Source organism: Entelurus aequoreus, linkage group LG24, assembly GCF_033978785.1.
Source record: "Entelurus aequoreus isolate RoL-2023_Sb linkage group LG24, RoL_Eaeq_v1.1, whole genome shotgun sequence".
In the NCBI taxonomy this organism is placed as follows: Eukaryota; Metazoa; Chordata; class Actinopteri; order Syngnathiformes; family Syngnathidae; genus Entelurus; species Entelurus aequoreus.
Window position 1 is genome coordinate 42,470,358 of NC_084754.1, and position 107,500 is coordinate 42,577,857.

Genomic DNA, 107,500 nt, shown 5'->3' on the forward strand with positions numbered 1-107,500 from the left:
ACCCCAACTTGAATGATCAGTTGGTCAGGGCCAGGGTCTGCTCATTGAGAGACCCGCCCTCCACCAAGAGGGACGCCCTTGTCCGCCACTCACAATGGTTGGTGAACCCCCATAACCGCAAGGTTTTCCAGCCGTTGTGCCGTGGCGGCCGACACACACAGAACTGTGTGTATGTCATCCGTTGTCAGCAATGTGGGTGTATGTACGTGGGCGAGACGGGCAATACCTTAGCCAGGAGATTCGCCCAGCACAAATACAACATTGTTAGACAAAAAAATACCAACACTCACCTGGTTCAGCATTTCCTCCTGCACGGATGGTCTTCCGTCCGGGTGACTGTCGTAGAGACGGATCCTAAATGGAGCCTCGCCCAACGTCACAGGGCAGAGCTCCTGTGGATCTCCAAATTGGGCACCAGACATCCGGGGGGCCTAAATGAGATGTAAGTGTCAGTCCGTTGGATTGTAGACGGACAGTGCACATCCCCTTCTCCTAACCCTAACCCTAACCCCTCCCCCAACCCTAACCCTAACCCCTCCCCCAACCCTAACCCCAACCCTAACCCTAACCCTAACCCTAACCCTAAATCCTTACCATAAACCTAACCCTAACCCTAACCCTAACCCTAACCCCTAACCCTAACCCTAACCCCAACCCTAACCCTAACCCTAAATCCTTACCATAACCCTAACCCTAACCCTAACCCTAACCCCTCCCCCAACCCTAACCCTAACCCCAACCCTAACCCTAACCCTAAATCCTTACCATAAACCTAACCCTAACCCTAACCCTAACCCTAACCCCTCCTGCTCCGGCTGCACCAAATGATAATATAAATACATATAATAAAGTCAAATACAAATAAGGCAACAAGAGAAGTATCCTACACTTCTCTTTTGTAAAGTAAATCTGAACAGCGGATATGGGCATCTACATCAACTATATGATTTGCCTGGGAAGCTGGACAGGACAAAAAAAACAAAAATAACCTCATGGAAATGATTGCTGTCATTTGATTATAATAATAAGAGAATGTTGTCTGTCTATCTGTGTTGGCCCTGCGGTGAGGTGGGGACTTGTCCAGGGTGTACCCCGCCTTCCGCCCGAATGCAGCTGAGATAGGCTCCAGCACCCCCCGCGACCTCGAAAGGGACAAGCGGTAGAAAATGGATGGATGGATGGAGATTTAACTTGTTATTTAGTCAGGTTTGGGACAGGTGTGCTGCTGGTGTAGCCACAGTGTGCACGTCTGATGTTGCTCACATGGGCTCCACTGAATGCTCAGGGAGTTTTTGCGTTTGCTCACACACATGAAAAATTAGAAGGAACATTGGTCACGAGCTTGATGCGCCAGACGGCAGGAACTAGTAAGATAGCTGTAGCTCTGCCAGGTTGCAGTGACAAACATTCATTGTCACTTTTATGTTCTCCTATTAGTACATGTTGGATTTTTCTTTGTCGTTGTTACCATTACCATCCCCCCATCATTGCGCCGTGGGGGCGCACGGCCTAATCTGTGAACAACTGACTGAGAGGCAGTCCGCTAAAAATATGCCTGTTTACTCGCTAAGTCCTTGAGCCGGTGTGAAGTCTGCAACAGGACGGCCAAACATGACGTCATGTCAATGCTATCAAAATATGTTAACGTTTGATTTTACGTGGATTGGTATTCGGTAGTTCCGAAGGAATTTGGTCAGTACCTGTACAAGTATCGACTTCTGTACCCATCGCTACTTTGAAGGTGGTATCATTGTTTGAGCTCTCTCAATGCACTATTGCTGCTGAGGTAAGACATCACATTTCCTAAAAGGTCCTGAATGTTTTTGAACACAAAGGTCAAGTAGTAGACCCTGTTAAGAAGAACGCCATCTTATACTAAAAGGTTATATATTTTGAAAATGGGTGTAGGATTTGAGACCAGATAAAGTTGATACGTTTTGGAGGCTGAATATCATCTCCTGCATGGACTGTATTTCCTGAATTGATGACATGACATATGAGACAGCTTGAGAGGTCTGTAAATGCCACTACTCATCCTTCTCCAATTATGTAAGATTAGATCTAGAAGAGCTTTGGTAGCAACTAATGTCTTTAAATTACATTTGGTCTGTGACTTAATCTCCTCCCACATTTTATGAGCTCAAATGTCAGAATGAACAGAAGGTAAATGGTAAATGGTAAATGGGTTGTACTTGTATAGCGCTTTTCTACCTTTTTAAGGAACTCAAAGCGCTTTGACACTATTTCCACATTCACCCATTCACACACACACATTCACACACTGATGGCGGGAGCTGCCATGCACGGCGCTAACCAGGCCCATTAGGAGCAAGGGTGACGTGTCTTGCTCAAGGACACAACGGACGTGACTATGATGGTAGAAGGTGGGGATTGAAACAGTAACCCTCAGATTGCTGGCACGGCCACTCTCCCAACTTCGCCACGCCGTCCCCTTCCAAGGTGTCGTTTGACTGCATGGAAATGACAAGGGGGAAAAAACATTTGATTTGTTTGATTAACTACAAAGCAGGAGCAATTCTAGGATTCAAACATTAACATTAGGAATAAACATGTAACACTCTGTGTAATAATAAATACATCCACTAAAAAACATACTATTGTTGGTAGAGGTGTGACAAAACAATTAAAACGTGGTAATATTTCCAGAAAAGCTGTCAAAAGTTTTCTGTTCATTTATTTTTTTAAATACCGGTACTCAAAAGCATATTTACCTGTTTGTGAGCAAGGGATTTAAACAGCACATTAAGTGCTCAGCGCTTTATTTCACTCAAATTCAGAGCTGGAAAACAGAGCTTGCCTCCATGTTTCCCACAGGTCTCGCCCACTCAGTGGGCATGGCAGGTGAGATGCAGCTAAAGGCTGGTACACAAATAAATATTTTCAAAATTTTAAGATAGTTTTGATCTGTTACAGACCCAACACATAAAGGCAAATAATCAGGCATTGAGCAGTTTGATCTTTATGTGTGTGATGTGCTCCAATAATATCAACACAGTACACCACACACGTAACAATTCCGTCCCACCACAGAGCCAGACTACAGTCCTTCAAACCCGGTCCTTTTACCGACCCTACCTTTGTGAAGCCCTTTGAGGCACTGGTGATTATTGGTTATATAGATAAATTGTGATTGATTTACAGGTGAAAGCCGACAAAAACGTGGGGTTGCTTGTTTTGTTTTTTTATCGATTATCGCGTTCATGTTTTGTTTTGTTTATATTTGTCGGGTCAAATTTCCGTCCCGGTTTATTGCGTTTTTATTGGTCATCTTCAAAGTAATGAACTTTCCCGTACAATTTCTTAAATTTTGATTTGCCGAAAGTTGTATCAGTCACAAAGGCAGGGTCTTTGGCAGTCCGATCCTCGGCTACATAAGCTAGCTCTTGGGGCGTATAACGTCACCTCGCTGGGAGGGTAAGGAGCCTGAGCGGGTACGCGAGGGTGGAGAAGCACAGCAAGGGCTCTGGAACCAATTCTCTCGAGAGGGCTGGACTCTCTTCCACTCTGGTGTTGCATGCAGTGAGAGGCGATGGACTGGAGTGGCAATTATTGTTGCCCCCCCGGCTCAAATCCTGCACATTGGACTTTAACCCAGTAGACGAGAGGGTGGGGTGACGGATCCTGACTGTTGTTTGTGCTTACGCACCAAACAGCAGCTCAGAGTATCCACCCTTTTTGGATTCCGTCGAGGAAATACTGGAGAGTGCTCCCTCAAGTGATTCCCTTGTCCTGCTGGTTGACTTCAACGCTCATGTTGGCAACGACAGTGAAACCTGGAGAGGCGTGATTGGGAAGAATGGCTGCCCGGATCTGAACCCGAGTGGTGTTTTGTTATTGGACTTTTGTGCTCGTCACAGATTGTCAATAACAAAGGACACCCTCGGCCGCAGTTCCATGATTGGCTTTGTAGTTGTGTCATTGGATTTGCGGTCTCATGTTTTGGACACTCGGATGAAGAGATGGGCGGAAGTTTCTACCAATCACCACCTGGTGGTGAGTTGGCTCCGATGGTGGGGGAGGATGCTGGACGGACCTGGCAGGCCCAAATGCAGTCTGCTGGGAACATCTTTCAAAGTCTCCTGTCAGAGAAAGTTTAAATTCTCACCTCCAGAAGAACTTTGAACTAGGGCTGGGCGCATACTTGCCAACCTTGAGACCTCTAATTTCGGGAGGTGGGGTGGGGGCGTGGTTGGGGGCGTGGTTAAGAGGGGAGGAGTATATTTATAGCTAGAATTCACCAAATCAAGTATTTCTTATATATATATATATATATATATATATATATATATATATATATATATATATATATATATATATATATACACTACCGTTCAAAAGTTTGGGGTCACCCAAACAATTTTGTGGAATAGCCTTCATTTCTAAGAACAAGAATAGACTGTCGAGTTTCAGATGAAAGTTCTATTTTTCTGGCTATTTTGAGCGTTTAATTGACCCCACAAATGTGATACTCCAGAAACTCAATCGGCTCAAAGGAAGGTTAGTTTTGTAGCTTCTGTAACGAGCTAAACTGTTTTCAGATGTGTGAACATGATTGCACATCATCAATTAGCCTTCTGAGCCAATGAGCAAACATTGTACCATTAGAACACTGGAGTGATAGTTGCTGGAAATGGGCCTCTATACCCCTATGTAGATATTGCACCAAAAACCAGAAATTTGCAGCTAGAATAGTCATTTACCACATTAGCAATGTATAGAGTGTATTTCTTTCAAGTTAAGACTAGTTTAAAGTTATCTTCATTGAAAAGTACAGTGCTTTTCCTTCAAAAATAACGAAATTTCAATGTGACCCCAAACTTTTGAACGGTAGTGTATATATATATATATATATATATATATATATATATATATATATATATATATATATATATATATATATATACAAACTCCGTTTCCATATGAGTTGGGAAATTGTGTTGGATGTAAATATAAACGGAATACAATGATTTGCAAATCCTTTTCAACCCATATTCAATTGAATGCACTACAAAGACAACATATTTGATGTTCAAACTCATAAACTTTATTTTTTTTTGCAAATAATAATTTGCAAATATAATTAACTTAGAATATCATGGCTGCAACACGTGCCAAAGTAGTTGGGAAAGGGCATGTTCACCACTGTGTTACATGGCCTTTTCTTTTAACAACACTCAAACGATTGGGAACTGAGGAAACTAATTGTTGAAGCTTTGAAAGTGGAATTCTTTCCCATTCTTGTTTTATGTAGAGCTTCAGTCGTTCCGCCGTCGTATTTTACGCTTCATAATGCGCCACACATTTTCGATAGGAGACAGGTCTGGACTGCAGGCGGGGCAGGAAAGTACCCGCACTCTTTTTTTACGAAGCCACGCTGTTGTAACACGTGCTGAATGTGGCTTGGCATTGTCTTGCTGAAATAAATCATGAAAAAGACGGCGCTTAGATGGCAGCATATGTTGTTCCAAAACCTGTATGTACCTTTCAGCATTAATGGTGCCTTCACAGATGTGTAAGTTACCCATGCCTTGGGCACTAATGCACCCCCATACCATCACAGATGCTGGCTTTTGATCTTTGCGTCAATAACAGTCTGGATGGTTTGCTTCCCCTTTGGTCCGGATGACACGATGTTGAATATTTCCAAAAACAATTTGAAATGTGGACTCGTCAGACTACAGAACACTTTTCCACTTTGTATCAGTCCATCTTAGATGATCTCGGGTCCAGAGAAGCCAGCGGCGTTTCTGGATGTTGTTGATAAATGGCTTTCGCTTTGCATAGTAGAGCTTACAGACAGTACACTTACAGATGTAACGACGAACTGTATTTAGTGACAGTGTTTTTCTGAAGTGTTACTGAGCCCTTGTGGTGATATCCTTTAGAGATTGATGTCGGTTTTTGATACAGTGCCATCTGAGGGATCGAAGGTCACGGTCATTCAATTTTGGTTTCCGGCCATGCCGCTTACGTGGAGTGATTTCTCCAGATTCTCTGAACCTTTTGATTTATTACGCCTATACTGGCTCACTTGCACTGGCTTCCTGTGCACTTAAGATGCGACTTTAAGGTTTTACTACTTACGTATAAAATATTACACGGTTTAGCTCCAGCCTATCTCGCCGATTGTATTGTACCATATGTCCCGACAAGAAATCTGCGTTCAAAGAACTCCGGCTTATTAGTGATTCCCAGAGCCAAAAAAAAGTCTGCGGGCTATAGAGCGTTTTCTATTCGGGCTCCAGTACTCTGGAATGCCCTCCCGGTAACAGTTAGAGATGCTACCTCAGTAGAAGCATTTAAGTCCCATCTTAAAACTCATTTGTATAATCTAGCCTTTAAATAGACCCCCCCTTTTTTAGACCAGTTGATCTGCCGTTTCTTTTCTTCTCTCCTCTTCTCCCCTGTCCCTTGCGAGGGGGAGTTGCATAGGTCCGGTGGCCATGGATGAAGTGCTGGCTGTCCAGTGTCGGGACCCCGGGTGGACCACTAGCCTGTGCATCGGTTGGGGACATCTCTGCGCTGCTGACCCGTCTCCGCTCGGGATGGTTTCCTGTTGGCCCCGCTGTGGACTGGACTCCCGCTGATGTGTTGGATCCACTGTGGACTGGACTTTCACAATGTTATGTCAGACCCACTCGACATCCGTTGCTTTCGGTCTCCCCTAGAGGGGGGGGGGGGGGGGGGGGGTTACTCACATATGCGGTCCTCTCCAAGGTTTCTCAGTCATTCACCGACGTCCCACTGGGGTGAGTTTTTCCTTGCCCGTATGTGGGCTCTGTACCGAGGATGTCGTTGTGGCTTGTACAGCCCTTTGAGACACTTGTGATTTAGGGCTATATAAATAAACATTGATTGATTGATTGATTGATTGATGATATTATGGACCGTAGATGTTGAAATCCCTAAATTTCTTGCAATTGCACTTTGAGAAACGTTGTTCTTAAACTGTTTGACTATTTGCTCACGCTGTTGTGGACAAAGGGGTGTACCTCGCCCCATCCTTTCTTGTGAAAGACTGAACATTTTTTGGGAAGCTGTTTTTATACCCAATCATGGCACCCACCTGTTCCCAATTAGCCTGCACACCTGTGAGATGTTCCAAATAAGTGTCTGATGAGCATTCCTTAACTTTATCAGTATTTATTGCCACCTTTCCTAACTTCTTTGTCACGTGTTGCTGGCAACAAATTCTAAAGTTAATGATTATTTGAAAAAAAAAAAACGTTTATCAGTTTGAACATCAAATATGTTGTCTTTGTAGCATATTCAACTGAATATGGGTTGAAAATGATTTGCAAATCATTGTATTCCGTTTATATTTACATCTAACACAATTTCCCAACTCATATGGAAACGGGGTTTGTAAATAAAATAAATACTTGCATTTCCGTGTTCATTTATTTACACATATACACACACATAACACTCATCTACGCATTGTTGAGTTAAGGGTTGAATTGTCCATCCTTGTTCTATTCTCTGTCACTATTTTTCTGTGACACGCACAAAAGTGTTCATCAAATGCACTAAAGTCTGGAATCTTCCATCTCTCCCTAGCATGGCCCAAAACCGGTCAATCTTTGCTTCCTGAGGAAGATCTTCGCTGCCAAGCACTTGGTACTCCACTACTTCTTCCCGGAGGCTATCCAGGTCCAATCGCAGCTGCGGCTTGGAACTTACAAGCGTATTTCTTCATCTTACTCGTCGTCGGCGTCGCCATGGCTGTATCTTCCTCGTTCTTCTGCTTCGTCTCCTTGTTGTGTGCGCAGTTGTGCACTGCACTCTCTAAAAGCCGTAGATGTTATTGTCACATATGCATGTACAGTAGATGGCATGGCCTGTTTAAAAGTGTCACAACATTGCTGTTTACGGCACACAAACTGCTTTACGGTAGACGAAAACGTGACTGCTGTTGTTGTGTGTTGTTACCGCGCTGGGAGTACGTTAATGAAACTACCTAACATTAAACCCACATAAGAAACCAAGAACTCGCCCTCGATCATTCTACAGTTATAACGTGATTGGGCAGGCACACTGTTTATATTGTGGGAAAGCGGACGTGACGGACAGGCTGTCCTCACTCAAGTCTGCATGGAGCTGGAGGGGGCGTGACCTCCAGCTCCGCCGGAATTTCGGGAGATTTTCGGGAGAAAATTTGTCCCGGGAGGTTTTCGGGAGAGGCGCTGAATTTCGGGAGTCTCCCGGAAAATCCGGGAGGGTTGGCAAGTATGGCTGGGTGGTATATCGATATACGCGATATATCGTGGGTTTGTCTCTGTGCGATATAGAAAATGACTATATCGTGATATTCAAGTATGCCTTCTCACGCAGTTGCTTTTAGCTGCTGGCATTACACTACAGGCTCTCCTCGCTCTTTCCTGTCTCTCCTTCTCACAGACAGCAAGCGCAGCTTCTACACACGTCACATACTGTCACGTCATACGTCACATACGTATATGCCCTCTCGCAGCAAAGAGGTAGCAGCATGGCTAACGTTAGCTGTGATGCTAGAGGAGCGGCATGAGTGATAAGGTAATACAAGAGAGAGAAGGTGCGAATCTGGTAACAAATGAAGGAAGAATTAATTCCCCCAAAAAACAGAGGGGGTCCATCGTCTGGCGGTGGTTTGGCTTCAAGTGGGAATATGTCGAACAGACAACCGTAATTTGTCAAGTGTGGGGCGAAAGCGTTGCTATAAAAACTAGCATAACTGCTAATATGTAGCATCATTTGAAAAGTCACCTGCAAGAGAATGGACAGTGCTTACTCCGCATGTCAACATCTCCGTTCGGTGCCACACGCCCACACCATCAAAATGCAGAGGCAAACATTTCCAGATCAACACCGTATGAAAAAAATAGTGATTTTTTTAGGTGTGATTTCCTTCTCTGCATGAACGTTTTAAAGTAGCATATATTAATGCAGTATGAAGAAGAATGTTTTAATGTAGACACATAGAATCATCATACTGCTGTGATTATATGCATCAATTGTTCATTCAAGGCTAAGTCAAAATATCGAGATATATATCGTGTATCGCGATATGGCCTTAAAATATTGCGATATTAAAAAAAGGCCATATCGCCCAGCCCTACTTTGAACATGTCACGAGTGAGGCGCTGGATATTTAGTTCTAGTGGACCATTTTCCGTACCGCTATTGTCAAGGCGGCCGATTGGAACTGTGGCCGCAAGGTGGTTGGTGCCTGTCGTGGTGGTAATCCTAGAACTCACTGGTACACACCAGTGGTGAGGGATGCCGTCAAGATGAAGAAAGAGTCCTATCGGGTCCTTTTGGCTTATGGGACTCCAGAGGCAGCGAACAGGCAAAAACTCGGACAGGGGAAGAGTTCGGGGAAGCCATGGAAAATGACTTACGGATGGCTTCAAAATGATTCTGGACCACCATCCGCCGCCTCAGGAAGGGCAAGCAGTGCACTGTCAAAACCGTGTATGGTGGGGATGGTGTGCTGCTGACCTCGACTGTGGATGTTGTGGATCGGTGGAGGGAATACTTTGAAGCCCTTCTCAATCCCACCAACACGTCTTCCTATGAGGAAGCAGTGCCTGGGGAATATGTGGTGGGCTCTCCTATTTCTGGGGCTGAGGTTGCTGAGGTAGTTAAAAAGACCCTCGGTGGCAAGGCCCCGGGGGTGGATGAGGTCTGCTCGGAGTTCCTTAAGGCTCTGGATGCTGTGGGGCTGTCTTGGTTGACAAGACTCTGCAACATTGCGTGGACATTGGGGGCGGTACCTCTGGATTGGCAGACCGGGGTGGTGGTTCCTCTCTTTAAGAAGGTGAACCAGAGAATGTGTTCCAACTATCGTGGGATAACACTCCTCAGTCTTCCTGGTAAGGAAGGCTCAGGTGTACTGGAGAGGAGGCTACGCCGCATAGTCGAACCTCGGATTCAGGAGGAGCAGTGTGGTTTTTGTCCTGGTTGTGGAACATTGGACCACCTCTATACTCTCGGCAGGGTCCTTGAGGGTGCATGGGTGTTTGCCCAACCAGACTTCATGTGATTTGTGGACTTGGAAAAGGCAGTCGACCGTGTCCCTTGGGAAGTTCTGTGGGGAGTGCTCAGAGAGTATGGGGTATCGGACTGTCTGATTGTGGTGGTCCGCTCCCTGTATGGTCAGTGTCAGAGCTTGGTCCGCATTGCCGGCAGTAAGTCGGAACCGTTTTCAGTGAGGGTTGGACTCCTCCAGGGCTGCCCTTTGTCACCGATTCTGTTCATAACTTTTATGGACAGAATTTGTAGGCGTAGTCATGGCGTTGAGGAGATCCGGTTTGGTGGCTGCAGGATTAGGTCTCTGCTTTTTGCAGATGATGTGGTCCTGATGGCTTCATCTGGCCAGAATCTTCACCTCTCACTGATCTGGCTCCAAGTGGAGGAGTTCAAGTATTTCAGAGTCTTGTTCACGAGTGAGGGAAGAGTGGATTGTGAGATCAACAGGTGGATCGGTGCAGCGTCTTCAGTAATGCGGACTCTGTATCAATCTGTTGTGGTAAAGAAGGAGCTGAGCCGAAAGGCAAAGCTTCTTCCTGTTCTTTTTCGGACATGTTGTAATGAGAAACTGAAATATGTGATGTAACATATTGTAACTGTATGCATGTTTGAAATTCTCTAAAACCACAACCATATTTAAAGACATTTGTGTTTGTGGAAAAATTGTGGTGGTATTTAAACAATATTTTGAAATAGTGTAATAAAGCTAAAATTTCATGACCTTATTTTGTACCTCTGCAAACCCCTGGGAGTCCCTGTTGACCCTGGTTTGATGTGTGTGTGTGTGTTGTGGTGTGTGTGTGTGTGTGTGTGTGTGTGTGTGTGTGTGTGTGTGTGTGTGTGTGTGTGTGTGTGTGTGTGTGTGTGTGTGTGTGTGTGTGTGTGTGTGTGTGTGTGTGTGTGTGTGTGTGTGTGTGTGTGTGATGATAGTGTTTGGAGGGCGGGGAGAGAAGGTGGATGAGGATGCACTGAGAGATAGATTTGCTGTTTTGTCTTCTTGATGTTTTTGATAGCATCAGACACTGAACATTTATTTTTGTTTGGGATTTTTATTTTGACTTTGCGGTTACATGTGTGTGTTGTCCAGAACGAAAACGAAGACGTTTTTATTTCAGGAAACAAAGTACAAATCGCTAGAAAGATTTTTGTACTCTTTTTGAAGTTTTAATATTATATATTTTTTGTTTGGTGTGTAAAATAAGTGTTTTTCTACATACATTATCAACATGTGGTCATGTATTACTGACTTCTTTACTTATGAAACCACTAAGTCGGTGGTGGTGAAGAGTTGGACCATCGGCATCATCAACAGAGTCGTCCAGCTCCTCATCTTCACGTACTTCATCGGGTGAGTAACAATCCATTTCTACGCTTGTACACACAACTGCAACTAAAAAAACAATTTTCATCAAGTCCTCAAACGATTAATGCTACAAGTTGTTATTGAACCCATAACAAGTATATAACTCTCACTAAATAAACTGCATATGTCTTTATTTTACTTGTTCTAAAAACAACACATTAGTTTTTAGGAGTCATAATTACCATTCGATACAATGTGATAATTGATGCATCTTGAATTGATCTATACAGCTCTGGAGAAATCTAACTGACTACTGAAAAGTTATCTTTTCCTCTGACTTGACGATGTGTTTGTAAAGAAATGTTTTTTATTCTATAAACTACTGACAACGATACTCTCAAATTTAAACAAAAATATTGACATTTGGAGCTTTTTTTTTTTGCATTTTCATTTTTAAACAACCCAATTCTAGTACTTATTTTGACTTAAGAGTTCACAAACCAATATTTGGTGGAATAAGCTTGATTTTGATTATCCGCTTGCATGTGTCTGTGCATGATCATTTTGCTGTTGGCTGCTGACGTATGCGATAACGTATTGTGTAATTTTCGGATGTGATCTCGCACAGTATAGATCATAAAGTGGTACCTCAAGATATGAGCTCTATCTCAGCTAACTGTTATGGTTTAGGTTGGGAGCAATAATTGGGTTTACAAGCCTCTCAACCAGTGGCACCACTAGTTGGCAGCAGTAGGGTTGTACACTATATTGGTACTAATAAAGTCCCGCTTTACTAATGAATTAAAAACAATATTATAATGCCTTTGAAAAATACCTTTTTTTAACCAGCATCCTGCTGTGCTTTGGTGATGTTGCTGAGCCGAGGCGCATGATGTTGAGAGTGTCAAAACACACACACAGCGTATACAAACAAAAACATAGTGGAGAGGAAGAATGGCATAAAACGGCAATTCTACTGGTTAATAAGGAGGGTGCATATGCAACGTAATATGGAGGTATTTGGAGTCTATCGATAAATGTCACGCTTTAAACACAGGTGCTGCAAGCGCTGCTGAATAAACATTCCTTGCCAAAGATGGAAATACATCTTCAAACTTAGCTAAACAATTAAAAAACAAGAAGTCAGATCTGTTCAAGGAGTTTAAAGAGCAACAGGTAATGTCGCACAATTAGATACGTCGGTGCGCACACAGCTGTTTGCTTGTTGCCAATTTTTAGCGGAGTCCAAACTGCCCACGTAGCATAAAATAATGCAAGTTTATTGACTGAATTGTATTACAAATTGCTACAATTTGTGTTTTATATTAAGCAATGTGTGTTCTACCTTTTCATGTCTTATCTGTGCATCTATATTATTGTTTTTAGTGTTTACTAAGGATTGTATTTGTTTGACAGCACAGACCAAGATAAATCATGAAGCATTTAATACAATGCCAATAAAACCTTCTATTCTTATCAAACTTAATTCTAGACTATGGCAGGCTATGTGTAACATGTACACTTGTAAACTGTTCTTTGAATACAATAAGAAAAGTCCAATGTGTTTAATGCGTTTAGATATGTTAGATATTCTATAATTGTTCGTTGAGTGCAATAGGAAACATACATATGTTTAATATTTCTTAAGATTTTCTGTTAAAATGAAGCCACTATGACATTTTTTTGTGGTCCCGTTTATTTTAAAAAGTATCGAAATACATTTTGGTACCTGTACCGAAATATTCGTATCGGGCCAACCCTAGTTGGAAGTGAAATAGGGATAGGTATAGGTTCTGATTGTATGATAACCTTAGGTAAAAATATCACAATATGGGGTTACATTAACAGATCCAAAATGTGTTGTTTTGAAATGTCCTTATTGAAAATAACAAAAAAAAAACTTTTCAGTCTGTGTTGACAACTTCTGGCGACTTTCCAAATCCTCTTGCCGACTTTTTTGTAAACAGCTACTAGCGACAAATCTAGCAACTTTTTATGATGTTATTGGATACTTTTCTTGTGTCTTGGAGACTCTAAAGTTAAAGCATGCTGCAGTTTGCTTGTTTAACAGCACAGACCAAGATAAATCATGAAGCATTTAATACAATGTCAACGAACAGTGGTGGGTGCTGCCGTGAGCCCCTCCCCTGTTCCAAAGCAGTCAGTCGAACCAGCTGGTGCTGCTGCTGCAGAAGCAGAGTGGAGACCCTTCACCACTCAAAGTCCAGACTGCGAATGTAGCAGAAGAGAAAGTCACACACAAATCTAAATAGACAGAGCAGACATTGAAGGGGTGAAAGAAATCTAAAGGCTGGTTGTAATAATAGAAATCCTGTTTAAAAAATATACAACATAGGTAGCAAAAAAACCCTTCTATAATGATTAAAGCAAAATATGGACTGGACCAAAAATAATTCCATATTCTTTACTGCTCGCTAGTGTTACCATATCTGAGTTGTGTTGCAAAATGGGGAAATAACTACAAAAGTACACTTCATTCACAAATCATGTTTCAACAGAGGTAGGTGAGAATAGTGCATAATGCTGGCTATGGAGAAAATTCCAACCCTTTAATTATAGAATCAAAAATATTGAAATTCAATGACTTAGTGCACAACCAAATGTTAGAAATTGCTATGATAAAAAAGGGGTAGGATTAAATAATTTCTACTTCTTCCTACTCCCTTTTCGGACATGCTGTAATGAGAAACTAGAAATATGTGATGTAACATATTGTAACTGTATGCATGTTCAAAATAAAGTAAAATAATAACCATATTTAAAGGTCATTTCCATGTGTGGAAAAATTGCAGGGGAATATAAAACCTTTTTTTTGTCTGATCAAAATCAAACCCCCTCAGGGTCCCTGTTGACCCGGATTTGCCATACAAGGAGACATCACTGAAGAAAGGGGAAACGTGTGTGTTTGTGTGTGTGTGTGTGTGTGTGTGTGTGTGTGTGTGTGTGTGTGTGTGTGAGTGTGGATGTGTGTGTGTGTGTTTCATTTCTATGAAACGGAACCCTTTAGGGTAGACACAGGTGTAAAACAGGGATGTGTCATCGCTCCGACACTATTTTCCATTTTTGTTGCTGCTATCCTCCATCTCACAAACATACATCTGCCCCAGGGAGTCGAAATAATGTACAGAACCGACGGTCAATTGAATTTGTTTTAATGGTCAAACCACCACCGTATCCATCATGGAGCTGCAGTATGCAGACGATAATGCCCTCGTAGCCCTCTCAGAAGAGGACCTACAGTGCACTCTGTCTGCTTTTGCGAAGGCATACAAACAGCTTGGTCTTGCCATCAATATAAAGAAAACCCAAATCCTCCACCAATCACCACCAAACAGTAGTGCGCCTGTCCTGCCCCCAAACCTCTCAATTGACAAAATCCGACTGGAAAATGTGGACCACTTCCCATATCTCGGGAGCCTCCTGTCATCTAAAGCTGTCATTGACGATGAAATTCACCAGCGCCTCAGCTCTGCCAGTGGGGCCTTCTCAAGGCTGAGGAAGCGAGAACCGTGACCTCCAAGCAAAGACCAAAATCCTGGTCTACAAAGCATTCATGCTCCCCACCCTTCTGTATGGGTCAGAAGCCTGGACCACCTACAGCAGGCACTTAAAGGCATTCGAGACCTACCATCATAGATGTCTCAGAAAAATCATCATTATCAGCTGGGAGGACCGACGCACCAACACCAGCGTCCTGGAGGAGGCTGGCTTGCCCACCATCACTGCAACGATTGCCCAAAACCAACTCAGATGGACTGGCCATGTAGTCCGCATGCCTGACTCTCGCCTCCCAAAACAAGTCCTTTATTCCCAGCTTGTTGAAGGGAAACGGGCCCCGGGATGTCAAAAGAAGAGATTTAAGGATAACATTAAGGTAAACCTGACAAAGTGTCGCATAGACCTTAAGTCTTGGGAAGTCAAGGCAACAGACAGGACGATGTGGAGAAACCTTGTCCGTGAGGGTGCCGCGCAATATAATGACGACCTCCGCCATGCTGCACAAGACAAGCGCAGACTAAGAAAGGAGAGAGCATCCACCAAACAGGCCCAACCCAAACCCACCACCACTACATTCCCTTGTCCACATTGCCCCAGAATAATCGGGTCCAGAATCGGCCTCCATGCTCACCTGAAGACCCACAGGGACCAGGAAGGTGGACAGTCATACTCGACCATGAGTGACCGCTGATGATGATGATGGTGTGTGTGTGTGTTAGAAATTGATTTGAAAAGAAAAGGGATAGGTTTAAATAAGATCTACTTCTTCCTACTTATTTTCGGACATATTGTAATTGTATGCATGTTCAAAATAAACTAACACTAACACATAACTATGAAGGCATTGGAATTTAATGGAACGTCAGAAAAATTGCCTTTTTTCTTTTTGACAATATTATTTTAAAAAAAACATGAGTTTATATTACAGAGGCTTCTGGTGTCTTTAGTTTAAAATTGGTAAATTTAAAAGTGTGGGTAAACAACTTGCAATGTGTTGGAACATCAACAAAAGTTTACGATTAACTTTCAACAGTAAAAGGCGCAGGAATGTGCACAAAAACAACTTGTGGATGACAAGGCAGACGCCAAACAATAGGACAAATGATAATAATAAGACCACCTTTGGTGGTGATTGTTTTATAAACTATGCACGCATGTGGGTGAATTGGTCACATGTGTAAACAATTAACATGCCAACAGATGAAGCACACTGTTGATTAAGTATATGTATTTAATAAACAAAATGTACACTTTATGAATAAAGAATATATAGAAAATAACATTAAAGTACCAGTGTAATGGGAAAAATAAATGCTATTTATATGCTGAATTGTTTCATTTTATCCGTTAAACCATATCCACTTATATTTCCAATTCACAAAGTATATCAAAATATCGTCTAAACATCCACAAAATGCCGTAATTGCAAACGGCCATTTTGACTTTGGCAATTTCTGTGCGTTCGGGATCTGATGACGTCACGTGGGGAACTCCTTCACACTCTGCCCATAGTCAGCCGATCAACGTGACTGAAAATACGCTATATTGGGAAATAGATGTGCTGTTTATCATTCACAGTCCTTAAGTAAGACAGGACCAAATATGTTTTTCTTTTTTTATGCATTCTAAATCTTAAATAAACGTTAGCAAAAGTCAGCTAACAATGGAGTCAACAGGGGCTCTATTCGGTCCACAAAGCAAATAACCATCTAAAAACTGCCAACAATGCTCTATTTACATCTTGTGACCTGAATATTAACCAAGTATTAGCAATATTGTTATTACAAGCGCTAAGGCAGACTCTTTTTTTTTTTAGTGATACATTGATCACAGAGAGCTAATTAGCTTGTGCTGCTATATTGACATATTGAACGTGGTGAAAGTTAATTCTAGATGATGAATTATTTCTCTCACTTGAATAGTAGAAGGATGTGACCATAAACCGAGAAGTTAGTGAACTTTGACATCCAACTTTGACCCGTAGATGGTGAGAAAGACACACAAAAGACACTTGTTGTAGCAATTTTTTTTTTAACCTTTTGTGTAGATTATGAATCATTTTTCATTTATGGGAAGATATAAACATCCCATCAGTCGGCATCCAAGTCAGAGCAGACATTGTACAGTAAGTGACTGTTTTTTTATGCTTGTAGTTTGTATTTCTTGTTTAGCACTTAGCTATACCGCTGTACGATGCTTATATGTTTCACTGAAGCTGCATCTTTTAAGCACACAGCTTCTGAAACGTGTTCATTCTCCTTATATTCAGGCTAAAAAATATAAGGTTCTGGATCATCATTTGTCCCAAAGTAGTCTTTGTTGTCTCACACAAAGTATGCTGTGAGCAGTAAGTTTGTTGTTGTTAAGGCGTCTGCTCCTTCACGCTGCTGTTACTCTTCGTCTATTGCTCCGAGAACAGCAAGAACTTGACTTGATGAAAGACACAATGTGAATAGGGCTCCCTGCTCTTCGTGCACCATTCTCATGGATATGTTGGCTTTACTAGAGGGCTGTGTCCGCCAGTTAGAGCAGAGTAATTTCGTAACTTTAGACGCAAAGAACACGTTTGCTAGCGTCAGCTGTAGCGAGCTGACTAGCCCAGCTTGTAGCAGCTCTAAGTGGCCTACAAGCCACGGTGAACCGGTTCAGACACATAATAGATTTAGCCCTTTAGCTAGTCTTACACCCCAGTCTATTGGACACCACAACTTAGTCATAGGGGCCTGCATCACCCGGAACATATAGTTTAGTAAACCATATTCCCGTGGCCAGAGCACCTAACACTGAAGCTAGTCTTATGGAGCTTACTCGCAATAGGCTTAGTACACACGTACGACATGCTAATTGCACCAGTAGCTATGCAAACATAGTTGTATACGTCGGCTCTAATGACACTAGGATGAGACAGTCAAAGATTCAGAGATTACAATGAGGAACAAAGCTCGGACTTGTCTGTCTCTGGCCCCCTGCCTGAGAGAGGCAATGATGAGAGGTATAGCAGATTAGTCTCGTCTAACAAGTGGCTCGCTAGTTTTTGTAGAGAACAAGGACTACTGTTTATCGATAATTGGCCCTCTTTCCGAGGAACACCGGGCTTGCTGAGGAGGGACGGCCTTACCCTAACTGGGAAGACGCCATCACTCTTTCCAAAAATATAGACCACTATTTAAGGTAAAGTTAAAGTTAAAGTACCAATGATTGTCACACACACACTGGTGTGTTGAAATTTGGTCCTCTGCATTTGACCCATTCCCTTGTTGACCCCCTGGGAGGTGAGGGGAGCAGTGGGCAGCAGCTGTGGCCGCACCCGGGAATAATGTTTGGTTATTTAACCCCCAATTCCAACCCTTGATGCTGAGTGCCAAGCAGGGAGGTAATGGGTCCCATTTTTATAGTCTTTGGTATGACTCGGCCGGGGTTTAAACTCACAACCTACCGATCTCAGGGCGGACACTCTAACCACTAAGCCACTGAGACTAACCGAGTCACACTTGACTAACTACACTAGAGCAAGCTCGAACACAGGCAAGTACAGTGTCTGTTAGCCCGGGTGAGGAGTCAGTTAAACTAGAACTAACCAGTGCAAGGCTGGAAACTTCCTGCACACATAGCATTTCTCGTAACTCGCATTATGTTTTTTTCTGTAGTGACTGTGCCAGAGGTGGACATGCATTCTACTGAGGTGGCAAATTATGACACGTTAAATCCATCGCAGCCCACAGCAAATAATCTCAAGATCCCCAGCATATCAATTCCCAGACGTGATCGACATTATTTAAGGCACACTGCGCAAAATAGACGTAACATTATTAATATCAGCACTACGAATACCACTAACAAAAATGCCTCAAAACAGCCCACGACCTATGATATGGGCTTTTTAAACATCAGATCATTGTCTCCCAAAACGTTATTAGTTATAGAGGTCATTAAAGACAATCTTAAAGGCCTACTGAAAGCCACTACTACCGACCACGCAGTCTGATAGTTTAATTATCAATGATGAAATCTTAACATTGCAACACATGCCAATACGGCCGGGTTAACTTATAAAGTGACATTTTTAATTTCCCGGCAAACTTCCGGCTGAAAACGTTTCGATATGATGACGTTTGCGCGTGACTTTAACGGTTGAAGCGGAAGTATTCAGAGCCCATTGAATCCAATACAAAAAGCTCTGTTTCATCTCAAAATTCCACAGTATTCTGGACATCTGTGTTGGTGAATCTTTTGCAATTTGTTTAATGAACAATGGAGATTGCAAAGAAGAAAGTTGTAGGTGGGATCGGTGTATTAACGGCGGACTACAGCAACACAACCAGGAGGACATTGAGATGGATAGCAGACGCGCTAGCCGCCGACCTCACCTTGACTTCCTCCGTCTCCGGGCCGCCGACCGCATCTGTGATCGGGTGAAGTCCTTCGTCGTACCGTCGATCGCAAGAACGCAGGTGAGCACGGGTCGTGATGAGCAGATGAGAGCTGGCGTAGGTGCAGAGCTAATGTTTTTAGCATAGCTCTGTTGAGGTTCCGTAGCTAAGTTAGCTTTATTGGCGTCGTTAGCAACAGCATTGCTAAGCTTCGCCAAGCTGGAAAGCATTAACCGTGTAGTTACATGTCCAGTTTGGTAGTATTGTTGATCTTCTGTCTATCCTTCCAGTCAGGGGCTTATTTGTTTTGTTTCTATATGCAGTTAAGCCCGATGCTATCACGTTAGCACCGTAGCTAAAGTGCTTCACCAAGTGAAGCACTTTAGCACTTCAATAAGCACTTCACAAAGTGCTTATTGTCGTGGAGATAAAAGTTACTGTGAATGTCCATTTCGCGTTCTCGACTCTCATTTTCAAGAGGATATAGTATCCGAGGTGGTTTAAAATACAAATCTGTGATCTACAATACAAAAAGGAGAGAGTGTGGAATCCAATGAACCCTTGTACCTAAGTTACGGTCAGAGCGAAAAAAGATACGTCCTGCACTGCACGCTAGTCCTTCACTTTCACGTTCCTCATCCATGAATCTTTCATCCTCGCTCAAATTAATGGGGTAATCGACGCTTTCTCGGTCCGAAAAAAATTCATTTCAGTAGGCCTTTAATGTCATTGGTCACAGTGAAATTTAGCGAAAACCAGATTAATTTTTCCCGCTTAACGAGGCATCTCCTCCTAACTATATGAGTGCACATATTGCCCGTCCCTTTAAAAGGAGTGGAGGGGTCGCGCTAATATCCAATGAAAACCTTAACCTTGGCCCTATCCTAAGTAATAAATATAAATAATTTGAGGCGCTTACTATGAGGTCTGTCACACCGCGACCTCTCCATCGGCTGTTATCTATCACCCCCTGGGCTTTATTCGGACTTTATCATTGAATTTTCAGTTTGTCGCTGATCTAGTGACGCACGCAGATAATATAATTATAATGAAGGATTTTATTATCTATATGAATACCCCGTCAGACCCTCCGTGCGTGGCGCTCCAGACTTTAATTGATACCTGTGGTCTCACACAAATAATAAATTAACCCACGTATTACAACGGTACTACGATAGATCTAGTCCTTGACGAGGGTGTCACCACCTTCAAAGTTATGGTACTCCCGTACACTAAAGTAATGTCCCATCATTACCTTATAAAATTTGAAGTTCTGACTCATTGTCAACATGCTAATAATACGCAATGCTTTAGCAATAGCAACATTAATGCTGTCACAACTACGATTCTTGCTGGCCTACGGCCTTCGGTAATGACACCATTCCCAAATTATGTGGGCTCTATCGATAACCTTACTAATAACTTTAACGATGCCCTGCGCAACGCCATTGATAGTATAGCACTGCTAAAGCTAAAAAAAAAGCCCATAAAAAGGCGTACACCCTGGTTCACAGAAGAAACCAGGGGATACCTTTTAACTATCATGTGGAAAGCTGGAACGCAATTGGCGTGCGACTTAACTTGAGGCTTTCCGTCAAGCATGGAGTGATAGTTTAAAAACGTATAAACACACGTTAAGTTAGCTAAAACCAATTACTACTCCAATCTCATCTGCCTCAATAAAAACGATCGTAAATATGTGTTCAATACAGTCGCTAACCGGACAAGGGACTCCTCCCAGAAGCTCCACCCACTTGGCTGATGACTTTTTGAAATTCTTTACTAAGAAAATTGAACTCATTAGAAAGGAGATTAAAGATAACATGTCCCAGCTCCAACTGGGTTCTATTAATGCAGATACAAATGTATGTATGACGGAAACTGCTCTCCAAATTAATCTTTCTCTTTTAGAATAAGTGACATTAGAGGTTCCTCTAATGTTATTGTAGTGGTATGCACTTGTAAACGGGAAAAAACAAACAACATGATTACTTGACCCACTTCCTGGGAAACTTATCAAGGCGCTGTTTGTAACATTAGGACCATCAGTGCTAAATATTATTAACTTATCACCTTCCCCTGGTACTGTTCCCCTAGCATTCAAAAAAGCGGTTATTCATCCACTGCCCAAAAGACCTAACCTCGATCCTGAACTCATGTTAAACTACCAGTTGCACAGCAGCTAAATGAACACTTAGCGTCTAACAATCTCTGTGAACCCTTTCAGTCCAGTTTCAGGTCAGATCACTCGATGAAGACAGCCCACACAAAAATTACTAATGATATATTGCTAACTATGGATGCTGATGCGTCATCCATGTTGCTGCTACTTGATCTTAGCGCTGCTTTCGATACCGTCGATCATAACATTCTATTAAAACGTATCAAAACACATATTGGTTTGTCAGACTTGGCCTTTTCTTGGTTTAACTCCTATCTTACTGACAGGATGCAGTGCGTCTCACATAACAATGTAACCTCGGAGTATGTTAAGTTTACATGCGGAGTTCCACAGGGATCTTGCACTCTTCAGCATCTATATGCTGCCGCTAGGTGACATCACACCCAATTACGGTGTTAGCTTTCCTTGTCATGCTAATGACACCCAACTCTACATGCCCCTAAAGCTGACCAACACGCCAGATTGTAGTCACCTGGAGGCGTGTGTAAATGAAATCAAACAATGGATGTCCAGCAACTTTTTGCATCTTAACGCTAAGAAAATGGAAATGCTGATTATCGGTCCTGCTAGACATCGGCACTTAAATACATTTGAGAACAAAACAATTACACAAAGCAACTCGGTAAAGAATCTCAGAATTATCTTTGACCCAACTCTCTCATTTAAGTCACACATTAAAAGTGTTTTTAAAACAACCTTCTTTCATCTCCGTAAATTGCTAAAATTCATCCCATTTTGTCCACCACCGACGCTGATATCATTAATCATGCGTTTGTTACATCTCGTCTCGATTACCGTAGCGTATTATTTTCGGGTCTCCCTATATCTAGCATTAATAGATCACACTTGGTACAAAATGCGACTGCTGGACTTTTGACAAGAACAAGAAAGTTTGATCATATTACGCCTATACTGGCTCACTTGCACTGGCTTCCTGTGCACTTAAGAAGTGACTTTAAGGTTTTACTAATTAGGTATGAAATACCAAACGGTCTAGCTCCATCCTAGCTTGCTGATTGTATTGTACCATATTTCCGAAATCTGCCTTCACAGAACTCTGGCTTTTTAGTGATTCCCAGAGCCCAAAAAAAGTCTGCGGACTTCAGAGCGGTTTCTATTCATTGGGTTGAGTTGTTTCTTGCCCTGATGTGGGATCTGAGCTGAGGATGTCGTTGTGGCGTGTACAGCCTTTTGAGACGTTTGTGATTAAGAGCTATATAAGTAAACTTTGATTGATGATTAATTGATATTTGCATATACATTATCCCACAAAAGTGAGGGCACTCTGCAATCATTTTTACTTCAGTACATCTTGTCAAAGGCTAATACTAGAAATTAAGTTTGTTTAAACTTAGGAGTAGTCATGTTACAGCTGGTATACAAAGTGTAATTTCTATGCTAATGTCCGGATTTGTAATGTTTAAGTCTTTCGTCTGAATGTTTTTTTTACAGTTAAAGGTTTTTTTTTACTCATGGGAAGGGTAAGATATCATTTTAAATATTTTCCTTGCAATATTACATGGGCACTTTGGTGTGGATGAATAAAGCCTATTTTGAACAATTTCGTTTGCCAAGTTGATCAGATGCTTTTCTAATTACGGTACTTATTCTTCAGAAAAGTTCTCGATTATAATAACAGATTAAAAAACACAACAATTGATTGCAACTTTTACTTTCTCTTGCTCCAACAATCACAATAAGGGACTGATTATTAGCCACTAACTCTTGTATGATCCAAATACCACATGTTAAACAGCGTGTGCTAACTATACAATTGCATGTAATATTAGTGGCCGTCTTTTGTGTGATCTAAACTGCGTGTGCAATTGAAAAGTGGTGCGGAGAACCTTATTTAAATGAGGTGTTTGCGTGTACTACTGTCATTATGTGCCCTCCACATTCATGTTATGCTCTCCAACGTTGTGCAATGTTGTTAAACTCACAGCAAAAACTATAATATGTAACATTTTTTTATGCAATATAGAATAGTGATCTATAGACAACATAAATGTTTTTTTTAACTGTGTCCTCTGCATGCGGCAGACCCTCACAACAGCACCACATTCACGTGTCTGGAATGATTCAAACACAACAAAATACATATTGAAAACGTTTTTTTTCACAATGTGATAAATTACAATAATATAGTTCCTATATGACAAATAAACGGCATTAAAAAAAACACACCAGCAGACACCAAAACACATCAATTGAATTTGTTTTAATCAGTCCCTTAAGTCATCCAGCAGATAAAATATTATAAAATTATACTGCTGAATAGACAGTATGTCTATTATACAGTATTTTAATTCATATATGTTGACACACACAGAATGGAGGATTATCTGTCCAATTTGTCCATGTGCGAACTGTGACAATTTGTACTAACTTTTCAGATGTACTAAATAAAGATGCAAAATAGCACCTGCAGAAAAGTGATTAGCATTGATAAATCACGTTGAGTGTGCTGAATAATTATATTTGCATCCCATGTAGTCTACACCCATCAAAGTATTGACTAAAGAGTTTTGGCTAGGACTAGCTGCTACTACTTTACATTGTGCATTCATCTTAGATGAGATAACAAAGACATATATTTGTTATTTTGACTTTGTATTTCAGGTGGGTGTTTGTTTATGAGAAAGCTTACCAGGTGAGGGACACAGCAATCGAGTCTTCAGTAATGACAAAGGTGAAAGGTTTTGGAGTCTACAATGACAAAGTCATGGATGTTGCAGACTATGTCACGCCAACGCAGGTATGATCTTCTGTTGATCAATGGATACGGCATGACAGATAATAGAATGATGGATGTCTATGTGTTTGTTTAGGGAGCTTCTGTCTTCTGCATCATTACAAAACTGATTACAACAGAAAACCAAGTACAAGGACATTGTCCAGAGGTCAGAGGCTTCTGTCACTACCATTGTTGCCATTGATGAAATACAGTGTAACCTCAATTTATGAACTTAATTGGTCCTTGAATAGGGTTCGTAAAAAGAAAAGTGTGTTTATTGAAGCAAATTTTGTTATGATCCGCTGCCCGGTTCAAATTCTGTTTGGGTTTTCGGGTCACGTGTGTTTTCTGTTAGTCTTGGACTCCTTTTTGTTCCTGTTTGTCCACCTCTGAGTTGGTTACCATAGCTACCTAGTACCTTCACCTGCCGCTTGTGTTCCGGACGCACACTTGTTTATAATCACTGACATTATTTAAGCCTGCCTTTTCCAGTCAGTCGGTCTGGCTTCTTTATTTGCGTCACGCGACTGCTAGGTACATTTTTGCTTGTCTCCTAGCCCCTTTTCCAGTCAGTCGGTCTGGCTTCTTTATTTGCGTCACGCGACTGCTACGTAAGTTTTTGCTTGTCTCCTAGCCCCTGCTAAGTCTGTGCTAAGTTGTAGCCTCACCTTCCGGTGCGCTCGGCACCTTAGCCAGTCGGTTTATTTTCTGTTTTGTACCTGTTTTGTGTTGTTTTATAAGTAAATCAAGTTGTTACCTGCAAGTCCTGTCCGGATTCGTCCTTTGCATCTTGGGAGAACAAAACCCCGCATCATCATGCGCCCAGATCGTAACAACATGTCTCTATAAGAACTAACGTAAACATGAATAAAGGGTTCTAGCCTCGACAAAAGTATCAATCAATCAATCAAAATGTATTGATTTAGCCCTTAATCACAAGTGCATCAAAAGACTTCACAAACCACAACATCCTCGGATATGAACCCACATATTTTAGTAAAAGTTGGTACACTTGTCCCCTGCTTCTCCCGTGCCTTGTCCTCTGCTGGGTGCGTCTGTCCATAGCCTGCTGCTGGTCCTGCCGGGCGGCACGGTGTCTCCAACTCTGGGGGTCCTGTCACTGGCCGACCTAACAATACCTATTGTTATTTGGATGTGCTGCTAGGCATAAAATAGCTGCACTGTGATGCTCAAAATGGGTGTATGAAACATTTGTTCACTTAGACACCAATAATTCAACACCAAAACATATCTTTATTCAGTCTGTGGTTCGTAAATAAAAAATAAATGTACATAAGGAGTTTGTAAATCGGGGTTCCACTGTATTATACTAATGTGTATGTGTGTGATGATAAGTTCAGCTCAAGACGAGACAATAGACCAAATTAGGTTCACGGGACGAGAGGATATTTTAATATTACTCCCATCCATCCATCTTCTTCTGCTTATCAGAGGTCATGTCGCAGGGGCAGCAACCTAAGCAGAGACTTCCCTCTCCCCAGCCATTTTGTCCAGCTAATCCAGGAGGGTCCTGAGGCGTTCCCATGCCAGCTTGGAGACAGTCTCCCCAACGTGCCCTGGGTCTTCCCCGTGGATGTGGCCTAAACACCTCCCCAGGGAGGAGTCCGGGAGGCATCCTGACTAGATGCCTGAACCACCTCATCTGGCTCCTCTCGATGTGGAGGAACAGTGGCTTTACCTTGATCTTCTCCAGAAGGACAGAGCTTCTCACTATATCTCGAAAGGAGAAACCACCACCCGATGGAGGAAACTCATTTCAGCCGCTTGTACCCGTGAGCTTGTCTTTTCTGTCATAACCCAAAGCTCATGACCATAGGTGAGGATGGGAACGTAGATCGACTGGTAAATTGAGAGCTTTGCCTTCAGACTCAACTCCTTCTTCACCACAACAGACCGATACAGATACTGCACCGATCTTCCTGTCGATCTCACGATCCACTCGCCCCTCACTCGTGAACAAGACTGCAAGGTACTTGAATTCCTCAACTTGGGGCAAGATCTCCTCTCAAACCCGGAGATGGCACTTAACCCCGGACTTGGACTTGGGGCTGCTGATTCCCAGTCACTTCACACTCAGCTGCAAACAAGATCAAGTGAGAGCTGAAGATTCTGGCCTGATGAAGCCATCAGGACCACATCATCTGCAAAAAGCAGAGATGTTATCCTAGAGCAGGAGTCACCAACGCTGGCCTGAGTCGCCCGCTGGCCTGTTGTAAAAATAGCAGCACTTATCAGTGAGCTGCCTCTATTTTTTAAATTTTATTTATTTACTAGTGTGACTGTCCTAACCTTGGTGCGGGTTCTCAGGACCTTCCAAGGAAGACATTGTCGTGAGACGGTTTAGACTTCTTTATTATTTCAATCAGAGTCTTTTGCATGCTTTTCAGCAGCTGCCTTTTTTCTCACGTGAGCACATGAATGGTTTCCTCCCGTCCGCCGTCTGCTTTTCAGCAGCACGTCGCCGTCGTTTGCGTGGTAGCAGAGGATGGTTCCTCCCGTCCGCCGTCTTTCTCCGTCTCCTCCCTTGATGTTCACGTCTCTCGCCCTTTTATAAGGTCCGAGAGGTTGATTGCACTGTCCACAGCTGCGCGCTCCACGCACCTTATGCTGATTGCGGCGTCGCTCCCAGCGCGCCCCACCTTGCCGCTCGCTCGTCCACGCCTCCTCGCCGCCATCTTGGAGCGGGCGCTGTCAGTCCGCCGGCCCCGCCTCCCCACAACTAGCAACCTGGTCTCGCTTTGCTCGACATTTTTAATTCTAAGAGAGACAAAAAACTCAAATAGAATTTGAAAATCCAAGAAAATATTTTATAGATTGGTCTTCACTTGTTTAAATAAATTCATTAATTTTTTTACTTTGCTTCTTATAACTTTCAGAAAGACAATTTTAGAGAATAAATACAACCTTAAAAATGATTTTAGGATTTTTAAACACATATACCTTTTTACCTTTTAAATTCCTTCCTCTTCTTTCCTGACAATTTAAATCAATGTTCAAGTAAATTTATTTTTTTTATTGTAAAGAATAATAAATACATTTTAATTGAATTCTTCATTTTAGCTTCTGTTTTTTCGACAAAGAATATTTGTGAAATATTTCTTCAAACTTATGATTAAAATTCAAAAAAATTATTCTGGCAAATCTAGAAAATCTGTAGAATCTGAGGCTTTTGACAAAGTTACAGAAAAGTACTCTCAGGTCATAAACAGAGTTGGGCAAGAGTTTGAGAACAGGTTTTGTGACCTGGATCAACTTGAGCCTTGTATGTCGTTAATTTCTAATCTTTTCATGAACGTGGACATATCATGCATTGCTGAGCAGTTAAGTGCAACATTCAGCCTGGATGCTGAACAGGTGGAGATTGAAATTATAACACTGCAAAATGACCTCCACCTCAAAGCCCACCAGGCTGCACCAAACTTTTGGTGCCTTGTTGACACAGAAAAGTACAGTGGTGTATGCGCAGCAGCTATGAAGGTTGCAAGCCTGTTTGGTTCAACTTATCTTTGTGAATCAGCCTCTTTTGACATGAACTTCATCAAGAACAAACACAGAACACGCCTCACTGATGCACATCTGCAAGACTCACTCAGGGTTGCAGTGTCAAGTTACACACCAGAGTACAACACACTAGTTAACAGCATGCAATGCCAGGCTTCCCACTAACTGACAAAGAAACAGATAACAGATTTGGTGTCCAGTTCAAAGTGTGACATGATTTATTTAAAAATTTGAGAGTTGACTTTTGTATTTTACATGAGTTATTATTTGTACAAACATGTTGCAAAGTAATTCATGATTTGTTAAAAAAAAAATGTTAGTGGCTAGCTAGTTAAAATGGGATATTGTGATTTCACAAGACTGTCTTAGAAGTGATCATTTGTAAATGTTCAATTTGAAAAATGTGCACTTCGAAAAAATATAAAAATAAAGTGTTGCATATTGATATTTATCTGTTTCTATATATATTTATTGTGAGAAATCATTAAGATGATCAGTGTTTCCACAAAGATAAATATAATTAATTATTAATAATAACATAGAGTTAAAGGTAAATTGAGCAAATTGGCTATTTCTGGCAATTTATTTAAGTGTGTATCAAAATGGTAACCCTTCGCATTAATCAGAACCCAAGAAGTAGCTCTTGGTTTCAAAAAGGTTGGTGACCCCTGTCCTAGAGCCACCAAAGCGGATCCCCTGAGCGCCCGAACTGCGCGTAGAAATTCTGTCCATAAAAGTTATGAACAGAAATGGTGACAAAGGACAGCCCTGGCGGAGTCCCACCCTCACTGGAATGCGGACCAAGCACTGAGAATTCCTAGTTTGTGAACCCGTTCTCAAACAATGGCAATAAAACGATTCTGATTCTGATTCTGATATTACAGGACTAGACCTGTTTCAGAGGTCGTGTTGCTCCTTCGTAAAGAGACTGTATAGTGGTATAAAACATTATACCAGGCGGGAAGTGTTATGCCCGTTTGATTGTGGACTATTACTGACATCTTGCGGCGATGGGAAAATGCTGCGCGTCATCAGTTTGGGCACTTCCGGTTTACGATGTTAGTCCAGTTCATGAGAGAATTAGAAGTAGACAAGTTGTGTTAGCTCTTACAAGCCTTGGAAAAGATATGTCTGTAGGTAACTGTTTAACTTGTTTATGTAACTCAATACTAAGGTGGAAAGTGGCTAAATTTGATAGTAAGGTGTGTATTGAAAAACGATTTTTGTGCACTATATTAATGGATGTTTGAGGACTTAAAATGGCTGGCGGTCGTATATTTCCACCATCGAAATAGTTTCAACACTCAGCAGTATTTGTTTGATGATAATGCTGTATATTTGTGTAAAGCTAATGTTTACATATTGTGTATCACATTTCAGTATGTTATTTGAATCATATAGCTTATACATTGTCATTGTGTGTATTTCAGTTTTACAATAAAAAATAAAAGTCCAGTGCAAGACAAAGCAAGATCAACAACAATAAAGAGCCTACATGGATGAATCTGCTTTGGAACTTTATTAGAACGTCCTGGATTGGTTGTTAGCTGTTTGCCAAGCTGTATAACCTCAACACATATAGTGAGGGCAGAACACATATTTTATTCTAACAAACCTTAAATATGCTGGTAAGAGTGTGACTATGTTGATGTATGAAAGATAAAATGTTCAACCAGGTTATAGAATTTTCATGTGACCCTACTTAACAGGCACGTGCACACATAGGGCCCTATGGGTGCCTGAGCCCCTGCCCTGTTTTGCCTCGTCTTAAAAAGTGCCCTCTGCCTGTGTGTGTTTTTTTTCTTTTCTTTAAACAACATTAATAAATTCCTGTCAGGGATGTAAAAAAAAACCAAACAAAAAAAAACAGCGGTACAAAAACTCCACGTTTTCTTGTAATACCGGGTTGTTTGAGCCTGCCGCTTACGCCAGAGAGAGAAAGTGCCCCTGGCTGCAGCCCGCAGATCGAGGAGGGGCTAAACGTTTAACCCATGGGTTCACCCCTGCGGGCTCCATCTGGTGGCGGAAATCCGGCAGATTCTCAAACGTCATTATATATAAAGCTCCGGGAGTCGCAAACGGCAACAATCACTTTCTCCTTCATGCTGCAGTTCACCCCGGACTGCACTACACTGCACTGAGTTTGACGGTTGAATGCTGATTGGCTGTTACTTGCATGAATATTTTAACGATCGACTTGTTTGTCTATCCATACATTAGTTTATAATGTACAATATCGAAGTTGGTCTTTATTCGTTTCGAAACCGGGTTGCTTTCGCGGTTCAAGAGAGTAACCCCTGACTGCAGCCTGCAGATCGAGGAGGGGATTAAATTTTCCCTAAATGTGGACTGGTCTACACTTTTAAACGTTTAGCCTCTCCTCGATCTGCGGGCTGCAGCCAGGGGTTACTCAGAGAGAGAGAGAGAGGGTGAGTGAGTGAGTAAGTGAGAGGAGAGAGAGCCAAGTTACTGCGCCCCTGAGACGTGACAGTGGAGCAACTTGAAGCTGTGAGTTATGGTCTAGTCGCTGTCCACTTATTCAGCATCTAATATGGGTAATATTTCAGAAAAACACTGTATTATTCTATTAGTCAATGTGTCAGCTTCTGTTTTTGCCGGACGTCGGAGCATCAATTGAGCATGGCACATCAAGTTCGCACAGAGCAGAGCGGATTGTGCGGGACAGGAAGTAATGTACAAAATACAAAATAAAACACCGGGTTAATTTTCAAAATAAAATGCACTGTGTTTACGGCGGATCACATTTCTCTCACAGTAGAGTTTTAGATATAAGGTTATTGTGACTTTGCTATTACTGTGTGGGTTAACAAAATAATAATAATAATAATGATTATAATAACAATAATAATAAGAAGAACAATGATAATGATAATAATAATAATTATTATTATTATTATTAATAATAATAATAATAATTTCAGCATTCCGGGGATATAAGATGCATGTTATCTGTTAGGAATATTGCCATCCGTATTTAAACTTGATTCATGTTGATTATGCCTGCAGCACAATGGCAAAAAAAGAAAGGATACAGCCCTCTACTGGCCCCTGGTCCATATTTGTGGCCCTGTATTGCGTTTCAGTTGTTTAGTCTGAGCATTAAGTGAGATAGACCATAAGTTACAACTTGATGGTGTTTTCATCAAGTTAAGGGAAGAAGGACAGATTTTCACATTGAAGTTTTTTCCATTTGGGTATTTATTTTTGTATTTTTTTTCAAAGTTCATGTTGCACTGTTCAATGTTCAATATTAAAGTGCTTATCTTTAACAATAAATAGCCTAATAATAAACCAGTGTTTTGTTGCTTTTCATGTCTTCCAAGCCTATGATAATGTGAATTAACTCATTATGACCATAATTTGTTGACACAAAAGAAATGGCAATCACTTTTACCTACAAATGACACACAGCTAAGTAGTTAGCTTCCTATTAGCAAATTTAATTTTACATTAATTTCCATATTGTGTAAAGGACCAAAAAAAAAATTCCTGCCCTTTTCTGACTTTGAGCCCCTGCCCCTCTATAATCATGTGCACGTCCCTACTACTTAATGATTGACAATCACATGGACCACTTTGCTGCATTTTAGTCATTTTCTGACGTTAATCACATCCTTTATGAATAACTTTACTTTATTGACTTTGTGAAATTGTGTGCTTTATAGAGTGAGAAGAAATATTATTGTACTCACGACAGCAACTGCACACAACTTGTTAACAAACCGGGAAGTTATGGTGAGGAGATGTTTATTAGCAATATAATTTTATTACATAAAACAGGTCCTTTTATATTAAATTGTAGAAAATTAATTGTGGTACTGTTTTGAAATTGTTTCTTCTCAGGAATACTTACAGGGAGATGTGTTGCTTTCAACACCACAATCAATACATGTGAAATTAAAGGATGGTGTCCTGCTGAGATTGATACCATCAACAGGTATGATACAGGTACACAACTACTCATGCATACAATTTATGTCAGAAGGCTGTCGCGAGGCCTCTCATATTTTAGACAAATTACTTTAATTTTAGGGTATTTGCACTGGCTCCTTGTTCATTCCAGGATACATACAACATTATGTCCATCAATTACAGCGGAGGTGTCCAAACTGCCAGCTTCCTCAATCTGGCCTGCAGGACGTTTTTAAATACTTTTTTATAACATTAAAGTTATTGCACTGCATCATCCTCTTTAGGCAAACATGAACAATAACGAACAAATAAAACAACCATTTTTATTAGAGGCGGGACTCTTTGGGGCACCTCATGATTCGATCTGATTCCGATTCTTGGGGTGACGATTTGATTCAGAATCGATTCTCAATTCAAACTTTCGCAATGTAATATTTCGTATGATAATTACAATAAAACCTTTTCAAAACAGGTTACAGGTTACAAAACCTGGTTGCTGACGTAGACGTATACGTGCAGCGAGTAAGCATGGAGATGGCTTAAAAACTACATCTTAAAAATGAATTAATTATATATATATATATATATATATATATATATATACACACTACTACCGCTTATTCCCTTCGGGGTTGCGGGGGGCGCTGGAGCCTATCTCAGCTACAATCGGGCGGAAGGCGGGGTACACCCTGGACAAGTCGCCACCTCATCGCAGGGCCAACACAGATAGACAGACAACATTCACACTCACATTCACACACTATACAGTCGCGATCAAAAGTTTACATACACTTGTAAACAACATAATGTCATGGCTGTCTTGAGTTTCCAATACTTTCTACAACTCTTATTTTTTTTGTGATAGAGTGATGGGAGCACATACTTGTTGGTCACAAAAAACATTCATGAAGTTTCGTTCTTTTATGAATTCCTTTACCAAGTGGTAAAGGAATGGCTAAATCAGGCTAGAATTAAGGTTTTAGAATGGCCTTCCCAAAGTCCTGACTAAAACGTGTGGACAATACTGAAGAAACAAGTCCATGTCAGAGAACCAACAAATTTAGCTGAACTGCACCAATTTTGTCAAGAGGAGTGGTCAAAAATTCAACCAGAAGCTTGCCAGAAGCTTGTGGATGGCTACCAAAAGCGCCTTATTACAGTGACACTTGCCAAAGGACATGTAACCAAATATTAACATTGGTGTATGTATACTTTTGACTCAGCAGATTTGGTCACATTTTCAGTAGACCCGTAATAAATTCATAAAACAACCAAACTTCATGAATGTTTTTTGTGACCAACAAGTATGTGCTCCAATCACTACATCACAAAAAAATAAGAGTTGTAGAAAGTATTGGAAACTCAAGACAGCCATGACATGATGTTCTTTACAAGTGTATGTAAACTTTTGATCGTGACTGTGTATATATATATATATATATATATATATATATATATATATATATATATATATATATATATATATATATACTGTATATATATATGTATATGTATATATATATATATATATATATATATATATATATGTATATCAATCAATCAATGTTTATTTATATAGCCCTAAATCACAAGTGTCTCAAATATGTATATATACAGTGTATATATTGGATGTGAATGGATTTTATTGAGGACTCTAACATGTTTTGAATGGAGGGGAACTTTTTCTCCAACGCATATTCGTTTAAACCAGGGGTCCCCAAACTACGGCCCGCGGGCCGGATCCGGCCCACCAGCATCTAAAATCCGGCCCACAGGAAGTCCCAAGTTAAAAAAAAAATGTTTTGTTATTTTATTTTTATTGATTTAATTTTTTTTTTAATCTTTCCTTTCTAATCCATTTTCTACCGCTTGTTACTCTCGGTGTCTCCTAGCCGCTCAGGCAAATCATATTGTCTAAAAATGAATTTTCCCATCGATAACGTGACAATGTTAAATGTTGATGAACATCAATGTTAATTGATGTTAAATGACAAAACGGATTATAAAGACAATGTATATATATATATATATATATATATATATATATATATATATATATATATATATATATATATATATATATATATATATATATATATATATATATATATATATATATATATATATATATACACACAGCCTGGCCCCCTTCAAATTTTTTTAACCCAATGCGGCCCCCGAGTCAAAAAGTTTGGGGACCCCTGGTTTAAACTGTAATACAGCTCACCAAGTTAACAATTTTCAGATTCACCATCTTAGATTTATTTTACAGTGTGATTGTTTGAAGCAAAAGTACAATTCCCTTTCTGCATTTTCTGGCTCCTCGCAAAATGTCTGTCTTCTCCTTCTCCACAAAGTCTGATATACTGTTCTCCAGACGGATTGGGTTGTCCTCTTCTCATTTGACTATGGTTTCCATGGTAACCGCTCCTCTGCTGGCTTATCTTGATGATTAATCCTGCTCACAAATACCTCACACCCTCATGTAAGGGCTATATTGTGTGCCCCTTTATACTGTATGTATTACTTTAGAACCAGCCATTTACAGTAATACCTAATTATACACAATAATAACTATATGGTAGTTAACGTAAAGAAATATGATGTAAGATCAATATACTCATTTTATTAGGTATAAGTGTATGCCAGCAACATATGTAGTTGGCAATGAAAATATTGAAACCCTTCAGTATTATATCACAAACGTGAGAGCATTTCATCTTCCATTGACGTCACGTCTGGACGTCTGCTGTTGTTCGCTGCTCAAAAGCTAAGTGCTATCTTTATATCTGTGTGCTTTTAATTGTTTTACAGCTTTCGTTATTCCTTCTCCAACACATTTAGTAGTTTTATCAAACTTACGAAGCACCCACTCTCTTTCGCCGCCCCACTTTCAGTTAGCTAGCTCCTCAGCTAGCGAAGTTAAGCTAGTCCCGGTCTGAAGCTACTGCGGTGTATAGGTGTGACTTTCACATACTCTTAATATTCAATGTATTATAGTTTATACTTCATATTGTATAGTCGTTACGGTTTAATAGGGGGGAGTTGTTCAGTTTATTAGCTATAGCTTGCTTGAATTAATGCAAAAGAATTCCGTACCCTTGCCACCGAGAGCAATTGAAACCCTGCTGCTCTCTTGGACGCTTCCTGTTTGGGCTTGGATGACCGCATTAAGCATCACATGATTGCTCTGGAGCTACCTCTGGACCTCGATGTTGTCATTTCACTGGCTGTTTGAATTGACAAGCGTACCAGCGAGCTAGAGGAGGACCGGGGCCTGCAGCAGATCCAAGCAGGGCTTGCTGCAGGTATCCAGACTTTTACTAGTGGTTCTGTCTCCCAATCACATCCAGCCACCGTTGGACCTCCCTTGTGTGAACTTTAAACCAGAAGTGTGAACTTTAAACCAGAAGTATAGACACATTTTGATGGAGAAGAAAACATGTTGGCGTCTCTTGTTGGTCCGATGAATGGGTAAACGAACAGTTATCGGTATTTCCTATTCTCGTAACTTCTAATGTGGGAGCGCAGACACGTAAAGAAAAGAAAATACTGCACATCGCAACATCGACAAGGAGTCAAGGAATTATGAGTAATGAGGAGCCACCCCATGTACTGTCACCTGGAAAATCTTCATGTGAAACCAAGAACCAGTGAGACCAAACATCAATTTGTGAGGTATTTAAATTAATAAAAGTTAAATTGTCAGTTAACCTCCTGAAAATCAACATACTTTAGACTAATAGAAAAATGTCCACTGCAGCGAACGATGCTTCTCAGGAAGTTGAAAGACACTAAACTGTACATATTATTTTACAACTTGTTGAACTGGATGTTTACTTTGTCACTTTAAAGACACTAAATTGAAAGTTTTTGTTGTATTGTTTTGTGTATTAGTGCATTAGTTAGAACACTGGATGTTGCTGCACTATACTTTGCACTTAAAAATACTTTTTTGTGTTAATAACTATGATTAGTTTATTTCTTCTTCTTCTTCTTCTGTCTTTAGATTTTCAGCTCTGTTGAGGCGAGCCAGGTCAACGTGTCATCGTCCAGGTCAATCAGACCTGTTTGGGGCAACTAGTTACTATATGCTTTACTGTCTGGACTGGGTCCCCACACTGGCAGGAGGCACCTTCCGCAAGTCCCCACCTCTTCATCGTTGCTCCGTAGCGTCCGACGCCGGTCCTCAAGCGGTTGAGGGTTGTCCACTGCTTCCGTGACAGTTCCTGGCCGGAGATGTCTGTGGGGTCGTTGATGTAGTGGTGCAGCCTAGATGGTTCTGCTAACTTCCACTGTTCTCTCCATCTCGTCTTGACCCAGGTAGCCTTGGAAGTATCAGCTGATTTTGTGCTGAGCAGCTCGTGGGCTTGCATGGCAAAGGGGCGCCTTGACTTTAGGCGCACGCGTCGTGGTGTTTCTGTGACGATCTTATGGAAGAGGTGGGATTCGCTGGTCTGTGCCTTTCGGGAGAGGGCCAGTGTGGCTGCTTCTCGTCTGATGTTTGCCGGGGCGATGCCAGCGAGGATGGGCAGTTGGTTTACTGGGGTCCCTCGCAGGCACCCGGAGACGGTCCGCAGGGCGCTGTTGAGGGCGACATCCAACTTCTCTATATGGGGGCTACGGCACCAAACCGGGGCACAGTACTCGGCGGCTGAGAACACCAGGGCCAGCGTGGACATGTGCAGTGTCTTCGTTGTGGCTCCCCATGTGGTGCCGGCTAGTCGCCGTATTAGGGCGGCACGGGCACTTGTCTTTGCCTTGGCACTGTGCAGGTGTTGTTTGAATGTCAGTGTTCTGTCAAGCTTCACACTGAGGTACGTGGGAACGGGCTGGGACCGTAACCGGCCATTATCCACCATGATGTTCATCTCAAGGGCTGCTTCCATGTTGTTGAGGTAGAACATTGAAGATGTTGTCTTATCCATGCTGAGCTTGAGACGCCATTTCCTCAGGTATTAGTTTATTGATTAAATGTAAGTGCGTTTATTGTCAACATTCCTGCCACTTCATCTTACACGCAATGTAATTTTTACTACAATGATATCATACAGTGGCCTTAAAGGCCTACTGAAATGAATTTTTTTTATTTAAACGGGAATAGCAGATCCATTCTGTGTCATACTTGATCATTTCGCGATATTGCCATATTTTTGCTGAAAGGATTTAGTAGAGAAAATCGACGATAAAGTTCGCAACTTTTGCTCGCTGATAAAAAAAAGCCTTGCCTGTACCGGAAGTAGCGTGACGTCACAGGAGCTAGTATTCCTCACAATTCCCCGTTGTTTACAATGGAGCGAGAGAGATTCGGACCGAGAAAGTGACGATTACCCCATTAATTTGAGCGAGGATGAAAGATTCGTAGATGAGGAACGTTACAGTGAAGGACTTGAGAGGCAGTGATGGACGTATCTTTTTTCGCTCTGACCGTAACTTAGGTACAAGCTGGCTCATTGGATTCCACACTCTCTCCTTTTTCTATTGTGTATCACAGATTTGTATTTTAAACCATCTCAGATACTATATCCTCTTGAAAATGAGAGTCGAGAACGCGAAATGGACATTCACAGTGACTGAACATGTAAATACACCATTAATAATTCAGCTTTGCGAAGCTAAAAAAATAGAAGCTAACCTAGCAACGTAGCCAACGTGATAGCATCAGTCTCAAATGCAGATAGAAACTAAATTAAAAAAAACCCTGACTGGATGGATAGACAGAAGATCAATAATACTATTAAACCATGAACATGTAAATACACGATTAATAATATTCCGCTTGGCGAAGCTAAAAAAAACAGAAGCTAACCTAGCTGCGTAGCCAACGTGATAGCATCAGTCTCAAATGCAGATAGAAACTAAATTTAAAAAAACCCTGACTGGATGGATAGACAGAAGATCAATAATACTATTAAACCATGAACATGTAAATACACGATTAATAATATTCCGCTTGGCGAAGCTAAAAAAACAGAAGCTAACTTAGCTGCGTAGCCAACGTGATAGCATCAGTCTCAAATGCAGATAGAAACTAAATTTAAAAAAACCCTGACTGGATGGATAGACAGAAAATCAATAATACTATTAAACCATGAACATGTAAATACACGATTAATAATATTCCGCTTGGCGAAGCTAAAAAAACAGAAGCTAACCTAGCTGCGTAGCCAACGTGATAGCATCAGTCTCAAATGCAGATAGAAACTAAATTAAAAAAACCCTGACTGGATGGATAGACAGAAGATCAATAATACTATTAAACCATGAACATGTAAATACACGATTAATAATATTCCGCTTGGCGAAGCTAAAAAAACAGAAGCTAACTTAGATGCGGCGGCGGGCGTTGTACGCTTTTGACGACATCCCGGCCGCCATCAGAGTCGGCAAGAAACATATATTTCCCCAAAGTTACGTACGTCACATGCACATATCGACACGCACGTACGGGCAAGCGATTAAATGTTTGGAAGCCAAAGCTAGACTCACCGTAGTGCGTCTGCTATCCAGCTCAAAACACAACACAACCTCCTGGTGTTGGTGTTGCTGTAATCCGCCGCTCCACCGATCGCACCTACAACTTTCTTATTTGCAGTCTCCATTGTCCATTAAACAAATTGCAAAAGATTCACCAACACAGATGTCCAGAATACTGTGGAATTTTGTCGAAGAAAACAAGAGGCTTTTCTATCGGGTCCGACGGGTCCAACCACTTCCGTTGCTTTTGTGACGTCACGCGCATAAATCATATCAAATTAGTTTTTCAACCGGAAGTGTGGCGGGAATTTTAAAATTGCACTTTATAGGTTAACCCGGCTGTATTGGCATGTGTTGCAATGTTAAGATTTCATCATTGATATATAAACTATCAGACTGCGTGGTTGGTAGTAGTGGCTTTCAGTAGGCCTTTAATGCTGTGATTAGGGATGGAATTAAAAACGTTTTTTGTTCATAAACAGTTCCAAGTGTATCAATTCCTTGGAATACCTACTCAGTGGCCTAGTGACCTACTCAGTGGCAGTGGTGGTTAGAGTGTCCGTCCTGAGATCGGTAGGTTGTGAGTTCAAACCCCAGCCGAGTCATACCAAAGACTATAAAAATGGGACCCATTACCTCACTGCTTGGCACTCAGCATCAAGGGTTGGAATTGGGGGTTAAATCACCACAAATGATTCCCGGGCACGGCACCACTGCTGCCCAATGCTCCCCTCACCTCCCAGGGGGTGATCAAGGGGATGGGTCAAATGCAGAGGACAAATTTCACAACACCTAGTGTGTGTGTGACAATCATTGGTACTTTAATCGCTTCCATTTTTTCCAAACGATTCTCTTAACGGTTTTTGCGGGTGAGTATGATGTCATTACGGTACGCGAGTAGTGACATCTGACAGCAACATGGCTGCGCCCAGGCAGAATAAGCGCTCAACGTTTTACAAGAAAAGATCGCAACAGCGCTGCTACCTGTAATCATTCCGAAGTAGTTATTTAATGAAGAGGAGGACAAACAAGCAATATACTGAAACATTTGAGCACATAGCCTGCAATAACTATAAATGAATGTCGCGTTTTTGAACTGATGCCATTACAGGCATCAGTCATGTGGTGTAAATACAACAGGTACTAATACCACCTTTAATGTTAGCGCTATTACTGTTAAATTTAAATGAATGCCTTCTCATTCAGATGACCATGAGGAGAAATATTCTGACTAGTTTCAAAGCAGGCTGTAATGGCTCAATTTCACGTTTGGCGCTAGCATTCACCGTGGCAAGAGTACCACTCGGCCAGGAATGACCAATGTCACCAGGCAGTGACTTAATTGTGGTCAAAAGCGTACAACAATTTGCTACAGTAGATGCTCTTCAGTAAGTAAATGTTCAATTATAGTCAGAGAAAAGTTGCATGTTTCCTTCAACTTTACTCAAATGACCTGCTCAGTGGCCTTGTGGTTAGAGTGTCCCCCCTGAGACTGGCAAGTCGTGAGTTCATTTGAGTCATACCTAAGACTATAAAAATGGAACCCATTGCCTCCCTGCTTGGCACTCAGCATCAAGGGTTGGAATTGGGGGTTGAATCACCAAATGATTCCCGAGTGCGACCTCCGCTGCTGCTCACTGCTCCCCTCACCTCCCAGGGAGTGAACATGGGGATGGGTCAAATGCAGAGGATAATTTCACCACACCTAGTGTGTGTGACTATCGTTGGGACTTTAACTTTAACAACTTAATGTTCACTCAGTCATTATATTATACAGATGGAACTCCATCCATCCATCCATTTTCTACTGCTTGTCCTTCTCGGGGTCACGGAGGTGGCTGGAGCCTATCATTACAGAGTGAGATATGTCAAGCCTTTATTTATTATAAACCTTTTGGCATACAGTTTTTGAAAACCCCACATTTACTGAAAAAAATTCTATTCAATGTTTTCATAAGCTGTAAGTAATAAACATCATTATATCAAAAGAAGACTTCAAATATTGTGTGTTGCATGTTATGAGCCTATGTCATTATAGTAGTTTCACCTTGCAAATTTAAGCAAACTTTTGCACGGTATACTTTCTAGGCCGATGACATAGATTCTTAAACGTTTAAAAAATGTTATGAAATGTTGCGTAATTTCCAACTATGTTTAATTTTAAATACTACAACATTTGTTTTGTAATTTATTTTCAAATGTTTTTTCCCATGTTATGTGGAAGGAGCGTGAGACTAGACTAGACTTAAAAAATACAAATAAAAGAATATAGTGGTTTTCCCCCGCTCCTTCAGTTATAAAAGTGACTTTGGAGTGAAACTGACCTAATGTGTACACCATAACATATCCAATATATAAACAAATGTTTACACTTCAGTCAAATTGTATATTAAGCATCTGAACTAAACAATGTTTGTATTGCTATAGGTACTGTACGCAAATGTCTCATTGCAAATCAAGTGATGGACAGGGACATAAACATGTCATCAGATGATTCAATTTGGCATCCGACTGTGCAGGTGGTCATTTGGACCAAGACTTGCAGCTTGTAACAAACGCACCCAAGTTCCCCGGGTGTCTTTGCCACTACGCATTTAAGGAGTCACGGGTGGGACCTGATATTCAGCTGGGAATGATTAATACATTAAATAAACACAAGACATGTATAACTATCAGCCACAAAACGAACAGGCTTATATTTAATATGCCACAAATTAATCCCGCATAGCAAACAACTCCCCCCTCCCGTCAATATAAATCAAACACCTACACAACACACTCAATCCCACAGCCCAAAGTTCATACAACACATATATTTCCCCAAAGTCCCAAAAGTTACGTACGTGACACGCACGTAGCGTGACGTGCACGTACGGGCAAGCGATGAATGTTTGAAAGCCGCAGCGGTGTACTCACGTCACGGTACCGAGACTGCGCATCCAACTCAAAGTCCTCCTGGAAAGAGTCCCTGTTCTCCCGGTTCTCCACAGGCCAATGGAAAGCACACCAAAAAAGTCAAAAGGCAGATTATTCCAAGAAGTGGCTCCGTGGCAAAAAACACTGCGTCGGACAGGTGCTCCAGGTGGTTAGTGACGTCACTTTCCGCTTCCGCCCGGTCTGATACAACCGGATGCCTTTTATATCCCCACATATTATTTACGTACATATTTATTATTAACATGATTATTAAATACGCCTGTAACAGTTTATAATAAGTAAATGGATGACATAATAAGTATAAATATATATTTATTTTCCCAGCTGAGCACAAGTTAACTGTGACTGGCAATTTATTATATATATATATATATATATATATATATATATATATATATATATATATATATATATATATATATATATCGATGGACCCCTATGGCCATTACAAGGTAACTCTAAATGCAACTAATATTTGAATCATCAAACTTCAACTTGTATCATGGCTAATGTTTGTCACTTCTTTATATAGCATTGAACGTTGCATGATGTCATCAATTTGAGTTTTCTGGTATTTCAACAACATAGCAACTTCTGATTTTTTTTTTCTTTGTCTTTACTAATTTTGCCTGGGTCTGCGCTCAGAACCATTGACAGAATGATGAACTGTAAAGCCCGTAATAAGGAGCCAGTTTAAGTATGTTGCTCTATTTCAAGGTTTAGGTTACAATGTGTTTGTTGAATTAAATACATGCATGTGGGATTTTTTTAAATGTAAACATGCATTTAATAATTTAATAATTTAATTTCAATATTATATTGTTGTTAATTGTTAATTATTTCATGATTGTATTAATTTCCTGATATAATGATGTATTTAATTAATTAACCTGTAGGGCAGCACTTCATTAATTAATTTTATTTGACAGAGTCAGTGGGTGGGCCAAACCGGAATCTAGTCCAATTATTATTTTGATTTGAACCACGGAACTTTGGAAGTTTTGGTGGGTAAGGGGGATACCTGTACTTTTTTTGGAGTTAGTGGTAGATATTGTAGACTTACGAAGTACCTATTTTCCGGACTATAGATTGCACCCAGATATAAACCGCACTTACAACATTTTAGAGGAAAAATATATTTTTCCATTTATGGAAAAATAAGTTGGGAAACTAGTTATTTACACAGAAATATTTTGTAAATGTTATTTTACAAACTGTATGAAAGCCTATTGTGTGTTCCTGTGCCTTTAATTTGGTAATTCAATCTGTGACTTAATGTCCCCCTTCAAGCACGTCTTTGTCGGTATAGCCCGTTTTCGATCAATTGTGGCAGCCAGTCTTGTCTGCGTTGACGACTAAATGGAAGTTTTGTCATATACATACAGCATTTGAACTGAATGTCGTGCCTTCTTACTTCTGTACATGTGTGGTACATCGCATGCTAAGTTCAGGTGTTTTCGGGTAAATTGAGAGGTAATTAGTCTCGTTGACAGAGTAGTTTCCTTTCATGCATTGCTATGTAACGCCATTGCAACTGCGACGGCGTAGTTTTGCCTCTAGAGGGCGACAGAGACCACATACTCGCCTTTTATGGCTCTGAAGTTTAGAAATTTGTAGTTCATGCACACCTTCATATTATATTATATTATGTATGCATATGCATGTATGCTGCATATTAATGAGTATATAATTGTATTGCAATTTTTCCTCTTTTCTCTGTTTAGACCACACACACACACACACACACACACACACACACACACACACACACACACACACACACACACACACACACACAAACACACTTGCTCACAAGTGCCATCCACCTTCCAGCAATAAAGATGATTAAAGGATTCTCTGGCCGGAATCTGTCCATCGTGTCATAACTCTAAAGGAACCACTATCCCTTCCTTACACATACCTTTAATTGTTTCCAAGCTGTGTCTGTAACACGATAGTAAAACATCTGGTCTAACAAAACATAAGTCTTCGTCATGGACCCACTAGCTGTGGAAGCTCGCTCTCCATCCATCCATCCATCCATCCATCCATCCATCCATCCTCTTCCGCTTATCCAAGGTCGGGTCGCGGGGGAAGCAGCTCGCTCTCCAATCAGTTAAACAGACTCAATAACTTCACGGTGACGTTTTGGTGAATTTACTGAGGAATTTGTGAAACTGAAACAATACAAAAATAGTGCCATTGTAAAAGTTAATAATACTAATACAGACTGTCCTAAATGTGTTTGCATATTAGCTAATGCATTACGATACCACGTACAAATATGCACGAAAACACTCCCACAGACTCCACACATGGTACGGTTTAGAAAGTAAGAATTGGTTTAGTTAAACTGTGAAAGTTATAAATGTGGCTTGGAGTGATAAATTAAGAATATTCCTTTCGAGCGAAATTTATATGGACCATTTTTTTCGGGTTTACGGCATTGAAACACAAAATACATTTTCAACCTGCACGTATGAAAACACTCTTCCAGACATCACACATGGGACTGTTTAAAAATTGATAATTGATTTAGTTAAACTGAAACTTAAACATTGCTTGGAATTAGGGCTGGGCGATATATCAATATACTCGATATATCGCGGGTTTGTCTCTGTGCGATATAGAAAATGACTATATCGTGATATTGGAGTATACGTTCTCACACAGTTGCTTTTAGCTGCGGGCATTAAACTGCATGCGTTTCTCACTCTTTCCTGTCTCTCCTTCTCACAGAGACAAAAAACAAGCGCACCTTCTTACATACGTCACATAATGTCACGTGAGCAACGTCACACGCTCCCGCGGAGCAGACAGGTAGCGACATGGTAATGTTAGCTGTGATGCTAACAGCTAGCGGTGTGGTTTGAGTGGTACTACGAGAGAAAGAAGGTGCGAATCTGGTAACAAATGGAGGAATAATTAATTCCCAAGAAAAACAGCACGGGGTCCATCGTCTGACGGTGGTTTGGCTTCAAGCGGGAATATGTCTTTACATGTCAACATCTCCGTTCGGTGCCACACCAACTAAATGCCGAAGCAACTATTTCCACATCAACACCGTAGGACATATACTATTTGATATGCAGCTCATTTTTATGTGACACTTATTGAAATATCTTGTGTGTCATCAAGCACAAAAGTGCACTTCTAGCTTGTTTTAAAATGTCTCTGACAATCTTGCACTGTCTGTTTTGGAAAAGACGTTAATGTTTGTGCCACTGCTTAATAACTGTTTAATAAATACAGTTTTGCTAAATTGACTTAGTTGTGATTTCCCTCTCTGCATGACAGTTTAAAAGTAGCATATATTAATGCAGTATGAACAAGAATGTTTGAATGTAGACACATAGAATCATCATACTGCTGTGATTATATGCATCAAGTGTTCATTCAAGGCTAAGGCAAAATATCGAGATATATATCGTGTATCGAGATATATATCGTGTATCGCGATATGGCCTAAAAATATCGAGATATTAAAAAAAGGCCATATCGCCCAGCCCTACTTGGAATGATAAATGAAGAATCCTTTGGAGCAAAAACGCTATGGACGTTTATTTCCAGTTTACGGCATCAAAACAGGAAGTACATTTTCAACCCGCAATACCTGCAGTGCACAAACTCATACAATAAATGGTGTCATAGCACAAACTAATAACACAGCATTCCAGGCTTCTGCTTGGGTTTAATGCAAACTATTGAGCACAAAACATTATGGGCATTAGCAAAAAAAAATTTAAATCCATAAATTATAAGCCGCAGGGTTCAAAATCTAGGGAAAAAAACACCTGCTGATCAAGAGCATGTAACTGATTTATTGAAGAGTTATTTCCGCATTTTCAGACCAAGACATCGACTCCACTTCTCTGTTCAAAGTTCCACAGACAAGTGGAAGCGCCGGGTAACCAGTCAGGTGTTAGGACCACCCGCCCACTGACTTTGGGGCTGAGTTTGACGGATAATTTACATTCATGAAATACTTAAATAAATCATGAAATAATGTATTTAATAATATATATTTGTTACATTAAATAAAAAATGACACATTTAACAACCCATTTATGTATTGAATTCCCATAGTAGGTAATTACATTTAGGTAATTATTTATATATTTATTTTTGATTCTGAATTGTGTCCCATGTGACCCTCTATAACACATATGTCAGAGTCAAGGCCCGCGGGCCATATCCGGCCCGCGAGAAGGTTTTTTACGGCCCTTGGGATGATCTTGATTTATTATTAGAACCGGCCCGCAGATCTTTTTTTTTTTTTTTTTTTTTTTTTTTTTTTTTTTTTTTTTTAGACCGCAGATCTTTTACACGCACCAAGCGGATGCCGGTCCAAGGTTCCGAAAGGGGGCGAGCGGCCCGCCGGGACGCGCCTGCCGGCCGAAGGGCTGCAGCCCGGCCGTCAGTCGCGGAGCCCGCCGTGCCACGCGCGCCAAGGGGGCGGGCCGAAACCCGGCCCCGAGGCCCTGAGACTTCTGCTTTGTTTCCCCAAACCGCGCGTCACCGCCGGGCCCGCACCACCGTCGGGCTGCAGCCCGAGCGTCGGTGGCGGAACCCGTCATGTGCCGCGCGCGCCAAGCGGAGCGGGGGGGTCAAGCGGGCCGAAACCCGCAGGCCACCCCCTCACCACGAGGCCCTGAGACTTCTGCGTTTGACCCCTACGCGCGGCCCGTCGGGACGCGCCCGCCGTCAAGCCACGAGGGCCAGCCGTCGGGTCGCGGAGCCCGCCGTGCCACGCGCGCCAAGGGGCGGGCCGAAACCAGCGGGGGGTTTCGGGCACCCAACTCGCCTCCCTCCCACGGAGGGAGGAGGGGGGTTTAATGTGAACATTACTGTGCAATCACATATTTAGAGTTTTTACTCAATTCAAGTTTAAAAGTTAAAGTTTAATATTTGTTTTCACTGCATGTTACTTCTCCTTAAACAAAGTGTTGTTTTTGATTTATAGATTTTTGCACTTTATTTTATTGTATTTCAATTTAATTATATTTTAAAAATATTTCAGTTGAGTGGATGATAGAAAATTGCTATTATTGTTTTTTTCTTTGAAGTAAATTTAGCCCACTTTTGCTAAAATAGAAAATATAGGCTACTGATGGTGCCTTGAATACCGGTTTCTTTCATTTAATGTTCATGTTATGGGGATTTTTATATAAAGGAAATTTGTCTTTTGTGTCTGTTGAAAATTAAAGATTACTGACAGAGCCATAAGAAAATATTGCTTTATTTATCTGATCATATTGGAATATATTTGTTAGGTTTTCAGTAGGTTCAATTAGGTTCACTAGACTATATGCGTCATTTAAAAATTTTCAATGAACATTCGAACAGTCCGGCCCTCGGCTTGTAGCTAAATTTTTTATTTGGCCCTCCGTCCATTTGACTTTGACACCCCTGCTCTATAAGGTTGATTGCTTGCAAGATCTATGTTAAAAAAGGTAATATCTCTTTTGAGAAAACTCCTACTGTGTCTGTGACACTTAAACATGTGTATGATTCTGTGATTGGATTTTTGAAGCTCATTTATTATTATGTTTTTATTTATCATGTTTATTTATTTCGATTGTGTTAAATAATTGTCTATTTTTGCAATATATTTCACAAACCAAGCTCAGAAGAACAGAAATGTACTTAGTATATAAAACAATATAAACAAACACTACTTGAATAGTGATGTTTACTGTTTAAACTTGAATAATTCTAATGGTATTCTTGTGTTTTATTAGATATGCTATGTACATGTTTTGTACAACAATGTGCTGCTAATTATTTGCAATGTAATGGTGCATTTTGTTACCATCAATAAATAGCTTGTGATAAAAACCTACTAAAGTATTGTCGTAATTACTCTAAATAGACAAACTTTATTTTCTTTGTAGACACATTAAAATATAATGCAAATCAATGCTAAAAAATGTTTTGGTAACAACTCGGCTGTGGACCAGTTGTGGTTCGAGTTATTACCAAAAATTTGGGGCCGTATGTGACCTTGTTTTCAGCTGTTTTGGACCAGATTTGGCCCAAAGCTGTTTCAGATCTGGCAAATGAGTCCGTATCAGATCAGTGCAGAGGTGCAAAAAGACTCTGGCCCAAATGGGTAAAACGGATCCTTACTGAATTTTTAACCACATCCGGCCCATATCTGGTCCAGTTATATTTTGCTATCTGGGTAATCTCAAGATCCCTATGGAAGTAGAATTGTCTCCATCAACTTATATATATCAATATGATATTAATACATATGCATCTATTAATAAATATACAAATACAAATGTGATATACAAATAAATTAATAATTTGTATAAATAAACGCGTATTTGTAAATATATTTTTGAGATCTGAAAATATATACAAATAAATTGTATAAATATAAAAATGTGACATACAAATAAATCAAGAATCTGTATAAATAAACGTGTATTTGTAAATATATTTTGGAGATTTGAATCTGACTTTGCCATATTAGGAGAATGAATAAATGAAAAAAGTTTATTTCTGTTATATAATCAACCCTTTTGTGTGATCAGTTCAACAGTACAGATTATACATATTTAACAATCGAAAAAGGGACAAACGGTTGAAAATGGATGGATGGACACATTTACACACAAAAAGAAAAGAAAAAGAATGACCGAAAAGGAATAGGCTGAAGCCAAGGCTTATATTTGTCTATCGTCTACATTCACTGAAAATAAGATTACCTTGAACATCAACATTCAAAAAAATCCATGGGATGAAAGTAATTGTTACTATATTTTATAATTTTCTATTATTTCACCTTTCAGGCTTTCTTAAACCCTAACATGTCTTCAACTCATCACTGAGCTTGTTCCACCATTTAACTCCTAAAACTGAAATACATTTGTATTTTATATTCGTTCTTACTTTACCTATTTCAAAAATCAATATCCCCCGTAAATTAATTCAAATAACCTAAGAATACAAGCTGGAAGGCTGTTGTTCTTTACTCGAAACATAATTTCCATTGTTTTTAAAAACACAATATCTGAAGATTTTAACGCATTAGAACTTATAAATTCTAAATCTAATGTAAATTATAATGGATTGGTAGGTTCTTAGTAGCACCCTTTGTGTATTATTCTAAATACCCTTTTTTTAAGTTTAATTATTGGGTCTATGTTTGTTTAATAAACATTTCCCCAAACTTCAAAACAATATGTTAAATATGGGAAGAAAAAAAATACATAACATATGCAGACATTTCTTATTCAGCATGTGTCTTACTTTATAAAGAATAGCAATGGATTTGGATATTTTTCCCTTTATATATTCAATATGCGGTTTCCAACATAATTTATGATCAATTATTATTCCCAAGAATTTAGTTTCATATACTCTATCAATTTCCACTTGATTTAAATTTAATTTTGCTTCACAATTTGTCCTTGCACCACTAAACACCATCAATTTAGTTTTCTTATCATTTAATGATAACCTATAAATATCAAACCATTTTTTTAGCTGAATCAACTCTATTATCCTCAACACTTCCTTCAAGTCTTCTCCTTAACAATATACATTTGTATCATCTGCAAACATAATACATTTCAATTTATTAGATACTGAACAAATATCAATTAAATAAAGTATAAATAACTTTGAGGGCAGCACGGTGGAAGAGGGGTTAGTGCGTCTGCCTCACATTACGAAGGTCCTGAGTAGTCCTGGGTCAATCCCGGGCTCGGGATCTTTCTGTGTGGAGTTTGCATGTTCTCCCCGTGACTGTGTGGGTTCTACTCCGGCTTCCTCCCACCTCCAAAGACATGCACCTGGGGATAGGTTGATTGGCAACACTAAAATTGGCCCGAGTGTGTGAATGTGAGTGTGAATGTTGTCTGTCCAGGGTGTACCCCGCCTTCCGCCCGATTGTAGCTGAGATAGGCTCCAGCCTCCCACTACCCCGAAGGGAATAAGCGGTAGTAAATGGATGGATGGATGGATGGATGGATAAATAACTTTGGTCCCGATACCGAGTGTTGTGGAGCCCCACAAGTTACTCTTCTTGGCTGTGATTTAGTCTTATTAATTTCCACATATTGAGATCTATTACTGAAATAACTACTTAACCACTGTTGTGAAACACCTCTTATGCCATAGTTTTCCAATTTTTGCAGAAGTAAGGAATGAGGATTGTGTCAAAAGCTTTACATAATTCAATAAATACTCCAACGGTGTGTTGCTTTTTTTCTATTGCTGTAGCTACGTTTTCTACAAAGTCCATCACTGCTAGGGATGTAGATGGATTACTCCTGAAGCCATACTGATGCTCATTCAGTAGCTCATGTCTTTCAATGAACTTATCAAATCTATTTGGGGACGGCGTGGCGCAGTTGGGAGAGTGGCCGTGCCAGCAACCTGAGGGTTCCTTGTTCAATCCCCACCTTCTACCAAACTCGTCACGTCCGTTGTGTCCTTGAGCAAGACACTTCACCCTTGCTCCTGATGGGTCGGGGTTAGTTAGTTAGTTAGTACTTTATTGATTCCTTCAGGAGAGTTCCCTCAGGAAAATTGAATTAGGGCCTTGCATGGCAGCTCCCGACATCAGTGTGTGAATGTGTGTGTGAATGTGGAAATAGTGTCAATGCGCTTTGAGTACGTTGAAGGTAGAAAAGCGCTATACAAGTATAACCCATTTACCATTTATTTACAAATAATTTCTCAATATTTTTTGCAAATTGAGGTGGTAGAGACACAGGTTTATAATTTGAGACCATATGTTTATCACCATTTTTATAAATCGGTATAACGTTAGCGATTTACATTTTTTCAGGAAAAGTTCCAGTTATTAAAGATTTATTACATATATAAGTAAACGGCTTCAGGACACAATCCTCTCCAATTCTTTTAACAAGTGATGTTACCATCGACAGATTTTTTGTTCTTAAACTTTCTGACCACTTCTAACACATCACTTTCACAAACTCCACCAAGAAACATTTCATTTTTAACATCAAATACACGCTTTAACTTTTTGTCATCATTAATATTAAAATTAATATTTTATAGTGCAACATTATAATAACATTTTAAAAGTGCAATATTAAATAAAATATTAGCTGTAACATAGAGGAAAATAGGCTCACACAGACGCAAATTCAAAAGGTTGACTTCCTGACTTGCCAGTGAGTGTCAGTGAATCATCACCCATAGCAACAACTGACAAACTGACACAGCAAAAGATTCAGCTTGGGCAGGAAGTGAAAAGAAGAGTTAAATTGAAGCAAGAAACATTTATTGCTGTTTCTATAGGACTAATACATTATAAAAATGCAGTTAGACGAGCAGAGGCATAAATAATATTACCTGGTTTATTCTCTTAATTTGGGTTGCGTGGCAGGGGCGCGTCAGTGACCGACTTAATGGCGATGACAACCCGTGTGTGCTGATTTAGTAAAAAACTTGCGGGTTTTGAGCGATTTGTTCATGACTCGCACATCGTTAATGTGTAAATTTCCTGATTTAGTCCCTGCTGAGGAGAAATATAACTTTAGAATAAAATCTCATTTAAAACATTTGTATGCACATACAACCCTTAAAACCTTTTGCATATTCGTATGTGGAATTAATTTATGGAATGGATTAACCAAATAAATCAAACAAAGCACCAACATGATTCAGTTTAAGAGACTGTTCAAACTACAAGTTGTCACACCGTGGTGAGGGAAGTCCTGTTTTGGGGTTGTCTGGCACATTTCCTGTTTTATTTTGAAAATTCTAATCCTCCTCTCGTTTCAGGCCACTTGCCCTTCCTCCTGTGTCACTGGTCTGATGTCTCTCCTGATTGCCTGATTGTGCCCACCTGTGTCACCCTCCCTCATGTGTATATAGTCCTCGTCTTCCCCTGTCTTGTTGCCAGAGTATATCGTCTCGCTACGTACCTCCAGCCTTGTCCACAGCCTTGTTCACAGCCATCTACCAAGTTTGTTAAGTATTGTCTCGCTTTGTTTATTGATTCCTTTGTTCCCTCTGAGAGAGTGATTTTCTTTTGCTAAAGTTTTTGGTCTAGTCTTTTGTATCAATTTTCATAGTGCCTTGTCTTCTTTTTTTTTCCCTCCTTCTGGAGCGCTTTTAGTTTTCAGGCCTCGCAAATACTTTATACATACTTTCTGTTTATAGCGTCTCAATCTTTTAGCATGAGATAATTTCCTTTTTTTAGATCATTATAGATTGTTGGTTTTTTTTGTGTATTCGACTCATACAACTTTTTGGCTATTGCCGGTTCCTCCTTATGGAGTGATTTTCTGTTTATTGCCTTATGTCCTATGCTAATACCCTATAAGTGCTTGAATATATCTTAGATAGATTTTGTAGCCACTTTCTTTAATCACTCTGTCCTAGAGATAGCAAGGAATTGTTTAAATAAAGGTCTGAGTCAATTGTCACTCCTCTGCATCTGAGTCCTCATTTACGCCAAGTCATAACACAAGTGTTCACAAAGTACACAGAACAATAATTAAGATGAACATCTTGAACCCTTTTTTTTTATTTTTTTATAATGTCCTGCCCAGCTTCTCGGGCAAATCATATAGCAGATGTAGATGATCATATAGTAGATGTAGATGATCATATAGTAGATGTAGATGATCATATAGCAGATGTAGATGCCCATATCGGCTGTTCAGATTTACTTTACAAAAGAGAAGTGTAGGATACTTCTCTTGTTGCCTTACTTGTATTTTGACTTTATTAAATGTATTTATATTATCATTTGGTGCAGCCGGGCCGGAGCAGGAGGGGATAGAAAGAGAGAAAAAGGAAGACAGAGGGGGGAATTGTGGGGACAAGAGGGGGATTAGACAGAGAGACAAAAACAACAACAGCAAACACAACAACAACAACAACAACAACAACAACAGAGCAACATCAGCAAATACGACATGTACAAATATGATGGTAAAAGTAATAGCAAATAAGCAGTTAGCGAAAATTTAAAAAAAAAAAATACAGAAATGACAATGAGCATTATTACACTAAAAATGGAGCAATATGAATACCAATAGAAATAGTGCTATTGATAATAAACAATACCAGTACTTTACCTTTATTATCAACAATACAATTGTTCAAATGCAACAATACATATACGTAATGATAACTTGAGATACGAAAGAATGCAGAAACCCTTTTTTTTTTTTAGATAAAGATTATTTATGTATTTAATATTTGTTTACTTACTATGGTATATTATTTAGCTATTATTTATTCACTGTTCTGTTACAGAGAACAAGGAAATGGGATACAATTGCTGTGGTATGAAAATGGGTAGGATTAAATAAGCTTAGCTTCTTCCTACTCCTTTTCTGACGTGCTGTAATGAAACAACTGGAAATATGTCATACATTACATTGTATTGTATGCATGTTCGAAATAAAATGAAACTGAACTGAACTGCTTTCTGTTCCACCCGGGTCTTGAAGCGTGCTAGCTACCAAGCGAAAATATTGAGCTATTAACCTGGTAACCAGCACTGCTCTTAAAGAGGCTGTTTGCAACATTGACACAGATCCCTAAAGGACATGAACTTTTCAGTGTATTTTAAGCATCATAGCCCACCCTCTTACGGCTTCTAGAACGTAATGATATAAGTGCGTATGTACATAACTCATGCAAGCGCATTATCTTTGGGTGTTGTTTGCTAATAATAGCGATTTGGATAACTGGTGCGAACTGTCATTGAATGTATATTCTATAGTAACAACATGACTGCAAATTGTTCGTTACTTCACTTGGACTGCTTTTGTTTTTGTGCATGCGTGGACGAGTCAGAGTGAGGGACCGCCGTAAGCACTAATCATTTTTCTCGGGCCGGCAAAATTTTTTATTACATAAACTTAGTAGTTGTGAAAATATAGACATTTCAAGCAAGTTGCAAAGAGCCCCTATAAGGTTTTCAAGGAATGCGAATGACCAACGTACACAAGGCCCAGCCACACTGTCTGGCCTCTGTTAAATACGCTTGAACTACTTTACATATCCACATCAGAACAATGAACAAGAAAAGGGAATCCCAATGCTGCAACGTTTCCTTTGACTTGATTCATTTTCTAGTTCAGTTACCAGTCGGGGCAATTTATAAAAATAAAAACGTCTCTCAACTCTGATTTGGCTATCATCGTTCACTTCAAAGTTGTTCAAAAAACATGATGTGGTCACGAACGTCACATCTCTACCACAGACAATTATGTACACACCAGTAGTGCATTCACCTTTCACCCAAAATCAGTTGACTCCTTATAAGCTTTGACTTACTCTATGTTTCTCTCTTTTTTTAGTACACCGATGATGGAAGTTGAGAATTTTACTATTTTTATTAAAAACAGCATCCGATTTCCAACCTTCAACTACACCAAGTAAGTGTGAGTACAGTAACTGATAAAATGCAATATGAATAATGGCTAGCGATGGGATTCATGGCTGTTTAAAGGGAGTCGCCGGATTTTGAGGAGCCGTTCCTTTAAAAGAGCTATTCAAAAGACTGACTCCATCCATCCATTTTCTACCGCTTGTCCCCCTCGAAGCCCATCCCAGCTGCACTCGGGTGGAAGGAAGGCGGGGTAAGTCGCCACCTCGTCGCAGGGACAACGCAGTCGGGGATAGGTTGACTGGCAACACTAAATTGGCCATTGTGTGTGAATGTGAGTGTGAATGTTGTTTGTCTCGTTCTTATATATCATGTTTACTAAGTAAATTGTTTTCATCAAGGAAACAATAACTTGCGGCAGTAATACCTTAAAACAAAATGTAAACATTACACCAATATAGACACTATTGGTGAACATTATTTTGAAATATTAATATTAGCCTAATTTGGCTTTTGTTTCCATTGTGAACATTCCCCAAGATGGTGCCATTTCCCTATTCTTTGACAGTGACGTCACTATGTCCGATGTGCATGCAAATGCTCCTTTTCCTTTGACTTTTGTTCATTTTGTTTTATTTTCCAGTTGTGAATATCTCTTTCTAATTCTGAATACAGGCTCCAAATTTCAGCCGCTTATTAAACTGAGTGTGAGCACATTATACTTTTCACATGAATAGAACCTTCTAAGTCAGGTTGTCATTGCTCCTTCAATAAATAAAGCCAATAAAGCTTTTGATTCTGATTGTCATTTGGAATCTGAGAGGGCAGCGTGGACAATTTGCTTGGAAACGACTCTCAAACGAATGAATTACAACTGTGAATCACTTCTCAATGTTCACTTGAAAGATCCGTTCAAAAGACCCAACTCATTCCTATTCCTAGACTTCACATCTCTAATAATGGATAGAGAATGTTTTTTAGCAATTTTAACTTCTCCATATTTTGTCAAAGTATGACAAAAAACACATTTTATTGAGTTCTCGTTCAATGTGTTTTCTTTATTTTCATGACTATTTACATTGTAGATTGACTATGAATGACTTGTGGAGTTATATACTTAACAAAAAAGGTGAAATAACTGAAAACATGTTTTATATTCTAGTTTCTTCAAAATAGCCACCCTTTGCTCTGATTAATGCTTTGCACACTCTTGACATTCTCTCGATGAGCTTCAAGAGGTAGTCACCTGAAATGGTTTTCACTCACAGGTGTCATAGTTTTGATGCCTTCAGTGACAATCTACAATGTAAATAGTCTTGAAAAAAAAGAAAACACATATATATATATATATATATATATATATATATATATATATAATTATTGTTTTATGTTTATAATTTTTTTCATATGAATAGTGTTCATTTATGGGAAGCACGGTGACCCAGGGGTTAGTGCATGTGCCTCACAATAATAAGGTCCTGGGTTTGATCCCTGGGATCAGGGTCATTCTGTGTGGAGTTTACATGTTCTCCCTGTGACTGCGTGGGTTCCCTGCGGCTATTCCGGCTTCTTCCCACCTCCAAAGACATGCACCTGGGGAAAGCTTGATTGGCAACACTAAATTGGCCTTAGTATGAATGAAAAAGCTAATATTTACATTTAAGAAACAAGTCACTGCAGCACATGGGACGCCATGTTTGACATTCAGACAACATCCGGGTGAGTGTGAATGTCGTCAGTCTATCTGTGTTGGCCCTGCAATGAGGTGGAGACATGTCCAGGGTGTACGCCGCCTTCCACCCGAATGCAGATTGAATAGTTTCCAGCCACCCCCACGACCCCAAATATAGCATATAAATATAATAAAAGAGCAGATCCATATCATCTCGAGAGCAATTTGTAAGATAAAAGGCAGTTAAAAAGTTAAAAACAGTCAAACAGTTCAAAGTCTCATGCTGGTTAAAAGCCAGTGAGTAAAAATGGGTTTTAAAAATGGTCTTAAAAGTAGCCAAAGGGGCCTGTCTCACATGGAGAGGGAGATATTTCCAGGGTTTGGGACCTGCAACAGAAAAGGTCCTTGCCCCTCTGAGCTTGCGCTTTGATTTTGGTACCTCCAGGAGCAGCTGACCTGAGGGACCGGGTGGGGGCATAGAGGTGGAGCAGCTCAGAGAGGTAAGGCAGGGCAAGACGGGGCGGTATAGCTCGGTTGGTAGAGCGGCCGTGCCAGCAACTTGAGGGTTGCACGTTCGATCCCCGCTTCCGCCATCCTAGTCACTGCCGTCGTGTCCTTGGGCAAGACACTATACCCACCTGCTCCCAGTGCCACCCACACTGGTTTAAATGTAACTTAGATATTGGGTTTCACAATGTAAAGCGCTTTGAGTCACTTGAGAAAAAGCGCTATATAAATGTAATTCACTTCACTTCACTTCACTTCACTTCACAAGACCATGTAAAGATCTAGCACTTAGAAATAGTGATGCATGATCATTTTTTTGTGATTAATCACACGAGTTAACGTGTTAATTTTGACATCCCTAATAAATATCCATCCATTTTCTACCACTTGTGCCTTTCGGGGTCGTTGGGGAGCTGGAGCCTATCCCAGCTTCATTTGAGCCAAAGGCAGGGTACACCCTGGACACCTCATCGAAGGGCCAACACAGACAGACAAGCGTTCACACTCACATTCACAGACTAGGGATAATTTAGTGTTACCAATCAGCCTATATCCAGGTGCATGTCTTTAGAGGTGGGAGTAAGCCGCAGTACCCGGAGAATGTACATATATTAGGGCTGTCAGCGTTAACGCATCCAACAATCCATTGTGTGCGTGTGTGCAAATTAAAAAAAAAGAAAAGTGTAGAGCGAAAAATATGTAACCATGATTTGTTACGACTTTTAAAATGTGTAAAAGTGCCAGGGGTGTGAATAGTTTTTCAAGCCACTGTATATGATATACTGTATGATGCGTGTTTGTGTGCAGAGGGAATTTCCTACCCACCATCACTGACAAATATATCACGAAGTGTAACTTTGACAAGGTCAACAACACGTATTGCCCAATCTTCAGAGTGGGAGATGTGGTCCGTTATGCTCATCAGAACTTCACCAAACTGGCAGACAAGGTAAAGTTTTGTTCTTCATTTTTCAAAATGCAGACATTGCATGATATGTGGCACATGTTAAATACAAAACCCAAAACCAGTGAAGTGGGCACATTATGTACTTCATAATGTGCCCACTTCACTGGTTTTGGGTTTTGTATTTAACAGCCAAAGACCTGGTCTAAACTGTCAATCCGTAACATGTTTTTTTGTCTTTTTTTTCTCTTGCGGCCAAGTTTGCAGTAACAGGCTGTACACAGAGCGTAAAAGAATACAAAGCTAGGTGGTGTACCACACGGCACTTCTTGTTTACCCTTCAAAATAAAAATAAATAAAATACATCAGCTGTAGTTTACAGTTACTTATATCCAGGTACCTTTAAACGTTTTTAACACATTAATCCATAAACGAAATATGATTTTAGCTATTTATAACATATGTATGCATTTTATTTGTTTTTAAACTATAACTAGTATTACGAACTATGACTTTACTTAAAACTTGTGTACTGATATTTACCTTGGTTACACTGTGTCAAACAAATATTTAGGATCATGTTGAGATGGATGAGATTGGAGTAATAATTTGTTTAGCTAAGGCAAAAGCGTGTTTAGGCAAGGCAAGGCAAGGCAAGGTAAGGCAACTTTATTTGTAAAGCACTTTTCATACACAAGGCAGACTCAAAGTGACTCACAGGCAACAAAGTGAAATGAAAGAAAATAAAAGCAAAATTAAAATGCAGACAATACAAATAAAAACAGTGCGGACGTTAAAAGTCAAAATATTAAAAGATTTAGCTGAAAGCTAAGGTGAAGACAAAAGTTTTCAGTCTAGTTATAAACGTAGTCAAAGTTGGGGAAAGTCTGACATCTTCAGGAAGTTTATTCCAGCTATTTGTTGCATAGTGACTGAATGATGATCTCCCTTGATTTGAGTTTACTCTGGGAACCGCAAACAGATTGGTCTCAGAAGATCTTAGTGATCTAAAGGGCTTATATAGTGGGAGCATATCGGTGATATACTTCGGCCCTAGACCATGTAGTGATTTATATGTGAGCAGGAGGATTTTGAAATCTATTCTCTGATGTACAGGGAGCCAATGTAAGGATTTAAGAATTGGTGTAATGTGCTCACATTTTTTTCTTTGTTAGAACTCAAGCAGCAGCGTTCTGAACAAGCTGTAGCTGCCTGACAGTTTTTTTGGGAAGACCTGCAAGGAGACCATTACAATAGTCTAGCCTACTGGTAATAAAGGCATGTACAAGTTTTTCTAAGTCTTGAGCTGACATGAGCCCTCTAAGTCTTGTTACATTTTTGAGGTGATAGTAGGCCGATTTTGTTACTGATTTGATGTGACTGTCGAAATGTAAATCAGAATCTAAAATAACCCCAAGATTTCTGGCTTTATTTGAGGTTTTCAGGGACAGTGATTGAAGGTGTTGGATGACTTTAAACCTTTCTTTTTTAGCACCAAAAACAATTATCTAGTGTGTGTATTATCTATAGTGTTTGACTTGCTCAATGCACTGGCACAGAAGATCTATGGGGCGATAGTCATTTGGTGATAGCGCTACATAGATTTGGGTGTCATCGGCAAAGCAATGATGGTCAATGTTATTATTTTGCATGATTTGTCCTAGTGGGAGCATATAGATGTTAAATAAAGTCGGCCCCAAGATTGAACCTTGGGGGACTCCACACGTTACGTTGGTTGGTTCTGATACAAAGTCACCAATGGAAACAAAATAGTTCCTATCTTGTAGATATGACTTGAACCAGCTTAAAACTGTGCCTGAGACCCCCACCCAGTTTTCCAACCTGTCCAAAAGTATTGAGTGGTGGAGAGTGTCAAATGCAGCACTGAGGTCCAAAAGCATTAATACTGAAGTTTTGCCAGAGTCTGTGTTTAGACGGATGTCATTTATAACTTTAAGAAGGGCCGTCTCTTTGCTATGAAGAGGTCCAAATCCTGACTGGAAGTTGTTGTGGCAGCCAGTAGAAGCCAAGAAGTGATTTTGTTGTTGGAGGACAACTTTCTCAATTATTTTACTTATGAATGGTAGATTTGAAATTGGTCTGTAGTTGTTGATAACAGAGGCATCTAGGCTCGGCTTTTTTAGAAGAGGTTTAATGACTGCAGTTTTGAAAGCTTTCGGGAAATTGCCCGATTGAATAGAATTATTAACTATTTGCAAGATGTCTGTTGATAGGCAGTCAAAAACATTCTTAAAGAAGTTGGTAGGTAAAACATCAAGGCAGCAGGTGGATGACTTTAGAGCTGTCACCGTTTCCACTAGAGTTTTAGAGTCTATGGCATTAAAGCTTGCCATCATTGCTGTGTTACTTTTGCCTAAATGGGGTGGTGATCCAACTTTTTTGCTTGAGATATTGATGGCGCGTCTGATGCCTTCAATTTTCTCAGTATAAAAGAATGCAAACTCATTGCATTTCTGCGTGGAATGGAGTTCGGCTGGTAAATATTTGTGTTGGGGGGTTGGTCAGTTTGTCAATGGTTGCGAATAGGGTTTTGGCCTTATTAGTGTTGCTGTTTATGATATTGGAGAAGAATGTTTCTCTAGCCCTTTTTAAGACTAAATTGTAGGCCTGGAGGCTCTCTTTATAGATGTCATGGTGAATATGAAGTTTTGTATTCTGCCAGATTCGTTCAGCCTTCCTGCACTCTCTTCTCTGGGCTGTTACAACAGCACATTTTCTCCAGGGTGCTTTTTGCTTACCAGAAATCATTTGAACTGTAACAGGTGCAATGATATCTATGATATTCACAATTTTGGAATTAAAGTTGCTTACAAGATCATCATCATAACGTGGGTTTAGAGGTGGTAGTGAGGAGATGGCCTTTTTAAAGAGGACATTAGCATGTTCATTTATGTACCGCTTTTTGACATTCTTTGATTCTGTTTGTGTGTCCGGAATTACAGAAATATTAAAGTAAACACAGAAATTATCAGACAATGAAGGTTTATAAGTTATTAAACTTTTACTTCATGCCAGATGAAAAACCTCTAGTTTAGTCGCACGCCATTTGCGTTCCAGCTTTCTACATGATTGCTTAAGAGCTTTGTTTTTTTCGTGAACCAGAAGATACTCCTTTTAGGGGCCTTTTGTAGTTTTAATGGTGCTATACTATAAATGGTGTTGCGCAAGGCATCATTAAAGATCTCGGTTAGACTACCGCTACAGCCCATATACTGCAACTGGGAAATGGTGCCATTCCCATTACCATTACTGAGGGCAGTAGGCCAGAGAGACTTGTAGGTGCAGCAGCATGGATGTTTTTTTTTTAAAGAATTGGCTATTATCAGAATTTTTTTCCGTCTTCTATTCTCAAGAGCAGTGGTCTCCAACCACTGCCCTAGTGACACATTTGCTACCGGCCTGCACAGAAAACATTAAAGGTGCCATATGTAATAATTTCATGTCAAGTCAAAATTAAATGGCCCTGATATGCCAAAAGGCATTAATAAATCATGTTCTTTACGAATACCCTTGTAACTGATAACGGTAGTTCAGCTGGGATATGCTCATTTCAAAATTAGTTTTACAGCCCCAAATTTGTTTTATTGTTTTAATTTTGATGTCCCGCCCTCCACCAATTACAAAGTCCGTGAGTGGGTGACATCCAGGTTGCCAGTTACGCACCACCATCTTCGTCTACCTACTGCCACTGGTAAAGTTACTAAACAAGTCAGACCTTGGTATACCTAAAAGACGTCGTTACGATTCTCAACTTATTCATGACAAAGCCAGGAACAAAACAAAGATTTGTATCGGGGATGCCTTTGAAAGATGGAGACGATTGAAGGCGGAGAAGATTTTTTCATCTGACACCAAATTAGCTAATTTTCTCCTTGATAGGTAAGTAAGGCACTTACATTTTCTTATTACTTGTAATAAATGGAAATGGACATTTGGTATGTAAACTATATTGTCCAATACAGTCTATGATCTTGTCTAACAAAGCTAGTATGTTCGTGCAACTAATGCTTAGCATGCTCGCCCGGTCAATGACACATCGACATATAACGGACGGGGAAAAATATATGCCCGTTAGCCTGTTTGTCGATGTGTCATCCAACTGACAGGGAAAAGTATATTTTCGACAAATAAAACCTACGTGGATATGGGTAGTGTCACTGCCTATTTCGTTCTTAATATGCAGATAGGCTGAGGAAAGGGGGTTCCACCATTAGCACGGCTAATTGCGGTTTCTGGTACTGTATGTGCATCAGACACATGAGGTGGTATTTGCTTGGCACAATATAATGCATTACATGTAATAATTTTCTACTTTGTGTATTGACATGGTAGTAGGCTATATTATTTATGCGTAACGTGGTTTTTGCGTATTTGTGTATGATGCCCTTTTGATGTGCGCACATGGAAGAGATTGCAGTGTGTCAGGTTGGATGCAACATGGAGTTATGCTGAACCAAATGTGGCTTTAATTTTACTGTTGGCCTTGTCTTGCCATCAAAGTAGGCCTATGTGATATATAATATATTATATATTATTATATGTAATTATTTCAATGATGGTCCGTGCGGTCAAACTAGACATTTTAGCACTAGACATTTTAGCAGGGTAATGCCAAAAATCTGTCCGACTCCCGACTAAAATATTGCTGTGTATCTTTACAAATACATTTGGCTAATCGACATTAGTAAAATGAATTAGTAAACCATCTTGCAAGAAGCATAAACAAGATAAACCTACAGCGTAGGACTCGCCGATGTCCATTTGAAGTTCCTTGGAGTAGGATTCGGATTCGAATGTGTATCTGGCAACCTCAGTCAGGGAGAGTGGGAGGGGACTACAGAATTTTGACCGTGATTGCAGTACAATTTCTGGCCACATTACTACATATGGCACCTTTAAGTAATTCATAAACTACTGCATTTTCTCCGACTTAAATTTAGCCTGTCCCGTTAAACACAACAATAGCTTGTTTATAGACGTATATTACAACTCCTGATAGGAAGTCACCATTTGTTATAGTACATGCACATTAATGTAATGTGTATCAAATGTTAATGTAATGTGTATCAAATGTTAATGTGCCAAATTGTAGCCAAAGGCTAATTTCCATCTGCAGTTCCCAGCAGGGTCATTGTATATAGCAGGGTTTCTTAACCTTCTGACCTTGGTGCCCAACGTTTCCACTACAGAGGGGCCAGGGACCACTCCAATATTAACACTGAATTCGTAATCTTACTCTTGATTTTGATCATATTAAAAATATATATATCTAACCTACTTATAGTATACTACCTTGTCAAGTGATATAAAAGCATGTGTCAATCACAAATATTATTATGTATTTAACAAATAAACCTTAAGTACAGGTCAGGCAGTACTAATCAAATAAACAATACATTTACATACAATAAATATTATGTTGTGCTAAAATAAACAAGCTAAATTCATAATAAATATGTTTCTTAACTAAACTGTCAATTAAATTAAAGTGCAAATGAAAATACAGCTTCACCTCTTTAGTCATAATGTTTGCGCTTAAAGAAATTTCTCTATGACATTAGCGCCAAACTTCTTCTGTTTGTTTTATACTGTCATTACTGCCACAAGTGGTGGAAAAGCGTGTTACAACTAAGTATCGCTGCGGCCTATATGGACCACAGCTGAAAAACAGATATATTACATTCTCGGGGGCGCTCGTAGCCCAACAATGGGCCCCGGCTCCATGGTTAAGAAATACTGGTATTAAGTATATGCCATCAATGTGCCGGGGACCATCCCTTCGCAAAGAAACACGCCCAGGGCTCCCACCACTTAAGCCTTATGGTAAGTTGATTTTTAATGCTCATTTTTTGGCTGTTTTTTTCTGCCAGGGTTGAGGACCCCTGCTCTAGGAAGTTTCAAAGTAACAACCTTACCAGGTCGCTTGCAGCTAGGGAAGACAATCCAGATTATAATGTTTATGTTTGAGCGAGCGAAAACAAATGACATTTTTTCACTCTAATTATCTATTTCTGGTCCTCAAATTCATCATGCAGGGCAGATGATGTCTTCGATGTTGTCCAGTTAGTCCAAAACCACAAAAGTCTGAGTGTCCACGCTGTGCCCGCATCCTCCAATAATTTTTGTCACCTTTGGGGTACAGCTGCCAGCACCTTAAAATTTGTCGATACACCAGGGCAATGCTTACTCCAGTCAGCAGATGTCCTGTTGTGATCCCGAATAGGCAGACATCTTCAACTTCCTCAACTGAAATGGTCACCAGTCCGCTACTCCCCAAGAGTCCGTCGAGCAACACTGTAATGACAAAACAGGCAGGTTTTCCCGATCCTGTGTTAGTGTCAATTTTGTTGAGAGGCTAGATATTAATAAGATTTTTGAGAGCAGTGCAAAAAGAGGCTACAAGAAAGTTAAACAAGACAGGACAAGACAAAGAGGCAACAGTGCATATATGGACAGGGGAGGTAGTGCAACCGCCTTTTTCTAGCACCAAGAAAGAAATTGTACTAAACTCCAACAAAATATCGTTGTCTTTTTATAACTCAATTGCAATAAAATTATTGATTGATTGATTGATGTTTGGTACTACTGGATCAGCTACTTTGTGTTTTGGCATTGCTTTTAATTTGTATGCTGATGGTCTGCAATTGTTTATGTTTGTTGTCAAATATAAGCAAACCTGGAGCCTGTCTTACTGCTATTATAATCTGCTTATAAACAAAACCCTTGTTACTTAATACATCAAAAACAGTAATGATTATTATGAGACGTGTTCAAATTAATAACAGCAAAAATCTTTGAATATTTTCTATGACAATCCACCCTTGCTACAAGAATCGCAGACTTAAAAAAAAAATGTTCAAAGCATATTGTATATGTATTGGGCCTAAATTGAGTGTTAAATTCCATCTATCCATCCATCCATTTTCTACCGCTTGTGCCTCTCGGGGTTGCGGGGGTGCGGGAGCCTATCCCAGCTGCATTCGGGTGGAAGGCGGGGTATACCCTGGACAAGTCGCCACCTCATCGCAGGGCCAACACAAATAGAAGACGACATTCACACTCACATTCACACACTAGGGGCAATTTAGTGTTGCCAATCAACCTATCCCAATATTTTTTTTATTTGAATTACAGAGCAATATTTGTCTTAGCTTTGGCTTGAGCGATGAGGAATGACCACGCGGAAACACAATGCTAACACGGAATGCTAACCTCAAAGCTAATCATCATAGCTGCAGCTGTCATCTTGACCAAGGTTTTGGCCAAACTTGGTCATGTGTTTTCAGCACATGAATGCCCATAGTGTTAAAAACATACTTAAAGTATAAAAATAGTTTGATTTATATTAATAATCCTACTTTGAAATTTGTTTACCACTGTCATGTTCGGTACCAATTAACAGTGATAAACGAGGGTCAACTGTGAATCCACTTTTTAATCTGTCCACCCCAGTTCACATTGTCGATGTTCTACCTTGTTAGGGAGGCGTGATTGGAATAAAGATTGGCTGGATGTGTGATCTGGACAAATCAGATGATCAGTGTAACCCTTCATACTCATTCACCAGACTGGATGCAATGTCACAGAAGAATGCTGTCTCCCCAGGTTACAATTTCAGGTAAATTCTGTATCTCCAACGTTGTAAAGTTTGAAGTTTGAAATGTAATTTGAAATGTTCTTTTCATGTTTGATATTGGTTTTATATTTTGAAATATTTTTAAAATCATCAATTGGTCAGACACAAATTACATTCGTGGCACCCCCCTATAGTTGTGGTCAAAAAATGATTTGAAAGACATGCTCACGTCAGACCCCGCTGCAGCAAAACATTGGGCGGGTTTAAACATTTTTCAGGGGGTACCCTGCAAAAAATGTATTCCCGCCACAGCAGCACACAGGCTTGTTAAAGCTACACTCCCGGGGCTTCGTCTGGCCACAACTGAATATTACGTGTGAGACAAACTCTTCGTGGTTTAAGGATATGCGTTTGAAATTATTTAAGCCTTTATCGTGTCCAAAAAATGAAAAAGTTGGTCATTTCTATTATTCATCACAACATAACAATGGAAAATGAATCAAATACTGCACTTGTATACATATGAGACATGAATATGACTTCAGGCCAATAATCTGTAGAATATGCTTAGAAAAATCTTGCGATATAGCGGAGCATCTATATTTGAAATGCGATGTGGCAAGGGACGACAGTAGAGGAAAATGTTTACCAACAATTTATCAACGGTTAAAGAGTTACACTATGAAATGTCCACATTTTTTTTACAATGTTGTCTTTTATTGTAGGTTTGCCAAGTATTATAAGATGGAGAATGGAACTGACTATCGCACACTGGTCAAAGCCTATGCCATAAGGTTTGATGTGCTTGTCAATGGAAATGTAAGTAGACATTTTGAGGGTCTGTTATCTGCCAAGTCCTTAGCTCGTGTTACTTTGGGTGAAATAAATATTTTATCCCCCGCTGATTTGGTAAATTAACACCCTAAGAAAGATACAAACAATGAATCGTTTTTATGGTAGGTTTACTGTTTCAAAGAGTGGCAGAATATAAAAAAAATACATTAAATAGATTTTATAAAGTCATTAATATTTAATTGATTTAAATAAGTATTTGTATTCAATACAAAATGTGACTTAGTACTTGGTGGATAAACCCTTGCCGTCTAGTAAAAATGTCATGTTTCTTGGAGTTTGTCACCAGGGTTGCACACATGCGAGGCCATAACTACCATTGAGGACACCAAGATCATGTCCTCTGTATTTTTTAAGTGACAAAAAGAAGATGATATGATTGACTGAAAATATACTTTATGTAGGACATTGTGTGCGCTGTACATTACCATGCGGTTGATCATCCTTTCTCAATAAACAATCTTTGGTCATGCACAGCCTGCTACACCTCCAGACAACATCACACTATTAAGTCTACTTTTACTTTAAACATTATCTAATCCAAAATGTGCTGTCAACATAACATTGACTTTAAAGGAAATGTAAATTATCGAATGACAAGGCGCTTCATTTGAAATTTTACCCCAAATGTATTCCTGGCAACATCATGTCCTGTTACTGATCAGAATATGAGGACAGCTCATTTTACTGACTACCAAAACCAATTGTTTAGACTCCTCAAAGACTCTAACACATATGAAATACTCAAAAGGGACCCCACAAGTGGGTACAAGAGGCGAATCATTGAGTACTTACAAACTCTGCAAAAATCAGAAGCCATCAACCGGGCATTGTATTACTGATTATACCCACAAGAAACATGCCTTGGCATTTATGACCTTCCAAAAATACACAAAGATGGGGTTCCACTCAGACCCATTGTAGCATTAACTCTGTGACGTACAATATTGTTAAGTATGTGGCTCCAGCACCCCCCGCGACCCCGAAAGGGACAAGCGGTAGACGATGGATGGATGGATGTGGCCAACATCTTAGCACCTTTGGTTAACAAATCTCCACATGTCCAAAACTCAATTGACATTGTAGAGAAGATCAGAGATCTAAAACTGGACAAAAAGGAAACTCTATATTTTCATTTGACGCCACCCCCATCCGCACTCCCCCACTACCCCTCACCCCCTGTTCACCAGGATGCAGTCTTGTAGAGATCACACCTTACAGGATAGATCCACACTAAACCCAGAACAGATTTGCCTTTTGCTGGAACGTTGCCTTAACTCTACATACTTTCAATTTTTGGGAACGTTTTACCGACATAAACATGGTTGTGGCATGGGATCACCTGTATCCCCAACAGTAGCTAACTTTTACATGGAGAGCATGGAAAAGGGAGCTCTGAGTTATTTTAAGGGAACATCACCAAGTCATTGGTACAGACATGTGGATGACCTATGGGTAAAAATCAGAAACCAAAAAGTGCAAGCCTTCACCAAGCACATCAGTGGACAAAAAGATCAAGTTCACACGTGAGGCAAAAGACAATAAGTTGCCTTTTTTGGACTGTGATGCCCACACTAGAGAAAATAGGCCTCCATGTCGGGGTTTACTGAAAACCCACACATACCGATCAATACATACTTTTTGACTTAAACCATCACCACAAACTGGGCATTATCAGAACCCTACAACACAGAGCTGATAATGCTCCCACCAGAGAAAGAGCATAGGCATTTGAGGGAAGACCTCAAAACCTGTGGTAACCCCAGCTGGTTGTTTGCAAAAAGTGCCTCCAGTTCCAGAATTAACAAGAACAGAGTAGATGAGGAGGAAAAAGGTGACAGACACAAAAATATTGTTATTCCATAAGTATCAGGTCTATCTGAGAAACTCAGAATTATTAACCAACAAAACATCACAGTACACTTCAAACCAGGCAGCACCCTGAGACAGAGACTAGTGCATCCTAAAGACAGTCACCCCACACCCACAAAAACAATCTGGTGTATGCTACCTAGTGCAATGCACTGAGTCACATATAGGGGGAACAAAACAACCACTAACCTGTCGCATAGCACTGTATAGACGGCTAAACTCTTCAGCTGTCTACCTGCGCCTTAGGGACAGCACTCCTTTGAGAACAAACATGTACAGTTTCTGGACAGGGTGGATGGATTGTACAAAAGAGGAGTGAGGGAAGCCATCTATGTCAAGGTTGAAAAACTATCCCTTAACAGAGCAGGTGGTCTGCGACGCCACCTGTCTCCTAAATACAACACTGTCCTTTCAAACATTCTTAAAATAATCTGCAACTTAGCCTCCAACAAATAACAGGAGTTAAAAACATTCTGGTTACAGAAGATGACCACAATGCAATTTGTTTACAACTGAACGAAATGCTAACTTGGGTGGTTCCAGATGATACAGTTGCCTCGCGAAGCTGGGAGGCCTGTGATGAAGTCCAGCGCAATGGGGGACCATGGTCATGGCGGAATAGTCAGTGGGCGCAGAAGGTCGGCCAGTGGACGATGGAAGGCCTTGCTTCTGGCGCAGACCTTGTGGGCAGTGACACACTCCTTGACATGACAACCCATCGTGGGCCACCAGAATCTCTGGGCAACCACCAACAGTGTGCATCTCACACCGTAGGGATTGTACAGAGGGCGGTGGTGGCAGTCTGCAGGACATGTGACCAGATGACTTGGGTTGCCCCGCCAGAGGAGGAAGGTGTGGTAGAGAATTGGGCAGAAGATGGTGCAGGAAATTATGCGGGTCAAGGGCTGTAAGGGCCGCTTTATCCTGCTGTTTATTGCTGCACAAGAAGAGACCAAAGGACGCGGCCAGGAATAAGCAACCTGCCATCACATCTATGGTGCCCATAGCATTTGTTTTGGGGCCAAATATGTGTGCATACTCAGTGGCCTAGTGGTTAGAGTGTCCGCCCTAAGATCGGTAGGTTGTGAGCAACGTTCCCTCTAAGGTGCGCGCCTATGCAATTGTGCACTGCTCAAGCGTCCTCTGTGCACGGCAAATCTATGCCACGAACAAAATCAAATAAAAAAATAAGCGCATAACAATTTTCGACACACGGACACAACAGAGAAAACAGTTTTCGTCATCATTGTTCAAATATTGTAATGTCTGTCGAGACGCTTTGAGGACATGAATTCCATCCATCACTTTACTGAGCAAAACTCTTTATTGTCGGCCATAAACACATCACCAAAACATTAGTAAAAAAAATAATATCTAGCAAACTGGTCATTTTCTACAGTACAAACCAGACCAAAAGCAACTTTGTTATATCAACAGCAGCTGCTCGCTCTTTCTCACTTGCGCCAACACATGCACATATGGCACTTAGCCTGTGATGCGTTTACAGCCACACAAAAAGTCGGACAACTCCAACACCACACATAAAGTGTCATTCCAGGTCGTTACACTATGATTTACCAATCAAATGTGTGCTTATTCTAGTGTCATTTATTAGGAATCTTAATTTATAAATATTAATCATGAAATGCTGTTAGTATATTAAATAAATACTAATAAAAATATATTTTTTACAAACAGGAAGTTGTAGGAATGTACACATGATCCCCTGCTTACATCTCATTGTGCAACATGTGGATGTTTTAATGGGAACTAAATGCAATGTCTGAAAGGGGTACAAATTATTTCCAAAACAGAACCTCCACCCAGACAAACAATACAAGTACATAGTTCATGAAAAACAATATTTTTTGTTATTGTCATTGTAAGTGGGCCTAAACACTTATATTAGAAAATAATCTCATGGAAATGACTGCTGTCATTTGATTATAATAATAAGAGAATGTTGTCTGTCTATCTGTGTTGGCCTTGCGATGAGGTGGGGACTTGTCCAGGGTGTACCCCGCCTTCCGCCCGAATGCAGCTGAGATAGGCTCCAGCACCCCCCGCGACCCCGAAAGGGACAAGCGGTAGAAAATGGATGGATGGATTGAGATTTAACTTGTTATTTAGTCAGGTTAGGGTTAGGGTGCTGGGACAGGTGTGCTGCTGGTGTAGCCACAATGTGCATGTCTGATGTTGCTCACATGGGCTCCATTGAATGCTCAGGGAGTTTTTGCGTTTGCTCACACACATGAAAATTTAGAGGGAACATTGGTTGTGAGTTCAAACCCCCGAGTCTATAAAAATGGGACCCATTACGTCCCTGCTTGGCACTCAGCCTCAAGGGTTGGAATTGGGGGTTAATTCACCAAAACGTATTCCCGGGCGCGGCCACTGCTGCTGCCCACTGCTCCCCTCACCTCCCAGGGGGTGAAAAAGGGGATGGGTCAAATGCAGAGGGCAAATTCCAACAGTGTGTGTGTGACAATCATTGGTACTTTAACTTAGGGCTGGGCGATATATCGAATATACTCGATATATCGCAAGTTTGTCTCTGTGCGATATAGAAAATGACTATATCGTGATATTCGAGTATACGTTCTCACGCAGTTGCTTTTAGCTGCGGGCATTACACTCACTCTCTTTCTTGTCTCTCCTTCTCACAGTTAAGTTAAAGTTAAAGTACCAATGATTGTCACACACACACTAGGTATGGTGAAATTTGTCCTCTGCATTTGACCCATCACCCTTGATCACCCCCTGGGAGACATAAAACAAGCGCACCTTCTTACTTACGTCACATACTGTCGCGCGTGCAACGTCATACACTCTCACGGAGCAGAGAGGTAGCGGCATGGGTAACGTTAGCTGTGACGCTAGCGCTAATACGAGAGAAAGAAGGTGTGAATCTGGTAACAAATGAAGAAAGAATGAATTCCCAAGAAAAACAGAAGGGGTTCCATCGTCTGGCGGCAAGATGCACTGCTAATGTGTAGCATCATTTGAAAAGTCACCCGCTAGAGAATGAAGAGTGCTTGAAACTCCGCATGTCAACATCTCCGTTCGGTGCCACACCAACAAAATGCCCAAGCCACCATTTCCACATCAACACCGTATGAAACAAATAGTCAACAACAGAAGGAGATAACGTCCGCAGTAACCTACCACATAGTGCAGGACATACAATATTTGATTTCCTATTATGCAGCTAATTTTTATTTGACAGTTATTGAAATATCTTGTGTGACATCATACACAAAAGTGCACTTTATTTGTTTTAAACTATTGTAGTGGAAAAAAAGTGCACTTTAATTTAGTGTTGTTTTGATATGTCAGCTTAGTGACATCATGCACAAAAGTGTTTTAAAATGTCTCTGACAATCTTGCACTTTCTGTTTTGAAATTACATGAATATTTTGCCACTGCTTAATAACTGTTTAATAAATACAGTTTTGGTGAATTGACTTAGTTGTGATTTCCCTCTCTGCATGAACGTTTAAAATGAGCATATATTAATGCAGTATGAACAAGAATGTTTTAATGTAGACACATAGAATCATCATACTGCTGTGATTATATGCATGTTAATTCAAGGCTAAGGCAAAATATCGAGATATATATCGTGTATTGTGACATGGCCTAAAAATATCGAGATATTAATAAAAGGCCATATCGCCCAGCCCTACTTTAACTTCAGCATTGCTAGAGGTAGACTATACCTTCTCAGCAGAAGTTGCTTGAGAGTGTCCTATTTGTTGCTGATTTATTTATTTGTTGGATAATGCTTGGTATTATGTGTGTTAACCTCATGGGTCCTCCCTGTTGAAACTACCCGAGGGTTTAACCAGGTTCTGACGATTAAGAAATAGGAGCCCTAGAAACAAGCCAAAAAACTATATATCGTAAATTGAAGTTCTGGAACATATCGGCATATCAATAAGAAAGCCAATATCGCACATCACGAAAAATAACCATCATGTTCAATACACCAGCCATTTACAATAGGGGTTCAGTCAAGTTCTTACTTTATTCAAGTGTTTTTACTGTTGGTCCAATGACAATTCTTTTTGAAATGTCGGTCGCGACTAGAGTCCCAAACCCCAAGTGAGAACACCATTTTTCTTCATTTCAGGCAGGAAAGTTCAACATGATTCCCACACTTATCAACATGGTGGCAGCTTTTACATCAATTGGAGTGGTGAGTGTAATCTGCATACGAGTGTGTGTGCATGAATGTGTGTAACATAGTGGAAATTTGGTCATTTTCTACGAGTCAACAGAGGACTCATGTCATTCTGTATAAACCCAATGTTTCGTTTTTTTCTCCAAAGCAAAAAAACAAATAAGATGTAATCTTATACATTTATACTGAGATCCAATTGCATTAAAGTTAATTGAAATGACATTGTTTTTGATGGTTTTGATTGTTTATATTGATGTAAGTACAACAAATATTTATATACTTTGACATAGTTGGTTTTGATTATAAATATTTAATTTTGTCGTCATGACAGTCCGTATAAACTAAGTAAGGACCTTTTTAGCTCCAAGAAACTAATGAATTAATTTAACACTAATTAGGTAAAATAAAGGGTACATAAACTCCCACTGCAGTATATGGAGGGCCACTATTTTATGTGTAGCCATTGCTCAAGGGTGCAAGTCCCCTCTTGGCAATTTCCTTAAAAATGTATCATAAGGGTGGGGCTAAGAGGCGCTGCTTAACAGGGACGATGTAGGAGGTGTTTTGCAGTGGCTCTGCTGGAATGTGACATTTTATATATATTTTATAAGCCTTTTTTAATAACTTCAGCCGTCAATCGCATCTTACATTTGTCATGTCTGTGTTGATCATGTTTTTGTTTGGCCATGTGCTGTTTGTTTTTTGGACACTTTCTTAGTTCCTGGTTGTTCACTCCCTTGTTTTGTTTCCATAGCAACCCATTAGTTTTCACCTGTCATGTCACGCACCTGTTTCACGTTTTGAGTCACGCACCTTTTGTTAATCATGTCTGTGTTATTTAAGCATTTCATTTTCTGTTGGTCAGCCTGGCGACATCACATTTATGCTCTGCACATGTTATCATCACTTTGTTTCATGCCATGTTCATAGTCCCATGCCAAGTAAGTTTTTGTTTCATGTTTATAGTTCTCCGCCTTTGTGCGCACCTTTTGTTTTCATAGTCAAGTTTTTTACCTCCGCTGTGAGCGCCTTTTGTTTATACCCTTTTGAGTAAAAATATTAAACATGTACTCACATTCCCGTCTTGCCCGCGCCAACTTTCCGTTGCCTTCCGGAAAAACAAATCCCAAGGACCAAGTCTTGACAACATTGTAGTAGTATAAACAGGACACAAGCCTCGGGCCTCTCCAGAGCCCGATTCCACCAGAAAGATCTGTTGCTGATTCAACTCTGCTGCTGAACATGAAGAAGATGATGGTTGAAATGCGCAGTGACATTTTCAGTAAACTTAAGTCCATAGTCTCAGGCATGACAAGAAGAGAAATAACCGCTGCTCTGGAGCCATTGGATAACAAACTTTCGTCCCATGGCGAGGCGACTGCAGCACTCCGCTAATGCTCACGATGGCGAACTAACCGACCAGCATGCTAATGTTAGCAAGCTAACTACTACTGTGGATTTCCTCTCAAAGAAATGTGAGGACTGGGAAAGTCGCTCGAGGTGGAACAATATTTGTGTGGTGGGTCCCACTAAGAGCTATGAAGGCCCTCGTCCCACTGAGTTTACGGCCCAGCTCCAGCAGGATGTGCTTAAACCCGACGACAAGCCCATTTTGGATCGAGTCCATCACACTTTGCATGCTCGGTCGAAAAATGGCAAACCTCCCCGACCACTTTTTGTTGTAGTGAATTTATTTCAAACCCGTAACCAGATTCTACACCGGGCTGCCGAAGCTTCCCTGCTCTCCTACATGGGCAAGAGGGTCTCCATTTTTCCCAACTTTACTCCGACCGTAGCTGGGAAATGGACATCTTTGCTCCAGTAAAGAAGAGGCTCTATTCCTGCCCCAACGTGAAGTTTGGTCTTCCCTACCCAGTCCGGAGCTGTAAAGACCCACTGCCGGGTAAAGTGGAGGTTGTTAGCCCCGAAGTACATAGGCCCTGGAGTAACGTCTCCCCTGCGCTCCTCAACTAAAGTCTGGGAGCCGCCCCCACCTACACAAAGCACGCATTTTCTTTTCCTTGTGACACAGAAGGACAACACCGCAGCGCTGCAATAAAACACACGCAGATCTTCTGTTTCTAGCCGATACTACATAAAAAATAACGTAAAATAACGCAGTAACGCATCATGTAGTAATGGTAACTGAGTTACTGAATATAAAAAATAACGCGTTAGATTACTAGTTACCGCCGAAAATAACGGCGTTACAGTTAATTGTTAATTACAGTTAGTCCCAACACTGCTTGTAATAAATGGTAATGGACATATATATTGTCCAAAAAATTGGCTAACGGGAGAAATATACGCCCGTTAGCCTGTATGTTGATGTGTCATCCAACGGACAGGGCAACATATATTTTCGACAAATTAAACCTACGTGGTGTCAGTGTCTATTTCGTTCTCAATATGCTGATACACTGATGAAATGTGTGCCAACATTAACACGGCTAATTGCGGTTTCTGATACTGTACGTGCATCAGACACACATGGGGTGGTATTTGCTTGGCACAATATAATGCATTACATGTAATGATTTTCTACTTTTTGTATTGACATGGTAGTAGGCTATATGATTTATGCGTAATGTGGGTTGGCTCAAAGAATCGTACTCTGCATTGAAAGAAGGTGATGGATTAATTGATGGATTTTAGTTTATTTCGAACATGAACACACTTACAGTGTGAAAGAAAGGGCATCTCTATCCTCCTTCAAAACCGCACTAAAAGAACACCTCCAGGCAACTTCAACCCTAAACTAACACTCTCCCCGGATTTTTAATATTCAAATGTAAATAATCAAATGTAGATACTTTTTCTTATGCTTTCTGATGTCCACTACTTGCTGTACATATCCTACCAAGTCAGTTCTACACTGTTTCAATGTTCATTTCTCTGATGATGCAATTGTTGATGACTGAAGTGTTGATAACAACCAAACCTAACCCCCCCCCTAACTCAGTACCTGAGGAGGTTAACTGGTCACAATTTACAAGGCCTTCACAAAAAAATTGAAAATGTGGCCTACAGCTGCCAGCACTAAAAGATGAGCCTGTTTTGATGCTAAGATAAATTTGTGAATGTTGTGATGTTGTATTATATTTTTTATCATATTGTATATGTATTGTGTGCTTTTTTTCTTTTTCTCTCTCTTTCTTTTCTTTTTCTTTTAAATTGTAATTTTACTGCCTTTTTTACATCATGACCAGGGGACTTTTTTAACCATGTGTAGTCATGTGTTTTATGAAATTGCATTGTCCCCTTTGAAATAAACTAATCTAATCTGAACGAAATGTGGCAGTAATTTTACTGTTGGCCTTGGTTTGCCATCAATGTAGTTCTATGTGATTTATTATATATTATAATATAACATTTATTTGATGGTGGTCCGTGCTGTCAAACTAGACATTTTAGCAGGGTAATGGAAGGTAATCTGCCCCGACTCCCGACTAAAATATTGCTGCGTAACTTTACAAATACTGATCGACATCAGTAAAATGTGGCATAATTACTTCGTAAACCATCTTGCAAGAAGCATAAACAAGAGAAACCTACATCGTAGAACTCGTCGATTGCCATTTGAAGTTCCTTGGAGTAGGATTCGGATTCGGCTGCGTATCTGGCAACCTCAGTCAGGGAGAGTGGGAGGGGACTACAAAATGTTGACCGTGATTGCAGTACCATGTCTGGCCACATTACTACATATGGCACCTTTAATTGCAAGTATTACATCCATCCATCCATTTTCTACCGCTTGTCCCTTTTGGGGTCGCGGGGGTGTCGGAGCCAATTAGGGGAATACATTCAGTTATCTTAAATTATACTCCACATAATATTTACATTTACATTTAAAAGTACAACCATTTACAATTTTTGTTTTAAATAATCAACTGCTATATTGTAGAGCTGAGGGATTATTTAAAATTAATTTGAAAACTCGGCTGGATTTTTAGAGGACACGTTTCTATTAATTACATTAAAACATCTTTAAGAATAATAGGTTAGTCGCACTTTGCAAGTTGCTGTATTTATTTCAACAAGAAAGATAAAGAAGACTTCTGCCTTTCTGAAACATCAGGATTTTTTGAGGGGACATCCAACTACAGAACATTATCATCCATTAAGCAAAGCTGATTGTTGACTGCCATATTACATTTTATTAAACGTAACAAATAAAGCAATCATATAATAAATCTTTCATAATCCGTAGCATAACTATTAAAAAGGAATTCTAGCTTTAAAATCATTTTACTTGCTTTGTAAATAATCATGGTCCCCCCTGTTAAGAATAACAATCATTTAATGTATAATAATAGTTTAGTGCTGAAAAATCTACTGCATAATATGTAAAACCAATATTGAAAGTAACAATGTTGATCAGAGTGCTTTCCGAATTAGATAAGTAGTCAAAAATTCACAAAAGTAGTTCACTATATTATGTCTAAAAATACACAATTTTCTCTGAGCAGGAGATACATAGGTTATGTCGAACTGGGGAAGGAGACGGCAGACAACATAATATCAAGCTCAACAGGTTTATTGAGTGCTTGATGAGTGAATGGGGTGTGCATGTTACTATGTGTTTGCATGAAAGACTATGTGTGGAAATTTACCGTATGAATACCGTAAAGTTTGTTGAGGTGCGTGTTGAATGATAAGCGTCCAAGTCCAAAGTGAATGATCCAAGAGGAGGTCCAAGGTCTGAGCGGGGGTCGAGGGCAGGAGGGTGAAATCCGGAAGTCCAAAACTGGGTCAAGGATCGGGGAGAGCAAACAGAGTCCAGGAGGGAAAAACAGCAGCGGAGGTACACAGCGAGGCTGAGACACGGGCATACGAGCAGAGCTACGTTCCGACGGACGATGAGTCAGCGTCGAAGGTCTTTATGCGGTCGTCCCTCATCAAAGCCAGGTGCGTTGGGTGTTGATTGCCTCCGGCTGCGGCGGAGTGTGGGTGCGGTCTGCGTGACGAGCGCGGGGGCGTGTCTGGTGCTCACAGCGGAGCTTCTGAGCGCTCCCGCAGAAGAGGAAGCACGGAGCGCATGTGCGCCATAACAAAATCTGCCTAAAGCAACTCACGTAGGCCTACTTAAGATGAATATAAAAAACAACTTTTGCTTCATAATTTCACATTTTGAAGCTTTTTTAAAACTTGAGTTCGAGCCCCTCAGTCCTCCCGTCTTCTTCGACTGAGTTTTACCTGCGAGCCCAAGTCTAAAACTGTTTCCGGCTGTTGTAAGCCTTGCCCTTAGGCACCCACCCATGTCAAAACACTGCCATTAGTTTGAAACTGTAAAACTAAGAAGCAAAACTGAAAAAAAAGAAACAAAACCGTAAAAAAGGGGAAGCGGATGTGGAAAAACAAGTTTGTACATAACCTTTGAAACACACAAAAACAATAAAAAAGCGTACAAAAATATGAATATGCATGTCATGATTCCAAAAAATATCCACCAAAAATATTGTATTTTTTAAATGTTTTTATTTATCTGTTGCCAAAACTTGTTTTGGTGCCATCACAACTTTTTTTTTTGTACAATGTGATTTTTTATTTTTTCGGTACCAAATTTTACTGGCAGTGCTCTTGCTCCATATGTGTGTGCATGTGTATGTGTGCTCAGCACGGATGAATGACATCTGTTGATCCAAGAATTATCACATCTAGAGCCCTGTATTTATATCAACCTGTTCCTCATCATTACTAAAACAAGTTATTATCATATAGGGTACTGTCCTGTGTGACATCATACTGCTCAACTTCCTGAAGGGAGCAGATATGTACAAGGCCAAGAAATTTGAAGAGGTAAGTTCATCTATAAAAGACACATATGAGGAAACCATAGATTCGTAAACGGTTTAATTGATGTTAGGAACAAACAAAAATAACAAAATACTTGGTAGAATATTTTCTGTTCTGTTAATGCTTATAAATTGCCATTACTAGAACTATTTAGTCCCTCTAAAATTTTGCAGGCTTTTTTTTGTGATTGTTCGCAGCAGCATTTTTTAAAAAGTTGCAATGTTTTAAGGCATATTCTTTTAATCAGCATTACATCCCCTTGTAATTTTAGGAATTGTAATCAATATCAAGTGTTCTTTGTAACCCTAACCCCAAAAATCATAGGATTTCAAGAAATCTAACAAATATTCTGCATTTTCAACTTCAGTTAAACAATTTGAACATTGACAGCAATTTATCAGTACCCCCATGATCTTGTGGAACTTTTTAGAGATGCCTGAATTTGCACAGATTGTTACCAAAAATTGCAATGGAAAGGTTTTTTTTTTTGGTGTTTGTTGCAATAAAATTGCCGGGAAAAGTGAAAGTTGCTTTAAATTTATGTGACGTTTCCACTGTAATTATAATAGGGAAATTTGATGAAGAAAAACGTATTAATAAAAAGTATATAAACAAAGAGACTGAGAAAAGCAGCTTACCAACATGGCACACAAAAATGTGCAAAATAGGTACACGTGTAATACTGCAAGGAAAAGGCTAAAAATGGTATCTTAGCCTTCAAATGAGGAACAAAATAAAAACTTTTACAGTTAAAAATTATCTACACTGAAGAGTAAACAATACAAATTGTTATGACATGTTACGCCAGGGCATATTCTGTTTTGTATTTGTTATTTCTTCTTAGTTGTGTGTTCATTTCTGTTCCAACCTTCGATGCCATGGGTGCTGATTTTCTGTCCCTCCCTCTGGTTAGTGGTCAGCACTGTCACCTGCTCCTGATCACTAATCAGAGAGCTATTCATACTTGCCTCGCCGGCTACTCAGCCTGGCAGTCTTGTTTGCTACATGCGACTGTTATGTTTGATTGCGATCTACACTATAAGCTCATACCTGTTCCATTTGTACAAGAACAGCGCAGACTGGTTAATTTGTTTTTGCATTTGGAGAATAAATTAAATTAAATTAAAAATGTAAATTAATTTAATTAAACCGTGCTAATCTTAAAGGACATTACTATGAAAAAGGCACTTTGTATACCAGCTGTACGCTGACGACAACTATAGTATAGTCAAGCTTCATTTGTAGTATTCTCCCTTGAAAAGATGTACTGTAGTAAAAAAATGGTCGAAATACTGTGTACGTACATGTCTATTAAAGCTATTTTATATATATTCTATATTCATAAAGTGTTGATTTATGCTTATTGTATTTAAGACATATACTAACCTGAAGTGTGGTCCATCTACGGGCATGCTTATAGTTAACACATGTGCCCAATTCACATACATGCGTGCATACAGGTACCTTGTAAAACAAACAACACCAATAGCTGCGATGTTATTATCATTATTATTATTCCTTACTGTCTGATGTTTCTGTTGTCCACAATTTGCAGACATTCCCATTCACATTTGAGCATGTTTTACGGTTGAAAGTCGACCTAAACTACCGCAATTTCCAGACTATAGCCCGCACCTTAATAAAAGCCGCACTCACTTAATTTTTGGACATATATATTTTGTTCATCAATTGGATGCACTGAGAGGCCAATGAAGGAACACATTACTTCCAGATAAAGCTACAACAATTTGTCTTTGAGACACCCACGCTCAAAGCACTGGCACCAGCTAGACATGGTGATCGTCAGACAAACAAGCCTCAACAGAGTGCTTCTTACTCACTCGTACCACAGTGCAGACTGTGATACTGACATCTCACAAGTGCGCAGCAAGTTTAGATTAAACCTGGAGATATCTTGGTAAAATTTAGGAGTTTGCCAAGTCTTTTGAGGAAGCGTTCTCTGCAGGCCAATCACCCAACTCTGCAGCTGGGAAATGAGACAACTGCCAGGTAACAGTTCATAAAACCGGCTTCTTCTTTGGGATGAAAACCTCTAAAAATGTGAATTATTTGAAGTCATATGAAGTGGGATAAATCGTCTTATTGGCACGCTTTTCACCAATAATGTCCTTATTAGTGTTGTCCCGATACCAATATTTTGGTACTTTTCGATACTTTTCTAAATAAAGGGGACCACAAAAATGGCATTATTGGCTTTATTTTAACAAAAAATCTTACGATACATTGAACACATGTTTCTTATTGCAAGTTTGTCCTAAAATAAAATAGTGAACATACAAGACAACTTGTCTTTTAGTAGTAAGTAAGCAAACATCCATCCATCCATCCATCCATCTTCAACCGCTTATCTGGAATCGGGTCGCGGGGACAACAGCTCCAGCAGAGACCCCCAGACTTCCCTCTCCAGAGAAACATTAGCGACTTCCTCCTGGGGAATCCCGAAGCGTTCCCAGGCCAGAAAGGAGATGTAATCCCCCCATCTGGTCCTTGGCCTGCTGCAGGGTCTCCTCCCAGTGGGAGGTGCAACGAGGACCTCCCTAGGGAGACGCTCGTGAGGCATCCGCACGAGATTCCCGAACCACCTAAGCTGGCTCCTTTCCAAGCGAAGGAGCAGCGGCTCTACTCCGAGTCTCTCTCGGGTGACTGAACTTCTCACCCTATCTCTAAGGGAGATGCCAGCCACCCATCTGAGGAAACTCATTTCGGCCGCTTGTATCCGCGATCTTATTCTTTCGGTCATTACCCACACTTCATGACCATAGGTGAGAGTAGGAATATAGATAGCTCGGTGGACCGAGAGCTTTGCCTTCTGGCTCAGCTCTCGTTTCGTCACAACAGTCTCTTTGCCGCATGGCAAAGAGACTGCAATACTGCCCCAGCTGCTCCGATTCTCCGGCTGATTTCCTTCTCAATCTTTCCCTCACTCGTGAACAAGACCCCGAGATACTTAAACTCCTCCACCTGGGACAGAGTCTCGTCCCCTACCTGGACTGTACAAACCATCGGTTTCCTGCTGAGAACCATGGCCTCAGATTTGGAGATGTTGATCCTCATTCCTGCCGCTGAACACTCGGCTGCAAACCGATCCATTGAGAGCTGAAGGTCACGAACCGAAGGTGCCATCAGGACCACATCATCTGCAAACAGCAGTGACGCAACCTTTAGCCCCCTGAGACGTATACCCTCTCCGCCATGGCCACGACTCTGCCTAGAAATCCTGTCCATGAAATTCACAAACAGGATAGGTGACAGAGCGCAGCCCTGGCGGAGACCAACCCCCACTGGAAACGGATCCGACTTACATCCAAGCACCCGGACACAACTCTCGCTTTGGTTGTACAGAGATTGGATGGCCCTCAGCAGGTTTCCCCTCACTCCGTACTCCCTCAGCACCTCTCACAAGATCTCCCGGGGGACCCGGTCATACGCCTTCTCCAAATCCACAAAGCACATGTAGACTGGATAGGCATACTCCAAGGCCTTCTCCAGGATTCCCGCAAGAGTAAAGAGCTGGTCAGTTGTTCCACAACCAGGACGGAATCCACATTGCTCCTCTTGAATCTGAGGTTCGACAATCGGCTGGACCCTCCTTTCCAGTACCTTGGCGTAAACTTTCCCAGGGAGGCTGAGTAGTGTGATACCCCTGTAACACACTACTCACACCCTCTGGTCCCCCTTTTTGAAAAGGGGAACCACCACCCCAGTCTGCCACTCCCTCGGCACTGTCCCGGACTTCCACGCAATGTTGAAAAGGCGTATCAACCAAGACAGCCCATCAACACCCAGAGCCTTCAGCATTTCTGGATGGATCTCGTCAACCCCCGGAGCTTTGCCACTGTGGAGTTGTCTAACTACCTCAGTGACTTCACTCCGAGAGATCGACGTCGATCCCCCATCATCCTCAGGCTCTGCTCCTATCAGGGAGGGTGTGTTTGATGTATTTGGGTTCAGGAGTTCCTCAAAGTGCTCTTTCCAACGCCCTACGACTTCCTCACTTGAAGTCAGCAAAGTCCCATCCTTGCCGTACACAGCTTGGATGGTTCCCTGCTTCCCCCTCCTGAGGTGCCGTATGGTCCTCCAGAACAGCTTTGGTGACGCCCGATAGTCCTTCTCCATGGATTCCCCGAACTGCTCCCACACCCTCTGCTTAGCTTCGTCCACAGCCACGGCCGCTGCCCTTCGGGCCCGTCGGTACCTTGCAACTGCCTCCGGAGTCCCCTGGGATCACATACCCCGGTAGGACTCCTTCTTCAGTCGGACGGCTTCCCTGACCACCACTGTCCACCAGGGTGTTCGAGGGTTACCGCCCCTTGAGGCACCTAAGACCTTCTGGCCACAGCTTGCAGCTGCAGCTTTAGCAATAGAGGCTTTGAACATCGCCCATTCCTGTTCAATGTCCCCAACCTCCACAGGGATGGCAGAGAAGTCCCGCCGGAGGTGGGAGTTGAAGTCTTTCCGGACAGAGGACTCCTCCAAACGTTCCCAGTTCACCCGCACTACACGCTTGGGTTTGCCAGGTCTGTCCAGAAGTTTCCCCCGCCATCTAACCCAACTCACCACCAGATGGTGATCAGTTGACAGTTCAGCCCCTCTCTTCACCCGAGTGTCCAAAACATACGGCTTCAGATCAGCTGATACGATTACAAAATCGATCATTGATCTTTGGCCTAGGGTGCTCTGGTACCAGGTACACCTATGAGCATCCTTATGCTTGAACATGGTGTTTGTTATCGCAAGTCCGTGACTAGCACAGAAGTCCAATAACAATCCACCACTCAGGTTCAGATCAGGGAGACTGTTCCTCCCAATCACGCCAGTCCAAGTATCACTGTCAACGCCGACGTGCGCGTTGAAGTCCCCCAGCAAGACTATGGAATCCCCTGCCGGCGCCCCATACAGGACCCCATGCAAGGTATCCAAGAAGGCCGAATACTCTGAACTCTTGTTTGGTGCGTACGCACAAACAACAGTCAGAGTTTCCCCCCCTCCAACCCTAAGGCGAAGGGAGGCGACCCTCTTGTCCACTGGGGTGAACTCCAATGTACAGGCACTCAGCCGGGGACTCGTGAGTATCCCCACACCCGCCTGTGCCCTCACACCCTGAGCAACTCCAGAGGTGAACAAGGTCAATCCCTTGTCCAGGAGTGTGGTTTCAGAGCCCTTGCTATGCGTAGAGGTAAGCCCCACCAGATCCAACCGGTAGCGCTCCACCTCTCGCACCAGCTCTCAGCAAACAAAGGCTCCTAATTTAGCTGCTGTCGTATGCAGTAACATATTGTGTCATTGTCCATTCTATTATTTTGTCAAAATTATTAAGGACAAGTGGTAGAAAATGAATTATTAATCTACTTGTTCATTTACTGTTAATATCTGCTAACTTTCTCTTTTAACATGTTCTATCTACACTTCTGCTAAAATGTAATAATCACTTATTCTTCTGTTTGATTGATACTTTACATTGGTTTTGGATGATTCCATAAATATGGGTATCAATCCGATACAAAATAGTTAAAGGATCACACATTGGTCATATTCAAAGTCCTCATGTGTCCAGGGACATATTTACTAAGTTTATAAACATAATATACTTTTTTTTTAACAAAAACAGATTTTGTGATGCTAAAAAAATATTGATGTCATCATAGTAGTATCGACTAGATATGCTCCTGTATTTGGTATCATTACAGTGGATTTCAGGTGTAGATCCACCCATGGCGTTTGTTTACATTGTGAAGCGGGTGAGCTACGGTGTGTAGTGAAGCATGATTAGCTATTCCTCGTCGTGCAGGGATGATACTTGTTAGAAACGTACTTTATTTGTCGCAATGGAGGCGAGGGATTAGTGATTAAGAAATAGCTACAAGTCTGCTTGTAAGTACTCTGTTATTGTGCGTTGCTCGTAAAACCAGCAAAAAGACACAACGTGACGACTACGAGGGTGCGGGGTGTGGGAGACCGGTACTTTTTAGAGGCGGTGTAGTACCGAATATGATTCATTAGTATCGTGGTACTATCATTGTACTGGTATACCGTACAACCCTAGTCCTTATAAAATACAAAGGCTTACCAAGTAAGAAATCCCTTCTGCAGAGAAGAACATGTGAACTCCATACAAAGGTGTTCCAACAGTGATTCAAACCCTTGGTCTTTTGACTTTAAACCATTGGGCCACCAAGCACTATTTGTATTTTTATCATTTCACTCTATACATAAAACTCAATGTCCTTTAAATGATGATACATTAGTGTCCAATGTTACAGAACGTATCTCTAACCTGTCTCTTTTCTTTCTAGGTGTTGGACAATTCCCTGGATTCTCTGAACAACAGGCTTTATCGCTCCCAGCTATCGCTTCAAAACGATGTGACTATGGTGAATTCCAGTGACTGGGGAGCATATTCCATTGACTATTATAGTGGGTAGGGTTAAAAGGAGGAGGAAAGAGTAGGAGGATCCAAGGCTATTCTCAAAATATTATGTGACAATGTATTTAAAGAAAACAAATGCAAAAATGCATGTTGATATTTAGGCTCAGTTTTTGAGTCATCATTAAAGACTTAGTTGTGTATTAATTGCGTAAAAAAATTATTTATAAATACCGCAATGCACCCTTCTATGTGTGACATAATTCAATACACGCACTTGAGCAATGGCTTACCGTCTCCTGTGTCTTCTTTCACGGTTAAAGTATCACCCGATACGTATATAACATATACGTACATAATTATATATGTACTGTACATATGCTTTTCAAATGTATATTTACATTTATTTATATTTATTTGCAGTCTACTGTATTATGCCTACTATTATGGGCATTATTATTCTTGCCAGTGTTTTACAAAAGTTCACCTTTGTGTCATTATTCAAAAGAAATATGTTCTAAGTAAAAGCACAATTAAAGAGAAATCTGTAACTAGGATTTGGACCCCGAACGTAGGTGTGAAAAGTGTTCAAGACAGTAATTTTACAAACAAGGTGGAAAAACAATCAGGTACAAACTCTACAAAGAGGAAAACTTGTATTTATGTGGCTAAAGGGAAAAAAAACACAATATTTTTTGTCTTCAAGAAACGCATACAACAAATTTAGATGAAGAAAAATGGAGAAAAGAATGGGATGGTCCGATTTTCTTTTCACATGGTCACAGAAATTCAAAAGGTGTTATGATTTTGATGAAAAGAAAATGTAATTTTCAATTTAACTCTATGGAAAAAGACTCACAAGGACACTGGTTAATATTAAATATGATTATTCAGGGTCAAAAGATGTGTGTTTTGAATCTGTATGGGCCAAATGGTGATGAACCTTTGTTTTTTTTGAAGAAATAAGGGATATGTTGCAAGAACAACAAGGGGACATTATTACTGTGGGGGACTTTAATGTTGCCTTGGATAAAGTTCTGGACCGAAAAGGGAATTCTTCAATGGATTATTATCCTCAATATTTACAAAAGATTCAAAATGTTATGGATGCATTTGATTTAATTGATATCTGGAGATTCAAAAATCCTAGGTTAGTACGGTATACATGGAGAAAATAAAACCAGGCAAGTCTTTTTGACTATTTTTTTTATATCATTTTCATTGCTAAACAAAGTGACTGCAATATCAATTGATGACAAATTGTAATTGTACAGGATTAGATATTGGAAGTTTAATCAAATGCCTCTATAGGATGATGAATTTATTGAAAAAACCAAACAATTTATTACTGACTTTTTTTAAAATAATGTAGGATCATCAAATCCCCAAATTGTCTTGTAAGCCTTCAAATGTTGTTTTAGGGGATATGCTATTGCGTACTCTTCATGGGAAAAAAACAACTTAAATTGGCAGAACAGGAATTAATGAAAGAAATTGAGGATTTACAAAAAAGCATTGATAGTAATGATAATCCAACTAATGAGCAACTGAATTCCTTTACTCCTTTAAGAGGAGTTAACAGACTTAGTTGAAAAACAATTATTGAAAAGTGATGACTGCAACAGAGCAATCTGGATGAAAAAAGGTGAGAAGTGTTCAAAATTATTTTTAAATATCCAAACAAAAAAGCATTCTAAAAAGAACATTTCCAAGCTTGTTAAAACAAATGGAAAGGTATCGGCTACACACACCATATTGTTGAAAAAAATGGAAGATGACTTTAAAAATATTTTTTCAAATCCGGTAATCCCTCCTGAAACTACACATTTTTTTCCAGAAAACTATGAAAGAAATTTTAATTTAGAAGAAAGTCATTCATGTGAAGGCCTCATTAGGGAAGAAGAACTCGTGGAAGCTGTTAACTCCTTTCATCCAGGAAAAACCCCAGGATTCAATGGAATACCTATTGAGGTTTATCAAGTATTTTATGAAGAGGTTAAGAAACCATTGCTTTCTAGTTTTAATTACTCATTTTAAACGTTTTTTTCTTTATTTCTTTGTTATTGAAACAGGAAATAAATGGTCAGTATAAAGACCCAGTTTATCTGAAAAATTGGAGACCAATAACACTTCAGTGTTACGATGCTAAGATCCTGGCAAAATGTTTGGCTACACGACTTAAGTCTGTTTTGTCAAATATTATTCACCAAGATCAATCAGGTTTCCTACAAGGAAGAAACATAGATAAATAAATGATAAATGGGTTATACTTGTATAGCGCTTTTCTACCTTCAAGGTACTCAAAGCGCTTTGACAGTATTTCCACATTCACCCATTCACACACACATTCACACACTGATGGCGGGAGCTGCCATGCAAGGCGCTAACCAGCAGCCATCAGGAGCAAGGGTGAAGTGTCTTGCCCAAGGACACAACGGACGTGACTAGGATGGTAGAAGGTGGGGATTGAACCCCAGTAACCAGCAACACTCCGATTGCTGGCCCAGCCACTCTACCAACTACGCCACGCCGTCCCCTGGGAAACAATATTAGACAGTTATTAAAAATCATAGAAAATTATAATATGGAAAATAAAAGAGGATTCATTTTTGTAGCCTGGAGAAGGCGTTTGACAAAATTAGCTCAAATTTTATTTGTAAAAGCTTAGTTTTTTTAAATTTTGGCAACTCCTTATATATAATAAAACAAACTGTAGAATTATCAATAATGGATACATCTCTGGGACAATACCTCTATTAAGAGGTCTAAAACAAGGGTGCCCTTTGTCTCCATACATATTTATTATTTATATGGAAATATTGGTGATTAAAGTTAGATTGAATAAAAATATTGAAGGGCTCTGTAATAATAATATTGAAAGTAAAATAACAATGTATGCAAACGATACAAGCTTCTTTATCAGCCCCAATCCTCATTGTTTACAAAACCTTCTAAATCTTTTGGACATCTTTTCACAGCAATCTGGGCTCAAGCTTAATTATGATAAATGTAAACTATTAAGGATTGGAAGTTTAAAAGGAACGTCCTTTCGAATGGAATGCAAAGTGCCTGTTTTGTGGACAGATGGACTAGTTAACATACTTGGTGTCATGGTCCCAGAGAGTATGGAAGACCTAGGCTCAGTAAATTACGATAATCGACTAAGAAAGCTGGATAAAATTATGCAATTATGGAAAGGGAAATCCTTAACCTTGTATGGTAAATTATCTATTGTTAACTCTTTAATTATTCCTCAATTTATTTATTTATTTTTGTCATTACCAGCTCCATCACAAAACTTTTTTTAATGTTTATGAGCAGAGGGTCTTCGATTTTGTCTGGGACGGCAAGCAAGTAAAGATCAAAAGAAAGGTTTTGTACAATGAATATGAATATGGGGGTCCGAAACTTCTTAACCTTGAAGCTATGTGTCTGTCTTTAAAAGCATCAATTGTTCCAAAGATGTATCTAAACACTGAATGGTACACAAGTGTCCTGTTGGACCAAAAACATGTACTGTATCATTAGAAATGATATCCGTTTTTACAAGTGATGCCCTCCCATTTTTCTTATGTAGAGAGTCTGCTGGGAAACATGGCGGGGTTCATAAAGGAAACAATCCACTCATGGTGGTGTTTTCAATTTTATGTGCCAGAAAAAAGAGATGACATTTTGCAGCAGATAATATGGATGAATGTAATAGATGGAAAGCCTTTCTTTTGGAAAAATATGTTTGAAAGAGGAATCATTTTTGTCAATGACATTATCAATGAGAATGGTAAAATTATGGAGTATGATGAATTTAGAACTATGTATGGTGATGCTTGTTCAAGCTTTTCATTTAAAGGCCTACTGAAACCCATTGCTACCGACCACACAGTCTGATAGATTGTATATCAATGATGAAATCTTAACATTGCAACACATGCCAATACGGCCGGGTTAACTTATAAAGTGCAATTTGAAATTTCCCGCGAAACTTCCGGTTGAAAACGTCTATGTATGATGACGTATGCGCATGACGTCAATGGTTGAAACGGAAGTATTCGGACCCCATTGGATCCAATACAAAAAGCTCTGATTTCATCGCAAAATTCCACAGCATTCCGGACATCTGTGTTGGTGAATCTTTTGCAATTTGTTTAATGAACAATGAAGACTGCAAAGAAGAAAGCTGTAGGTGGGATCGGTGTATTAGCGGCGGACCACAGCAACACAACCAGGAGGACTTTGAGATGGATAGCAGACGCGCTATCCGATGCTAGCCGCCGACCGCATCTATGATCGGGTGAAGTCCTACGTCGCTCCGTCGATCGCTGGAACGCAGGTGAGCACGGTGTTGATGAGCAGATGAGGGCTGGCATAGGTGGAGCGCTAATGTTTTTATCATAGCTCTGACGAGGTCCCGTAGCTAAGTTAGCTTCAATGGCGTCGTTAGCAACAGCATTGTTAAGCTTTGCCAGGCTGGAAAGCATTAACTGTGTAGTTACATGTCCATGGTTTAATAGTATTGTTGATTTTCTGTCTATCCTTCCAGTCAGGGGTTTATTTATTTTGTTTCTATCTACATTTAAGCCCGATGCTATCACGTTAGCTCTGTGAGGTCCCGTAGCTAAGTTAGCTTCAATGGCGTCGTTAGCAACAGCATTATTAAGCTTCGCCAGGCTGGAAAGCATTAACCGTGTAGTTACATGTCCATGGTTTAATAGTATTGTTGATTTTCTGTCTATCCTTCCAGTCAGGGGTTTATTTCTTTTGTTTCTATCTGCATTTAAGCCCGATGCTATCACGTTAGCTCCGTAGCTAAAGAGCTTCGCCGATGTATTGTCGTGGAGATAAAAGTCACTGTGAATGTCCATTTCGCGTTCTCGACTCTCATTTTCAAGAGGATATAGTATCCGAGGTGGTTTAAAATACAAATCCGTGATCCACAATAGAAAAAGGAGAAAGTGTGGGATCCAATGAGCCCTTCTACCTAAGTTACGGTCAGAGCGAACAAAGATACGTCCAGCACTGCACTCTAGTCCTTCACTCTCACGTTCCTCATCCACAAATCTTTCATCCTCGCTCAAATTAATGGGGTAATCGTCGCTTTCTCGGTCCAAATTGCTCTCGCTGCTGGTGTAAACAATGGGGAGATGTGAGGAGCCCTTCAACCTGCGACGTCACGCTACTTCCGCTACAGGCAAGGCTTTTTTTATCAGCGACCAAAAGTTGCGAACTTTATCGTCAATGTTCTCTACTAAATCCTTTCAGCAAAAATATGGCAATATCGTGAAATGGTCAAGTATGACACATAGAATGGATCTGCTATCCCCGTTTAAATAAAAAAAATTCATTTCAGTAGGCCTTTAAAAGCCTTTCATTTTCTCAAAAATCTACAGTGCGCCTTATAACCCGGTTCGCCTAATGTACGGAATAATTCTGGTTGTGCTTACCGACCTCGAAGCAATTGTATTTGGTACATGGTGATTACACCATGTCATATTGCTGTCTACACGTATCTCTTATGTGTGACTGCCATCTACTGGTCACACTTATCATTAAAGTGTGACCAGTAGATGGCAGTCACACATACGAGATACGAGTAGACACAATATGACGCCAGTGAACAACACCAAAACTTTAAATGTTCCATTAAAAATAAAGAACACTACACACGGCACTCAAAAATCTGTCAAAATGTTTTAGTATGACTTTAGTATGACAAAATGGCACCCATTAGCAGAATTATTATCTGGCGTTTTGTTCCACAATATTATGCAAAACCAACTTTTCTTAACTTCTGGTAACTGCTGATCTGTATTTGAGATCTGCATAAGTCCTGAAAATGTGCGCACTGTAGTCTGTGTCGATGCCGTAGTCGATAAGCTTCTTATTTTTCACTATCTTCTTGTTATGGGGCATTCATTCTCTGCTGTTGCCATTTCTAATATAAAGTACTGTAAAGTTCTTACTTATATCTCGCTATGGAAGCGCTAAATAGTTAACTACCAGTGAGTGGGTTTACATAATTCACCCAGGGAACTTTAGTTATTAGAGAGTTCCGGTCGGACTGTTTTTCACGGGACACATTTTCAGCGTTGTTGCACTAGTGAGCCATTTAAGTAAAGTCTGAATGTCATTAAAACAGTTAGCTCCATCTTTTGACACTTCTTCCACTCCCGTCCTTGCACGCTACACCGCTACAACAAAGATGATGGGAAGAAGATGCTGTCGAAGGTGAGCCACGTAAATAAGACCGTCCACACAACGGCGCATCCTGAAGCGACTGTCAGAAAGCGACTTGGAGATGATCTGTGAAACATAATCTATGCAACATTTTGACCAAAGAACCACCATTACATGTTATGTGGACCACGAGGAAATGTTTTAGATTTTAAAAAAATAATTATATGACGCCTTTAATGCGCCTTTAATGCTCCTTTAATGCGCCTTTAATGCGCCTTTAATGCACCTTATAATGCGGTGCGCCTTTTGTATGAAAAAAGACCTGAATAGACCCGCTCATCGGCAGTGCGCCTTATAATCCGGTGCGCCCTATGGGCCAGAAAATACGGTACCTGGAGCAGGTGTATCTGGTATCAGAAATGTCTGCTACCGTGGAAAAAGGCATTGGCCTTTTTAACCCAGCTAAAAATTGGTACTGATACTTTAGTACAGGTACTTAGCAACGACAGTAGGTTAATTAGGTATCACTCCCTCCGTCCTCACTGCCCATTTAGTTAAAATGTCATAAGGTTCCTTCTTTTTCTCTACAGAATTGTTGTCGGGCAGACTGGCTCGTACATGCACATGCATCCTCCGTTGTTGCCATTTCTAATAAAAACTAGCATATAGTTTGAACTTATATTTGTCAGTAGACTTGATATGGTAGGGCTAAAAACTACAACATGGTTGGTGGGGAGAAGACGCAGTCAAACAGAGGCACATACTGAAGAGATGATCAGAACGCGCCTATGGAAAATGTTGACTAAAGAACCTCCATTACATGTTACACAAGGAAGTTGAATGAATGTAAAAAAAACTATTATAATTTGACCGCTTTTATACTAAATGTGTGCAACTCAATCACATCTTGATTGTGTAATTTCAAATCCATTGTGATTGTGAAGGTAACATTCTAAAATGTAATTGTCTAACTACTGCTGGACCAAACCATCAAACATTTTCCTGCAACTCCTTGGAATGACTCTTTGAACACAGTAAAAGTTTTCTCTCTACGGATTTCCTCATAGTTGTTTTCATGTAATTAGGAAACATTTGAAAGTTACTTGGCATCAGTGCTGTAGATTTTACACATCCATTTATGGCTGGCCAGCCAACAGAGGCACTATATTTCCACTAATGATGATCCAATGGTCTTTAATTCTCCATTTAGGAGGAGAGGAAATGTCAGGGCCATTGGAAAGGTTAATGTAACTTTAACCGACTAATAAACATGGTTTGATCAGAGAACAATGCCATTAAGAGCTTCATTTTATTGGCTGGTCTTTTACACACAAAGATTGTGACCTACCAATTAACTTTGAAGTTTCTGTTAAATAGTTGCAGTTAATAAAACAGTTGGAAACAGAATGGGTGCTACACACAAAAAAATATAATAATTTCATTTAGCCTAGAAATAACACAACTCAAAAGTTCAACCCATTAAAAGCTGGTAATACATTTTACGATAATGGTCTGATTGTCTGAGTGTGTCTATCTGGGTTGGACCTGTGATGAGGTGGCGAATTGTCCAAGGTGGACCCTGCCTTAGACATTTCTGATACACACATATATATATATATATATATATATATATATATATATATATATATATATATATATATATATATATATATATATATATATATATATATATATATATATATATATATATATATATATATATATATATATATATATATATATATATATATATATATATATATATATATATATATATATATATATATATATATATATAGCAAAACAATGACTTGGTCCCACCTCTGATATACTGTATCTATATATATATATATATATATATATATATATATATATATATATATATATATATATATATATATATATATATATATATATATATATATATATATTTATATATATATATATATATATATATATATATATATATATATATATATATATATATATATATATATATATATATATATATATATATATCAAACAATGACTTGGTCCCACCTCTGATATATATATATATATATATATATATATATATATATATATATATATATATATATATATATATATATATATATATATATATATATATATATATATATATATATATATATATCAGAGGTGGGACCAAGTCATTGTTTTGCAAGTCACAAGTAAGTCTCAAGTCTTTGCCCTCAAGTCTCGAGTCAAGTCCCGAGTCAAGACAGGCAAGTCCCGAGTCAAGTCCAAAGTCAAGACTGGAAAGTCTCAAGTCATGTCCCAAGTCCTGCATTTTGAGTTTCTAGTCCTTTCAAGTCATTTTAACCACATAATATTATATTTACACAGATTGTGTATGCTTTTAAAATGCTGTATTTATTTATTAAAACAAGAAAAAAAAATAGTGCTGGCATTGCATTTCATAATAGCACTATTAACCAGTCATTTTAAACATTTAACTCAGTCCTTTACAGAATAAACACATTTGAAAAAACAAGTGCAACTGTACTTATTTGCACAAAAGTGTTAAAATTGTATTTCCATGGCATATTGCATTGTAACTAGTTTCACAGCAGTTTATATCCTGTTCTTACCTTATCTCATTGATCTCATCTCATACTGTATGTGTGTTAATGTGTGCATACACATGAAAAACATAACAAATACATGAACATAACAATGAACAGAGTTGTACTTTTTAGATGTCAGGGTCCTATGCGATATGTACACATATTCTTAATATAGTATACATTTTAACTGACCTTTATTTGACTATGTTTGTCTTTTTGTAGTTGGCTAAAACATGCGGAGCTGCTGACCGCCGTCTAACGTTACGTTACTAAGTGTGATACATTGACTAAAGTAACGTTAAGTGTAGGTACCTCATGCAACCCTGCTTAAAAAAATCACTTGACAAAAAGTATGAATAAGGTAGCGAACTGCAGTGGACGCAACAGATTGCCGTGTTTGCAATGACGTTACGTTATAACCATAGACATCTTATAAGTAGACGCAGCATTGGCAATTTGGCCGCCATCTTGAAGTGGTGATGAGAAGCCGGCGAGCAGCCTAAACTGACAGTTGACAGGCAGAAAACAAAGATGTTCAGCGTTTTCCTGCTCAAATGAGCGGACTGTTGAAAATAGGAATCAGGGGATTACTTTTCACAAGTAAGATTTAACATTAACGTACTATTGGTTGTATTTTGTGAAAAGAATATTACCACAGAGTTGAGAAGGAGCAAATGTCTTCAATATTTGTATAAAAAGAAATCTTCTGTGGGAGGATGACCCTCCTACAGGGGTTTGGTTTACAAACGTTCAGCCCCACCTAAAACAGAATTCACCAGCCGCCACTGATTATGATGCATTCTCGTTTTAGGCAAAATATAAGACAATACTTTCTTAACAGTATAATTGTAATCAGGAATAAGTCTTCAAGTAACAATATTCAAATACTAACATTGTTGGGTAATACAGAATTGGGTTTTATTCTGAATCCAATGAAACAGTTTGGTGGTTTTAGCTGATATAAAGACTTTCAGGTGTTTATATACAGGTATGTTTATGTTTAAGTATTTGGCAGACGCTTTTATCCAAAGAGACATACATAAAAAATACATATAAAACAATCACTGTAAACATTATCATACAAAATATCAATACGCCAAAACATGTGTCCTTTATCATAGCTACACGTGTGACAAAAAAGCGCGTGAAAATCAGTGGTATTCAGTGAGGTAAGATGAATTACTACTTCCCAAACATACTTAGCAGTCCTATTTAACTTGCAAATCACCCGATCTCTGTCTCACCACCCTTCCCTCAGCTAGCTAGCTGCTAAAATAACGAAGCTAGCATGGAGAAGGCGGTGCCGGTCTGAAGGAATTTACTCCCACATATCGCGACCACTTCCCTGAAGACAGCAGGAACTTCACTTGGTGACAGAAAATACCGTGAGTATGGCTCCCTGCGCTTCGTGCACCGTTCTCATGGATAGGCTGGCTCTGCTAGAGGGCCGTGTCCACCAGTTAGAGCAGAGTAATCTCGTAACTTTAGATGTTCCGGACACATCTGCTAACGTTAGCTGTAGCGAGCTAACTAGCCCAGATTATAGCAGCCCTAAGCGGCCTATAAGCAACGGTGAACCGATTGAGACGCATAATAGATTTAGCCCTTTAGCTAGTCCTACACCCCAGTCTACCGGGCACCACACCTTAGTCATAGGGGACTCCATCACCCGAAACATAAATCTTAGCAAACTAGCCACAATTAAGTGTATTCCCGGGGCCAGAGCACCTGACATTGAAGCTAATCTTAGGGAGCTAACTCTCAACAGGCCTAGTAAACACGTACGACAGGCTAATCACACCACTAGTTATGCGAACATAGTTGTACACGTTGGCTCCAATGACACTAGGATGAGACAGTCAGAGATTACAAAGAGAAACATAGCCAGGATTTGTAATCTCGCTAGAAAAGATGTCCAGGCATCGAGTAATTGTCTCTGGCTCCCTGCCTGCGAGAGGCAATGATGAGAGATATAGCAGATTAGTCTCGCTTAACAAGTGGCTGTCTATCTTCTGTAGACAACAGGGACTAGCGTTTATTGATTATTGGCCCTCTTTCTGGGGCAAACCAGGCTTGCTGATGAGAGATGGCCTTCACCCTAACCAGGAAGGCGCCATCATCCTGCCTAGGAACATAGATTTCTGTTTGAGTCACACTTGACTAACTATACTAGAGCAAACCCGGCCACAGGCAATTACAGAGTCTGTTAGTCCGGGTGAGGAGTCAGTTAAGCTACAACTAGCCAGGCCAGGCTGGAAAATCCCTACACACATAGCAATTCTCTTTGAATAATACACAACTCACATAATGTTTTTTCTGCAGTGACTGTGTCAGAGGTGGACAAGCATTCTACCGAGGTGGCAAAATATGATGCGTTCAGTGTATCGCAGCACCAAGCAAAAAATCTGAAAATTCCCGTCATATCAATTCCTAGATATGGTCGAAATTATTTAAAGCGCACTACGCATAATAAACGCAACATTATTAATATTGCTACTACGGATAATTTCAACAAAAACTCCTCAAAACAGCTCATTACCTATAATATGGGCCTTTTAAACATAAGATCATTGTCTCCCAAAACGTTATTAGTTAATGAGGTCATTAGAAACAACAATGTTAACGTCATTGGTCTCAGCGAAACCTGGCTCAAACCAAACAATTTTTTTTCGCTGAATGAGGCATCTCCTCCTAACTATACGAATGCGCATATTGCCCGTCCCCTTAAAAGGGGTGCACTAATATACAATGAAAACTTTAACCTTACCCCTAACCTAAATAATAAATATAAATCGTTTGAGGTGCTTACAATGAGGTCTGTCACACCGCTGCCTCTCTACCTGGCTGTTTTCTACCGCCCCCCAGGGCCCTATTCGGACTTTATCAGTGAATTCTCAGAGTTCGTTGCTGATCTAGTGACGCACGCCGACAATATAATCATAATGGGGGACTTTAATATCCATATGAATACCCCATCGGACCCTTCGTGCGTGGCGCTCCAGACTATAATTGATAGCTGTGGTCTTACACAAATAATAAATGAACCCACGCATCGCAACGGTAATACGATAGATCTAGTGCTTGTCAGGGGTGTCACCACCTCGAAAGTTATGATACTCCCGTTTACTAAAGTAATGTCCGATCATTACCTTATAAAATTCGAATTTCTGACTCATTGTCAACAAGCTAATAATAATAATAACTGCTTTAGCAGCCGCAACATTAATGCTGCCACAACGATGACTCTTGCTGGCCTACTGCCTTCGGTAATAGCACCATTCCCAAATTATGTCGGCTCTATTGATAAACTCACTAACAACTTTAACTGAACTATTGAACTATATTTTTTTGAACTATATTTTATATAGCGCTTTTCTCTAGTGACTCAAAGCGCTTTACAAAGTGAAACCCAATATCTAAATTACATTTAAACCAGTGTGGGTGGCACCGGTAGAAGGTGGGTAAAGTGTCTTGCCCAAGGACACAACAGCAGGAACTAGGATGGCGAAGCGGGGATCGAACCTGGAACCCTCAAGTTGCTGGCATGGCCACTTTACCAACCGAGCTATGCCGCCCTAACGACGCCCTGCGCGAAACCATTGATAGTATAGCACCGCTAAAGCTAATAAGGGCCCCTAAAAGGCGTACCCCATGGTTTACAGAAGAAACTAGAGCTCATAAATTATCATGTAGAAAGCTGGAAAGCCATCGGCGCGCGACTAAACTTGAGGTTTTCCATCAAGCATGGAGTGATAGTTTAATAACTTATAAACACATGCTTACCTTAGCTAAAGCTAAATATTACTCAAATCTCATCCGCCTCAACAAAAACGATCATAAATATTTGTTTAGTACAGTAGCATCGCTAACCCAACAAGGGACTCCTCCCAGTAGCTCCACCCACTCGGCAGATGACTTTATGAATTTCTTTAATAATAAAATTGAACTAATTAGAAAGGAGATTAAAGACAACGCATTCCAGCTACAACTGGGTTCTATTAAAACAGATACGACTGTATATACAACGGATACTGCTCTCCAAAATAGTCTTTCTCTTTTTGATGAAATAACATTAGGGGAATTGCTACGGCGTGTAAATGGGATAAAACAAACAACATGTATACTTGACCCACTTCCTGGGAAACTTATCAAGGACCTTTTTGTATTATTAGCTACATCAGTGCTAAATATTCACTTTCCTCTGGCACTGTTCCCCTAGCATTCAAAAAAGTGGTTATTCATCCTCTGCTCAAAAGACCTAACCTCGATCCTGACCTCATGGTAAACTACCGGCTGGTGTCCCACCTTCCGTTTATTTCGAAAATCCTCGAAAAAATTGTTGCACAGCAGCTAAATGAACACTTAGCGTCTAACAATCTCTGTGAACCCTTTCAATCCGGTTTCAGGGCAAATCACTCTACGGAGAAAGCCCTCGCAAAAATGACTAATGATCTATTGCTAACGATGGATTCTGATGCGTCATTTATGTTGCTGCTTCTTGATCTTAGTGCTGCTTTCGATACCGTTGATCATAATATTTTATTAGAGCGTATCAAAACACGTATTGGTATGTCAGACTTAGCCTTGTCTTGGTTTAACTTTTATCTTACTGACAGGATGCACTGCGTCTCCCATAACAATGTGACATCGGACTATGTTAAGGTAACGTGTGGAGTCCCCCAGGTTCTTGGCCCTGCACTCTTCAGCAAATACGGTGTTAGCTTTCACTGTTATGCTGATGACACCCAACTCTACATGCCCTTAAAGCTGACCAACACGCCGGATTGCAGTCAGCTGGAGGCGTGTCTTAATGAAATTAAACAATGGATGTCCGCTAACTTTTTGCAACTCAACGCCAAGAAAACGGAAATGCTCATTATCGGTCCTACTAGACACCGACACCTATTTAATAATAGCACCTTAACATTTGACAACCAAACAATTACATAAGGCGACTCGGTAAAGAATATGGGTATTATTTTCGACCCAACTCTCTCGTTTGAGTCACACATCAAGAGTGTTACTAAAACGGCCTTCTTTCATCTCCGTAATATCGTTAAAATGTGTTCCATTTCGTCCACTAGCGACGCTGAGATCATTTTTCATGCGTTCGTTACATCTCGTCTCGATTACTGTAACGTATTATTTTCGGGTCTCCCTATGTCTAGCATTAAAAGATTACAGTTGGTACAAAATGCGGCTGCTAGACTTTTGACAAGAACAAGAAAGTTTGATCATTTTACGCCTATACTGGCTCACCTGCACTGCCTTCCTGTGTATTTAAGATGTGACTTTAAGGTTTTACTACTTAGGTATAAAATACTACACGGTCTAGCTCCATCCTATCTTGCGATTGTATTGTAACATATGTCCCGGCAAGAAATCTGCGTTCAAAGAACTCCGGCTTATTAGTGATTCCCAGAGCCCAAAAAAAGTCTGCGGGCTATAGAGCGTTTTCTATTCAGGCTCCAGTACTATGGAATGCCCTTCCAGTAACAGTTAGAGATGCTACCTCAATAGAAACATTTAAGTCCCATCTTAAAACTCATTTGTATACTCTAGCCTTTAAATAGACCCCGTTTTTAGACCAGTTGATCTGCCATTTATTTTATTTTATGCCCCTCTCCCTTGTGGAACGGGGGGCACAGGTCCGGTGGCCATGGATGAAGTGCTGGGTGTCCAGAGTCGGGACCCAGGGTTGACCGCTCGCCTGTGCATCGGTTGGGGACATCTCTGCGCTGCTGACCCGTCTCCGTTCCCGATGGTCTCCTGCTGGCCCCACTATGGACTGGACTCTCACTATTATGTTAGATCCACAATGGACTGGACTTTCACAATATTATGCTAGACCCACTCGACGTCCATTGCATCCGGTCTCCCCTAGAGGGGGGTGGGGGGGGGGCAGGGGCACCCACACCTGCGGTCCTCTCCAAGGTTTATCATAGTCATTCACATTGGCATTCCACTGCGTTGTGAGTTTTTCCTTACCCTTATGTGGGATATGAACCAAGGATGTCGTTGTGGCTTGTGCAGCCCTTTGAGACACTTGTGATTTAGGGCTATATAAATAAACATTGATCGATTGATTGAAAATGTGCTGACAGTTCATTGCTCCTGCCAAATGAATTGCACTAAGTGGAGCGGATCACCACTCCAAGATGGCGGCCCCGCGTCTCGTCAGCGCCAGTAGGCAGTAGCGCTCGATGCTCCGTCTACTTATAAGATGTCTATGGTTATAACGTTAGCAGTGAGTTTACAGCCTCACTGATTTAACTACACAGCAAATAAAAATTACGTTACTTAGCCAATAAACGTTAGCTTACATTCAAAACTTACTAAGTGTGCAACTTCAAATGTTGAACGAAGTTGGATGTTGTTGCGTCTCCGTCTGTAATATTCGAACTGCATGTTTTGCATACGGCAATTTGTTTTTTGTTGACCAAGTCGTAGTTTTTATACCCGAACGAAACTAACTTTGGCATCATTTTTTCTCACTGGCGCGTTGTTTGACAACTCTTCTTCGTTGGTTGTCCTGCAGTTTGATTGGATGAATGCTGTGGGATGAAAACAACGTAGATCTAATTTTATTGGCTGTTGTACTGAGAGCACACACGCTGACAGGCAGCACACACACTGACAGACAGACACGTACAAAATGAAAGATACGGAGCGCTCCTGAATAACTTTTTAAAGGCCTACTGAAACCCACTACTACCGACCACGCAGTCTGATAGTTTATATATCAATGATGAAATCTTAACATTGCAACACATGCCAATACGGCCGGGTTAACTTATAAAGTGCAATTTTAAATTTCCCGCTAAACTTCCGGTTCGAAACGCCTCTGAGGATGACGTATGCGCGTGACAAAGCCAGTAGAACACGGGTATGGCTTCCACATTGAAGCCAATACGAAATAGCTGTTTTCATCTCATTCTGGATGTATTCTGGACATCTGTGTTGGTGAATCTGTTGCAATTATGTTCATTGCATTATGGAGAAAGAAGCTGAGCAAGCAAAGAAGAAAGTTCTTGGTGCAAAGCGGACGTATTTTGCAAAGGAAGTCAGCAGCAACACAACACAGCACCGGCTGTGTTGTGTTGTGTTGTTTACATTCCCGAAAGATGCAGTCAAGATCGAAGAACTCGGATAACAGAGACTCTAACAAGGAGGACTTTTGACTTCGATACACAGACGCCTGTAGAGAACTGGGACAACACAGACTCTTACCAGGATTACTTTGATTCGGATGACAAAGACGCAGACGTGCTACCGTGAGTATGCAGCTTTGGCTTCCAAACATTTGATCGCTTGACCGTACGTGCGCGTCACGTACGTAACTTTGTTTAAATATATAAACTTTATGAACCTTGGGTTAGGTGAACGGTCTTTTGGGCTGAGTGATTGTGTGTGTTGATCAGGTGTTTGAATTGTATTGGCGTGTTCTATGGAGCTAGGAGCTAGCAGAGGAGCTAGGAGCTAGCATAACAAACACGTAGGTGTTTTTATGCAAGAGTAATTTGTGGCATATTAAATATAAGCCTGGTTGTGTTGTGGCTAATAGAGTATATATATGTCTTGTGTTTATTTACTGTTTTAGTCATTCCCAGCTGAATATCAGGTACTGTGAGTAGCAGCTGCGCTTCCAAACATTTGATCGCTTGCCAGTACGTGCGCGTCACGTACGTTACTTTGTTTAAATATATAAGCTTTATGAACCTTGGGTTAGGTGAACGGTATTTTGGGCTGAGTGATTGTGTGTGTTGATCAGGTGTTTGAATTGGATTGGCGGGCTTATATGGAGCTAGGAGCTAGCATAGGAGCTAGGAGCTAGCATAACAAACACTTAGGTGTTTTTATGCAGGATTAATTTGTGGCATATTAAATATAAGCCTGGTTGTGTTGTGGCTAATAGAGTATATATATGTCTTGTGTTTATTTACTGTTGTAGTCATTCCCAGCTGAATATCAGGTCACCCCCGGCTCTCACAGCATCTTCCCTATCTGAATCGCTTCCACTCCCCACTAGTCCTTCACTTGCACTTTACTCATCCACAAATCTTTCATCCTCGCTCAAATTAATGGGGAAATTGTCGCTTTCTCGGTCCGAATCTCTCTCACTTCATGCGGCCATCATTGTAAACAATAGGGAACTTTGCGTATATGTTCAATTGACTACGTCACGCTACTTCCGGTAGGGGCAAGCCTTTTTTTTATCAGATATCAAAAGTTGCAATCTTTATCGTGGTTGTTCTATACTAAATCCTTTCAGCAAAAATATGGCAATATCGCGAAATGATCAAGTATGACACATAGAATAGATCTGCTATCCCCGTTTAAATAAAAAAAAATAATTTCAGTAGGCCTTTAATCTTTGGGTTTTGGGGAAAGTAGCAAGTCTTGTCAAGTCAAAAGGCTCAAGTCCAAGTGAAGTCACAAGTCATTAATGTTAAAGTCTAAGTCCAGTTGCAAGCCCTTTACATTGTCAAGTCGAGTCTAAAGTCATCAAATTCATGACTCGAGTCTGACTCGAGTCCAAGTCATGTGACTCGAGTCCACACCTCTGATATATATATATATATATATATATATATATATATATATATATATATATATATATATATATATATATATATATATATATATATATATATATATATATATATATATATATATATATATATATATATATATACATATGTATATATATACTAGTTGGTACACTTTAACAGCTATTTAGGGCCCGGAAATGGCGAGAAAGACACAAAAAGGTCCAGCCCCTCCACCCCGTTGCTTCGTCATTCTTAATTTAAAAGATAATATATGAACATCCTTGCAATCGGCTAGGACAGCAGACATTGCACAGTAATTTGTGTTTTATAATGTTTGTTGACTATGAAAGTAAGTAATCAGTAATCAGTGATGAAAAAAAAAAAAAAGCAAACGTTTTTACAATTAATTTGCTGCGTATGCTTAAAATAATAAAAATATGTAAATATTAAATGTTATCATAAATGTGCCCGTTACTACATTACATATACTGTATACTAACATCATGTATATATAGCACCCCTACTGTAGGATAGCAGGTTAGTACAACAATTAAGATTTCTAGGTTCTTGGCCGTATAATTGAGAGACCCGCAATGAGACGTTACGTACTTAGTGGACCACAGAACAGCTGCTGGCAAATTTATTGCACAATAATAACAATAACACATGTGTAACAGTGTGCTTTTTAAATTGAAAATACCCCCCAAAAATAAAATAAAAATAGAGCTCTGTTGCAAAAATCAAAAATAGAACAAATAGAACAAATGTCCTTTTTAAATTGTCCTTTCAAAAAGTGAATTCAACATTTAAGGATTTTTACCTTTTTATCTTTAAATTATGAACTGTGATTATCACTTTTTAAACCATCACAAAATAAAATTAATGATTATTTAACTGAAATCACATTTTGGTCATCATGTATTATAATGATTATCATTTTAACTGTATCAATGTAATAAATGAAATGTATCAACAGTCCCCCTTCAAGCAGCATGACAAGGATGATTTAGCAGCATGGGAATGAATGCAGCTCCTCTGCTCACTGCTAAGGCTGAACACAGTAACATTAAATAAACCTCTCTTTTACACAAAACGAAAATACAATAAAGTTATCCAACTGCAACATGCTAACATGTCACAAGGCATTCTCTCAAGACATCATATTACTCCAATTGGTTTTGTACATCTTAACTCTGTGTCTTGTTATCAGACTCCTCTCTTTAGCATTAACAGGATGGCTAGGCTAACAGGCTTGCTAACAGCCATGTACTGTAGGCCTCACTCACAAAGTAACACTTCCTGGAGTTCTCAGCAGCACCAAGCACAGCAACCCAGCTATCTTATGCTGCTTTTCCAACACTCGGTTTGAGAAGTGACAAGTATTTTAACGTATAAACCTTGTCTTTGCAACACAACGATATGACTCATGCCTTCACTCTGAGTTCAGTGAAGGTGCATGCTCTACTGGCCAACGTGTGAATAACGTGCTGCGTGCATGCATCATCAATTTAACCCTGTAGTGACCACATAACTTTGACACATCATCAAGTTGAACATTTTTAAGTGACCAAAGTGACTTTGGCACACCATAGATAAGAAATGAATAATAGGAGAATATATTAGTGACACTATATTTCCATATGGGTTACATATATAAAACCTCAATGGAGGTGTTTGGATGTTTTTTCAAGGGCTTTATACTGTAGGCCGAATTGTGCGGCTCCCATAGGCTCCATTCTATTAATCACATTTATTTCATAATTACAATGCAAAAAAACAAACAAAAAAAACAATGGCTCTGAATGTGTAACCCCAAGTAACTCCAAGTTCAAGCTGTCTTTAATGGCAAAATAATGCTACAAAGGTTAGACATCCATCCATCCATTTTCTACTAGATATCAATATTTGTTTATTGTAATAATTCTAATTACTTACACATCCTTTTGACAAAAATTCCCCTTTGCCGATAGCCTTGGACGTGCCCCCTCCCCCAAACACTCTGTGACCATGGACTCTCTACCATACTTGCCAACCTTGAGACCTCCGATACCGGGAGGTGGGGGTGGTGCGGGGGTCGTGGTTAAAGGCGTGGTTAATAGGGGAGTATATTTAAAGCTAAAATTCACCAACTCAAGTATTTCATATATATATATATATATATATATATATATATATATATATATATATATATATATATATATATATATATATATATATATATATATATATATATATATATATATATATATATATATATATATATATATGAAATACTTGACTTTCAGTGAATTCTAGCTATATATATATATGTATATATATTTATTTTATTATACATATAAATAAAATAAATACTTGAATTTCAGTGTTCCAGGGGCTATCCAGTAGATGGCAGTATTGTCCTGTTTAACTTCTCCGTTCATGACTGAGTATATCATTCCGGCCTCCATGTTCAATGAAGAAGTCTGTTCTACAAAATGTACAGGCAACATACACATACCTTCCCCTTCGAACTGTCCTGGATGAACTGAAATTCTTGTTTACATTCTTTTTGGAACTTGCAAGCGTATTTCTTCATCTTGCTCGTCGACGGTGTCGCCATGTCTGTAACTTCCTCGTTCTTCTGCTTCGTCTCCTTATTGTGTGCGCAGTTGTGCACTCTACTCTCTAAAAGTCGTAGATGTTATGACGTCATTGGGCAGGCAAGCTGTTTATATTGTGGGAAAGCGGACGTGAGAACAGGCTGTCCCCACTCAGGTCTGCATTGAGCTGGAGGGAGCGTGGCCTCCAGCTCCGGCTGAATACCGGGAGTTTGTCGGGAGAAAAGTTCTGCCGGGAGGTTGTCGGGAGAGGCGCTGAATACCGGGAGTCTCCCGGTAAAACCGGGAGGGTTGGCAAGTATGCTCTCTACCTACAATATGGACTCTGACACAACTTGTTTGCACTTTTTTTTTTTATAAAGAAAATGAATAATTATTTATTGGGGCTCACTTTTGCATAGCTTGGAGGCCCCAATCGTGGAGCTTACGAATGCAATCGACAATGCTTTGTTATTTTTTTCCTGGTTTCTATTCTAGTTCCTCCCTATAGTTTACCTAAGTCGGGGGTCAGCAACCTGTCGCTCTTTAGTGCCGCCCTAGTGGCTCCCTGGAGCATTTTTTAAAAAAGGATTGAAAATGGAAAAAGATGGGGTAAAAAATGTTTTTTTTGTTTTAGCATGTTTTTTGTTTGAGTACAAATATTACACAAACCTTCCCAATTGTTAGAAAGTCCACTGTTTAATATGTTTGTGTGTATGTTTCAATGATGAGAGTATTTGGTGAACATCGTTTTGTCCTACTAATTTCGGCAGTTCTTGAACTCACCATAGTGTAAACTGTGACGCAACAGTTTGTTGACATGTAAAATCTTCCACTCCTTCTTTGTCTCATTTTGTCCACCAAAAGTTTCATGCTGTACGTGAATGCACAAAGGTGCGCTTTGTTGATGTTATTGACTTGTTGGAGTGCTATTTAGGCATATTTGGTCAGTGCATGACTGCAAGTAATCAATGCTAACATGCTATTTAGGCTAGCTGTATGTACATATTGCATCATTTGTAGGTATATTTGAGCTAATTGAATATCCTTTACTTTTATCCTCTTTGTATATACCCGTATTTTCCGCACCATAAGCCGCACCTAAAAACCACAATTTTTCTCAAAAGCTGACAGTGCGGCTAATAACCCGGTGCGCCTTATATATGGATTAATATTAATATTTATTTTCATAAAGTTTAGGTCTCGCAACTACGGTAAACAGCCGCCATCTTTTTTCCCCCGTAAAAGAGGAAGCGCTGCTTCTTCTACGGTAAACAACCGCCCCCATAGAAGAGGAAGCGCTTCTTCTTCTACTGTAAGCAACCGCCAAGGTGAGCACCCGCCCCCGTAGAAGAAGAAGCGCACGGATATTACGTTTCATTTCATTTGTGTGTTTCTGTAAAGACCACAAAATGTCTCCTACTAAGAGACACGCGTACAAGGTTCCACTGACTTTTGATATTCATGTGAACCGCACTGTGGATACAACGGGAACACGTACGGTGAATATTCGCACCACAGGGAATGAGAAGTCGTCCTTCACTGTGGTTCTAGCTTGCCATGCTAACGGCCAGAAACTTCCACCCATGGTGATATTCAAAAGGAAGACCTTGCCAAAAGAGAACTTTCCAGCCGGCGTCATCATAAAAGCTAACTCGAAGGGATGGATGGATGAAGAAAAAATGAGCGAAGAGACCGGGTGACTTTTTTCACGCAGCTCCGTCCCTGTTGATCTACGACTGCATGCGCGTCCACATCACAGATGGTGTCAAAAAACAAGTGACGCACACCGAAGAAGAATAATTCGAGGAATTTGTGGATGAGTAATAACTTCAGAAATGTTGTGTGTTGTGTGACACTAACGTATGAGCAACGTTGAGTTATTGATGTTGCTATTGCTCTGCACTATTTTGAGTGTTACTATTTTTGTGATTGCACATTTTCACATTACATTTTGGGAGTGAACAGAGTTGTTAGAACGCTGGTTTGTAATATATTATTAAAGTTTGACTGACCTATCTGACTGTTTTTTTGACATTCCCTTTAGCGTAGCGTAGGTGCGGCTAATAACACGGGGTGGCTAATAGGTAAACAAAGTTTTGAAATATGCCATTCATTGAAGGTGCAGCTTACAACACGGGGCGGCTTATGGTGCGGAAAATACGGTAATTTAGTTTTGCATGTCTCATGACACATTATCTGTATGTAATATTGGCTGCATTTGAGATAGTTGTTTGTGTACTATGTTGTTCCAGACCACAGCAAACATTACCTAGCTTGCCAAAGATTGTAATAAATCCATCAGAAGAAGACAGCCTGCCGTTTCCTTTAACTTGGACACACACATCTATAAGTTTGACCATTAAAAGCAAGTAATTTCTAGGAGTTATCTCACCTTCTGAGTAGCCTCTGATGTACTAATGGTTTCTAATGTTGTAAAAATGTGTCGAATAAATATTAAATTTCAACATTTCTGTCAACAAAGATTTGCTTCAGCCTGCGACACATAGTCATTTTGATAGTAGGCTATTAAAGGGTAAATGGGTTGTACTTGTATAGCGCTTTTCTACCTTTTTAAGGAACTCAAAACGCTTTGACACTATTTCCACATTCACCCATTCACACACTGATGGCGGGAGCTGCCATGCAAGGCACTAACCAGAACCCATCAGGAGCAAGGGTGAAGTGTCTTGCTCAAGAACACAATGGACGTGACTAGGATGATAGAAGGTGGGGATTGAACCAGGAACCCTCAGATTGCTGGCACAGCCACAATCCCAACTTCGCCACGCCGTGCCAAAAATAAACACTTGCGTCATGTGTTGCCTTCATTATGAGACTCTTATACGGATTTTCATTTTTTGCAGCTCCAGACTGATTTGTTTTTTGTATTTTGGTCCAATATGGCTCTTTCAACATTTTGGGTTGTCGACCCCTGATCAAGGTAATAACACACACTTGTCACCACCTGACAATCAGCCAAGATCCAACTTTGCTGGATTGTTGTTTTATGCTGTATTGTCACCAGTGTTAGGCAAATTACTTTGAAAAATAATATTTAATAATAGTTTATACGGGGATTGAATGCGCTTTGGTGGCTACATAGATAGATAGATAGATAGATAGATAGATAGATAGATAGATAGATAGATAGATAGATAGATAGATAGATAGATAGATAGATAGATAGATAGATAGATAGATAGATAGATAGATAGATAGATAGATAGATAGATAGATAGATAGATAGATAGATAGATAGATAGATAGATAGATAGATAGATAGTACTTTATTGATTCCTTCAGGAGAGTTCCCTCAGGAAAATTAAATCTCTCCTTGTCCATAAATAGGGTACTGTTGGATTACATGATTATTACTTCATTGAGTTGCTGTCAAATAATCTCCTGTAGTAGTTAAAATTGTGTATGTGTTAGTAACACCATTATTATGTAACGGCATTATGCCCAACACTGGTTGTCACACATCTCCTTTCCTTCCATGTTTGTCCTTTACTCGGTATATCAATGGTTCCTTATTTTGGCTGTTTTCTATCGTCAACTTGTTTATGCTGCTGCATTAAGGCGAGCTGTCTTCCCCCTCCAAATCCTCTTGTGTCGTGTGACGTACGCCTAAAACAAGGTCTAACCTTGCAGAGTAGCAACGCGGCAAAGGCTGTAATTGGTTGGCTTTTAGTACTTGTCCTGTGTTGATACGATTCAATCATGAGGCATACTGCCCCTTTGAAAAAAGGTCTTTATTTACAATTAAAGTTGTATCACACAGCACCAGTTCCAATAACACTCAATGCCTCTCTAGGTACCATTGTTTATTAGCAACAAAGGAGCTAATTATGACAATTTAAATGTCTTTATTTCTCACCAGAAAACACCCGTAGAATTAAAAGGCTGATGCATAACTTTGAAAGACTCATGAAAGTGCCTCAAGGGACAGCTGAGTGACAACAGGAGCCACAACAGAGGGATAAAAAAGCCGCAGGTTGCACACCCCTACAGTAGACATTCATATAAGTCGCATATATCTTTCGACTACATAACTACATAAAAAGATCAGATTTTACTAAACATCTGAATTTGGCATCACAGCCTGCAGTGTAAACGTAGCCTAAGATCCGGTGGAAAAATCCTATTTCTTTTGATTTTTTATGGGTCAGAAGTTAAGAAAGTTGTTGAAAGCATTTGTAAAGTAATTAGATCAACGCATTGCATTTATTTAATAATAATAATTTTCATTTACACAGTAATGATGGACCAAATGTGTCACTTATAATTGTTCACACAATTCAGAATGTGTGGGACAATTACGTGAGAGGTAGAAAAAATAAATTAACCAACTTAAATAGCTTCTGAGCTGAAGTGTGAACACCGCCCACCCCTCCCACACACACAGGCAACCATGTGTGATGTGTGTGAATTGCTGACTTCATAAAGCCGAGCCCCGCTCATCCTTAATTTAATTGCTAGAGAAAAGGTTAGTG

At 40.0% G+C, this 107,500-nt stretch overlaps 1 protein-coding gene across 1 annotated transcript; it reads left to right on the forward strand.

Moving 5' to 3' along the window:
- The first annotated feature begins 11,258 nt into the window (after positions 1-11,258).
- On the forward strand, positions 11,259-83,370 carry LOC133641975 (P2X purinoceptor 3-like). Its single transcript, XM_062036149.1, has 12 exons — positions 11,259-11,380; positions 24,029-24,164; positions 24,238-24,309; positions 31,352-31,421; positions 31,530-31,623; positions 53,321-53,398; positions 56,336-56,477; positions 63,935-64,071; positions 64,755-64,848; positions 70,886-70,951; positions 76,658-76,735; positions 83,047-83,370. Exons 1-12 carry the CDS (start codon positions 11,259-11,261, stop codon positions 83,173-83,175), a joined length of 1,218 nt encoding a protein of 405 aa, XP_061892133.1. The 3' UTR covers positions 83,176-83,370.
- The last annotated feature ends 24,130 nt before the right edge of the window (positions 83,371-107,500 follow it).

What these genes read in the sequence shown, in the direction of transcription:
- LOC133641975 (XM_062036149.1), top strand. Translation starts at nt 11,259, where the DNA reads ATGTGGTCATGTATTACTGACTTCTTTACTTATGAAACCACTAAGTCG. An exon ending in ATCTTCACGTACTTCATCGG is followed by an intron (nt 11,381 to 24,028) that starts GTGAGTAACAAT and finishes TTTGTATTTCAG; the next exon opens with GTGGGTGTTTGTTTATGAGA. An exon ending in TCACCAAACTGGCAGACAAG is followed by an intron (nt 56,478 to 63,934) that starts GTAAAGTTTTGT and finishes CTACCTTGTTAG; the next exon opens with GGAGGCGTGATTGGAATAAA.